The sequence below is a fragment of the Harmonia axyridis genome, chromosome 1, assembly GCF_914767665.1.
Source record: "Harmonia axyridis chromosome 1, icHarAxyr1.1, whole genome shotgun sequence".
Classification (NCBI taxonomy): Eukaryota; Metazoa; Arthropoda; class Insecta; order Coleoptera; family Coccinellidae; genus Harmonia; species Harmonia axyridis.
In genome coordinates this window covers 31,205,624-31,327,519 of record NC_059501.1, presented here as the reverse complement: position 1 = coordinate 31,327,519, position 121,896 = coordinate 31,205,624, and the positions used below count along the sequence as shown (strand labels likewise).

Below are 121,896 nucleotides of genomic sequence, written 5' to 3'. Positions count from 1 at the left end.
AAACTATCTAATGATGCAATAATATATTGGGTGTGCTATTTGAAATAAGGAAGTAGTAGTATGTTGTAAAGATCTGAAAATATTTTAGAGAGAAAGATCATTGTCTCAAACCCCAACATACAAATTTTCAGAACAAAATTATGATAAGTTTTCCATAAACGTCTAATAATCTATCACGGTGAATCACCCTGTATCTCATTTCTCAATATAGATTAATGATAATGATATAGATAAATCTCCCGCAAAAAAAAAACTGATTACTTCATTCACAGATATATTTGTCTCATAATTTAGATTTTGAAATGTTTCTATATTTGTGAACATCTTCCCAAAATTGCATTCTTTCCATTAAAGGTTCGGTCATGGCTTTGAGTTCCTCACCGATTTCCAAATAATTTTTCGAACGGTTTGAAAAGGTTTTCCACGTGACTGGTAATAAAGGATCAGCATGAGGTGAATTTGGATTTCCGTATCGAGCAAAATTCGTCCATAGCCTGCAAAATCTTCTCACTGCTTTGTCTTCTATACTGTCTGGTTCTATTTCTCCGTTTAGTTGTGTTTTGAAGAGGTAGAATAGGTCGTCAGCATGGCAAACACCTGAAAATATGAATTATTTAAAAGACAATGACGAGATAATATTTTTTATTATTTTATTTATTATTTTATTTTATAATATTATTCTATTATACAGAGTGATTCATTGGTGAATGGGCGAAAGCTAAGGGTAGATAGATGACACTGAGGCGAGTCAGATTATCCTATATTTGAAGGGTTTATCTCCCTTTATAACCAAGATACAGAGTGTTTCATTCATTTTGTCAATTTCTCCAATTATCCATAACTTTCGAACCACCCTATATATTTTCATGATATTTTGTACGTCTAGTTAGTTTGAGTTTCAAACTTACTAAACGTAACTATAAGGCACTGATGAGGAAAAATTGCAGGATTGAATTCAAAAATTCCGAAACGTACGTCTGTCTTTATGTTAATTTAGTTATTCAATTTGTTAACTGTTTACCCAATTTGTAAAGTTTTAGTTATTCTGAATTTTCTTTTGGTTGATTATCAATTTTTTCATTTTTAGAATTGGAATTATATTCAAAGCCAAATATATCATGAGAGATAGATTATTGTGAAGGAATAGACACAAAGTTGCCAATTTTTTATATTTATATTGAATATCCTTCATCAAGTAGACTCATTAAACCTTTATAATTTCTAAGTGGATTTATCATCATACTTACCTGGTGATTTTATACCAGCGAATGCTTTGAATAAATTCAATGATGATTCTATTGTCATTTCATACAGATAAACAGGTTTCGTATTATTATCAGCCTGTGCTATAGCAGATCTATAAATATCTTTGATGAAAAAATTGTCTGACCATAACTGAAAATGAACTTTAAGACTATTTTTCAAAAATTTTCTTACGAATTCACCTTGTAGGAAAGATCGATATCACATTTATCAGGATCTTGGTCTCCAAAATAGTACTCCATAATTTGATTTGCTATTCTCATGGATAACGCTGTTCCTTTTTTGATACCTAAGTTGACAGGTACTGAATTCTCAAGTTGCGGTATTAATTGCTTGAACAATTTCTTGTGGTTTACATGTACCAGCATTCCTTCCCTTGAGTTATAGCCCATCATAATAGGAACATGGTTATATTCACCCTTTTCTAAAATATCCATTGGATGTTCTGAAAGGAAAGCCTCTTCTTCTTGATTTGGGTCTTCTATTATAAATCCGATAAAACGTATTATACTAACATCCCAAGGCTAAAATTGAAAGAATAATAGTGATATATTGTTTCGTACTCATTTGTTGCAGATAAAACTTTTCATTCATTCATATACTGCCTCATAATTTTTTGAATATACAGGGTGTTTCCTAAACATGCGGCAAAAATTCAGGGGGTTGTTCCTTGGACTATTTTAAGCATGTTTTGTCCTTGGATGATTTTTGAAAAACGTCTTTGTTTCGAAGATACAGGGCGAACAACATTTTCCATATTTTTAAAATTAATAATAGTTTAAATAAAAATGCGAACCGCACTGTGTTTACTAAGTAGGTACAATTTATTTTTAAATTTGTTTAACAACATTCCAATTACTAAAAACGGCCAGTTTTTTGACTAAAAATTGATAAGGGCAGATGGTAAAGGAATACAGATTAAACACGGTTTTCATTTGAATTCGTTTTGTGATGTATTAGCAATTAACATTTTATCTTTGACTATTATGAATCGCTATACAAACATGCTTGTATGCTGGCTAGAGGTGGTCATTTTCAACAGTTTTTGTAGGTTGAGTTGAATTTTCATGTAATTTTTCATAATAAAATGTTATTATCTGAAATTTTGTTTCCCCTATATCTTCGAAACAAATAGGTTTTTCAAAAATCATCAAAGGACAAAATATTCTTAGAATAGTCCAAGGAACAACCCCCTGAATTTTTGCCGCATGTTTGGGAAACACCCTGTATATCTAGCAAATCGAAAAAGAATATATTTCAGCAAATTGAAAGAATTGATTATAGTATTCAAATGGGCCGGCGCGAGTAATTTTTGCGCCTGAAGCAAAGAATTTTTTGGCGCACCTGCTCAAAAAGCATCCATAACAACAGCACCCACTCCGATGAACATTCTCTTCTGATGAATAATATTGAAATCGAGTGTAAAAAAATAATTGAATTCTAGTGAAGGAAGAAAATTTAACGCCGATGAATAATGCGCAAGTACTATAGTTGATTCTCACATCCACATGATACTGCGTTCGATCAAAAATGAATACAACTTTTGTTAGTTTCCCAGAAAAAGAGAACGATAATGGGGTATCAGATTTTTTCTATCTCCTCTGATTCAAAAATTGTAGTGTTAACATCGAAATTTGCCCACCCTCTATATGCAGCTTAGTGAAGGCTGTTTGGAGATTTTTGTTGCAGCTTAAGCTTAAAATCGTATGGGACCATGTATACACATGATACCCACACCTTACAATGATAATTGTAGAAGTTCAGGCTGTTACAAAGGTTTGCGAAACATACCGACACGAAATCAGAGTTGTTCATAATAATCTGAAATGCATTTTGTCAGTGGAAATTTTGAAATTGAATACCAAAAATTATTTTCATCCCTGATGGTCACAAAGTTTCCTCCACCTTACATATCTATATTTTTGGAAAATATTTTTGAGAAGTAGTACATGGGTTTTTTACGCATAAATCATTTTATGAAAAATTTACGCGAGTTTTATGGTTCACTGGGTATATTTTTTCACAAAGTTTCATACGTAATATGATATTCAATACCAAAACGTCACACTTACATCAGGAAATGTTTCTTGGATTGCGAATAGATCTTCAACAGGTAATTCTTTCAACCTATTAAAAATCGTTCTTTCATCACATCCTTCCATATTGAGAGCCTTGGCAATTCTGGGGACGATATTCTCCATCTGTGCCCAAATGTTCAACGCACAACCACTTTGCGCTATTGCTTTATGGAAAAGACCTGTAGCAAAATAGATGACATTGACATAAGGAGCATTACTTGCGTCAACTAAGGTTTGAGCGTGAAGAATGGATAATACTTTTTCCTGCAACTGCTATGGAAATTTGCATATCCTTCATAGCGCACTCAATTTCAAAACTATGTATTGCTCATACTGTGAGAAATATTGTTCCACACGGAACTTTGTCCACACCTCGCTTGGTAGAGCAATGAAATTGGACTCTTGAGGAGTCGTTTTTATGAAAAAGAAAGAAATGAACAGATTCTGTCAACGAAGGCCATTTAGAATTAAATTAGGTACAATACTTGAATTATTTAAATTTGTGCAGTTGTCGTAAAAGTATAGTGTGCAACATGTGGAGAAAGTCCTTTTCTCACTCGTGTGTTTGCGGTACTCGCCTTTCAGGCTCGTCTCACGCTCGTAAAAAAAGTTGGACCCCACTTGTTGAACAATATACTATTTATTGAATTGTAGTCAAATTAAAAGTTTATTTTTCACCTTTCGCCATAGGAGATAAAACTAGTAAATGAACTGAAGCTGCACCCGCACTCTCTCCAAATATGGTTACATTTTCTGGATCTCCGTTGAAATTTTTTATGTTCTTTTTTACCCATCGTAACGCTAATACCATGTCTTTCAGCCCTGCGTTTCCTGGTACCCCTAATGTTTTGTCCTTGAAGTGAGAGAATCCTGAAATATTAGCAATTTTGATTAATGCTAAACCCTTGAAGGATTCAAATCTCGTTACCTAAGAATCCTAACCTGTAGTTGATAACTACGATGACTACATCTTCACGAATCAAATAATCAGGACCAAATATGAATTTTGAATTTGAACCAGATGTGAAAGCTCCACCGTGAATAAAAACCATAACTGGTTTTAAGTCAAACGTCACTGTATTCTTATTCTTTGAAGGCAGCTGAAATACATATAAATCAAAAATATTATTGTAAATATACTGAATCAGTTGAAACACTGTATATACATATAGGCGTACAACTTTGCTTCCGCCGTTTTTTTTATCCGAAATTCGAGGCTTTATTGTAAAAAACTCGTAATACATTTATGATTCAAAGTATTGTCCATCGCTGGCCACTACTTTCTTCCATTTTTCAGGCAGCGTAGGAATACCGCGTTAAAAAAACTGGTCGTCTTTTGAAGTGATCAACGAATCTATGCAATTTTTTACTTCTTCATAAGATCGGAAGTGCTGATCATCCAGGCCGTGTCTCAATGATCGAAACAAGTGATAGCCCGAGGGAGCAAAGTCTGGAAAATATGGTGGGTGGGGTAGGACTTCCCATTTCAACGTTTTCTTGTATGTCTTGACCATTTTCGCAACATGGGGTCGAGCATTGTCATGCTATAAAAATCACTTTATCATGTCTCTCGTTGTATTGCGGTCGTTTGTCTTTCAATGCTCTGCTCAAACGTATTAATTGCGTTCGCCTGTTATTGTTTCAGTCGGTTTTTACAACTCATAATACACTACGCTGAGCTGGTCCCATCAAATACTGAGAATGGCCTTGGATTCTTAAATATTTGGTTTGGCCGTCGACGTGGAGCCTTGCCAGAATATCCCCTTGATTTTCTGCACGTAGTGAACCATTTTTTCGTCTCCAGTCATGTTGCGATGCAGAAATCCCTTTCGTCTTTGCCTTGCAAGCAGCTGTTCACAAGAAAACAAACGCCGTTGAACATATCCCGGCTTCAACTCGTACGGCACCCAATTTTCTTGTTTCTGAATCATTCCCTTGTCTTTCAGGCGTTTTGAAGGGGCTTGTTGCGTCACACCCAATGATCCCTCCAAGTCTTATTCCGTTTGACACGAGTCTTGGTCAAGTAATGCCTCCAATTCTGCATCTTCGAATTCTTTAACTTGTGAAAATTTCATAATTGTTTTTTTTATTACATCTATTTTATAATTGTACCAGTTCTCAATGAAAATATTTTTTTGACATCCGCCTATTGGATGAATTTAAGCTCGAAAATAATTCCAGCCTCCACAACTCATTCGTATTATATGTTGATATATTTTTTTTTCTCAAAAACCGTGAATTTTATCAAAAAATTACAGGAGACCCAATTTGTTGAGAATTGATCAGTCTATCCATAATTAATTTTCTTAGTGTTAAATAAGAATATAGTAAGAACAGTTATTGAGAAACAAGATTGAGGGGTGGCTTTTTTTACTCCTTGGAATCATAGACGAACACCACCAAATATGTTATTGAATGCCTTCTTGCCCACATAAAACGTCAGCTTAATTTCATTTTCGTAAAATTCTTGGTTTTTAAGAAAAAAATCAAAAACTACTTTTCGGGCGCTATTTTTAGGGGGCCGTAACTAAGGAACCTCCAACTAAATGTTTTCGCAACTATTTACATACACCCTATATAAGTGCGAGTACTTACCGATAACAAATACTGCATCAATTTATTATAGCAGCAATACGCGTTTCAATGTTATATTTACGTGTTGTTAAGTTTTCGAGAAATTAATTTTTTTACTATGTTTCTTGTTTTTTGCTTTTACAACTCATGTTCGTATTCTTGAGCTAAATTATCAATGTGCTATAGCAATTGATTTTTGTGTCAAGTTTCACGCCAAAAGCTACTATAAAGCTGAAAAATATTTACTGGAAATTTTGTTATACTGTATCTCAAAAGTAATCACGTTTGTGATATACAATGTGTCCGTAAAGTATGGAACAAATTCATTTTTAGCTAAATAGATCATTTTAAGAAATAATCCTGAAACACGTCGATTTTTTATTTTAATCCACAGTATTTTAAAATAATAATCTAATATACGGGAGAATTACTTTCGAGTAATGACGTCACTGTCATTTTTTTCAAATGGAACACCCCCATTTCGTCTCAATTTTCCGATTACTCTAGCTGAGCTGATTTTAAAAATGTATCACATGTTGATTCTAATTGGTACAGGGTGGACAAAAATACAATTTTTTTACAGTTTTGTGTGTGCTCATAAAGTAACGCGTAAAATTCTTTATTAGTTAAATTAACAATATTATCGAAAATACTTATTGTCCAGCGGCAATTGGTTTGAATGTAACACCCTGTAGTTTGTTGCATTTCTAGATTAATTAAAATGTATATAAATAAGAAATAATTTCTTTCATATTCTGTCTGCTAGACCACAAGTACCAAGCATGTTTGGAAATAGCTCATTTTTATTAATCTAGAAATGTAACAAACTACAGAGTGTTACATTCAAATCAATTGGCGCTAGACAATAAGTATTTTTGATAATATTGTTAATTTAACTAATAAAGAATGTTACGCGTTACTTTATGAGCACACACAAAACTATTGTATTTTTGTTCACCCTGAACCAATTGGAATCAACATGTGATACATTTTTGGAATCATCTCAGCTAGAGTAATCGGAAAATTGAGACGAAATGGGGGTGTTCCATTTGAAAAAAATTACGGTGACGTCATTACTCGGAAGTAATTTACCCTGTACCTATATTAGATTATTTTTTCAAAATACTGAAGATTAAAAAATCGACGTGTTTCAGGAATATTTCTTAAAATGGTCTGTTTAGCTAAAAATGAATTTGTTCCATACTTTACGGACACAGTGTAGGTTGATATTAAGTTTTTCCTCAAAAAGGCTCCAAGAATCGTCCACTAAATTATTAGCATAAGAAACATTCTATATGCATAAGAATCATAAGAAAAATCATGATTGAAAAATCGAAACAAACAAACAAAAATTCCTGACTCGAAAGTGGTTAGGACCAGGATTTTGCGGTGGAAAATTCCACCCTGTATTTGTATTATAAAAGAAGAGGAATTGGAAAACTTGAAGTGATTTTTAGCATAGTTTTATACAGCAAGACAAATTTGTTATCATGTGTAACTCTATATCTGAGTATTTCGACCTTTTGAACCCATAATAGATATTGAGCAGGATATTTATTACTCTTGATTGATAAGTTCAGTGTATCTCACCTTTGGTGTATAAACGTTTAAGTAGAGACAGTCCTCCGACCCTGATTTTTCTTCTGAGTTTAACATATCCCTCGCGTAGCATGGATTTCCATCTTCTTTCACTTTTTTGACCCCTATCCAAGGCTCTACTGGTTGAGGAGCCTGCAAAAATAATTGGATAACTCGAAAATTGTCGAAATTTTATATAAATAACGTTATAAACGTTTTCGAAAATTTTCGACAAATGTTCAACAATATAGCTTCAGAAGTACAGGGTAAAAGGTATAAATAACATAAAAACTTCTGTGAAATCCAAAGACTTAATTCAAAACTGAGCGAGTTCATTTTTCGGGAAATACAATAGATATGGCAACATAGACCGAAGACAGTACCCCATACCTCGAAGCAGGAAGTTCAACATCCAGTGTTATTGATTCAATTCAATTACGTCAACGACCCTGAACTAGACGTGAAGACATGAGATGTTGCCCACCTTAAAACGGAGATCTCCTAGAGGTGGTTTAGCGTAAGGAATCCCTTGAAAACTGAAATAACTCTTTCCTGGATCATCCTCATTCTCACATATATACCCCTCTAAAATTCCACCCTCGACTTTCACTTGTGGATCGGATATCATTTTTATTCCGTTATTGTCACTAACTTGAAACGTTTCACAAGGCAATTATTATTTATGTTATGTTTTCACCAAACACTGAAAACTTGATATGCTACTGATAGTATCACTAATGTTTATTTGAGCTATTCAAATATATAGAGGATTCCGTCGGATTCAATATATCAAGTTTTTCTGTGGGAACAGATACTCGAAGTGAATTTCGGGGCGTTGCCACGTTTAACCGATTTTCTGGAAATCCTAGATTATTCGTCAATGGAATTGATCTTTTAAATTTTACGAGAATTTGTTTTCTTTTTTTTATCAATGTGAAGAATTGATTAAATAACTATCAACCTATCAATAAATATTTGTGCTCTTTTGAAATGTGGAAGCCTCTAAAAAATAATGATTTTTATGTATATTGAAAGGTGATAATTATATCAAGCAAACTCTATGTTTTACACTATATGGGTACTTCCATTAACTCACAGAACACTTGTATGAAAATAGAGTATTACACAAGTGTATCCAGAGCCCTCTCTTGCAGTGGGGTGACATTTTCTACTTTTTCCAAGAAATCCGAATTCCTAAAAAATGTAGGTATTAATTAATTTTTCAATATCACTAATGATTTTTTCTATCAAGTTAACTAGTGTTGGGAGTGGGCGCATTCGGATTTAGAATAATGGTTCATCCGCATCATTCGATTGTTTTACTCAATCATCTTAAAGAAAAAAAAACAAAATGTGCAAGCGCTTTATAAAGATGAAACTCAGCTGAAAAATCTGAAACCGGTATTCAATTCATATAGTTTAATGTTAAATCATTGGAATTCAGTAGAGCACGTTTATTGTTTTTTTTTCAGATTCCACCATTCCTAAATGATCTATTATATTTATATTATTATTTATATTATATCGGGTTTATGAAAACTATAGTTTCAGGTTAAAATATTACTTCAATATTATTGCACATAGGTACGAGAAATCCATTTGGGGATTTCTTATTCATCACTGATTTATCATCCTGCTCACTCTTTTTTCATTGATTATTGATGAAAAAATATCAGCAACAATATCATCTTATTTTCATGTGCTGGTATTCTTTCATCAATCATCAATGAAAAAAGAGTGAGCAGGATGACAAATCAGTGATGAATAAGAAATCCCCAAATGGACTTCTCCTACCTATGTGCAATAATATTGAAGTTAATATTCTAACCTGAAAATAGAACTTAAATTAAAATTAGATGTTTTGAAGCGATAATACAAGAATAAAAAACATATAAACATAATTCCTTGCTAAAATCTAGGTTAAGTGAAGTTAGGCGTTAAAATGTGCTAGAATACTGACCAATGCCAACTTCTTTGAAAATCCCAAATGTTGAGTTAGAATTTGATTCCAGCTGTAGCGGTAAGAGGTAGTCGAAATAAAAAGATCGTAGATGTCATGTCATACAATATGCTTAGGTATTTGTAAACATAACGCCATCGAAATATTACTCGATTTGTGTCTGCATCATGAAATTATTCTAGAATAAACATGTCAGTTTACGAGTCAAATTTCGTCATTTACGGGATGTTTTAATTTCTGCTTCAATATGAAGAAATCTGCGACTGAGGCTCATCGAATGCTCTCAAATACCTATGGTGAGGCTGCTATTAGTGAAAGAACGTTGAGAGTGGTTTCAACGCTTCAAGAACGGTGATTTTGACGTCGAAGACCAGCATGGTGGTGGAAGAGAGAAGGTTTTCAAAGATGCAGAATTGGAGACATTACTTGATCAAGATTCGTGTCAAACGCAACAAGAATTGCCAGGATCATTGGAGGTGGCGCAACAAGCCATTTCAACAAGGCCGCATTACAACGAGAGACATGATAAAGTGATTTTATAGCATGACAATGCTCGACTCCATGTTGCGAAAGTAGTCAAGACATACTTAGAAAAGTTGAAGTTGGTCCTACCCCAACTGCCGTATTTTCCTTACCTTGCTTCCTCGGACTATCACTTGTTTCGATCAATGGCACACGGCCTGGCTGAGCAGTCTTATGAAGAAGTAAAAATTGGATCGACTCGTGGATCTTTTCGAAAGATGACCAGTTTTTTCAATGCGGGATTCATACGCTACCCGAAAGATGGGTGAAAGTATTGATGGAAAATACTTCAAATCATAAATGTATAACCAGTTTCTTACAATAAAGCCTCGTGACCATTATAGTGAATAAATCAAATGAAGTTCGTAAATGAGATGAATGAGTTTGAGTTCCCTAAAGATGGCTGTTCAAAATTTCGTTTTCCTGATAATTCCAGAACTACGAATGCGAAGGGGATGATATTTATTTGAAAAATAATATTCTAAAGTTTCTTATAAATTTCAATAGTGATAGCGTCACCAGAAATATAAAAAATTCAATAAAAATATTGAAAAAAATAAAAAGCTCGTTGTAGATGTAGAATTGAATTTTCAACCTTTTTTCTCGAATGGTTCCGAGAATTCATACAAAATAATAAACCACAGTTGGAGACTTATTGTTGAATCCGAACAATGGTCCATTGATACTCGTATTTAATGATTTTGCAAAATATGATTGAATTGAAGTGATATTTTAGTCAAGATAAGCCGGTGATTTTTCATTTCTGAGAATTCATTCAGACAGCTAAAGAAGATAATATTTTATGTGTAAAAATACGAGTGGAATTAATCGTGAAACCTTTGATGGGGTCAAGTGAATTAAGCCGCATAATTAAATTTTTTCGAGTAATATTGATAAAAACAAGCATACAGAGACAAAGAGTAAAAATACAGGGTGTGGTCACTACAACTTCATCATAATGTTATATCTACTGTGAACACAAAACACTTCATAAGGAGAAAAATCTGAATGAAAAAATTTGAATAAGTGAAACATAGTTTCATGAAACAGTTGATTGCTCATCTAGCGAAGCAGGCAATGATAAATTGACCATTAATTAATTTGTGAGGATTTGAAACTATGAGAAATTCATTCAATGAATATTTTCGAATTTTCGAAAAATTTTTCTTTACTTTATAGGACTTTATTATACTCGCGGGGGAGAAAGATTTAACTGTCTCTCAGGTCCAAGTAACCGACGTACCTGTCTGCCTTCAGAAGTTTAAACTTCTGAAACTCCAAAAAATAATATATATGAATTCCAAGTTTCCTAAAATACTTTTGAAAAAAAAAATTTTTTTTTTTTTAGAAAATTTCTGCCACCACTTCACCACCGTCTGCCGTTTCATTTTTGAATAGCTATAAGAGTGTATTTTGACATATCCAAACGGCAGCTCTCCTAAAATACTTTTTTAGTTCATCAAATTTTCATACCTTTCGCTCTTAATTGTAGCTGAGGCCATCGCAACTGCGCTTAGCTAGCTCCCATTTAATGGTCGGTAGGTAGAAAAGACTCACTGAGGAAATTTAGGCTTTCCTAGAATATATGTGGTCTGTCGTCCACTGGCTCTTAGACTATTCGATAGAATTCAGAATTTCTAGCCATTTCAAACATTGACACATTTATTCCTGGTGAGATGACACTCTCTGAGAGATCATTGAGAACATTGGTTTTTATCCAGACCCGACTATGTAATTACTTATGTGTTCAAAACTTAAAAATTACTCGGCCATAGAGCGTTACTTTTTTTTTTCATGTAACCATGGTTGTTATGCAGGTGCACCAAGTTCAATAACTTTTTTGGCATTGAAGATGCAATTAAATTTTTTCAAATCGAATTCGGACATCTGCTCGAATTCACTAAAAGAGAGGTACAGGAGGAGACTTTTCAGTTCATACATTTATATTTCTTATACCTCAACAATATTTGTTGTTGGTTGTTTTTTTAGAGCTATAGAACTTTAAATTGCAATAAAACAACGATGGATTATTCGATTGAGATGAATTTTATTTATCCGCAAGATAATCTTGTGCACACAACACCATGGAAATTTCAAGTTTCTAGGATTTTCCGTTGTCGTTAGGGATTTACGGCTTGACTTGATATTTAAGCTAGTTGACTTGGGCTTGACTTGATATTTATTCAAGTTCAAGTCAAGTAGTAATTTTTCAATATCAACTCAAGTATTTATTTATCAAGTATTTGACTTGATATTGAAAAACTACTAAAGGGTGTTTTTTTTTAGAGCTATAGCTTTAAATTGCAATAAAACAACGATGGATTATTCGATCGTCATAAATTTTATTAATCCGGAAGATAACCTTGTGGCATTACATTTTAAATATGATTTCTGGCATATGACCGCCACGGCTGGCTCGGATGTAGTCCGATCTGGACGTCCCATTTTCGATGACTTTTTCCAACGTTTGTGGCCGTATATCGGCAATAACACGGCGAATGTTGTCTTCCAAATGGTCAAGGGCTTGTGACTTATCCGCATAGACCAATGACTTTACATAGCCCCACAGAAAGTAGTCTAGCGGTGTTAAATCACACGATCTTGGAGACCAATTGACAGGTCCAAAACGTGAAATTAGGCACCAAACGTGTCTTTCAATAAAGCGATTGTGGCACGAGCTGTGTGACATGTTGCGCCGTCTTGTTGGAACCACAGCTCCAGGACATCATGGTTGTTCAATTCAGGAATGAAAAAGTTAGTAATCATGGCTCTATTCTGATCACCATTGACTGTAACGTTCTGGCCATCATCGTTTTTGAAGAAGCACGGACCAATGATTCCACCAGCCCATAAAGCGCACCAAACAGTCAGTTTTTCTGGATGTAACGGTGTTTCGACATTCACTCCAAATGCGGTAGTTTTGTTTGTTGACGTAGCCATTCAACCAGAAGTGCGCTTCATCGCTAAACAAAATAAAATGGACGTAGTGCGCGATACGTATTTCGCACAGAACCATTATTTTCGAAATAAAATTTCACTATTTTCAAGCGTTGTTTAGGCGTGAATCCATTCATGATGAATTGCCAATCCAAACTGAGAATAAATCCCTTGACAGCTGTTAAATAGGTCGCCATCTTGAACAGTAATGCCTACTTAAAGTTAAATACCTCGAAAAAAAAACACCCATTATTTCAAAAAATGATTAATTGTGAGGATATCCAAAGAAAATTCTACATTCAATATATCCAAAATCTACACTGGAGAAATTGCAGTTGCAGTTGCAAACAATCGTATACTTCTATATTTCCTCCCTCTTATATTATGAGGTTTTCTAATGTAAAGATCATAATTTGTATCATGTATTCATTTGTATAATTTCAGATAAGTTTTCTTTATTGTTGATATCCATGAATTCTATGTGTAACATTCTATGGTTACAGTGAATGTCCTGGTAGCATTAGAAAATCTCACTCCTTTTTCTTCGTGTGTCAGCTGTAAAAACAACCTAACCTAACTGGGCTAATGTTAAGATATTGTAATAACGTCCAGAATTGGATGATATGACATTTGAAAGTTGGAATGTTCTATGGTTTTGTTGACTTGTCTTAGGAAGGCAAGTTATATGTCAGATAGGTGAATATAGTTGTGAGAGAAAGTTGCTTTGCAAAAATAAAAGAAGTTGTAAAATCACTGCGTTTAATTACTGCACAAAGTAAAACTAAAATATATAGTAAAACCAATATAATAACCATCAGGTAATGTTTGTGAAAGTGTTAAATAAACAACTAAACCAGTGCAGGAGTTAATAATTTATACAGTCCATTATACTGAAAATATTTCTATACCCATTTCGGAACACATATCACCAACCCTGTTTTGCTCTATTTCTTCCCAAAATTGCATTCTTTCTTTCACTGGATCCATTCTGACTGACAGTTCTTGATCAATTTCCAAATAATTTTCATCTTCGGGATTGAACTCTTTCCATGAAACTTGTAGGAGAGGATCTTCAGTGGCAGAGTTCGGGTCTCCATGTCTTGCGAAATTTGCCCATAGTCTGCAAAATCTTCTGACCGCTATGTCTTCTGGACTGTCTGGTTCAATTTCACCGTTGAGAAGTGTTTTGAATATATAAAATAAATCGTCACCGTGAGAAACGCCTGAAAATGAGAAACATGTAAAAATAATAAAAATAAAGCTCATACATAGTGAAGTGATCATCCTGTTCTTCAACTCGTGGCGATGTTTTAGAAGTTATCACAGAAAAAAGGCTTGATGATTATAACTATAGCTAAACATCCTATTATCAAGAAAATGTTGTTTTCAATGTTGACTGAAAATACCCTGGTGATGTTCTCTCCCGGCCAGCCAGCTCCACAGTCAAACTTTTTTTTGGATGCGCGAATGTAATAACTGAACTTATATGACCGTAAACAAAATTACTCACCTGGTGTAGTGATTTCAAACATTTTTTTCAAAATATTCAGTGAGGTTTCTATAGCCATCTCATAGACGTATATGGGCAAGGAACTTGTTTTGGCATGTAAAGTTATGGAACTATAAATATCTCTGATGAAGAAATTGTCGGACCAAAGCTGAAAGTGAATGAATATATTATGTATAAATTTAGATATTATTCTTGATTATATACATAGTGATTCAAAATTAGGTATTACGATTTCTGGGGTTATTTTTTAGGTCAAAATGAGACTTTTTCTTCATAAACATGTGTCTACAAACTCTTTGTTACAGAGCATTGAAGTTTCAAGTTTTTTTTAGATTTTTTATACAGCTTCTTCAGTTTTTCGGATATTATGTTGTGGTCAGATCTAAAATTTGCTGCGGAGAAGGGCCGAAGGGGTAAAGAATATGAATTCGTAAGTGGGTGTATTGGATAATAACTAGGAAATACATCAGTATACTTTTAATGAACGCTCGTTATAATATAGACTCTGAGCTAAGGCCTGAGATACACTAATATAATGTTTGAATATGCACATTCAACTACGTCAAGAGACAATTTTTTTATTTTTATTTAATTTAGGCGTGACCCTACCTTATAAGCAATATCTATGTCTGCTTCTCCAGTATCCTGATCTCCAAAATAATATTCCACTATTTTTCGGCTCAGTTCTTTTGATGATGCTGAGTTTTTCTCAAGCCCAAGGTAATACGGTACAACACTTTCGATATCGGGTGTGTATTCTTTGAAAGTTTTTTTATGTGTGAAATGAATTAGCATTCCTTCTCTCGTAGTATAACCCATAATGATAGGCACTTGATTATATTCGCCTGTCTCTAAAATTTTCAGCGGATGTTCTGTGAGAAAAGCTTCCTCTTCTTGATTGGGCATTTCTACCACATAACCAGCCATTCGCTTCATACTCACATCCCAAACCTACAATAATAATAATAATAATAAAGGTCTTTATTCAATTAATTTCATGAAAAACAATAACAAAACTCTTACAACTATAGAAATAATTGAATCAGAAAAAAAACTACAAAACTTGCACTCTGGTGCAAGTAAATAAATAAATAAATTAGTTCCTACTATATTATTTCTGAAATTGCTCAAGAATCCCTAATTTCTCGCCGCAACTTCAGATTACGCTAATTTAGACAGGAAATAAATACATCCAGCAGCCAACTCACATTGGGAACATATATTGAATATATTTTTATACATATAGAACGTTTATTATAACCATTTTTTATAAAAAAATAAATACCAAAACGTTTAAATCGACGCCGACGTGCCAAAATCTACACTATTTGAGATATCTTTTTGATGAATACTGTTACATCTATATAATTGGAAATTTATAGTAATAATTCATTGGTTAAGATCATTTCCATTCAAAAACTGAAATTAAACTTTCTATAATTGTTACTTCAATTGAAAATATTGATTTGTATATCCATTTCACTACCTGTTGTGAATGCTGTAAATCCGTCCCAGAGTAACAGTTTCTTTCAGGTAGCCTATAATTTGTAAAATTCAAGTTTGTGAAATAAAGATGCAAAATTTAAATTAGCAAATTCAGTAAGTTTTTTGAACTATAAGATACAGATCTGAAAAATGGCATTGAAAAAAAACGAACATTTTGAAAGGTACGACTCTCTTTATGTTAACTTAATTAACATAGGTCATTAATCGTTTATTCAATTCGTAAAATTTTGGATAATTTATGGTTTTCTCCGATTGACATCAAATATTGATTTTGCAGACACATATGAATCAACAAAATATTACTTTTTCTGCCTAGGCAGCAAAGTGATTATTCTCAATGCGAATAATAAAACATTCGACATTTTCTGGCAATAAATATTTTTTGCCACCTTCCTTATTCCTGGAGAGTAAGTACATCTAAGTCGCTATCACTGACCACTGTCCATAATATATAATATGAATACAGGGTGAGTCGGGAGGAACGGCCAAACTCCAGGAGCGTAGATATTGTACACGTGAAAATAATTTGAAAAAAACTCATATATTCTCATTTGTTTTCGAGATACAGTGTTTTAAGGTTAGAATTTGGTGTGAACTGTCAATCCTCATTCTGAGGAATAATATAATAACATCTTTTTTTTTTCATAGTCAGTGGAAAGCCGCTCTTCCATTGACACATATACCCCCCAAAGAAGGGGTTTATTACAATAAGTTGCCAAACTTAACTTGCAATAATTTGCAAAAACAGTATCCTACATATATCATTATAAACAATCGAAGAAAAAATTATATGTTCAACCCGGCAGTAAAGCCGATTGACAGCCTTGGCTGAATTCTTAGCCTCGCTACGCTGGGTTAACTATCAGCCGCGATATTCAATCTACTACATTGCTGCCCAGTAAAACAAACAACTATTCTTCTACTTGATTTTCAATATTTTGTCAATTTGGAATTGTATTTATAGACAAAAAGGTATATGTCAAAAAATATATAGAATTGCGAAGGTTTTGTCACAATGATGTCGTGATAGTCGTAATTTTGATATTATATTTTATTAGAAAATGTGATTGATGTCTGAAATTAATTGTAATAGCATGATATTTTGATGGGTAACAGACAATTTTTGAATTCCGGAAAAGTACCTTGGTCTTGCTTAGGTTGAAATTCAATACTATTGAAGTTACTACATACACAATGTAAAATTTCGAGGTGATCAAGGGATCTAATTCATTTCGATGGCTTATGCAACTTACGTCAGGAAAGCTTTCTTGAATTCGATGAAGTTCTTCAACTTTCATTTCCTTCAGTTTTCGTAGCAATGTAGTTTCATCGTTTTCTTCAATTCCCAGAGCTTTAGCGATGGCTGGTGAAATATTTCCGCACTCGACCCAAGGATTCAGAGCGCATCCACTTTGAATTATGGCTTTGTGAAACAGGTCTGAAAAAAAAATAAATGAAAATTAGTAAGGGATAAGTGAGAAACTTTAACCGTTTTGGAAGTTAATATGGTAAATTTTCAAGATAAATTGAAAATTGAAAAGACCTCGTCTTAATTTCCACCAATCACAAACGCTCAATTTTGAATTAAAAATGGTTTCTAGATGGAAAAACTGTATAACAGCATCTGTCAGCAGTTTTTTCTCGCGAGTTCACCCGCGAAAAAAATTTGAGAGCTATTGTCATGAAAGATTTCAATATCTTTGAAAACAAGTAATTAGGGTCGCATGAAATAGTCTTTCCAATATCATTCGGGCATTTATTTTTTCCTGAGAAAAAAATCGAAAAAATATAATGCAAAGTAAAATTTTTTTTTAACAGAAAGCATTCGTGCAGGTGCAAAAATCCTTCGACTTGGACTGTTGCCACCAGCACTCATGATTTTCGTTAGAATATTACTTAGCAAAGTGTTTTTCGATTTTTTTTTCGGGAAAATTAGATGCCTTTTGATATTACTTACGAATAATCTATTTGATCGACATTTAATCGAAAGTATCGACAAAATATAACATAAGAGTACAACTTTGCCTCCGCCGTTTTTTCCGAAATTCGAGGCTTCATTGGAAAAAACTGGTCATACATTAATGTAGGATTCAGTTATTGTTCCCTGTAAATAATTGAGATGGCTAACCGGATGCTTGGAGACCTATTAATTTCTTCAAGTGTCGAGGGCATGACAGTTTCAATGAATTTACTGGGAACGAATTGTTATTGTACATTTAATGTAAAAAGGATGTGTTATTCTTCGAGGTGTCGAAGATATGTCATGGAGTTGTAAATCTTGAAGAGATTTACTAGGGGGTTGTGAAAGTTCGAAGACAATACGGTCGTACCAGATGTGTCACATCTGTGTATCAGGTTCTAGTCCTTCGAAATATTCGATTTCCAGGAATCCGCGAAGATCTTTGTGGGCGGTACGGCAAAATTCTCATTGGACTAGGGGATGGTACTTTCCCTAAGGGTGTGGTCAAGCCGAAAGAAGGGAGGTCGAGATAGGGTAAGTTCCAATCGTCAAGGGTACAGTTCAAATTAAGCCGAAGACGGGTAGAGTTCAACTTAAGACGAAGACGAGTCAAGTTCGGTCGGTCAACTTAAGACGTAAAACGAAAAGACGGTTCGCGGACTAAATTAAGAAGAGTCGCGAACAAATCAAAGACGAGACGACCGAAAACTTGAAGTACGACAAAGACGTGGTGAAAATCGAAGACGTTTCGAGTAATTAAAACTAGAGTTAAAGACGAAATTCAGTACCGTAGTGAGAAATTAGGACGTTATTAGGATCTTCTCAATACTGAGTTTGTACAGTATAATTGTGGCTTTGTGAATAGATGTAAATAATGCAAAAGAGTTTAATTATTACAAACCCGAACAAAGTCACGGAGAAAAAGATGAAAGGCCAGGTAATCGAATCATACCTCTAAACGATCGATTAACCAACATTAATTAACATTAACATTAATGATTCAAAGTATTGTCCATCGCTGGTCATTACTTTCTCCCATCTTTCGGGTAGTGTGCCAATCCCATGTTGAAAAAACTAGTCATCTTTTGAAGCGATCCACGAATCGATCTAACTTTTCACTTCATCATAAGACCTGAAGTGCTGATAAGCCAGGCCGTGTCCCATTGATCGAAACAAGTGATAGTCCGAGGGGGGCAACCTCTGGAGAAAACGCCGTGTAGGCCAGGAACTATTTCAACGTTTCCAAGTATGTCTTAACCACTTTCGCAACTTCGGGTCGAGCATTGTCATGCACAAAAATCATTTTATCATGTTTCTCGTTGTATTGCGACCGTTCGTTTCAGTCGGTTTTAATAATTCATGATACACTACGACGAGCTGGTCCCCCCTAATACTGAGCATGACCTTGGAACCGTGAATATTCGGTTTGGCCGTTGACGTGGAAGCATGGGCGCGATATTTCCATGATTTTCTAGGCTAGGGATTATCGTAATGAACCCATTTTTCTTCAGTCACAATGCGATGCAGAAATCCCTTCCGTCTTGGCCTTGCAAGTAGCTGTTCACAAGCAAATGAACGCCGTTTGTGTGGGTGCTCGTGCGCTGACATGTTTAATCGAGAATAACTTTATGATGCAGACACAAATTTGACTAATATTTCGTTGGCATTATGTTTACAAATACCCAAGTTTATTTTATCACATCTACGATCTATTTATTTTGACTACCACTTACCGCTATAGCCATCTATTACAAAACGGCGGAAGCAGAGTTGTACACCTAATATATCTCACCTTTGGCCATTGGTGATAAAACCAGAAGATGAACGGATGCTGCACCCGCACTCTCTCCAAATATGGTTACATTATCTGGATCTCCGTTGAAATTTTTTATGTTGTTTTTCACCCATCGTAACGCCATGACCATATCTTTCAGACCTGCGTTTCCAGGAACGCCTAAGGATGGGTCTTTCAGGTGGAGAAATCCTAAATGAATAAATCACATCACATTTATATATACCTTCTAAATGTACCTAGGTACAAAATGTACAATTGTATATACCTAAATACAGTTCTGTGGTATTCAAGGGTGCAATTGGCAGTGATCCAACAGACTGGAACAATTCTCCTCTACTACGGGTGTTTTGAAAATTTCAAAAACTGTTAAACCCTTTCCCCTACTTTATTATCTACACATATTTCAATATTTATATTAACATATTCAAACCATTGAAAAATCAGTATGGAATTATACTAATCCGAAGAAGTCATGGTAAGAGTATGAGCATAGATTCAATGTGGAAAACTCCACACTTTTTTATGAAAAGGAAGTATTTTGGGAAAGAAAAAATGTATTTTGTTACCTAATTATTTTTTATGGATTCAAATTTAAAATGGAACAGATGATTTAGAAAATGTAGAGAGTAATAAACACTAAACAAGCCCAAATGAATTCTAAATAAATTCATAAAATATATGAACTGAATTCAGGTTTTAGATCCCTCTGTTGAGTTTGGAGCTCATAAAACGCTCGAATATTTCATTTTTTTTTAAATATGATCAAATAAAACGACCGGATGAACCATTATTTTCAATACGAATAGATGTTACAGACGTTCTCGATGCGAAGATGTTCAGGATAATTGAATTTGATAAAAAAAAATTGTGAAATTCGTTGAAATAAAAAAAATATTTAATTCATTCTTCCAGGAATTCAGATTTCCCGGAAAAAGTAGATAATGCTGCCCCCCATTATTTGCCGCTCCTCTAGAGTGGGCCCTGCGGTTTCTGGTTCTTCTGCTCAGTTTTGACTTTATATAAAGCTTGGACATTTGGTTTTTTTTCAGATTACCGAGTAAAATAATCGGATTATGAGGATGAAACATTATTTCAAATTCATTAAGGATTTTTATTTCCCCTGTCCTCTTTGCCACTACATAGTTGAATATTATTTCAAATTCGAATATGCCGACGCCCAACACTAGTTAATTTTTAATTTGATGTACAAAATGAAAAATATTATGATATAAGTAATGGAATGTGGTATGAAATTATATTTCTTAAGAAGTTGGAAATGAAATTGTTTCTCGTATATTCTGCATCCCATTCTGAGGAATCAACATGTTGATTGGATAATTAAAGAGAAGAATAATCCAGAAGCTGCCCCAAGTGGCAATAAAATTCGGCAACGTTTAGCAAAGCAAACGCCGACAAGCCTGATGAGTGCATATGTATTTTTCGCGTCAATTCCCCGTAAACAGCTGTATGAGGGGGGGGGGATCCACCAGAAACTGCAGTAACAGTAACTATTATAATATTATGTATTTATGAATTTTAGAGGTGAATAACAAAATATGCATTAAAGGCTCATTTTCACGATGAAAATTAATTACTTGACAGTTACTATCGTACTGTCGGGACAGCAGTCTCGCACTGTCACGACGTGCTAGACAGTTGATATTACTATCTCGATAATTTGCGAGAATTTTTGTGCCTCTTTTAGCCTTGAATAGGGGTCAAAAAATGTGAAAACGATATCGCATTTCTCTCCTCGGTGGTTCGCTAGTTTAACGGTAAGCTAACACATGATTTCTTCGACACTTTGGGAGCAAAAAATTTTTCAATAGGGTAATAAATTGGCATTAAACAAGCGTAGAATTATGGTCTGAAAATTGATCAAAAATTCGAGAGTGGTTCTGCTAGCTTGACGGGGGTTTAAATCTGTTGGTTTGGTCAGGGGCAGAATCAGGGGGGCGCAGGTATCGCACGATAGTACTATCGTGATAGTACATTCATCGTGAAAATGAGTCCTGATAATAAGCATAAATAATTGTGATCCCTTTACCTAGAAATCCTATTCTGTAGTTAATCGAAATAATAACAACATCTTCACGAATAAGGTAATCAGGACCATAGAAGTTTTTACTGTTGGAACCACAGGTGAAAGCGCCTCCATGAATGAATAACATTACAGGTTTCAGATCATAACTTAATGTTTCTCCTTGTTTTGTTGGCAGCTGTCATGAAAAAACGATATTGAATTGAACAATTCTCATGCAGTAGTAGTTTTTTGATAGATTGATATATGATGAATCATTTATTCTGTAAGATAAAGATTTCCAGATTTCAAAATTTTGAATACTATTAATTTTCTTTATATTTGTTGCAGTCTGCCAAGGGCGTCGCTAGCCGTTGGGCAAGGAGGGGCCAAACAAAAAAAAATTTCATCTCTCTCTGTCTTGATGTCACGTTTTATAAGCTGATAATTTAATGAAACTCAAATTTTGAATATATGAAATCATGAAACTATTACCTAACCTAAACCCAATCTTCTCGGATTTTTTGAAAATTCTTCAACTTCCCTGTTGTGTAGTATTCACTAAGTGCTTTACGATGAATGCTCATCATCGCCAAACCTTTAAGTCCACTCTCAACCATCGAACTCCTTTGTCAAGCCTTAATTTTTACAGGGTGCTGAATGTGAATGCTCCACAGTGCAAGTAGAGCGATCAAAATATCCAAAGTCTTTTGGAGTTCATTTTTGATGTTTAAATTATAAAACTTGGAAAAACTGTGACAAGCATTGGTGAAACTTTGGAGTGAATTGTCTTGCATTTGAGCAGGGTGTAGTCTGCTTAATGCATACGCTGGCGTGTTTTCTTCAGGCAATCTTTTCTCTAGAGAGGTAATTATGGAATCCAAGCAAGGAATCTTTAAAGACCTTCTCCAGTACTCAGCTGGACTAGTGGTCGGTTGGTCGCTCCTGTTAATTTGTCTTTCGACAGTACGGGGCAGTGCCTCTAATTCTTTTTCTAATCCGAGCTTTTCAGCGTTAGTTTTGGCATCTTTCATTATTTCTTGTTACAGAAAGAAAGCAACAACTACCAAAAGAAAAATGTTGAAAATTGTAAAGTCAGTTTTTCACCCTCTTGGGTTTCTATGTCACTTCACTGTCAAAACAAAAATTTTGTTACAAGAAATTTCGAAAATGGGTTCTGGATGGGACGACAAATTAAAACATTCGGAAATGAAAAATGGCTCAAATGGTTGAAAGATTTAAAAAAATTGAAAGTGTGAAAATTCCTAGATGCTATTTGGATGATAATACGGAATGTAAAATACAATTGCATACGTTTTGTGATTCCAGTTCGAAAGCCTACGCCGCAGTTTCGTATTTTCGAATTTTATCATATCAAAAAATTTATTCCAATATCGTTATGGCAAAATCAAGAGTAAGTCCTCTGAAAACCTTATCTATCTCTAGATTAGAACTTCAAGCAGCAGTACTGGAAGCTCGTTTGGCTAGAACAATAAGAGAAAAACGCAGTATTCCTATAAGTCGTCAGTATTTTTGGACGGATTCCCGGACAGTAATCAGTTGGTTGAAATCAGACCCTCACAAACTTAAGCCATTTGTGAGTCATAGAGTTAATGAAATATGGGATATATCTGAAGAGAATGAATGGAATTGGATTTCAACAAAGGAGAATGTAGCAGATGAAGGAACTAGGGATAATATAAATTGTGAATGGTCGGAATTAAGTAGGTGGAACATTGGTCCATCCTTTCTTAGATGCGATGAAGACACGTGGTTCAGAGAAAACGAAATAGAGATAGACAAAAGAGAAAATGAAGAAATGGAAGAATTTTTCAGGGAAATGAAAAAAGAATACGTTACTCTGACAACGGAAGGAGACAATTCAATTGAGTCTATTCCGAAAATTGAAAGGTTTTCATCTTATGTTCGACTCAAAAGGTCAACTGCCTGGTTGTTGAGAGGGATTCAAGTTTTCAGAGGTACAATAAAATCGTTCTCTGAGTTATTACCAGATGAAGTAGACAAAGCTGAAAAATTATGGTTTAAACTTGTAAAGGAAGAAATTCGAAGTTTGAAGAATAAGAAGCCTGACGATAAAACTAGTAGACTTTATAAATTATCGCCCATGTTGGATAGTGAAGGAATTGTAAGGATAAACGGAAGAATAGGAGAATCAGAAGATATCTGTTATGAAACAAAATTTCCAATCATTCTTGATAGAAAGCATTATTTTACACGTCTTTTGATCCTTCATTATCATAAAAGAGCCAGTCATCAGGGACAAGAGTTGGTTTTGAATGAGTTACGACAGAAGTTTTGGATTTTACAAGCTCGAGCTGCTGTCAGAAGTGCATGGAACTCTTGCTATAGGTGCAGGAATTTCAGAGCGGAACCCATAGTCCCAGAAATGTCTCCACTCCCAAAATGGAGGGTAAGTGCCTTTGTAGGACCTTTTACTTTTACAGGTATGGACTACTTTGGTCCAATGAATGTCACCATTGGCTGTCGACACGAAAAACGTTACGGGGTTTTATTTACCTGTATGAGTATTCGAGCCATCCACTTGGAGATTGCAAATTCTCTAACTACCGACTCCACCATTATGGCCATCAGAAGAATGATTGGACGAAGAGGTTGTCCTAAGAAAATATTTGCTGATTATGGTACGAATCTGAAGAGAGAAATGAAGAAGGCGTTGCAGGAAATGAACGAAAATCAGATTTTAGCCGTAATGACCACTAGGGGAATCGAGTGGGTAAGGATACCACCGCTTACACCACACAAGGGAGGTTGCTGGGAGAGGATGGTGAGATCCGTAAAAACGGCCCTATCAGTCACTCTCAAAGACAGATCGCCAAAAGAAGAAGTTTTGTCCACCCTTCTCATCGAAGCTGAAAATATAGTAAATAGTAGACCCTTAGTCCACATTCCGATAGATGCCGCAGATGTAGAAGCCGAACCATTTTCTTATAGGGACTTCAAGTGCTTCTCCACTTCCTTGCCTCTTGTCGGAAAGAGATCTAGTTACGAGAAAGCAGTGGAAGATATCCCAATATTTTTCAGACTGTTTCTGGAAACGTTGGATCAGGGAATATCTTCCAACTCTCACAAGAAGGACGAAATGGCACAAGAAGACGAAAAATTTAGCCGTAGGAGACGTAGTAATGATAATCGATGGTGACTTGCCCAGGAACTGCTGGATGAAAGGGGTGATCGAAGCTGTTTTTGTTGGAAAGGATGGACAAGTCAAAAGCGCCGACGTCAAAACCACACTGGGAACATACCGAAGACCAGCTGTTAAATTATGTCCCCTAGATATTCAATGAAGTTGTTTCATTTATTTTTGGGAGGGAGAATGTTACAGTTTTATATAGTTCAATAGTTAGTTGGCTTTTCAATCATTTAAATATGTTATATTAAAGTTTCCATAGGGACAGTAAAATTTGTTATTCTAAGTAAAACAGTTTTGTATAAGTCAGAACAGTTAATAGTATATTATTCAACGAGCGGTAATGTAGGTCATAACTCACGCAGATGAATTTGCAGCACGAGCCGCAGGCGAGTGCTGTAATTCATCAAGTGGGTTATGACCATTACCGCAAGTTGAATACTATACTTTATCTACGACGATAACAATGAATACTAAAATACAAGAACAGAGAATGAACTTAATTGGCAAATTCCAAAAGTTACCTATAAACGTCAAAATTATCAATGTGACCTTCCTCCCCCCAAAAACAATAATGGAATGTTCCTTTTCGGTCAACCGAATAAAAGCACAGAAGTATAGAAGCACAGAACCATCTTTTCCGATTTATTATAGTGAGTTATAGCAGTGAGTTATTATAACTCACGCTGCTTGTTAATAGATACTATTAATTGCTCAAACGCAGTTGAATAAGGAAAATATAATTCAATATGAGTAGATAAAAGTTATTATTAGCCAAAAAAAGAGTTATTATTAGCCGACGTACAATAACATTTCTTCAGTTTCTCTTTCTGCATCAACATGGTGAATTTTGATCCTATGAAAACTTTTGTTCGTTTCGGAAAAGTTCTTGTACTCAGTAACACTTTGCATCAAAATATCGTTTTTCAGTAGATAATTGTTCTATTCCTGAAATGTCTGCCGTTTCATCTGCTAATATGCTATATACTATTGCCTCTTTCACTTTATCCATAATAATATATGCCATTTCAGGACTTCGCCACACTAATTATATTACTATATTACTAATACCAATGATTTCATTTTGGATATCAACTTATCGATAGCTCGAATTTTATTACTACCTATCACTAATAAAATAAGATGGTAGAAAAATACTTCCCCTGAAGCCGACGAAGTTCAGATGGATGCTGTGATTGCTCGGTCATAAAAAATATGCAATTATGCAACTCGCAAAAAGTTCCGAAGCAAGAGAAACATCTGGTTTCAAAATTTCCGAATGAGTAAAAGATTTCTCAAACATCAATCTGTATAATCATAATTCCCAAATGAAACTTAGTGCAAAATCGGTACTTTCTAAATATGAGGTGCATTATTTTCTATTTCCTATTAAATTTTTTTAAAGGTTTTGAAAAAAGAATCTAGTCTCTAGAGGGAGGGGATGCTGTGGCACTCCCCTGCCCCCCTTGGCGACGCCCATGGAGTCTGCTGCCGGCTCTTCAACTCATTTTTATGTATACCTATCAAGGTAGTGAATGATATTACGTTCATCTTAAAATAAAAAAAAAATTAAATATCATAAAGGAACTTGAGGATCACATAGAAAATTACACTAATAAGAATAGAAATCACTGAGTTCATAGAAATGTGTCAAACGTATAAGCCTACTGTTGAAAACAGAAATGAATAGGTCAGAAATAATTGTGAAATATCCATTCGATAATGCGGGTTCCAAAACTATCTTCAAATGTTCCTGTCATCTGGAAATTCTAGTGATTAATGTAAAATTTTGACCACCTAGAAAATGAAAAATATCCAGTATAATAAATTTACAGGATACTCGTATTGAGGTCTCGGAATATTTTGTTTAGTGTTTTGTTTCAGGAACAACGAAGACGAGAACTTCTGATTCTTATACCTTAGGTGTGTAAATGTTCAAATATAAACAGTCCTCTGAGCCACTTGTATCATCCGTCATCATGTTCTTTGCATAACAAGGTGATCCGTCTTCCTTCACTTCTTTCACGCCCGTCCATGATTCTGCAGGTTGTGGTGCCTTGAAAAATGATTGTTATTAATATTACATCTCCTCTATACTTTTAGTATATGCTGGAAGTAAAATGTCAAGAAAAAATTAAAACTGATAAGAGCTGCTATTAAGAGTAACAGACAAGCATGGACACTCATCAACTTTAAATGTATAATATTATTTCATCTGAATAATCATTGTTACTGACAAGCGCTAACTTTTCGTCAGTCATCAAGAAGTCCTATAATTTTGTTGATTTGAATAATAACTAATTTTACAAATTGTAGATGATCTAGGAATTAATTCTGTTTACGGATAAGTATCCGTGAACGTATTTTGAATTATTTCATGTAGTAGAAAAGAACGGTAAATAAGGGGAATGTTTCAACTTGCTTCACTCACCCTGAAAAGTGGTGCAATATCAAAAACGCTGAGGAGAGAGGACTAGTTAAACTTCGGCAGGTCACGAGAAAGTCACGTGGTATAAACCCCTCTTAACGGTTATCCATTGTGGATATGTGCAAATAGGATACTTCTAAGTATTCGATACTATTGGGTACTGAATACATTCAATTTATACAATTTATACTTACAAAAGCTACACTGAAAACATAGGTTCGAAAAATTAATTTCTTCATTCGATGTGAAAAAGAGAATATTAGAAAAAATAACAAGAAAAATATATAGACTTTATTCAAAAAATGTGAGTAAAAATATTACATAGGTCTATTCATTTATGTATTTATGTATGTATATAGGTACTGGAGGAATGTGGTATTAACATTTTGTTTCTACATTTTCAATAATAAAGTTTCATTGAGGTTTATGAAAAAATTGTAAAAGAACACCGATGAAGTGAAATGAGGTATGTACAATTGTAAAAGTATGAATGTATACACTTATACTACAATCAATGGTAAAATCCCAAGTTTGCAGATACCAATCCTCAACTCTTGCACTGTACAGTGTATATGGAAAAGAGTTCGAAAATATCACTAACTGAACATTTTCCAGAATACACAATTTTGCAGAATAAGGATAGGATATGTTTCATGAAACTTATTTCTCTTTGCAATTCTACCGATCAAATTTTCAATGATACCTACAGCCAAATATAATTTAAAGATCATTCTAACTGTTGAAACATTAGTCATTTGCCGTCATTATCTCAATTTAGTGACTCCTCTAATACACATATTCAGATTATTCAATTGACCGGAATAGCTATTGTTATAATATACTTTAGAGAAATTGACTTGTCTTATATTGGTGTTCATATGCCCTTATATAATACTCAATTCATGCACAAAGAGTTTTCAAAGTTGAACAACGTTTTATTTTGACCAGTAATGAATGTGTCAATTGCTGGTTTACATGACACCTATAAATTTTATCAAGTATCCGGTATTTACTTCTATTATATAAATATTATGTAAAACCTAGTATTAAACAGCGTAATATTAAAAAAATAATATTTTTTATTATATAGGTTTGCAATTTTATAAACTAAAAACACACCGTATGTAAAAAGTTTCGGTTTTTCGTCAATTACTTTCCAAGCCCAGGTACTATAGTTTTTTCGATAACATATTTGGATAGCCCGTAAAAAATACTATCATATTGATGGGTCACATTTGAATTTTGCTTGAAGGATAAGCCACAAAATTCAGTGACCAGCTTACAATAGTATCAATTTTTTTTCTTTCAAGAGTTATCCTGTTTATGGACGGATAGAATTGAATTTGAGGACGAATTACTCATCAGTGATTCGAACCTTATCGTTTGAGAACATTTCGACAAAGATTGTGACGTTCACCGAACATATTGCTACATCATTACAAATATTGGGGATTCATATCCACAAAGATATCAAATTATTTTTCGTCATATTTTGATAGATTTTTGAAACGAATGAATGTTAAAATAAAGTCGAATCAATTTAATCAATATACTCAAAACAATAAAGATCAGATTACCATTTTATTCACCACAAAAATTGATATGACAATGAATTTTCATTAAAATATATTCTTCCTTAGAAAGTATTCTTATATTTGAAAAGCTATTGATTCCATCTAATCAACATACCCTGAACTAGATTAATTATGCTTACCTTGAAACGCAGATCTCCTAAAGGTGGTTTAGCATACGGAATCCCTTGAAAACTGAAAAAGCTTTTTCCAGTTTCAACCCCATTTTCACAAACATAACCCTCTAAGATCCCTTCTTCGACTTCCACTTGTGGACAGCTCATGTCGCTTGATGCTTATATGGTGGTTTGTTCACAAATAATCTTCAATCCGCCTCTAGCAGGCGACTAGACTAGAGTGTAACGTTATTGAAGGTCTCATTGCGTCAGTTATATCTCAATTGAAATATTATGATCATTATTTATGTTATTACTCGCATCAGATTGTGAGGAGTTAGAGTGGAATTCTGATAGGAGGTGACAGTAATTTTTCGAAAGATTACGATACAATCATATGTTTAGAATAATGCATGGTGTCAGTTTCAGTTGTTTTCGATTATATCAATAATAAATTTTATCAAGACCATGGATATAACTAACTATTGGAGATCTCGCAAAAAATATGTGAAACGACCAAGAATTCAAAATAAAATTCGTAGTCCTTGCAGGAACGTATTCACGTCTCTGCAATTATACGATAATTCGATAAAAGTTCATTTTAAAGAACGACGCCAGAGGGGAGACCTGACTGTGGCTTACAGAGCTCTATAGGCACTTGATAGGTATAATAATACAATTTGATGGGCCATTGCTACAAGTTACATATATAAAAGATTGTTCGACTCCTGGAACCGTCTGCCTTCGTAGTCAAGTTAGTGCTTCTTCTGTTAACGTCTTCAAGAATTTGTAAGACTTTATTCGGTAAATGGATTTGGTATATGTGTGTAATGATTTCTGACATTCAAGTCTTTGGGTTTTTTTTGTCTTTCTCTTGCTGTGAAGTTTACTTTTATAATAAATCGGAAATCGTTTCATTAATACCCATTTACTTGATCTAGTTTAGATTTTGGTCGCAGAATTTATTCAATTGTTTTGTAGTGAATAAGGGAACATACCACCATACTCATTCATACTATTTCTCATAGATCTGTATCAATCAGAAATATTCAAAGGTAAGGTAAGGCATGATATAATTGAAGAATATGATGGACTATGGACTATTCAATAGGGGAAAAGTTATGGCAACCAATACCAAAACTTTTTCGGAGGAGGGAGTAATATAATAAATCGGAAATTGGGAAAACCTTCAAAATTAAGTCGAACCAAATCGGACCAATTACATGCCTACCAACAATATATAAAAGCATCACATCATGTTTAGCATCTCGTTTCTACAAACATTGCGAGACAAATAATATAATGACAGCACAACAGAAAGCATATTCCAGGAATGCACTAGGATCGAAGGAACTGCTGTTAATAGATTACATCATATGCAATCAAGCCTTCAAACAACACAAAAATCTTTTTATGGCGTATTTCGACTATAAGAAGGCCTTATTCGACTCTATTCCACAAGGGTGGCTTGGCTGTCTGGCTGACAAAAATTTTGGAAATATACAAGATCGATCCAATTACAATAAACTTTTTGAATTATGCAATGTGCAACTGGAGAACGAATATCGAACTTTCTACGGCGAACATAAATACTAAACATATTCCAATTAAAAGGGGAATTTTCCAGGGAGATTCATTGAATCTCCTTTCTTAACAAATGAATGCTACTGAGAAAGGTTTCAATTTCAAAGAAAATAGTAATACTATTGCACTAAATCATTTGCTATACATAGATGACCTTAAACTTATAACAGGCAACAAAAACCACTTGCAAATTATGGTCAAACTAGAAGAAAATTTTTCGAGAGACGTGGGGATGGAATTCGGACTGGACATGTGTTGTACAGTGCGAGGAAAAATTCAATATGAACCGATTACTCTCTCCAATAGACAGTAGAAATAAAATACCTAAGAATGAATCAAAACCGACGAATAAACCATCAAAAAATAGAGGGAGACTTCATTAGGAGAATCAACAAAATCTTAAAAACAAACCTCAACAGAAAGAACAGAACGAGAGCTATCAATACATACGCATATTCAATTCAAACATACTCTTTCGGTATAGTTGTATGGAGTAAATCAGATATAGAAAACCTGCAACGCAAAATGAGAACCTTGATGACAAAATCACACAAGCATCATCCTTCGACCATACTTCAAAGACAAATCAGGCACGTCAGTGGTCTACAAAATACTGTGCGTAGCAGACAAATCAACACCTTTACAACTGTACAAGGAGCAATTGTCATACAACCACCAGACAATCCAAGAAAAACTGCAAAGATAGAGAGAACGTCCCCTCCATTTTTTTTTCAAAAGTATTTTAGGAAACTTGAAATTTATATATACATATTATTCTTCAAAGTTTCAGAAGCTATTACCTATTTATGGAGGAATGAAGATAGACCGGTACGTCGGTTCTTTTGACTTGACAGACAGTAGAATCTTTTTTGTCCACGAGTATAAAAATACAGCGTGGTCCAAATTTTACTTTGTGGTTTGTGGTCTTTATACTGTGACTAACAAGTAGTTCACGGCCAAGGAGAAAAAAGGGAAATAAAAGAAAGGGATAACACTTATTCAATTTATTTCAACCCACTGAGAATGTTTGAAGAAGATGATAATTTTGTCTTATCGTTTTAAAAGGTAGCTGGTCACTTGGGTCGTTGCGGCTCGGTTGCAGGTACTTTTTCGTCGGTCTCGGGAAAGATGTTGAAATCTTCACTCTTTTCGTTGTCGGAGGTATTTCGGTGCAAGTGTAGCACATATGTTGTAGATTCTCGGAGACTGGACTGAACTCAATTGACCCTGAGATGCCGATTTTAATGGGCATTCAGGCCGTTTTCAATTCGACCGTTAGCAAGGCCATTCTACAGATCCCTTAGGGGTGTGGTTTTGATAATTCGTTAGTTTTTACACCCAATTCTCCCGTTTATAGGATTTTCGTTCGAAATTAAACTTTCGAACTTTTCGAGGGAATTGTTGGATTTCCTACAAGTTCAATAACTTATCGTCGGATAGAACACCTCTTTTCATGAAAAAAAATTATATAAACATATATCCTAACTAGCTTCGATTTAGAAATTCAAAAATAAGTTTTTTACTTATGTCTCTAGTATTATAACATTTATTGTATTGTTCTGATTGTAAGGTGTTGAAGTCTAGATAATGTAATGTTTCGACTTAGGTAAGTGTCTCCAGCCAACATCATCCAGTGGCAAATATATAGGGGTGCAATGGTCTTTTTCCTATTGAAAATCTACACCTCTGTCTTTTTTTCAAGAGAATCGTTTCATTTCTGAAATCAACAGAGCTTCACTGAAAAAATGGTCTCTTGAATTTTTTTTTGTTTTTTTTTATTTTTGAGGTAATACAGGGAAGTGAGTAAAATGGGAAACAACTCAGACAACTCTTTATTTACAAAATAGTGTATCAACAAAAAATTCAATTTCTAATTCGTATAAAATTGTGTTTCATGAAAATAGTAATTGCGAAATGTGTGATGTACCAACGCGATATTTTTTATATTAATGAAATATTTATCTCTAAATTACAAAAGTTTTTCAATATAAATTTGTATTAAATTAAGTCCAGGCACTCATTCATAATGAAAATTCATAATGTTATGAAAAATGGAATACCTGATGAATGATATCACTGAATTTGCAATAGCATGAAATGAAGTTGAATATATTTAAGAAAAACAAATTCGTTAGATGATTCCTTAGATCATTTTGTTCTACCATAGATGCTTAAGCTGAGTATTGGAGTTGTTGAAACACTTCAAATCCATTTCTTCAGTCTGTTTAATACATAAATGAAGGTTCTGAATCCTACTACATCTCCAGACCTTTCAATCTGTAATGTAATCATGTAACCAGCGCATTCTATGTATGTATATAGGCACTCGTTTGACTCTGACATGTTATATGTATCTACTAATGAAAAATAATAATTTATATAATACTTCCAGAGTTATATCTGAACAAATAATTAGAATTTGAATGGTCAATAAGGCAAACTTGCATCATTTTTCCTTAGGGAAAAATTTCGAAAACATTTTGGAATCTCAATCAATCTACAAGTAATTAGGTGTAGTCATATATTTCATTTCTAAAACTTGTGATGTTGTTCAATCAAAAGTTCCTCACTTTCTTATTAAAAATTATTTGTATTTGTCATATCTTTGAAATTTCAACAAATGAAGGATATGCAAATATTTCTTAGTTTACAATGTAATATTGTAAATCGATCAAAATATCGTTGAATTTCTTACATGTTTTTATTACCACAGTTTGATGTATCACTTGTTATTCTGTAAATTATGTATCTGTTGCGATTTTATGACGTATTGAAGTCTCACTAACTTGTCTGAAGTTCTTTAACACGAGACTGCAAAACGCAACTACTCTTGCTGATCACCCCTAGTCCAGGGAATTGATACATGTGCATGTGAGATTGTTCTTGTAAATATATTGTAGCAAGATTGAAAAAAAAGGATGATTTGTGCCTCTACCCAATTATTGCTCTAGTTTTTCCCACATTCCCTGTAGATCTCGTCCCAGAATGCATTTCTTTCTTCGAATGGGTTCTTTTTCATCTGCAGTTCAGTTCCTATGTCCAAATAGGCATGTTTGCCCTTTTCAGCTGCATTCCACGTAATATTCAATGAGTTTCCTTCAGGCGTTGGGTTACCATATTTGGCGAAATTCGTCCACATCGTTACGAGACGTCTAACTGTTTCAACTTCTTTGCTACCTTCCACGAATTTTGGTGTGAAGAAAGTCCGGAACAGGTAGCCCAGATCATCGGCGTGACAGACTCCTGGATGTTTGGAGTAACCCATACCATTGGCTATTTTGGTTAGAAAGCTCCTTATTCCTTCCCTGTCGAAGTTGTTTAGGAGATAGATGCACACGAAATAGATGGGCAGTGCCTTGGATGTGGCAAATTTTCTGAAGAAATTGAACTCCCCTTCGAAAGAAAATACATAGTAGAAGATTGGTTGCGTACTGGTTTCCAAATGTAGGGTGAGAGTTCTGTGAAGTCCATGTACGAAGTGATGATCTGATTTCAGCTGAAAAATTGAATCATTTTACTTTTTTTTCACAAATGCTATTTCAGCAATGACAAAATTATCATATCAACCAAAAGATTTTGTTCGAGCCTTTTGGATTCTATTTGGCGAAAATTCATCTTGGATTGGATAAAAGTAGAATGACGTTATTTACTCAAAGATCTTAACAATTATTTCACACTACAAATTTGAGAATGAAGCCAATAAATCTAATTAATAAAAAAAAAATACTGAAGGTCAGATGTGAGTTTCGGGATTTCGATATTTTGTTCAAAAGCTACCGAATTTACAATTTGAAACTCTACATGAGTTCTCATGTTAATTTATTCATTTGATTTATGTATAAGTTTCCACGAACTCGTAATTTTGGATAATTCTATCATTTATTTTGGTTGATTTGATATTTGATATATTTTTTTCATTGTTGGAATTAAATCTATTTCAACACAAAAGTACATATCAAAAATAGGTGTATAAAAAGGTGAAGAAATTATTTAGTTTAATAAATTAATATTTGTATTGAAGAATCTTTATCAAGTATAGATTCATTGGAATGTTATAGGAAATTATCGTTTTGGAAAGAAATTGAATAATAATCATTTCATGTTAATTTTGAAACATTAATATTTCTGATGTCAATGGAATAAGTAATTGAATAAGCAATAGAATAAACAATGAAATAGGCAATGGAAAAGAAATTAAATAAAAGAGGGAATAAATAAACTGTCAGACATGTGCCATTATGAGTTTCATCTGAGATGCAAAATATTTCTCTAATTTTGTGGCAAATCCATTCGTTTTGCCAAATCTTGTAGAAAAAAATCATGCGGGAATATCTCAGTTTCACACAGATCTCATTGTTATCTTTTAAAATTCATTATTATATGTTTGTACTCCGAACTCTCCTGTCACGGATTTATCTATTATCTGTCAAATATGCGATACGATGCAGAAAATTTTTGCCAACCAACATTTTTGCATTGAGCGAAAATCACTAAACGATATTTATGGAAATATTCCATATTCCGAATTCAGTGAATTGAAGAAAATAATGTATAATACTCGTTCAAACGGATCATTTTAACACTCGTTTGTTGAAATTCGCAAATTCGTGGCTCGTTTTCGAATTTTGAACTTTTTGGAGAATATCCATGCCTTCTGCACTTGTATTATTGATAGGTAACTATTACAGTTCTTCTCTTTTATGAGACGAATGAAGGAAAATTAGACAATAACATAATTAGGCTTATTTCAACGAATGTCACTGAAAATATATAAGCACCACTTACCGCATATGTAGCTTGAGTTTTTTCATCTGCAGAAAGTTCATCTAGTTTATAGAAATTTTTGATTTTCTCTGCAATTTTCGTCGATTCCTCAGATTTTGTGAGTATATCCAAGTCATATGGTATTTCGTTCTCGAAATTCAAGGCACTTTTTAAATTTCTCGTTTTCTTAGCCAATTCGTATAACATTCCCTCGCATGAAGTGGAACCCATTATGATCGGTATCTTGTTGTATTTACCTTCCTTCAATATTTTCAGTGGTTCTTCAGTTAAGAAAGCCCCAGACGACGGTTTCTCCACGACTGGTGCAAATGCCCTCCTCACTGGTGTAAAATGCTGGAAGAAGAAATATTTTATCATTAGCAATTATCAATTTATTCATATTTATAGCAATATATATACTATGGAGGGGGCCAAGAGATTGACGTTAAGAAGAAAAAAAAAGTTCCCTCGTGTCATGGGCTATTCGAATCACCCCCATGTATGTTATGGGATTTTTCACGGTTTTCGAGTTTTTCTAAAACTTTTCTTGACCAACATCTGAAGCTAATTGTTATTAATTTTCAGCATTTTCTATCATAACTTGATCAAAAAAATCTTAAAATGGCAACAAAATAATTTTTGAGTAAATGTCTAGTTCTTCGGTTTTTTCCACCTCGCTGACTTTGAAAGCTAATTCTAGAAAAGTAGACCGTTGAGTACCATTTTTTATTAATGATTCTAAAAGCTGACTGCTGAGCGCAGTTTTTAAGCATACTAAGAAACATTAAATTAGCCTTTATACATTTTTAATTTTGATTCAAAAATTTAGATCATAATCCAATTCGAACAACTTTTTCACTTGAGACCGACATTTTCATAATTTTTATCGAAGTTACGAAGCTGGTTAACTAATGTATGAAAGTAGAGTTCATGGAGATTGAGTTACAAAAAACATTTCACAGAAAAGTCTTGTACTTTTTTTATATCTTTTTTAAGATGGTCAAGTCGAAAATTCTCAAAGTTCATACAAAATTCATAACTCGAAAACCGTGAAAAATCGATAACATACATGGTGGTGATTCGAATAGCCCATCTCAATCGTCAATCTCTTAGCCACCCAGTATATTACGATAGTGTTGTAAATAGCGATTTGAAATTACATTAACGTATTCTAGGAAGGATCATTAATTGTAATTTTATATGGGTTTCTCAACTTTCATCTGAGACTATCATTAATTGGCCCTGAGTTACAATATAATCGAGATATTGGCCAGGTGGATAACAATGCTTCATATTTAAAGTTCCAAATTATATTCATTTTTTGATCGATATTTTTGGAATATCTTTTATTTCAACCAGAAAAAAAATCATGACTATCGCCAATACATTTATGTCTAAGGACACTAGACTCCTATTTCCAAAAACAGTATTATTGAGGAATCTAGTCCATTGAAAACTAACTGCGATCTCGGTTATATTCATCATTCATCAGGAGAATATTTTGTTGTAGAATGCAAGAATAAAATACAAAATAATGAAATATTCAATCTCTTGAGGTCAAATAATAAAGTCTTAATTTCATCCTCCTAAGTGGAAGTGACATTCCCTTGCCAACGGTTCACACCATGACGTAATGTGGGAGTTTATGTAGCCAAGGGACCACTGGAGAGCTCACGGTAAATATACGTCGAGGTCTCTATGAAGGAGCGCCCATAAAATAATGTTGCTGTGAAAAGAGGGTGAGTATGGCTCAGTAGATGGATGATCAGGGCAGAACTCAACATAATATTTATTTACCCGCTGGTATGATCCACAGTCAACTGACTGAGGATAATTATTTGCCCTATGACTGCTGATATGACATGCAAATAAACTTGCAGTATTGTATCGCGGCAACCGATATTTTCCGTGTGTAGTTGTCAAAGGTGCAAACATATTCAACTCTGATTAAGATGCCCCAGATTAACGGAGGCGAAGCGAAGAGTTTCTTCTTGAGAGGCTATAGGCTCTTCCTCTTGTCCAAGAACACAAATTCAAAATCGTGAAATATATTAAGATTGAGGCTTATAATTATTTGAATTGGAGTCGTTTCGGCTCGGATAGCCTTCCGAGATAAGAGACCACATGGATATTTTGTACTCAACCCTTCATATCCATGCAAACCCAAGTAGATCATAAATTATGTTAACGAAACCGACACCATCCTTAGGAGCCTTGGCTATTACTTCACGAGTATCCAGGACTGACTGCCCCGGAAATTGGCACACTATGTATTCAGCTGTTTCTACCTCCATTCCACAGAGTCTGCAAAATATCATATGCTGTCTTATTCATGAAATTCAAAAGATATTTGCATCGACAGTGTTGTCAGCTGCCCAATCAATACCCGAAACTCAGATCTTAGCAGCTTCGAGAGCTGTGAACGAATCACAAATTTCTTTGCCTGAGCAAGATCAGGAGTGTTCCTCCAGAGGGTTATTCTATTGTCTCACTTCTATTGGTTTTTCCCTAACCTACAGAAAGGCTCAGGGCCAACAGATGTTTACCTTTATGCTTTTTTCACTAGTTCATTGGCATTTTCATTTCCTTCAAAACCACAATCCCCAAATACCCAACATAGAGTCACTTAACCAGATTTTTATGGTATTATGACACTCCCATATCAGCAGAGATCCCTGGCTATATGATTCCAGGAATATCAACGTGACCTGGCTGTCCTGGTTTTATTATTTACCAATTTTTATTTGAGAGACCTTAGTAGAGGACGCAAGACGGTATGGGACTGTTGGAGAACTAAATCGTATGCAACCTTCCTTACGACCTATATCGATGCTTTCAAGAATATTGGAACAGCTGGTTTCATTATGTGGAAGTATGGGTTGGTTCCTTCTCATTGGGTGCTATGCAAACGCGAACCACATATGTGGAGTAGCACCCATATTTACTACAGGGGCTAAGCTTCAGCAGACTTCCTGTTCTCAATAAGACTAAATTTACTCATCAGTAGTGCAGAGTCGACTTTCATAACTGCTAACAGAAGTTAGGCGCTCCATATAATTATGAGAAGTACCTCTTCGATAAATTCATCAAAGATTCTTCAATCTCTGTGGCTAACTGTCGGTAGTCACAGAGATAATGTTTTTCTCAGACAACCGATTACATGAAGCATCATCATCGAGCTGTACAGGTGAGGCTCCAAAGACTTGCGGGACTCCGATAAAACAAACTTGTCCAAATACCTCACGTGATTTTCTGACAATTTGAGTAAACCCCATACTACAGATCATGAGAGAATTGGGGTATACCTACTGGAAATAAGCTATCACAACACTTTATATTTCAAGCGGTGCCGATCTACCGAGTATTGCGTAGTATGCGTCGACATCATGCGGAATAGCAAAGAATCACTACAATGAAATTTAATGCTGAGTAGCTCTTCTCAGAATTTTTGATAATTACAATCCCACTTAGAAGGATACAGTTTGGGATTTACTCTTTGCGACATAAATTGTGTACAATATAACGTGCTTCATGTTTTTTCGAAGAAACTTCTTTGATTCTATATCTACCAATTTTTTCTCAATGCACCGAATTGTATAATAATATGATATACCACAATAAATATTTATCGACTTACTTCGGGAACCTTCATTTGAGCAGAAACTAATTTTTTGGGGCATATTTTAATTAATTGTTCCAAGACCTGCTTTTCGTCAGTATCCTTGATACCCAAATACTTTGTTATGGCTGCCACTCCTTTTTGTCCAAGGGCCCATGGATTCAAGGTGGATCCACTTTGTAATATTGCTTTATGGAATAAACCTGAAACGAAATCAATAATGAAATTAACTCCGATAATAATTAGCAAGTAATTTCTATTGACGCTGCTGTTAATCGAAGGTCAGACCTATCATCATTTTTTAAGTTTTGGTAAATATGAAAGGCTCACATCTTCAAAATATTGAAGGAATTCATAGTGGAAGCCTGAATCGGATACCAGATGAAATTTCATCAAAATCTGATAAGAACGACAGAATGACTAACAGACACTGACAGAAAGGCACTAAATTGGTTCTGATAGGTCTTGAATACAGTTTGGAGCGTAAATTTAGAATTCGGAGACCAAAAATTTTTTTGTTTCAAAAGTTCTACGCCTATCTTTAATGATCTCGGAAGTAATATTATAAATATCAGAATCCATTTGATTCTTGGAATACATATTTCAAGTATTCCTATTCTTCTCCATAAATTGCAGATAATTATGGATAACAATTCCACTTTTAAGCTTATGTTTCTTTCCACTAGCTTCGAGTATTATTCAATCAACTTCTTTGCTCATGAATTAATGAGTTGAAACTACTAACTTCCATTCCAAATTATTATTTACTTATTATTGGATATAATAAATCGATTTAAGGACTACCACGCAACTAATTTGTTCCACGATATAAATGGTTCAATTTATTATTCAACGAAAGATTAGCATCATCGTAGTGACCTTCTAATATTTTTGCTGAAAGATATCAACAAAAAATTTGTAAAAAAAAACTGACGTGGATTCAAGAGGTTTAGCACGCATTTGCTGACCTTGTGAGAAACGGAAAACATATTAATATTAAATAGTTTCAAGAAATCTTCGAACGATTTTGGCATCGATTTTCCTGAAGATCCTAAAGTCACAAGGAGACAAGAAACACCGGCTTTGAAGGCACTGTCTATTCCTTCTCGTAAATTGTTAAAAAAGAATGCGATAACTTCTCTATGACATGAAAATAATATTTTTGTTTTTGAGTTATCGATTCAAATAACACAATCTTCTTCATGTTAGTTTAGGAGTGCCCAAATGTTGTAGTTGTATGTCTGACACCCAGTTGCAGCAACGTTTAGAATTTAATGTCAAATTAAAATTTTAATCCTCCAACGGCGTAGGGAGCCAATGTACTACTTGTATTCGAGGATTAAAATTTTAATGACACCATTAAATTTTAATGAACGTTCTTGCAACTGGGTAATTTATGTAATTAGGAATTAATGCCAGAAGTTTCGTTTTTTGATTTTTTAGGAAATTATCCTGTTTACCAAACAACAGAATTAAGTTTGATGACCTGATGATTCTTTATCGCCTTCGGAAGGATTCGGTGAAATTTGCATATTAACGAATTCTGCCAGAGGATTAGATTCTAATACCTAACCTGAAAATTTCAATAATATAGGTCCTTTATTGATAAAATCATCGAGTGAATAGTGAATGTAGACCATGGAAAAAAATTTGATCCTTTGAGATTATTTTGGATTAGAAACTGATTTTTATACAGGGTAGTTGGCTTTTGTTAGAAAATGTGTAGGTATATGTTTTGATGTGATTATGTGAGATATAAGATTCCATTTGAGTAGCAGTGAGTGAGAGAGGAAAATACCCGTGAGAATACAGGGTGTTAGTGAATAACTGTGACAAACTTCAAGGGTTGATTCTGCATGTAAAAATAATGACAGTTTGATCTATAACTGCTGTTGCAAATGCTTTGCTTTCCGAAATACGAGATGTTAAAGTTACTGACTGTTTATAATTCTCAATTTTTTGGAAGAAAAAATGGAATGCCTTCACTGATAGATTTCCAATTAAAATTCAGTTTTGTGTCAAAAAACTTTCATGCCTTTCTTTCGGATGCGGCGGTCAATTTTATGCAAAAAAATAAGACTCAACTTAAATTTTAACTTCAATCCATTATCAAGAACTATCTTATAATGGATAATTCATTAGAAATATAAAAAATACGTGTTAAGATGTTTTATTTTTTGCAAAAACACGACGCACCATACAAAAAAAAAATTTTTTTCACAAATTGAACGAGGAATTCAAAAATGATTTTCACCTGGGAATATCTCAGTGGCGTACCTACCATTTTCCTTGAAAAAAAAGGAAGAAAAAGAGAAATCTCAATTGACAAGTATTTGGATAAAATGATGACATTCCCTGAGAGAAGGCTAATTAAAACCACAAATATGTAAGTTATCTACCTTTTGTTGTGGGAGACAGTATCAAATAATGAACAGAGGCAGCTCCAGCACTTTCTCCAAATATCGTTACGTTGTTTGGATCACCTCCGAAGCTCTTTATGTTGTCCCTAACCCATCTGAGAGCTTCTACTTGATCTTTCAATCCTGCGTTTCCTGGCACTCCAAGACTTTCATCTTCTAGACTAAGAAATCCTGTAAGAGAAAGGAAAATCATAAATAAATAAAATGAAGAAATAATGAATTTATTCTCATTTTAATTGCGCAGCAATAAACAATGAAAAGAAAATAAGTCAGAAAATACAGATCACCTGGTACAACTATCAAGGTATTCATCTATATTATATAGCTCTATTTCTTATAAAAATTTAAAAGTTTGCTGCTTAAATTTTTTGAGAACGTTCACTGATTTGATGGACAATTAAAAAGCATCATATAGTTTCATGCAAATGAATTCCACATCATTCTTACAAAGTGAAAGATAGACAGATTGATAAAGATATAGTTGGGTATGTCTAGTGCAACTTTGGCTTCTGTAGAGATCAAAATAATTACAATTCTCCTGAAAGAATAAAAAAACTTGTATATCTATATAGGTATACAATGCACTCATTGCAAGAATTCTAGTCTCCTCAAACTTTCCCCGACAAGTTTTCCATCCTCAGCAGTTTCTGAGTTATGAACACTCTTTCGGTATTGAAACTACCACCCCAGAATATAATCCCATATGATATTAAAAATTGGAAACTAGCAGAATATCCAATCCCACATGCATTCTGAGGGCACGTAGGGAGAAGGCAGCCGATGACCCTACTGAGGTATTCGTCCAGTAGGTACATTCCATGTGTTTATCTAGGTGGACATCGCGAACTTATTCAATTCCATGATATATTCGAATAAGTACGCGATTTCATAGAAATTTCTTGAAACTTGTTTTTCATCATACTTCTCCTATCCAAAGGAATACAATCAGCACTATTCTGTAACTCGAATAGAAACGAACGAATCGCATCGTAATCTGAAAAATTTGGTATTGAGTATCCAATTCTTTTCCTATGGCCAGAAATCGTAATTGATATCCCTAGTAATTCTACTTGCGTTACAGAATACCAATTCGAAACAATTCCGGTGCATTTCTATATGATCCATATCTCTCTATTCGATCCATACCATCTCTATTCGATCCATACTATCTCTATTAGATCCATACCACCTCTATTCGATCCATACCATCTCTATTCGATCCATACCATCTCTATTCGATATATATCATCTCTATTCGATACAAACCATCTCTATTCGATTCGAAGTTACAGAAGAGGGCTGAATGAAACACTAAAAATCTGACGTATAGATCTGTGCAATTGAAATTTCACGAAGAATTCCTCCTTCATTTTCCAATTAAACGACATTCACGATATTCTGTAGGACTTTAGAATTTCGGTCCGTTTGGATTGGTATTTTTCGAAAAGAAAAAACAAAATTTCAAAAGGTTCCGGATCTGGATTCCGGAATTTAATGGAGTAAACTAAGATTATCAAACCCTGAAACCATTCTGAAAACCTCGAGTATCTAGCAAATTCCGTTCAAGAGTTACCGTTAACGGCGACCAGACAGAATGGATTTTAACCTCGGAATCTTTATAAGTAAGTCGAACCCAATTGACCACTATCGGCTCCAAATTTAAGGTTGATAATTTGTTCAGAATGATAGCCCGCAAAAATTAAATTGATTATATAATTCATGTTTCGATGAACCAATAGGATCCGTGAATTTCCCAAAGTTACGGCGTATTGATTTCCATAGTAACATTCAGTCAAGCTCAGAGAAATGTCATTGAATAATCAAAATGCGGTTCTGTGGTGATCGTTATTGATATAATCGTAACGAATACCAACTCGAGCATAGACAATATATTTGGATCATACGAAACTCTTCACTCGACGTAGTTCGCGAAACACCATTCGAGCTGCGCTCTCGTGATGTTTCGCGAACTACATTTCTGAAACCGGTGTATAATCGAATATTGTCTATGCTCTTGTGTTATTATAACTGAATATCTCAATTCTTCTGAGTTATTTAGTATACAAGGTGGACTACGGACTACGGTCGATGGTACCCTAAACTTTTACAGAGAATGAAAAATACGATTTTATTGAATTTTTGAATAGGAACCAATGCTCTATCGATCTAAAATATTTCCAGCGTTGAGGTGTTACCGCTTTTATAAAGAAGTACAAATAACTTCGATATTTCGAATAGAACACTCTGTATATTATTACTTTTTTCGGTTTGCCGTAGCCTCTTGATTATTTATATATTGACGTCTTTGTCCATACCTCTAGCGGTTTTCGAGTAATTGATTGATTTAGTTCTTTTCTTTCTCTTTCTTCAAAATGCTGAAATTCCGGATATGGATTAGCAATATCCAATGTATCATTTAATTCATACTAGGTTTTTCATAAAAAAAAGTAAATTAATCACTTAAAAACTGCTAGAGAAAGAAATAAATAACTTGATACTCAAATGATCAAGAGGCTGCGGCAAACCAAGAAAAGTAATCATAAACAGGGTGCTCTATTTAAAAAATCGACGTTGTTAGTACTTTTTGATGTATAGTACGCGGTAACACCGCACCGCTGAAAATATTTTAGATCGTTAGAATAGTTATTTATAATACAAGTGCAGAAGGCATTGATATTCTTCCACGAGTTCAAAATTCAAAAACGAGCCACGAAGTGGCGAGTTTTGGAATGAACGAGTGGTAGAATGAGCCTTCTGTATGAGTATTATACATTATTTTCTCTAATTCATTGCATTTTCATTGAAATTAATGAAATATTTCCATAAATATATTTTAGTGATTTTTGCATTGAAAAATGTTGGTTGGCAGAACTGATTTCTTTAAGGCAAATTGATGAATTGACAGATAAAGCCGTGGCGGAAAGTTCGGATTACCAACATAGAATAATAAAATATAACCATGAAAACTGTGCGTTTCTGATATATTCTCGCACGATTTTGTTCTACAAGATGTGAAAGAATGAACGGAATAACCACAGAATTAGAGAAAAGTTATTCTTACCCAAGAAATAAAATTTTGAATCAAATCATATTTTCCGTTCTCGGTAAAAGTCTAGGGTCTTACCATTGACTGTGGACCACCCTGTATAGTTGGTTTCATAAAACTTTTATCGTGGTGATTTGCTCGATCGAATCATTTCTGTGTTCAATTTTAGTTCATTTCTTCCCTTGATTAAAAACAACAATCGGTCAATCAAAGTTTTATGAAACCCATTGATAGTTGCCTAGATTTCTAGAGGATCCCAATCGAATCTTTGAAGTCAGTTACCATTTTGATTGGCAATATAAATATTTGAATTCGGTGAATTGTTATGAAGAAAGAAACCAGTTTTTTTTTATTGTAAATTCACAATATTTATGAACCAAAATACAACGTTCCACCTATTTAACATAACTCCTTCAAAGTTGTCCTAACCACCTCCATTTTATTTCGATAATCATTTTCGTTATCAAGAATTTGTGCGAACATAATAAATATTTGAAAAAACAAATGACCATGAACTGATATCAAAATCTTCGATTTGGTCTTGAAGTCCTGTTCATAGTTGCACTTGATGCAATTCCCTTTGTTGATATTGAACCTATGTTATGTCTACAAAAATTTTATTTCTCAGAATTGAGATGAAAGCTACCGGCTTTGGAATTTACCCATTTCAACTCATGAGTCATGACAGAGGATTTGGCGTTCTGATTATTCATGTTATATGTGGAAATTTTTGCGGTTCGATGGATACCTATTCGAACCTTGAATGCACATCGAGAAAGGAAAGACTATTATTTACGAGATCCACAAAATTTTTAGTGTATTACCTTGTCATGATAAAATCATTTCTGTGTTTTCTCACTTTTCGATCCTACATGAATAAATTTCAAACTACTATCAACGAGCTAATCGGGCGATAAACAGTTTTTTGGATAACTATTGGTGGGTTTTTTGCACGACAGAACAATTTTTGTTAGTTGTTAGTTACTGCGTTTGTTACTAGATCGATAGATTTTTTTACTGGTTTCTAAGATAAACACAACAGTGAGTGAATCACTAACCGTTCAGACTCTTAGAATTTATTTTTCTTCAAAAGATTTGATATCGCCCATTTTTTAATTGTATTATGAGTAAGTTCAGTTAATTATAGTTAATTATTTTCACTTTAACAACCAAAAACAATAAGTCTTCATCGCCAAGAAAACGCCCTCTATTATATTCCCAGAAAGCACTGTCATTAAAGCCACGAATGACTTTTTAATTATTTGAACAATTATTTTGTCGTTTTTGTAAAAAGTGTGTCTATCTTGCAAAAAACGCAGTAAGTACCTTGAACGTTAAGAACTATCGGTCTCAGACAATGAATTGAGTCGTCGCTGTGTTCCTCCTCCAAACTATTAATTGTTTTCGATCAGTGAAATGTCCTTACAGTTCTCAATACTTAATATACTATTATCTTGGGGATTTGCTTGATCAAATCATTTATGTGTTCAAATTCAGTTCATTTTGGCACTCTCATAGATTTCAAACTTCGCAAGACTATGAAGTGATTTTTATTTTTATGAAACTTACATCATAACCCTTGTCCTATGAGCTGAATAACGTGCAAAATCTTGAGATAAAACATGCCGTAATTTGAAGGTTTCTGGGTAAATTCATATCTTGAGTTTCAAGTAGAATACCAAAAAATTGCTAATAGCAACAAACGGCAATAAGTTGAAATTCAGTTCGTAAATATAAAATAATAACTCGAATGTTCAGGCCAAATTTCATACGGGATCAGAACCCCTCGTCTAGATATACTAACCGACAACAATTAGATCATCAGTGTCTTATCTCATATTGTACAGGGTGGGCAAATTTCGATGTTTTAGCACTACAACTTTTGAACCAGAGGAGATAGACAAAATCTGATACCCACTTCTCGATCTCTTTTTCTGAGAAACTAAAAAGGGTAGTTTTCGTTTTTGGCCACCTTCTTTTGTTTTCGAGTTATAAGCGAAAATTGGAAAAATGGCGAAATCGAAAAACAGTTATATCTCCGCTAATACTCATGATAGAGCTCTGAAATTAAAACATTATACAGGCACTTTTTTACGTAGAATCCAGTGGCGTGCTTGTATTTTCAAAAGGGTTTTTAATTACGAAGCTATGACCCAAAGTTATGTTTTTTTAAATGGGAACACTAGATTTTTGTGCCATTTTCTGAAAGCTTAATTTTTCCTGATTTCAAAAATATATAACATCGTATGATTCGGATCAATATAAATAATAGAAAATGGTCAAAAACCTTTTTTTCCTTAAGAGTCTCAATATTTCTATGGTTTCAACTGTTGATGAGCCTTCCTATAACAAGAGCAGTGTCCTTCCGTCAATCTGATTATTTCTATGCTTTTCACTTATTTCTACAAAATTCGAATCTATATTCATTTTATACAAATAGTTTCGAAAAGATAAACGAACTTGGAAAAAGGTTCCTAGGTAGCTTGAACACAGTTTCAAATATTCATCTATTGAAATATCGAGAAGAGGTGTCGACTGTGCATTGTGCAATTGTTGTCATTATTAGGTAAAATATTATTTCTTGTTTGTCCCTTCGTAATTAAAATGTTGAGTTCAATCAGATATGCATTGTTTCATATGCTGTTTAAAATGGATTGGTACTTGTGCGTATTGATTCTGGAGACCTATGTAAATAATCTCCTGATACATGCATCTCATTACAACTCTGTCGATTGAAAAATTCGATCTTGTGGTTTCTCCGTTATTTCCAAATCAATTTTTAGATAAAAAATTTATAAAACATATCTAGATTCGAATTTTGTAGAAATAAGTGAAAAGCATAGAAATAATCAGATTGACGGAAGGATACTGCTCTTGTTATAGAAAGCTCAAGTTTTCTGTGTTCATCAACAGTTGAAACCATAGAAATATTGAGACTCTTAGGTGAAAAGAGGTTTTTGGCCATTTTCTATTATTTATATTGATCCGAATCATACGATGTTATATATTTTTGAAATCAGGAAAAATTAAGCTTTCAGAAAATGGCACAAAAATCTAGTGTTCCCATTTAAAAAAACATAACTTTGGGTCATAGCTTCGTAATTAAAAACCCTTTTGAAAATACAAGCACGCCACTGGATTCTACGTAAAAAAGTGCCTGTATAATGTTTTAATTTCAGAGCTCTATCATGAGTATTAGCGGAGATATAACTGTTTTTCGATTTCGCCATTTTTCCAATTTTCGCTTATAACTCGAAAACAAAAGAAGGTGGCCAAAAACGAAAACTACCCTTTTTAGTTTCTCAGAAAAAGAGATCGAGAAGTGGGTATCAGATTTTGTCTATCTCCTCTGGTTCAAAAGTTGTAGTGCTAAAACATCGAAATTTGCCCACCCTGTACAGTTTGATATCTCCGATGGTGCAATAAGGGACTGATTGGAATTTTGTCATCATAACAATTCAAATCTTTGTGGAAACTTTTATTTTTATTGTATCACCAACATTATTATAGAAAATTCGAACAAAAATGGTTTTCTCGAATCTTTTTTATAATTGAGCATGTAAGATAACATAATAACATTTCAAATTAGTGTTGATTCGGTTATTGGAAACATTTCCTTTTCATTGATTTATACTCTATGTATATAGAAAAAATAAATTGTAACTATACAGCGTGTCAAAAAAGTAACGTAACTCGTCAATAATTCTTGCACGGTGAATTATTAAGGAAAATCCTCGATTTTTAATTTTAAAAGCAATTTATTCTGTGCTTTTTTGATTTTTCTCACCCCCTACGCCCCGCACCCCACTATTTATTTTATTTTAAATGGTAATATATGGATTGTGGTACATCAAATGAAAGGTAATTTGATTACTTATTCATCGATGTGGCTAAAAGAAAAATTGGTTTTTCATTAAAAAAATAGGACATTATTTACAATTTGTGATTTGAGAGTTACTGCAATCAGACCATTATTTTTTTACTTATTATTATTACGGGAAATCCACGAATCCATGGATTTTTAATTTCAAAAGCAGGTTCCCTATGACTTTTTGAATTTACGCTCCACATCCCTCTTCTGTTTTTTTCAAATAGGAAAATATGGATTGTGATATATAAAATGAAAGGGCATTCGATTGCACATTGAGCGGTGTGACTGAAAAAAAAAATTGTGAAGCTATTTTTTTTATTACGAAATTAACAATTTGTGATTGGTGTCAGGTTCTCATTCTTGAAAAAATAAATATTAAGAAATAAACAATTTTTTTCTATTGGAAAAATATTGCTTGTGATATATCGCATCAAAGGTCATTCGATGATCAACTCAGTTATGTGAACGAAAATAATTCATTGACGAGTTTGGAAGAACGGCTTGCTCATTATTGTCAAGCAGTCAACGGTGCTCAATGCGAACATTTAATACATTGAAGTTATTTTCCATCCTTGAATATGAAACTCATCAATTTCAATAAGCGAGTAACCATACTCAATTGATGAATTTCTACTGTTTTAATAAAAAAACGGCGCAACCAATATTCCTTTCTTTTGCACTTGCATTTGAGAAGGTAATCAAATTACCTTTCATTTGATCACAATGATTCACAATTCATATATTCCCATTTGAGGAAAATGAGTAGAGGGGTGAGAAATATCAAATTCAAAAAATTGCTTTTGAAATTAAAATTTGAGGGGTTTGAGGATTTTCCTTAATAATTATTCTTACAAGAATTATTAACGAGTTACCTTAATTTTTTGACACGATGTATATTATTTTCAGCAATGAATATTTAGAATTATTTATGAGAAAAATTCGTCCGTTTGCTGTACACGAAGGAAAGTAGACAGCATTTAAAAAAATATTTGAATAGTTTCTTGAGAAGAATTTGATTGCTATACTGTTATAATCATCCTTACACTAGGATTATAATTCAAAAAAATCATTGATCGGAAACTCGAGGAAACGCAATCATGAAATCGAAAATAATTCCGAATCGCTTGAACAAATACATGAAACTTGCATCATTGTCATTTTTGTGATTTATGAGGAGAGTTCTAAAATACTTTTTCATTCAAAGCGGACGCTTGAAAATTAGTATTCCCAACACAACTATCTATATAATATTATTCAGTGAATCATACTGAAATGTCTAAGAAAAAATATTTCTCGGCGTATCATGTGAATCACCATCTCTTATTTTCATTTTCCATGGAATCAATGCTTCCCAACGTTATTACGCTACAAAAGTAACAAATCAATCTGTTTCTCGTCATAAAGATTGAAAAATAGGGCATCTAAGTATAACGCTGGGAAGTTGTAGTAATCGTTTCTGACAGCTTCACGCCTAATAAATAAACTGCTCGTCAAAAATTGAGGATATTGATGTTTTCCGAAGATGATTATTTTCCATATTATCTAAATGTATTTTAACAATTACATTGAATTATAACCTTTACCTGCTCCAGAATCCAATATTCCAAGGTAATGCCCGAACTCATTTTGCCAGAGTTAGTTTAAACTTTTTCGAAGCGACCTATGTGAACCTTTTTCCATGGCCGCCCAAATCTCCCGATCTTTCGCTCATAAAGCATTTTTGGGACATCATGGGTAGAAGGCTTGGAAATTTACCCCAGCCCCCACGGACTTTGGCGGCTCTGAGCCATGAAGTACAGGTAGCTTGAGATGGTATCCCTCAAGAAGAAATAGACCATCTTATTGCATCAATGCCGATACGTGTTTGGTAGTGTGAAGATAATCGCGGTGGACAAACACATTATTAAAAAATTTATTGAAAAAAATTGTGAACCCTTCGTTTTTCTCTCCCAATTTCAATCATTTACTTCCTGCTATACTATCGATGTTTAACAAAAAAAATCAATAAAATTTAAACAGCTCCTTCTGAGTGTTGCAGTTTCTCTGTCAGTTAGTAAAGGGTGTTCTTTTTAGAGCTATGGAACTTTGAATTGCAATAAAACAACGATGGATTATTATGAAATGAATTTTATTTATCCCCAAGATAATCTTGTGGTATCACATTTTAAATATGATTTATGGCATATGACCGCCACGGCTGGCTCGGATGTAGTCCAATCTGGACGTCCAATTTTCGATGACTTTTTCCAACATTTGTGGCCGTATATCGGCAATACACGGCGAATGTTGTCTTCCAAATGGTCAAGTGTTTGTGGCTTATCCGCATAGACCAATGACTTTACATCACCCCACAGAAAAGTAGTCTAGCGGTGTTAAATCACAAGATCTTGGAGCCCAATTCACAGGTCCAAAACGTGAAATTAGGCGGTCACCAAACGTGTCTTTCAATAAATCGATTGTGGCACGAGCTGTGTGACATGTTGCGCCGTCTTGTTGGAACCACAGCTCCTGGACATCATGGTTGTTCAATTCAGGAATGAAAAAGTTAGTAATCATGGCTCTATACCTATCACTATTGACTGCAACGTTCTGACTATCATCGTTTTTGAAGAAGTACGGACCAATGATTCCACCAGCCCATAAAGCGCACCAATCAGTCAGTTTTTCTGGATGTAACGGTGATTCGACATACACTTGAGGATTTGCTTCACTCCAAATGCGGCAGTTTTGTTTGTTGACGTAGCCATTCAACCAGAAGTGCGCTTCATCGCTAATGGACGTAGTGCGCGATACGTATTCCGCACAGAACTATTATTTTCGAAATAAAATTGCACTATTTGCAATCGTTGTTCAGGCGTGAGTCTATTCATGATGAATTGCCAAACCAAACTGAGAATAAATCACTTGACAGCTGTTAAATCGGTAGCCATCTTGAACAGTAATGCCAACTTAAAGTTATATACATCGAAAAAAACACCCGTTATTTTTGAAGTTCTCAAGCTTTTGAAAAAACACCTATTAGTTCATGTTAGGAATTTATTTAACCTTCTTCTTCTTTAGCCACAAATCCAAGGTATTTTGCCGAACTATGAACAAATTGAGTAATTATTCGAAAGCATGCAGAACACACTTTGTAGCGAGGAATAATAAAAATTTGAATTTTTGAAATTTCCAAAATTCATGTCCGTCGTACGTAAATTTGTATAGTTGTCAAATATTCAGGGCCGGCGTTAGGGGTGAAACAGTGAAGCGACTGTTTCAGGCGCCTATTTTTAAAGGGCGGCAATTTAGCCCAGTTTGTGGCTGCCCTTTCATATTTCTGAAAAAATATAGTCTTGATTCTTAAAAACAACATGAGGTTATTCCGCTTTGCTGTGTTTATCGACATTCCCAGCAATAAAAATCTCCAAACCGTCTCTACTAAGTCGCCTGTTCAGTAAATAACACATGGCAACCCAACTAATATAAGCAGCATTGCCTATTAGCCTAATTGATGAGGGCTGGAATGTATTTCACAAAGACGAAAAACACTTCGAATTACGTGGAAGTTGTTTACACATTCAACATATGGAAAATTCCTACGATTTAGCATTCGAAACTAGTTACTGATAAATGCTAAATGTTTTCAGTGGAACATATGTTTTTGATCCCACTTAGTTTTCGAAGCTTTGCATGCCTTACCGCCCTTTGTTTCTTGTGGTGTGATAGGTAATATTTCATCGATCGTACGTCTGAATATGAGAATCAGATATATTACTTACGCATTGTACTTCGGCGTCGAAGAAATTCAGGAATTTATTGTAGGTAAAAAAGATACCCAGTGGAAACGACTTAAGAAAGAAACGATTAGAGAAAACATAATTTCAGTCGTGTCAGACGTGGTCTCATTAACGGTTTAGGCACAGTGATTAAAGGCATTTCAGGTAATTTAGATGCAAATGATGCAGTTCACTACGACCAAATTCTTGACGATTTAAAAAATAACCAACAGGAGATTGTCACTAAATTAAATACCGAAATTTCAATAACCACCGAAATAATCAAAAATTTCAATAATACAGTTTCATTCTTAAGACAAAATCAGGAAGAAATTAAATCTGCACTTTCTCAGACAGTATTCCAATTAAAAGAACTAAATTTCAACTTCTTTAACTACCTCCAAGCAAGAAACGTCCTAGATCAAATAAATGTATGTTTAAATATAATATTACAATTACTTAATGATATCGAAAACGCTATAAAATTTGCAAAGCAAAGAATACTTCACCATAGCATAATAAAACCATCAGAGCTACACACGATTAAGAAATTCGTTCTAAAACATAATAAACCAGAAAACCTCCTTTTCGTTGAGGAAGCAGAGATTCACAAATATTATAATGTTATAGACGTAGATGCATATATTTCTGGCAACAGAATTGTTTTCATCCTATATTTTCCAATAATTTATTCCACAAAATTTTCACATTACCACCTTTATTCGATACCAAAAAAAAAAAAAATACAACCATAATTCCTGTCAACCCATATCTGACAATGTACGAGAAGTATTTTCAATACACTTCAACACCATGCATAGATTTGCACCCAGGATACTATTGTACCCAAAACAAACTCACCGATGGTACGAAACATTCAGATTGCACATTCCAATTACTACAACTCCAAGATACCTACAAGGATTGTCAACACATCCCTATATCATTATCAGAAAATTTCATCGAACAAGTAGACAACTCGAAATACATTGTAGTAGCACCAAAAGAAATGAAAATTCTAACAACCTGTGAAAGAACCGATTTTGCTACTCTAAAAGGTACCTTCTTAGTAGACATTTCCTCCGGATGCCTATTCGAAACTGAAAACAATCGATACAGAAATGATAAACATATGATTAAGAATCAACCAATGTTCCTGCCACAAATAATTTTTGAATTGAAGAACTCTACACCCCAATGCACCAGGATACATCTACACAAAATCCGCTTAGACAAAGTACATGAACTTCAAAAACAACAGGAACAGATAAAACCCCTAATACCAAAATTGCAAGAAACAAAATCAATAAAATATTGGATCCTTATCATCTATTTACTAATTATCCCATTATGTTTCTAATGAAAAATGGCGAATTATCATAGTTGTTTTTTTTTGGGAGGGGGGTTGTTTATTGACACTTTTTCAGCAGGGGCACTAAAATTGCTCGCGCCGGCCCTGCAAATATTATATTTTTTTCCTTGTGGATATCTCATTTTTTTGAAAGTCAATTATTTCAACCGGAAATACTTCATATACACATTTTAGAGAAGGAATTTTGTATTCCTGAAGAGAAAACACGAATTAATCCAATAAATAACCTTATCTTTTGACGAGCAGTTTATAACATCAATATTTCTCGTTCGCTGGCTCATACCAATCAGCCCCATCGTCGCTCAATTGACTACTCTGATCAAAATTAATCTTGACTGAATGACAGGAAGAATGTATACAGCGACAGCATTCACAGTTTCTCAATTTTCGCTTGTCTGACATATCGATTATTACTATTCACTTTGATATTTCACGCTTTCACACTAAGCTTGACGGCGTATTGTCTTTCCTTCGGAGGAATTGTGAAAAATCGATGTTTCTTGTGGACGTTCCGATGAGGGTTATCAAGATGAAATTCTTGAATAACATAGGGATTGTTCTCCAAATGACATCTAACGTTAACAACATCGCGTTTTTATGGGAAAATTCATTTGGTTATACTCGTACCTGTATTTTTAATGGTGATATTCAATTGTGTCTGATCCCCTTTTTCTCGTCTCATAAATTTCGTCGTTTATCGAGTATGTTCAAAGAAACATGAAAGCAATAACAACAATTTTTATTGGCATTCATTAGGCTTACGTAATACCAATAATTCGTTATTGTTGTTATCAATTGATTTATATTCATGTCATACTTATTAGTTCCGAACATGGTGTTTACTGTATACCGGGTGGTCCACCTCAGACGAGGATCTCATTTTGAGGGAGTAAATGAAGATATTTTGGAAATCTTTTTTTGTAATATGTATAGAGTAGTTGAAAAGTTTAAAATTATTTTCATAAATACATGGTGTTCAAAAACAAAGATAAAGACAGTGTAAAAAAGTTATAAGTATATAAATTTTAAAATGGAATCGTTAGCTTGAATAAGTTAAATAAGTTTTTTAGATCACTTTATTCTTAGAATCACAACTTACGAGAAGATGGCCAAAAATTGAAAATAACGAGTTTTTTTAATTGGTAATTAATGGCGAAACCAGTTTCGCCGCCGATACAGACAATGTTTTTTCGAGTAGAAATATTGGCTATTTCTATGTAAATGAAAACGTCAACCCCGGATTATACAGAGCGATCATAAATAATATTCGAACATTAACTACAACCCATACACCGAAAGGTAACAAATGGGATACAGATTATATATATACAGGGTGTTCTGATTTGTTTCCGACAAACTGAAATGGGTGATAGATCACATAATTTTAAGCAAAAAAGTTCCTATGAACATGGGTCCGGAAATGCTTCGTTTCCGAGATACGGGGTGTTAAAGTTGAAAAAATAATTCGCGTTTACTTTAATATGTTTTGACTGCTTCGAAATCCTTTCATGAAATTATTCCTATTCAAATATTAAATTTAAATTCATTTTGAAAATTTTTAAGGCGAAATGCATGAGGATTTTCTATTGCCCACTAATAAGTAGAAGTGGTATGCTATGTAATTGTTGTTTTTAAGTGTTCTGAATATTCTGTTTCCTGAAATATTGCGTTGTTGGGATGCTTTACGAATACTGAGTTTTTATTTTCTTCGAAGGTCTGTAAAACCCTATTTCTCTGTAGACGATTTCTTCTTTGTATGCTTCGTTCGGGCCTTTGGTAACCAATACCATTTTCCTGTATTTGTTGATAAGCTATTAACTTAGTTAACTATAATTATAATTAATGACATCTGAACCTAACACACTTTAAATCTGTCATTGTGTTAGCCATTTTAAATCTATTGCCGCAACAATTGTTGAATGTAAAACAATCAATCATTCGAAGATGTCATTTGTGCATTCAACAAAACGGTGGACATTTCGAACACCTTTTTTGAAAATTATTATGTTATTTTGTTTTGTTCTAAATTGTTACTTCTAAAAAAATATTTAATTTAAAATTATTACAAATTTGTTTCTACATGTTTTAGAGATTACAAAAATATGGATTTGGCTTTGAATGCGTTTTTCTCTGAAACGGTTGCCCCTAGCAACTTAAATGAGTTATACCTTTTTTAACTAGAAAAGTCTGGGGAATCGTTTTTTTTAGTCCAGAATGACGTACAGGGTAGCACAGAAAAGTTGCTACGGTTTGAAGGGGACGAAATGATTGCCAGTGGCGCCCTCTAGAAAATACAACCAAATCGACCACAAATTTGAATTTCTCACCTCAAAAAACCCTATGTACCAACTTTCATGCAATTATTTGGAATCAGTCGAAAGATATTTAAGAAAACGCGAATTATTTTTTCAACTTTAACACCCTGTATCTCGGAAACGAAGCATTTCCGGACCCATGTTCATAGGAACTTTTTTGCTTAAAATGATGTGATCTATCACCCATTTCAGTTTGTCGGAAACAAATCAGAACACCCTGTATATATACATTAACTACAATAATGGCCAAAAACTTTCTTATTTTAAATTGTATTTTGATATCTTATTGGACGTGAAAATTAATTTCAAAACTATCTTTATTAGGTTTGTCTACACCTAAACCGAATAGTTTTTCAAGGGGTGCCTTTTGAAATAAGAGAGTTTTTGGCCATTATTTGTTGTTGATGTTTGTTAATTTAATCACAGTTTAATTTTTTTTACATAGAAGAAGTCAGAATTTCTACGAAAAGAAACATTGTTTGTATCGGTGGTCTCTTCATTAGTTACCAATTAAAAAACTCCATGTTTTCAATTTTTGTTGTCATTTTTTCGTGAATGGTGCTTCTAAGGATAAAGTGATATGAAGAAACTCTTCATAATTTGAGTTTTCGATTCAATTTTAGAATTCATATACAGGGTATTACAATGAAATAAGTGTATCTTTGGTCTTTATCTTCATTTGCGAACACTCTTTATAAATGAAAATAATTTTCAATTGTGCTTCTAACTACTCTTTACACATCACAAATGAAGATTTTCGAAATAACTTCATTTACTCCCTCAAAATTCGATACGCTCAAAGTCTATTAAAATCATTACTTCGAAAAAATTAATTACTCAATAAAAACATGAACTGAAGAAATTTGAGACAGGTGTAGCTGTGATGCTAAATTTGATTAAATTCTTTTTTTCGGTATTGAATATGAATGAAAGCAATGGTTATTCTGAAGAATTTGTATTTTTATCAAGTGACGAGATTAAACTTCTTGAAAAAAAATATATAATATAAAAAATATATATAATTTTATTATGTATTAATGATGCTCTGGTGAATTTCTCATTTCATCGAGAATATTATTGTTTACATTTGCCGAATTACCACAGTTCATGAAATAACTCACCTAATACACCTAATCTGTAATTTATGAATACTTGTATAACATCTTCTGCCATTAGAAAATCAGGCCCATATAATTCAGTGGTATTTGACCCTTGGATGAATGCTCCCCCATGTATCCAAACCATGACAGGCTTCAGAGGAGAATCAGCTTTGGGCATCTGAAAAATTATCAGTTTTAATATCATTAAAAGCATAGACAATATTCGATTATAAACCGAAACATTTCGCGAAACATCACGACAGCGTAGTTCGAGTGGTGTTTCGCGAAATACGTCGAGTGAAGAGGTTTGTGTAATGAAATGCTGCATTCTCTTATATTTTGATATATTCATTTCTTTTTCATAAAAAGGCAAGGAAATGTTTCCAGAAAAAAAAATGAAAGCATAGGCAATATTCGATTATACACCGAAACATTTCGCGGAACATCACGACAGCGTGGCTCGAGTGGTGTTTCGCGAAATACTTCGAGTGAAGAGGTTTGTATAATGAAATGATGCATTCTCTTATATTTTATTATATTTTTTTTTTCATAAAAAGGCAAGGAAATGTTTTTTTAAAAAAAATAGTTAATTATTCACCGGAGGCATTGAATATATTTTTATGTTTTCTATGAGACGTTATATCGTTGCTATGGAAAAACTATTGAACTGAAAACATTGAAGAAATAGAAGAAAATTGTAAGATTCCCAAAAAAATTTCCAAAACAAAGAAAAGGCTGTAAAAAGCTTATTGGAAAGAGGTTAAGAAACTCCAAGAGTTTCGTTAGAGGAAAGTTTGGTTGAAGAGCGAGGTAGAGTTTACATAGTATGCATGGTATACATGGATATGTTAAATACCCAATTCATAATTCATAAGCCCAAAAACATACTTTCATCGGTTGAAATCTACATTTTATCAAATGTGGTTGTATTCAAAATGCTGTACCTATTGGTTTAAAGTCGTATGACCAGAGATTTCATAGGAAATTTGATGCTCTTCAACTTTATATTGAATACATGTTTCCATTCGAAGCTTACCTAGTTTAGGAGAAAAACCGATAATTCGGAAAATTTATGGTATTTTTTCGCTCTCCAACTAAGCACAAGGAAGACGAGGTCAAAAATTCAGCATTGGCATCCCAAAGGACCCTTAAGTGGTCTATAAAAAGTTCATTGACTTGAAAATGCTTTCCACCTCAAACTTCTTAGCACAAGCGGTCTCATGTTGATGTCTATACTTGTCAAGATCCTCTACAATTTTGATTCGTTTCGATTTTTTTTAGCTTTGGCTTAGTCGGAAACTTTCCGAATATAGTTGACTACACGTCGAACTAGTCGAATCTCGATACTAGTAGTTTGTTTCATGAGGTGTGATTAGAATTTACTCGTAGCTTGTCTTTAGTGGACCTTTACGCAGAAATTGCAGGTCTCTCGACACTAGTTGAAGAGAAGCTTGTTTTATATCCTGAAAAATCGTTCAAAATGAGACGAATTTACAGGTGAGAATTTCGTGGGCAAAATTTCTGAGACGTTATTGGTTCCAAACACACCCATTTTAGCTCTGCAGTTTATCACGTGTGATATCATATCTGCTTAGCATGGGCAGCCTTCGGCAAACTGAGTTTCATCTTTAAGGACAAAAATATTCCTCTACACTTAAAACGCAAAACTTACGACAGCTGTATATTACCAGTGACAACTTATGGTCTAGAAACTATGACAATAACGAAAAAAGTGGCAGAACAACTGAGAGTAACTAAAAGGGCCATGGAAAGGATTATGCTGGATTAAACTCAAAGGACAGAATTCCGAACACCGAAATACGAAAAAAAAACAGGATAATTGACATCATGAGTAGAATAGGAGTCAGTGGGTGGCACATGTTACAAGTCAGAGTTTGGAGAGATGGTCACACAAAGTGACGTTTTGGAGACCTCGAGAGACAAAAAGAAGCATACAAATACCGAGGAAAAGCTGGATAGATGATAGTCGCCGTAGCCGGTAAGCAATAGATAGGAACAGCAAAAGAGAGAAGCATGGAAAAAACTGAAAGAGGCCGACACTGGATGAAAGAGGGCTAAATAAGAAGGAGAAATCATATCAGAGCAAAGGAAACTGCACCATTTTTTCAAGATTCCACTCCTGTGAGCTGTGCAATAATCTACTTTTCAATTCAATTCCCTTCTACTCCAAACAACTAAGAGGCAAAAGAACTCTGTAGCCCACATCATAAGTTCAGATAATTTAGTTTGTGTTTAGGTAAACTGCGCTGTTAAACTGAGCATGTACTTATGGGCCGCTTCAGCGAAGCCCAGTTGATGAGGGTGAGCTGTTGCAAGGCGCTTCTTTTACTTCATCGCAACCGATTTTGAATATACTGAACCACAAATATGAAAGTGCTTCCAGTTTTCGATAATAACCATGAGAATCATGTATGTTTACAACATTTCTATAGCGCTATGCACCAAAAAATTATGTACAGATTATTTGTTCGATATTTTATCCATTGAGTAAATCTCAAAACACATTTGTGATGAACTAACAAATTTCACATTGAAGAGGAAACAAATTTCTACTATTTTATTAATAATCTACACGTGCATTTTCTAATTAAAAAATTAGTCCACAGCAATAATTTATGCGCCCTTGGCAGAAGGTAGCCAGATTCTCGAAAGGCCGATGTCCCTATAGCTTAATAAATACATACAACATACATACCTCTTTCATGTAAACATTCAAGTTCAGACAATTGTCTTCTTTACCAATATAGTAAAGAAACATCAAATGACTGGATGGACACTCAGGACCTTCTTTAGTTGCATCTAATTCATCGGTCCATGGTTCTGCTGGTTGAGGATCCTAGAAAAAAAACAATGAATATTGATTGCTATAGATACTTTGCCATCATTCAAGATGATATTATTTATTATTACAACACTGATAGTTTTCCCAGAAGGCCAAAAGAGAAATCGATACAAACTGATAATGAATAGGTCAAACCTAAGCATAATAAATAATAATAAAAATAAATATATCATAATACAAGATAAGTATCCATTTATGCAAATATCGTACAAAAATTATAAATGTTGAAACCAAGTGAAAGTACATTGAAAATAGTAAACATTTACATAAATATATAATAATAACGTCTTTATTAGGCCAAAGTTAAAAAAACTACCTGTTGGATGCGGAAATAACGTAGGTTGATAAATCTTTATTTTGATTGGACATTATCTGCAATGGTTCAACATTTTTCTATTTAATCAATAGAGATAAATAGAATTCAATGAAATAATAAATTATGTCGGCTCTCAATTGTAAAAAGCAAATAATAAATCTGAAAAAGGAGAAATTATTTAACAATGAGTTTGACATACTCTGCCAATAGGTTTGGCACAATGTTTCCTCGTATTTCTCTTGTTGAAAATTTTTTGGTACGATTTATGCAAGCGGAATCCTCATATCAAATTAATATTAATTAATGAATTAATACTTGTTCACTATCTTGGAGATTGTTTTATGGAGGACATGGATTCAAAGTTGGATAGACCTCTGGGTTGACAGCTGAGCGTTGAGTGGGAGACTTACATATTTCAATCGACCCTTTTTTAGCTTTAAATTTTTAGACAAGTAATCAAGTATCCGAGATGCCTATTTGAGTCTTTCTCCCTTGCTATTGTTGAAAATTTTTTGGTACGAAGATAGATTCCTTATAAAATAAAAAAAAAAAAATTATGAAAAAGCCTTGTTTTCGAAAGGGTGTTTCTTGTCTTACTTCTTTTGTGATGATTCTACGACTTCTACGAGTTTATTTTCATGAATAATTCTATAGATCGAAAACAGAAAACCAAAAAAAAAAATTTATTAATTTTTCACATCTCAGTTTTCATAAGAAATAATAATGAAATTCGAGCGATCGCGAAATATTGTAAGATTGCGCGTAAACAAGGCAACATCAAAGCTTTCCTCTTCCTTCGGAAGCATTATTGATAATTAATTCAATCATAAAAATTTTCCTACATGGATCACCTTAGTTTTCATACTATAAATTTCCTCGTCTTTTTTATGTAACTAATGGAAACCAAATTTGTTTCAATATTTGACCGCAATGCTCGTTATCATAGGGGGAGATAAGAACTTCCATGCCTCGACTGTCCATTATAATATTACAAATATTCCTTAATGTCACATACAAATGAAGCAAAAGTATTCCAATATGAGTTGAACCATCATTTACCTTCATTTATATTGATGCAGATTGATATCGATATAACGATGAGCTATCAGATAACGACCCAAATGATAGAATAAATATGCACAGAGAGACTGTCATCACAGCTATGTTGTAATGAAGATAATCTATTTCAATTATGCATAAATGATAATAATTTCACTATTCTAATAGTGTCTGTGTTCTTCGAATTCTGATTTTTTCAATCGATAAGGTTCAACTCAATGATCTTGACCTGACCCTGAGTTGGCTACCCATAGGCAAGCCGGGACAATTCTGATGGTCGACAAAAATGGTAAAACTTGTGCAAACGTTGCACTAAAGCTGGTGGTTCCAGCCAATCCAAGGCATCTGGGTTGCGTTCAGCAGAAAGAGCAGTCGCAAATTTGATCCCTGAGCGCTTGCAGATATTAAAGTGATCAGAGAGAGGTTTTCTGAATGGTTAATAGTATATTATTCAACGAGCGGTAATGTAGGTCATAACTCACGCAGATGAAGTTTGCAACACGAGCCGCAGGCGAGTGCTGTAATTCATCAAGTGAGTTATGACCATTACCGCAAGTTGAATACTATACTTTATCTATGACTATATCAATAAATATTGAGAAAAATATACTAACTTTCGACCAACCAAATAGCAGCACAGAAGTATAAAAGCACAGATCCATATTTTCCGATTTATTATAGTGAGTTATAGTAGTGAGTTATTATAACTCACGCTGTTTGATAATAGATACCATTAATTGCTCAAAAGTAGTTGAATAATGATTATATAATTCAATAGGAGTAGATAATAGTATATTGTGCAACAAGTGGGGAAAGTCCAACTTTTCTCGCGAGTGTGGAAGTTTGTGGCACGAGCCTGAAAGGCGAGTGCCGCAAACACACGAGCGAGAAAAGGACTTTCTCCACATGTTGCACACTATACTTTTCCTACAACTGCACAAATTTCAATAATTCAAGTAATGGACTTGAGTCAAATCAAAATGGCCTTCGTTGACAGTATGTGCTAATTTATTGCGTTTCCATAGAAACGACTCAAAAGCCCAATTTCATTGGTCTATCAAGCGAGGTGTTGGCAAAGTGCCGTGGGGAATAATATTTCCCACAGTATGAGCAATACATAGTTTTGGAATTGAGTAAGCTGTGGAGAATACGCTACTTTTCATAGCAGTTGTAGGAAAAAATACTTACTCTCTGAAACACCTGCTTTGACAGTTTTCACAACGTGTTGTGATTAGTGAGCGGAATGCAAAATCGCTCAGAAAAGTGGCGTCCGTTCACTGTTTGAATCTATGGGAGATGATTACCCAACCACTCAGTATAATAATAAACAGATGCTTCAATGACGGATACTTTCCTCGACAGCTCAAAATGCGAAAATAGTACCTATACACAAAGGAGGGACCAAAAATCAACTTAACAACTACAAGCCTATATCAATTCTTCCGCCGCTCTCTCAGATCTTTGAAACCACTATTAAGGACAGAATTTCCAGTTTTCTGAAAAAATAAAAAATCATTTGCAAGGAGCAGTATCAGGAAAATAAGTCGACGAGCAGTGCCATTACATCTCTACTGCTAGAAATAGCCGATAGTTTCGACATCGGTAAAAAATGCGATAAGATAACGTTTGACTTGAGCAAAGCCTTCGACTCAATAGATCATGTCATGATATACTGTTGCAGAAACTGAAATATTGAGAAATTAGAGGTAAAGCATTGAAACTTATCGAGAGCTATTTGTAATCAAGATTCCAGTGGGTGCAGATCGAAGATCGGTTCACTTAGTGGAAGGAGATAGTATTCCGAGTCTCTCAAGGATCCATCTTGGGATCAATACTATTCTTATTACACATAAATGATCTAACCTCAAATGTCCATTGCGATGCCCAATCATTGTATGTTGCTTACTCATCTTTCTTGAACAAGGGTAAAAATCAGGAGGAATCAAAGATGAAATCCCTGATAATAAGGCAAGAAGCCAAAAACTTGTTTTTGACTAACAACTTCAAAGTGAACAAAGACAAAACCAAATACATCAGCCTAGGGTGGCATTTCAAGCTTGATCAACGAAAATCACATGTGTAGAAATTCAAAGTACCAAATAAGATTGAATTCAGTCAGCAACAACAGGAAGGATTACCGACAAATTTGAATAACATCAAAAACCATAAAAGGTCCGCATTATACATTATACTCATAAATATCTAGATTTGGCGTGATCCCCTCATAGTGCTATTTACGAGTTATTGACGCTAAAAAAACACATGCACTCATCAGACTTGTCGGCGTTCCCTTTGCGTTGCCGAATTTTATGGCAACTGGGGGTTCTGGATTTTTTTTTCAATTTCCTAATCAGAATGTTGATTCCTCAGAATGCAAAATATATTCCATCACTTCCAACAGATACTTCTCAAGAAATATAAGAACTTCTATTATGTCATATGACATTCCCTTATTTTATAATATTCTTCATTTTTTATATCAAATTATATAGTGTTTGGCGTGGGCGCTTTCGAATTAGATAATGGTTCATCAGCATCATCCGATTGTTTTATCCGATGATCTTAAAAAAAAACAAATTTTCAAGCTTTTTATAACATCGAAACTGAGCTAGGAACCTGAAACTGCAAGGCCCACTCTAGAGGGGCGGCAAATAATGGTAAAATTTTTCTTTATTTAAACGAATTTCACTGATGATTTTTTTTATCAAATCTACTTATTTTTAACATCTTTGTATCATGAACACATATTCATCATTTCAAAGAAAAAAAAAAGAAGGATCTAAAACCTGAACTCAAATTCATATATTTTATCATTTATTCATTAGAATTCAGAATCCCACTATACTTGAATTGATACTAGTTCCCTATCTTGGAGATTGTTTCATGGGGGAAGTGGATTCAAGGCTAGACAGACCTCTGAGTTGACAGCTGAGCGTTGAGTGAGAGACTTTTAGATGTCAAGCTTTAGCTTTTTTGCCAATTACTCTAGTATCCGAGATGCCTATTGAATCCATCAACCCTTGCTCGAGCAAGGCTCTCGAAGTCTGAGGTGGAGATAGGTCTACGCACAGCATGTCAGAAGCGGATACCACGCAAATCTAGAACGTCTAAGGAAGGGTGCTTGGCAGTATCTTGCCTCGGTAATATTCCTGGCTGGGCAGTGTTCTCCAAGTTGTTGTCTCCAGATAATCGTCCTACAGCTACAATACTGTAGTGAATACTTTTGTGGTGAACCAAGAACGACCAGCTAGGGCCTGTCTAGATACATGCTTGTTCCGCTAGATAAAATAGATAGTAGTTTTTGGAGCCTGCTTGTGTAACAGCTCTGGTTAGCCAGAGAGGGTTCTCGATAGTTATCCTTGTTCGGCAAATACGCAAGTTCTGGGCTTACTATGCCAATAAACCGCTCGTGTAATCACTAAGTAAGGGATGGTGCACCTGCCTGGGGCCGTTCTACAAAAATCTTGGTCTACGTAAAGACCACGTCAAACAAAAGGATATTGTAGAAAAAAGGGTATTCTACCTGCATTAAAGAACACTGCGAATTTTTTTATTCCATATACTATGTGGGCAAAGTTTCCAATAATTCGGATCTACTGTGACTATTATTAGGTCTTTTATCGATATTCTGCTTCATTTTCTACTGCTCTAATGATGCCATCAACACAAAGTTTTTAATTTTTAGGTACCCTTAACAATTTATTGCGGAGTTATAATCTAAATCTGAATCGAATATTATCATGGAAATATTGGGTAATTCCTTTCCAATATTCTTCTTGAAATTTGAATAGTTCTGAAGTGAGATCAGCTTGATATTTTGTATGAAGCTTGTTGATTCATTGAAACATTCAAAATCACAAATTTGTCATTTTCGCAGTAACGGAAATATTGGTTAATACTTTTCCGATAGTTCTCTCGAATTTTCTACTGTTCTAGTTACGCAATCAGAAGGAAATTTTGCATGAAACCTAAAATATTCATTCCACCTCCAACTGAAACCAAATTTCAGACGTCAACTCAAAAATTTAAATTCGGCAATCGAGATCCGAACCTATCTTGAAAATTTAAAGTTAATAGGTTGTTTTATTCAAGAGTTATCGTGTTTACGGCCAGACGTCGACAACCAATACAAATTGTCATCTTGACGAAATGATCGAGTGCTAAAAAACACTGAATCCATGTACCATTCTGTGTATTGGACCCTGCTTCACTTTTTCTCTTACAGTAATACTAATACCTAACTATACTTCACTGCTTAGATTACCAAGGTAATAGAAGGTTTGAAAAACGAACAAGTACTCAACTGATGCGTTAAATTGATTATTTTTCGTTTTCTGCATTACCGAAGGATTTTATTCGGTGAATGAATGCAATGTCAAGCCCATTGAACCGATTATTATATCAATATTATTGTAATTAAACAATTATCAATCTTTACATAATTCTCATTTATATGAAAAGTTTTTTTTCACATTTAACGATTAACAGATCGATTTTCGGAGCATGTTTATACTTCCTAGAAGCTCGGTCAAGGAGTATCTAATAGATTCAAATAAAATGGAAAAAAGCACTTACATGGCGTCAGGAGCTTTTGTGCGCCCATTTCTTCACAATCGATAGAGACCTCCGGTATATACTTACCAAAATATGAGATGTGATTCGTTAATCATTATAATATTATTGTCATCGGTTAGTGTTCATAAACACATAACTGACAGAACACAAATCTAATATAGGTTATAAAGTAGAAAGTAAAGTTATTTTTCAAGCGGTGAATAATCCGTCCATTCTGAAGGATTTCTTTTAATCTGGTGGTAGTTAATTTAGTGTGCGGTGAACAGATTAAAATCGAGTTAAAAAATAATCTTGTATTACATTCTTCAGTGCAGACGGCAATATATCCAGGGAAAAGAAAAAAGGCACTTGACTATACGTTTCACATGTATGTACAGGTACGAAAATGTTGGGGTTCTTCGGCCCTCCTCAAGTTAGCACAGGGTCCTCGTGTTGGATAACTCGACAGAGTTATCCCACAACACCCTCGAACAACTTGTAGAAGTTTCATCTAGTTCGGAATTTTTTCCAGCAGACCCCACTTTTTGTCATTTGTCTTCTGGACTATTATTTTGATCGACTCTATCTCAATTGATATTACAGAATTTAATTATCTACAATTTCAAAAATGAACGTGTTGCTAAAAAAGTCATTAAGTTAGAAGTTGAAAGTTGTGTCATGTTATGAGCAAAAAACCGGAAAAAGCCCGAAAATGTTGAAGTTCTTCAGCCCTCCTCAAGTTAGCACAGGGTCCTCGTGTTGGATAACTTGTTAATCATCCCACAGCACCCTCAAACAACCTCTAGAAGTTTCATTGAGTTCAGAATTTTTTCCAGGTAAAATGTACATATCTACTAAGTTTCTTGAATTGGAATGCCTTAGTGGACATTTGGCGCTACGGATTTTTTCGGTATAAAATTCATATCCCAACACTGGAGTCACCTAATTTCAAATTTCAGAGAGCTCCTGATTAACAATTGAATATCCTACACGTTTGGTCTCAAGACATTTTTCAGTCGGTGCAGTCCTTTTCGATCTACCGGCGTTAGAAGTTGAGGGGTGTCAACTTTGAAGATGAGTTTGTAAAAACTACCTATCTTTGCCAGACAATTACGGTTGAATGGCTACACCGATTCCAATGTTTCAAACGACATTAGACGGAAAATTTAATGCCTTTCGAAAAAGAAATTCACAAAATTTTCTGTTGGACGTGTACTCTCCAAGTTATAAGCGAAACACCAAAAAAAGTGCCGAAATTTTGCAGTATTTAGGCTCTCGCATCGGAAGCTCAACCTAGAAAACTCCGCAAACTCCGATACCTGTTATTCAGAACCCCTAAAAAGGGTTAAAATGATTGACAGCTCTTGAGAAATTTTAGGGGCAAAACCCTTTCCTGGGCTATATATCTTTTGATTGTTGCACTGTTCGACTAGATCTTAAGCATCGAATATCCTATCTGCACTAAATTTTCTGGACCTGTGCGTATATTATGTTATGGATCTAGTGAGACTCATTTTTCATAATTCCTGGTTCGTATGAATAATAACCAGTCAAATCGGACAATATGAATGATGTGATTAATGATCATTCAAATATCATAATTCATCAAAATGTCTTGGCTTTAGGAATACTACATGATGGTTTGTCAAATTGATAGAATGTGCATAAGGTTCTTATCCAAATAAGAAGGTCAAGGTTGGATGTCTGATAAATGTTGTTTTGATAGTTGTTGCAATGAAAAATAATGAGCAATTCAAACTATCAATGAATTAGCTATGAGTAATAAATAGTACTGATATGCTTTATTATTTGCTGCTGAGTAACTTCTCTATTTTGAATTATTGGATTATTGGTCAGAAAAATCTGAAGACTTAGATCATTTCTATATAAGTATACCGTTATTTTGAACAACTATAGTGTTAATATACATTTCGCCAATAAATTAACGCACCACTATAAAAATTAGGCAAAAGTTTAAGATAGGTACATTTTCGTCAAAACTACTTGTCCGATTTGAATGTTTTTTTTTTTTGAATGACGAGTCATTTTCTTGTGACCGTTAGTGTGTGAAACGTATGCGCATAAAAATCTCTATTTTATAAATACCTGGTGTTTTTTTTTCATGAGGATACTAAGAATCATATCTGGATATACGCTGAGGGATAAGAAGAGAAACACAATCATTCTCAATCATGCTAAATCCAGGACATTGTCAAATGGGGAAGAGCACGACGCGACGACGATTTTGGAACAACCACGTCAGCAGAATGAACATGGGAAGAATAGCCCGAGACGGAATCCCAAATACCATAAGACCCATTGGCAGACAACATTAATGAATGGGTTCTGGAAGAAAGATAGAATGGAGCCAACATATGTATAAACAGAATGGACGAAGATCGGATAATTAGAAATAAATCACCGTTAGGAAGAAGGAGTATCGGAAGACCCAGAAAGAGATGGAGCGACAACTTGCCCAGATAAATGGGACAACGGAGGAGGCGAATCTTTGATGTGGAACTGGCATTGTGCCTATTTAGAAGTAGGAAGAAGAAGATAAGAAAATCAGATCTGATTACAGTACGTTGCGCGTTAGATTTGATCTTGAAGAAATTTGAAGAAATTGGTTTGATAGGAGTTATGTCACTGCTATTAGCAGGGAATTTTTTTTGTATTTTTTTTAACTGTTAATTTGACACCACTTCCGTTAAAGTACTCACTCATATTAGAAAAATTTTCTGTTATTCTTATTCACTACAGTCTACAATCATATAAGTCCTATGTCATAGTTCAAACGCCCAATTTCCCTTTGAGCATATTCCATAATCTATTCACATTCTCTCCGCCCCAAATTGATAACAAACTCAATCAAACCAACCCAAAGAGTTTTCTGTAGTCCAGTTGGTTATATGCATTATTCTTAACACTCCATTAATTATATCATTCTAATAGTATTCATCATATTGATACATAATACGAAACACTGGAGCTTTATTAATAATGCCCAATGCTCAGTCTGAATTCTCATAAATTGAATATTTCTGCCAATTGGTAAATTGATTTAATATAATCCTCATATTGTGTCAAGATTTTTCAGTTTGAAAACTAGTATCAAATACGAAAAATATGATGTCATTATTCTTCAAATCAATGGTGATTTCACATGAAATGATTCATATTCGACCCAAAAAAACAAGAATGCAAATAAAAATGTGCTACTTGTTCGACAACTACTACAAGAACAACAATGCTCGAATCTATTTCCTCCTTAGCATAACAAACAGAGCCGATAATTGTGGATGTGCATGCTGAATGAATGAATACAAAAAAAAATATCTTGAATGGTTTTGTTGGATACAATTGTAAATTGAAAATATTCAAATATATACTAACTGACAAAAGCACTGCAACACCCAGAAGGAGCTGTTTAAATTTTAATTTTTTTTGGAAAAACATAGATAGTACCTATAAGTAGCAAGAAGTAAATGATTGAATTCGGAGAAAAAATTGTGAAAGTTTTTTCATAAGAACAATTTTTGTTACTTAAATATTGTAATTGTTTTTTGCAAATTTTTTATATTTTACAACAAACCAGCTGTTCGAGGAGATCCAAAGTTGATGTTTAGTTGTTGTTAAAATGCCTAGAGTACGTGCACGGGGAATTTATCGCCAGCTTTGTGAATTTGAAAGAGGTCGAATTATTGTTCTAGGAGACTGTACGAACAGAAATCTCACTTCTGTTATGAGATGTTGTCAAGCGTGGTTTGATAATGCCCAAAATAGAAGTTCAATATCTACGTCTAAGATTTATGGACATTAAAAACCGATTTGCGACAACTCGATCTTTGGCTGATGAGGTGAACAAGGCAATTCTGTAACTGTCCGAACGGTTTACAGCTGGATGAGGTCTTTTGGACTGCAGCATTATCGACCCCATCTGGGGTTACCTCTGACGGTTGAGCATCGCCGGCAACGATTACAGTGGTTCAGAGAACGTCAACATTGGAATGTAGAATGGCATCCTTTCGTCTTTTTTGATGAATCTCGATTCACCTTGGGTGCACATGATCGCCGAAGAAGGGTTAGACGAAGTCTGGGAGAAAGATGTGACCTTAGTTTGATGTTGAGCGTCATGTACACCGGACTGTAGTCGTTATGGTATGAGGTGCTATTGCACATGCAAGTAGGTCACCTTTAGTCTTTGTTCGGGGTAACATGACAGCGCTGCGTCACCCCTAAAGAAAAAGTGGAGCCATATGTTCTACCTTACCTAAATCAGCTCGAGAATCCAATATTTCCGCAAGATAATGACCGACCTCATGTTGCCAGAGTTAGTTCAATCTTTTTCGATGAGACCCATATGATTTTTTTGCTATGGCCGCTCAGATTTCCAGATCTTTCGCCCATAGATCATGTTTGGGACATCATTGGTAGAAGGCTTAGAAATTTACCCCAGCCTCCACGGACTTTGGAGGCTGTGAGACATAAAGTACAAGTAGCTTGTTATTATTAACAAATTTATTTGAAAAAAATTGTAAACCCTTCGTTTTTTCCCAAAATTTCATTTACTCCTTGCTATACTATGTTTTACCATAAAGATTAAAATTTAAACAGCTCCTTGTGGCTGTTGCATTTTCTTTGTCAGTTAGTATATAAAGACAAGATTACATTCAGGTAGAAAATTATTCCCAATTTCGTGACTTCTCCGAACAAACAATCAATGTCAAAACTATTTTTTTTGCATTATTATTATGCGTCCGTACATAATGAACTGATAATAGATATTGATTCTACATAGTAATGGAAATTCTAGGAATACATTAATTTGAATAGGAAATATTCTTTATAGTGAACGAAAACCACACAACGGATGTTTGGTTCTCAATTTGCTTCGATATTGAAGCATATTGTTTATTATCAGAGGATGCTGTTTCTGCTGGATAACTTCCTTCAGGGATACTTCTTTCCGGATAAATAATCAAGTTGAATAGTGTAGAAACAAATTTGTCACGGTTAATCGCATCACATGATTTGAATTGAACATTCATAAATTATATTGGCAAGTTTCCAAATTTTTTATTTAAACAAATTATGTTTTTCGATGGTTCCACACAATAATTCAAACGGGTTGAGTTAAATCTTTATCGAAAAATTAATGTGATATCTTGCAGTTATGCAAAGAAAAGGATAATGTCTTGCAATAAGCTCAGTTATTTGTAAACATAACGCCATCGAAATGTTAATCGATTTGTGTCTGCATCATAAAGTTATTTTCCATTGAACATGTCAGATCACGAGTCAAATTTTCGTCATTTGGGGAAGGTTTTATCTTTCTGCTCTAATATGAAGAAATCTGCAGCTGCGGCTCATCGAATGCTCTCAAATATCTATTGTGAGGCCGCTATTATAAAAACGTGCCGAGTGTGGTTTCAACGGTGATTTTGACGTCGAAGACCAGCATGGCGATGGAAGAGAGCAGATTTTTCAAGGATGCAGAATTGAAGGCATTACCTGATCAAGACTCGTGTCAAATGCAACAAGAATTGGCAGAATCATTGGAAGTGACGCAAAAAGCCATTTCAAGACGCCTGAAAGTCATGGTAATGATTCAGAAACAAGATCATTGGGTGCCGTACGAGTTGAAGCCGAGAGATACGATGAACGGCGTTTGTTTACTTGTGAACAGCTGCTTGCAAGGCAAAGACAGAAGGGATAACTACATCGCATTTCAACTCGAGACGCAAAATGGGTTCATTACGATAATCCGTAGCGTAGATACGAGAGACATGATAAAGTGATTTAACAGCATGTCAGTACTCGAGTACTGCTGCGAAAGTGGTCGAGACATACTTGGAAACGTTGAAATGGTAAGTCTTACCCCACCCGCCGTATTCTCCAGACGTTGCTCCCTCGGACTATCACTTGTTTAGATCAATGGCACAAGGCCTGGCTAACCAGCACTTCCGGTCTCAGGAAGAAATTAAAAAATTGGATCGATTCGTAGATCGCTTCAAAAGATGACCAGTTTTTTTAAACGCGGGATTCGTACGCTGCCCAAAAGATGCGGCAAAGTAGTGGCCAGCCATGGACAATACTTTGAATCATAAATGTGCAACCAGTTTTTTACAATAAAGCCTCGAATTTCGAAAAAAACGGCGGAAGCAGGGTTGGACGCTTTTTAACTTATTATAGAGTAATATAGTTTTTGTAATTTTTTCATCAATAATTAAACTCTCTTATAATTATTATATTATTACATCATCTCTTCCTTATATTAAATCCCATCGTTTAAGAGAATGAACACTTTTATAGATTCCAAATCTTTCTTCGCTTCTTATACTTCCTATAAATCTACTACCTAAATACAAGGTCACGCCAAAATTAATTAGGTATGCCAAAAAACTAGCTGAAGCCGTGAACCGAATTGGTTGGTATATACCTCCAGAGGAATGGTTGACCTTCAAAATCGCATTAGAAAATATTTGCCGATGCGTTTCAAATTACTAGCCTCCATCAGACTACCGAATACAGTAATTCTTTGTTGTGATCCCTGCTTTCAATTCAACCGGTATTATTCAACGGTTGGATGCCTTCCAAATGATCACGTATCATGTCCAAAATGAGAAATACAACGTAGGTTCCTCTGTATCATTTATTTGATGTTGATTATCTGTAATTATCGAAAATGAAGCACAGAATACGTTCTCAGTCATATTGTTGAAATAAAAGTGAATTAAAAATTAGATAACGACAAAAAAAGATCTCGGTTACGGAAGTAACCGAGATTGCCACAGCTAACATTTTACAAATCTTCAATTGAATATTCAAATCCTCTAGGATTCATTTCAAAACACTGCATATTGTACCCAACAGTTCATTATTTCCTATTTTTTGAAGAACATTCCAACTTCAATGATTTTCCTGAAAATACATAGTTACTTAATGAAAAAGTATTTGACTCCTCTAACACTAATCGAGATATTTAGTATTTGTATTGTACAGGGTGGGCAAATAAGCGAGGTAAGCGGCTATATCTCAGGAACCACTCATCGTAGAGACTTGCGGTAAAAAATTTTACTGCTAAAGTAAACAAAAGAAAACACTGAAAATTGTTTTGAAGTTTATACCTCCACCGCTAGGGGGCGAAATAGCTATCGTCGAGTAGAAAAATGCATTTTACTCGAAAAATTTTCATATTAAGTTGGAAAAAAAATATCATCACTGTAAACCTTGGAAAATTCTCTATCTGTTTGAATTGTCACTTTCGATTTTGCGACATCAAATAAGGGTGGGGGAAAGATAGAAATCTGACTGATTGAAATGTCTGTAACTTCAGTTTGGCTCAACATTTTTGAGCAAATCAGATCTTATTTGAGAGACAACATCTTGTTGATTAAGGAAAAAATATACTCATGATGAATTTGATTCAGCTGCTTCCGATAGGGAGCGCTTAGTCAGAAGTTCATTGTTTTGTTCATTTTTCTCTGAAATTTCAAATGTAATGATAGGATTTTCTTAACAGAAACAAAAATTTCATTGAATTTGCATGAAAAAACCTGAAGGTCGCAAAGCGATAATTTCAGGCGTTCTGAAGTTATGGCCGGAAGAAGATATTCTTCAACTGATGCACTGCGAAAAACCAAATAGGGTCTTCAAGATCTAACAGAAACAGAAATCCCATCAAATTTGTATGAAAAAACCAAAAGGTCGCAAAGCGATAGCTTCAGGGGTTCTCTAGTTATGGACGAGAAAAGATATTCTTCAACTGATGCACTGAAAAACTAGATTGTGTCTTCTTTCGGCCATAACTCCAGAACGCCTGAAGCTATCGCTTTGCGACCTTTTGGTTTTTTCATACAAATTTGATGGGATTTCTGTTTCTGTTAGAACTTGAAGACTCAATTTGGTTTTTCGCAGTGCATCAGTTGAAGAATATCTTCTTCCGGCCATAACTTCAGAACGCCTGAAATTATCGCTTTGCGACCTTCAGGTTTTTTCATGCAAATTCAATGAAATTTTTGTTTCTGTTAAGAAAATCCTATCATTACATTTGAAATTTCAGAGAAAAATGAACAAAACAATGAACTTCTGACTTAGCGCTCCCTATCGGAAGCAGCTGAATCAAATTCATCATGAGTATATTTTTTCCTTAATCAACAAGATGTTGTCTCTCAAATAAGATCTGATTTGCTCAAAAATGTTGAGCCAAACTGAAGTTACAGACATTTCAATCAGTCAGATTTCTATCTTTCCCCCACCCTTATTTGATGTCGCAAAATCGAAAGTGACAATTCAAACAGATAGAGAATTTTCCAAGGTTTACAGTGATGATATTTTTTTTCCAACTCAATGTGAAAATTTTTCGAGTAAAATGCATTTTTCTACTCGACGATAGCTATTACGCCCCCTAGCGGTGGAGGTATAAATTTCAAAACAATTTTCAGTGTTTTCTTTTATTTACTTTAGTAGTAAAATTTTTTACCGCAAGTCTCTACGATGAGTGGTTCCTGAGATATAGTCGCTTACCTCGCTTATTTGCCCACCCTGTACATATTGAATTCATTACCTCATGGCATATCGTAATATTTTTATCGAAGAGCATCAAGGCTGTATAACACCTAATTTTTATACTAAATTTTGTGCGAATATAACATATAAAAATTTCCCAAGAAAAACAAGGAACGTTGGACGGCGAACGGATTTACTTCATCCGATTTTCGAATTTTGTACGTAAACGATGATAATTCTATGGTGGTTAATTGTTTTCTTCCCGAAGGATTGCAAAAGTTTATCATTCGTAATAACAGAAAAATTACAAATTTCACACTATAACAAAATAAACATTAATGAATAAAAATTTAAATGAGTTGATAGCGGTGGGATTCGACTCTTGCGATATTCGTAAAGAAAGACGAATAAAAATTTTAATAATTCATGTCTCCAAAACTAAGAGTTAGGAACTTGCGTTAAAACTATTGTTTTAATTATAGTCGTTGCTATTTATGCTCCCAATTGGAATATGTAGGGATTTCTAAATTAAAAGGAATTATTTTTGTGTTGGTAATGTTTTCTTGATTTTTTTCCTTTAAAATTAAATAATTTTTTTTCGGGATAAACCAATTGCAACCGATTTTTGCACCCAATTTCATGCAAAAAGCTTTCAAAAAATCTGTAATTCACATAAGATATACCAATTAATAATAATAATAATAATTAATAACTTAATCATTACTTATACCGGGATATTATTATTGATTCATAATTTTGAAATCAAAATATACGGATAACGGTGAAAAGTATCGAGTTTTACCAGGTGTACCTTTTTGGTGTAAATTGAATGATGTTCAAGTTTACTTCAAATTTCGATTAAATCTAACTTTAAAAAAATTATGGTATGAACCGAGTAACTAGTACCTTCTAAGAGAATCAGATATGAAAACAAATTCATGGAATGCATCAGCTTCCAAAATATATTCGTATAAAATTTCATTACAATGTTGGCAGTAGTTTCGGCAGAAGCGTAAAAAAAAAGGTAAAAATTGCTTGTCTTCAGCGTCCTTGATCTTGAATAGCTTTACGAAAATTCCTTATTAAGCAAACCCCAATTATTTTTCAGTTTTCTTGCCATCCTAGAGACGGGATCACCTTTTTTTGAATCAACCTGTGTAACCCAATTCTCATTAGGTGCTTCCTGAGATGGTAGTGTAAAGAAGTCAGTGAGGAGGTGTACCGGGTTTTTCACCATAATTTGACCCCCCCTTTAACTTTGTTACTAAAAGAGGTACAAAAAAATGTTTTCCACAAAACTCTCACGAAATCAACTAATGTTTTTTAAAATGATTTCACAAAACGAAATATATACAGAGTGGGCCACATATTGATAGCAACTTCATTTTTTCAAATGGAACACCCTGTATATTTTTCTATATTTGACTAGCTCTTTTTCCCATGATTTCAAATATATAACATATGTTTGGCCTATATCTCTTATTCTGAGTACCACAGAGTTTCAAATTTTAAGAACCACCTAGCATGCTCAGTAATCAGTTTTCAAGTGGTAGGCTGTGATAAATCAAAATGCTCTTTTTTGAGTTATCTCGTTGGCAACGAATGACATATAGTTAAATTGCCAACGAGATAACTCAAAAAAGATCATTTTGAGTTATCGCAGCCTACCACTTGAAAACTGCCAGCTTGCATGCCAGGTGGTTCTTAAAATTTAAAACTCTGTGGTACTCAGAATAAGAGAGATAGGCCAAATATATGTTATATATTTGAAATCAGGGGAAAAAGAGCTTTTCAAATATAGAAAAATATACAGGGTGTTCTATTTGAAAAAATGAAGTTGCTATCAATATGTGGCCTACTCTGTATATATTCCGTTTTGTGAAATCATTTTGAAAAACACTAGTCGATTTCGTGCAACTTTTGTAGAAAACATTTTTTTGTACCTCATTCAGTAACAAAGTTAAAGGGGGGGTCAAATTATGGTGAAAAACCCGGTACCTAGCATGTTTTTCGATTCGATGTCAGAACTCATACTCTTGAGGCAAATCCGTCTAAGCAGTCTAAGCACAGCATTCGATTGCAAGGTTTTTTTAGTTGAGAAATTAATCAAAATTAATTCAGTCTTCACCTCCAGCTGGAATAATTCATCCACTATAGCAACTGGTTTCATACAGAACTAGCAAATAACATTGTTCCGAGAAAAGTTCAGGACGACGGATGGACTGACTTTATTTTTAGATTCTACACACCCTAAATGTCTGTGGAAATTTCAAGGTTGGTTAAGAACTTATTCTCCTCAATCGATTCACTCCGAAGTTTGATTATTGGTTATGAAAAACAACAATACTTCATTCGAATGATAATTCAGATTTTGATTGAAAAAAAGGAATTGAGTATGGTTATTTATCAGTTAGTTGTTTATAAATATTTCACGCAGTCATTAAATAAGCTACTATCTTAATTTGTGAATTATTAAGTGCAATTCATCAATGCAAATTATAAAATGTGATTAATCACATGAAATTTCTTTGTTTGGATTGCCTGGTAATTGCCCTATTCAATCATATTCAAAGCGTTTTAGAAATTCAATGATTTTGGTCGTACTTCTTTGCTGATGCTATTATCAAATTATTGTTATCCTAATATTATCCATATATTCATTAGATTATTTGGCATTCATTTAATACCCAATTAAATTTGGAAAACTGAAAATTCTTTCAACTTTGAATTTCGAACTTCAATTTCTTTTGCAGTTGGGCCATTAGCATTTTACTGTTTCATCTAGGTGTATTTCAAGTCTGGTGAAGTAATGAGTTCTGCTCTAGTAGGTGGCAATATGCCAATAAATTTTTTTGGTAACTTCTAATTATTCTGTGCCAATTGATATTTGGCTTAACACGCACTTCCTAAGGAAGTGCTTTCTTCGATCTCTTGTGTTTCCTCCGGGCTTTTTCATCGTAGTCACAAGCCTTCCTTTCAAGAGGGTTTTCGTGATTTTACGTTTCATTGAAGACTTTAGATTTAGTTCTATAAAGTGATCGTCTAGAAATTATATTTGCAGGTCTTCATGTATCCGTACGTTGCCGACAAAACAAGGTGCATTTACAGATTGTCTCAGGATCGTATTCTGCACGACTCTGCAGATAGAACTTTGCGGCAAATACCCAAACCGGCCATGCGTAAGTCATGACAAGACGAATGATGGTCTTGTAGAGAAGAAGCCTGTTGCAAAATGGAAAGAGACATTTTGCTGCTTATGTACAGTAGCGGTTGCAAAAATGCCACTGCTATCTTTCCCTTCACAGCTGGTGTGACATGTTATTTCCAAGTGAGTTTTCTTATCAAGTATCACTCCCAGATAATTAGTTGTCATTCTACAGAGGAGGAAAATTCCGGACTGTGGTCTGGTTGGGTTTTCACCAAACTGCAGTAGATACGCGCAACCGAATGGACCACTGCTAAAAAAGGCGAAATTTCCCAAAAAAAAAACTTTCAGGACTACACTCCATCATTTAGTGCAGTGATGTTTGAAAAAATATATAAATATATATAATAAATTATAAATAATAAATTATTGGGAATCGGAATTGATTGCTCGCATATCAGTTGGTGAAACATAATTTCAATATTAATGAAAGAAAATAAATAAGACTATACGTTCCAGAATTTTGAAATTGTGTGAAATTGTGAAACGAATAGTCAGGTGTCTTAATTATACAGTTTTATTGATATTTAAAATTATTGAGGCGCCAAAAACTATTGATAGTTGTTTTTTGGGATGATACGATGCTGGCTATGATGAAATGTTATCCAAGTTGCAACTTAACATAAAATTTATAAAAATTAAAATTTCTCTGCCGATATGGCACTAGGTTTTTTCATGCTTCTTTCTTATGAAATCAGCTCTCCATAGCAAGTTATATTCGGTCATGTAAACTATTATTATTTGTGATTCTTCAATATCCCAACCTGAATTGTTGAAATTTTATCAACGCGTTTGTGCATGAGCAAGGGTCACGTGAGTACCTACATTAGGAAGAGCTGAAAAATATATGGAATTACTACCAGATTGGAATATTTTTACCAATTTTCACCAATATTGGATACGTGGAACGCAAAATACGAGCACGCTTTATCTAGAAAAGCTGAATTTTTATAAAAGACCATCTACGACGAAATTATAAATCCCTACCAAATTCCATAGAAATTCCATAGAAACCAATGTTGTTCAGGATGATCAGAAATGTATTTTACTGATGTAATTTGGAAATCGGAGACCAACATTTTTTTCTTCGTAAAAGTAATCTTTATATTCCACCATTTACTGTAGACTAGAAAGACAAATTGATTCAGATCTCCGAATCGTCATATAATTCATGAATAGACCATTTTTCCATGTATACAAACTGTCATAAATAGCCTTCTTCTATAAATAGCATAGTACACTTTAGAACTAGGTTCGATTAACTAGAACACAATTTATTAGTCTTGTATCTATCAGGGCAATCTGTTCCATTGATGTACATACTCTATGAGCATGGGAACATTAATCGTGTTTACCAGTTCAATTTGACATTGTTATTTGGAAAGTATCATTAGAGTTTCTGCTCATTATTTTTCAACTAGCAAATTCACTAATGAATGTGTGCAACAATATTCATCTTCGTCTTTGTATAGGATTTGCAATAGGAATAACAAAATTTAGAATGGTTATTAAAGCAACACTGTGTATAATTTTTTGACGTATGACATATCTGATATTATTTGTGTTCAATAGATTATGCCATTCAGTCATGGAAACATATACGCTTCAACAAAGTTTGGAGATTATAAAATTGTTTTAAAAAATCAGTGCTCATTTGTGAATACTGAGAGAACTTCAGAAATATATCATAGACAACATTACAAAGTTAATCGACTCGTTATTCATCGTTTTATAGACAAATTTGAAAGTGAAGTTTCTAAACACAATACATACTTGGTTTCACTTTTAAATTTGTATACAATAAGGCGAATAGTGAGTTGATTAGATATTAGATGAACAATGTCGTTCATTTATTTCTCCCTGTGTTCTTAAATATGTTCACGGCCGAACGGACAGACAGATCCGAATTTGAGGACGCATTTATCATCATGCTGTCCCAACACGATTTGAAGTGTTGGAATATATCTTTATTTTTTATACAGGGTTAGAACTATTTGAAGGGATATTACAGGGATATCGAAAACAGTTAGAAATACAGGGTCGCTTCAATTACAAAAAAAAGTTGCGTTATTTAGGGATGAGTGTGTTGGTGTGAACAGATCCAATATATCTCCAATTTTTGTAGAGTGTGATACATCGTTGAATACGTTATTTTTTTCTTTATCACTCCATAAGGAGAACCAATATGGTGTCCATAAGAAAAAAAAATTGATTATCGCTTCTCTGAAACAATAGAAACCAGAAAAAATTTGAAGACACCATTTGTATATCCATATTGGATAATGGCTACAAACCGAATTTCGTGAAGTTATCTCTAAAAACAAACGAGTCATACAAAAAAAAAGGATTTTTAGTTTTTTCGAGATATCTCGGGAATCATTGGAGATATTTTGGATCTGTTCACACCAAAAAACTCATACCTAAATAACGCAACTTTTTTTTTCTAGCGACCCTGTATTTCTAACGGTTTTCGATATCCTTCTTGTAGTGCCCCTACATTGTGTTAAATGTTAGCGTTTATTTTTATCGTGATTTAAAGATCTCTATTCTAACCTTGCTTTCAAATCATCAAATAGTTATAGCCAAGTTATAGGATGAATAAGTTTGTGATGCTGAAATCATTCAAGTCAATTTCATTCTTGCTTGTTTTTCCAGTTCATCTGGTTTTCTCGTTCTAATTCACTCAAATAGATGTGGAGGCTTTTAACCTTGAATTTCCTCAAATAATTTTATTTTAAATGGACGAATTTTGAATGTAAGAATCAGGCAATTTTTTTTCTCAGGCAAATACTTATGATGAACAGTCAAAACAATGTTTAATTTGCAGTAGTATTGTCAAATGAGAAATTACATTGATATTCATTCAAACATGATTATAAAAGTATACTCACTATTTGAAATATCTAGCCAAATATAGAATTGAGATGATTAATTAAACTCATGTTTGTTGTCTCTAAGATAAAAATTTAGCAAATATTTACATTCTCTCTCAAGTGCGGGATAGTGACCTTTTTTGAATCAAAACATTGAGAGGAAGTAACTAATTCGGTATTACTAGAAAAGAAAGAAGAAAAATTTGTTTTCATTCTTCTCTTCGAATCCACTAAACAGTGGAAAACAACGAGATCATATTTAGAGAGTACCTAACTACCTACTACCTACATATGTCGAAACTTAATTGATTCACAAGGTAAAAAATATGTTCCTCAATTAGATGACGAATATTGTATCATTCAGTTATTCACGTTATTTTGTTTCATGAAATAAACACTCGAAAATGCTTAGTATCCTCTTACACTGAAAACTTGGCACCGTCGATTTAAACAGTTGTAAATAAATTTAATGTTTGGATTCCAGATATGCGTTGGAGCAAACAGGGAGCTATATCTGACCACAAAAATGTTTTCCTTAACCAGTAGAGGCAACTGTGAATATAGTAAATAGTTCCTTTTCACCTTCTATTTGCCATTGTATTAAATGTGATACACAGATGTTTGATAAATACTATGTATCATTTGATATCAGTATAAGTATACCATGACACAGAATATTAAAAATGTAACTTGTACTTTTGTTTTGGGGGCATATGAATAGGAAACTACGAAATACGATTTTTACAATAATAAAAGTTTATTCTTAATGTTGTTCCTAATAGTTATGGATGTGAATAGGAAAATATTCGATTAACAATTATGTATAATATATAAATACCATATTTCCTTCATTTCTTGATGGAATCTCATTTTATATAATGATAGTAATCAATTAACACTTGAATTAACATCAATTTCCATAATTTTTGGCACAGAAAACAGCATATGTATAAAAATATTGTGGCTTCTTTAGGTTTGAAATTTCAACTAATTTGAAAGTATGTACACCAGACAAAATCTCAACGAAGTAGTAAATTTTTTCTTGAACCCTTTGGTCGATTTGATCAATAATTTTTCTGAATTGTGGTTAGATTCTTCAGGACTATAACTGTTCAAATGCAGCCCCCAATTTCTCTGTTTTCTGTTAGATACAGAGGTAAACGAAAAGAGTGAAAAGTAAGCTTTCATTCAAAACATCCTGTGAAGTGGATCGTTGATAGAGAAGAACGTTCATGAACATATGAATGTTGCCTCATATTTTCTGAACATTTCTCGTAATTAGGAATTGCAATGTCTCAATTTTAGAGAGACATAATAGCACATTGAATGGTTTCGGTATAATGAAAAAAAATGTGTTCATTATATTAATGAATAGTAATCATCAACTGGATTTCATTAATACCATGAACTACCCCTAATTAATGATATTATGAATCCCTGTTCATCAATATCACGATTCATAGAATGACCTTGAGTGTTCATTGTTTCGATGACATTTTCATTGGATAGAAAGCTTTGTTCTTTTGATATATAATGTCGTACATTATTATCTACAATACTATATTATTGATACAAGGTACAATCGATCAGATAATGAACCGAACATTGAAATAATGCACATTTCATTGATTTGAACGAAGTTGTTCATTGATTCAACGACAAACAATTCATCAATATGAGGAAAGATTTTGCATTGTATTAATGTTACTGTTCATCTGTTAAAAAATAAACTGAATTTCATCAATACAATAAACTTTTTCTTGGAATTTATGAATAGTTTTGGTTCAGTGGATCAATTGAATTCAACTTTATAGCTTTGCGATTAATGACATTTAATGCTTATCTAACAATGGTACCATATGAACTGCTGTTTTTTCTTAAAATAAGGATATTGCAATGAATAAAAAGAGGAAATATTCAGAATCGATGAGGCAACATCCGAATTTTCCTAAGAATTATCATCAGTCGCTTGTTTTGAATGAAACCTTATTTTTCCTTTTTTTTTGTTAATCCCTGTATGATGTACGTAAGAATCAAAATGAGGAGCCATCTGAATAGTTATGTTCCCGAGGAATAAAGTTACAATTCAAAAAATAATTGTTAAAATAGGCCAAAGGGTTCAAAGAAGAACTAACTTCGTTGAGCTTTTGTTTGTTATCCCAATTTTGCCGGTGTGTATACAGCGTGCCAAAAAAGTAACGTAACTCGTAAAATAATTCTTGTTCGAAAAAATCCTCGCATTCAAGGATGGAAAATAATTTTAATGTATTGACTGCTTGACAATGTGCAAGCCGTTCTTCGAAACTCCTCAATTCAACGCAGCAACAGGTATTCTTCCGACTTCTCTCTGAATTTTAATAAATAGCTTAACAAATTCTTTTTCCAGGTACACCGCTCAATATGCAATCGAATGTCTTTTCATTCGATATATCACAATGCATTTCTATTTGAAGAAACAGTAGAGGGATGTGGAGCGTAAATTAAAAAAAAAACATAAGACCTGTTGTTGAAATTAAAAATCCATAGATTCGTGGATTTTCCTCAATAATAACTAGTAAAATAATAAAGGTCTGACTTTATAATCACAAATTGTAAATTATTTCCTAATTTTCTAATGAAAAACGGCACAACCAATTCAACTTTTAGCTACATCGGTGGATAGGTAATCAAATTACCTTTCATTTGATGTATAACAGTCCATATACATATTCCCATTTGAAAAAAAGTAGATGGGTGCGGGGCCTAGGGGGTGAGAAATATCAAACTTAAAAAAGCACAAGAATTATTGACGAGTTGCGTTACTTTTTTGGCACGTTGTATATTCGCATGAAATCTGGTGCAAACTTGGTAGTAAAATCGCGTTGATTCTTGTCTATCTAGAATACGATCTTTAAACGTTAAAAGATGAAACACATCATTACTATTGGCATTTGAGCTTTAACCGAAGGAATTCCCGAGAATATTCGACTCACTGAACAAATCACCCAAATGTCAAACCTATTAGTGTGATATTTCAAAATAAACATTATATACGAGATGAATCATTCCAATAATACAGATGGTATAATGAAGCTCATTGTAAAATTGAAGCGCTACTTGCTAATGCTAACCTTAGATATTGTATACCGCAAACGGTATCTACATATAAACAGGGATAGTACAAAAGTGAATATATTTTTGTCTGATGAAGGTTATGACCTGTTTTCTACCTTTTCGATATCCTTACGAATTCACAACTTGTCCACTTATATGCAGAAAAGGTCCGGTGCTTTTTTTTAAAACACCTCAGATCGAATTAGGTACAAAAAAACTTCCCCCAAAACGTTAATTTTGAACAATCTCTTTCAAAATCCCTTTTTACACTTTTTAAGTGCATGAATTGAAGCAATCATTCAACAATATTTACCAAAAAATACTGATTCGAAAAGTACTTAATTGTATATATCGCATGAGAGATCACACATCAGGTAGAGCACATTTTGATCAATTCGTTTGACGTGATCTTCTTGTTGTACCCTGTATAATAATTGTTCAAGGAAAACTTTAACACCCCATATCTGGAAATGTGAAGAATACAGATGGTATAATGGAGCTTAATGTAAAATTCGCAGTGTTCTTATTTGAATGAGAAACTGAAACCAATAAAAATTGTGAGGGTTCATTCGAATGATTGAAACGAGTGAAAATAACAAACCAGTACTTATGCGGTATTTCAAACTTTTGAAACGCTATTTTGCTAATGCTAACCTTAGAGATTGCCCGCAAACGTTACCTACATATAAACAGGGGTAGTAAAAAAGTAAGACCCAATATTTGTCTGCTTGGGCATGTGAGTAAGAAGCATTGTACCTTCGCGCCTTAAAGGGATACATACAATATAAAATCCTACCTTGAAACGCAGACTGCCGACTGGCGCCTTCGCATAGGGAATCCCTTGAAAGCTGTAGTAATTATCGCCCAAGTGACTGGTCGCCAGCTTGCCCCTCACCTTGCCCAGCCTGGTCTCGATCACCGGACTCGTCTCCATTTTTCGGAACTTCCCGTCTTTCTTGTTGTTGTTCGCTGTCCAAACGGCGGCGTATCTCCTAGTCACGAAACGGTGCTCTCCTCTTTTTGAGGTCCGTGCGATGACTGAAACTGAAATTGCGATTCGTCCGGTCAGTTTAAGAGCCCGCCAAATCGCTTCTCGTAGCGGACGCCGTACGTACGGCTTCACACGCACTTTTCGATAGATATATACGGACGTGAAAAAGCTGCGTCCGTCTGTCGCCTGTACGTTGCGCCTGTGTTGGCTGAAACTTCGTGCCGCAATTTCAATGAAAATAGTTCGGTGACGTGTTGCGTTTAGTTTGTTCACGGACGGTGTTGTTGACTTTTGCTATCGCCGAAGATTCAGGTTGCGTTGTTTATGCGCGCTCTGTTCGGAGTAAGATTTAGGCCCGGTGTACACATACAATTTTTTACGTTGCGTCGACGTTGCGTGACCGGGATCCTATTGTAGACAAGTGATCTTTCAAAATGTATACGTATAGGGTGTTTCACGTAAGCGGGTCACTGGATTTTGTGGTTTATCCTTTGAGCAATATTGAAAAATAACCCATCACAATGATAGTATTTTTCACGGGCTATCCAAATATATTATCGGAAAAACTATCGAACAAAGGCATGGAGAATTATTGAGGAAAAACCATATTTCCAAAAAATTGTTTTCTGCAAATTTGATTGTTTTTCAAAATAAGAAGGTCCAGTGACAATTTCACACCAATTGTTTATTCATTTGAAATTCCGGTTTTCTAGAAAACAAAGAATTTTTTCTTGCAGTATTAACTTAATAATATTTTCTCATATTCTCTGAATGCTCAATCGATTCTGAATCCGAATATGAAAATTAATTGGTATTTTTATATTTAACTCAAGCAATTCTATTCAAAATCAACCTGCGAAAATTCAGATTAGATATTAGGAAATACATCCATGTTTTATATGGTCCCATAAATATTTGATTGTCAAATTTTGAAGTTTTCATTCTCGATTATAATAGAAGCGAAAATAATAATAATAATAATAAATGTATTTGTGGCCATCGAAAAGGCGAATAAATATAAAGCTTGAATTTTCATTCAAAGCTCTCAATATGTTTACTATTGAAGGAAGAATTGTTACTTTGGAAATAATTCTTCAAGAATAAACATATTGAGAGCTTTGAATGACAATTCCTGCATTATATTTTAGCTTTTATTATAATCGACAATGAAAACTTCAAAATTTGAATGGATATCTCCGAATATTGAATCTGAGATTTTTCAGATTGTTTTTGAACGAAATTGCTTGAAATAAATATAAAACTATCACTATGTTTCGAATTCAGAATCGGTTTAGCATTCAGAAAATGTAAGAAAATTAATTATTGAAAAGTATATTTTGTATGAAAAATTTTCTGTTTTCTAGAAAAACGAAAGTTCAAATGAAGAAACAATTGGTGAGAAATCACTTTAGACCTTTTTATTTTGAAAACCATTCAAATTTGCAGAAAACATTTTTTCATAAAAATGGTTTTTCCTCAATAACTTTCTATGCCTTGGTTCGATAGTTTTTCCAATAGCATATTTGGATAGTCCGTGAAAAATACTATCATTGTGATCGCTCATTTTTCAATATTGCTGAAAGGATAAGCCACAAAATCCAGTGACCCGCCTACGTGAAACACCTTGTACTGTCCGAATTTCACACGTTTTGCTATTCTTTGAAACGAATACGTTCTCGATGCGAATGTTCGCTGCGGGCGCTTTTTGGCATTCGTTTCGATTCTTTGACAATCTGAATACCATGGAGGTATATTCATAAGTCATATTTATTCCTCTGAGATAATGGAAGACGAAATAGTACAATTGTTATTGATTGATCCATTGGATGATGATGAACAAATAGATGAACAGGGATAAAGACAGCGCGGAGACCCATTCAATGATTTGAGTGAGATATGATTTATTTGATTGTTTCTGGATTGGATATCATCAAAGAACATGGATGATGACATCTCTGGAAAATGAACCAGTAAAAGGATCTCCATAATATTTATAAAACAAAAAACAGAGAAAAATCAGAAGCCTGAATGAAAGATATGGGTAATGGGGTTCTGAAGATGAGATTTCGCGCTGTCTACTCAAGCATAGTATTCTTCATTATACTCTGGAAACGGCAAGTTGCATTGTCAATGCTTGTATAGTGCTCAATCATATTTGCATTGAACATACATCTGAACCAGAAGAGGATGACACATCACTGTCTCATTTGGGATTTCCTCATCGATAGTAGTAGATCGAGTAAGGAGAATATGCAAAGAATAAACCCGGAATTGGCAGCAAGTCGAAGTTTGAGATCAATTATTATTCGCAATCTTCAAGGGGAGTAATTTCATAATTTGTGCAGCAAATAATTAATATATAATTTATTGATTTATGGGATTCCTATTTGAAATGACAAAGTTGACCTCCATCCCTACCCACAAGGTCGAAGTGAATAGAAGAGGTATCATCATAAGTAGTCTAACCTTATAAAAAGTCTAAGACGAATCTTTCATTAAAAAAAATCAGTTTTATTAGATTTTAATTTTTAATTCAGAATCTGATAAAACTGATTTTGTTTATTCAAAAAATTTTTCCTCAAGATGTTTCCTTTTCGAGACTTTTGACTGATTCAACTTGAACAATTCAACCGGTATAGCAAATTATTCTTGAAATTATCATAATTTTTTCATGCACAATCACCTCCTGATGGTTGTCGCACTTATTCACAAACATTGATCCAGAATCAGATTTAACAACTCAATTTTTCCAACAATTAATAGGAATGGCTCTTCCAATTTATGTATTTGCAAATATTAATTTTTTTTCATTTTTTATTTTTTTTTCTTTTATCGCGTACAGGCTCTAAAGCCTCTGCGATTAATGTTTATGATGAAATAAACTACATTATTATTATTATTAAATTTTTTTGTAATCAACATAGCAATTTTAGGAGACAAATTCAATATTCAATAAAAGAGAAAAGCACTGACGTGATTACATGAGCTTTTGATCGCTCGTTAATTCATGTGGAATGCGCACTCGGAGACCACATAATTGTAAAGGGTGTTTTTTTAGAGCTATAGAACTTTAAATTGCAATCAAACAACGATGGATTATTCGATTGACATGAATTTTATATACGCAAGATAATCTTGAGGCATTACATTTAAAATATGATATCTGCCATATGACCGCCACGGCTGGCTCGGATGTAGTCCAATCTGGACATCCAACTTTCGATGACTTTTTCCAACATTTGTGGCCTTATATCGGCAATAACACGACGGATGTTGTCTTCCAAATGGTCAAGGGTTTGTGGCTTATCCGCATAGACCAATGATTTTACATAGCCCCACAGAAAGTTGTCTGACGGTGTTAAATCACAAGATCTTGGAGGCCAATTCACAGGTCCAAAACGTGAAATTAGGCAGTCACCAGATATGTCTTTCAATAAGTCGATTGTGGCACGAGCTGTGTGACATGTTGCGCCGTCTTGTTGGAACCACAGCTCCTGGACATCATGGTTGTTCAATTCAGGAATGAAAAAGTTAGTAATCATGGCTCTATACCGATCACCATTGACTGTAACGTTCTGGCCATCATCGTTTTTGAAGAAGTACGGACCAATGATTCCACCAGCCCATAAAGCGCACCAAACAGTCAGTTTTTCTGGATGTAACGGTGTTTCGACATACACTTGAGGATCAGGTTCACTCCAAATGCGGCAGTTTTGTTTGTTGAAGTAGCCATTCAACCAGAAGTGCGCTTCATCGCTAAACAAAATAAAATGGACGTAGTGCGCGATACGTATTCCGCACAGAACCATTATTTTCGAAATGAAATTGCACTATTTGCAAGCGTTGTTCAGGCAAGAGTCTATTCATGATGAATTGCCAAACCAACTGAGAATAAATCACTTGACAGCTTTTAAATCGGTCGCCATCTTGAACAGAAATGCCAACCTAAAGTTATATACCTCGAAAAAAAACACCCGTTATATAGATTATAGGTGTATGTGGTCTTCAAGAGCGCATGTATGAAGGAGCTCTCAAAAGCACCTGATTGCTTTCCTTGTTATTTTTCTGTTTTTTGCTGTTGTGCTTTAATTTTGAAAGATTCTGACTCCGCCATCAATACAAAATTTTACCCGAAGCTGCAATTTTATTATTATTTTATTTTATATTATTTATTAACAATTTTTGTTGTTTCCAGGTGCCCCGTATCTCGCTATCTCAGGAAATAGTTTCATCGAATAGTTTCCACATATTCGGGTATAAAAACCCATAGTCGGTTAGTAGGTCTTTTAAAAGGTAATTTCTACAGGTTAATTTAATCCAGTTCCGCAAAATCTAAGAAAAGGGTTGTCAACAATCGTCTTTTATCGATGAAATTCATTGGCGAAACGAAGGAGGGGACACTTCTAGCTTTTACCTGGTGAATCTCAACGATTTCAACAAATTCCGAGAAAAGGCAATTATAATTTTGATTCTAAACTACTCACCTTGAATTATGATGAAACATATTTTAAGGCTTTCTCTACAACCTCTGTGCGGGCTCCCTCTTTTCAATCGCTATCTTTTGTGAAGGGTGGATATACGTACAGATCAGTTCGAATACCTGGGTGTGTACATGGACCAGCATCTGCGATAGAGCTTTCATATCGACCATTAAGTTAAAAAACTACGCATATCGATACCACGATTTAGGAATTTGAGGGATTATTGTGATTTGGGCCTTTTGAGAACACTTTATTCTGCTCTAGCACAGTCGCATTTGACCTACGGAATATTAGTTGGGGCGGTGTAACTCAGAGTTACTTAAAAAAACTTGAAGTAACACAGATAATTTTAAGGAAACCTTATCGTTTCCCTACAGAGAAGTTTTACGCTGGGACTGGAGTCATGGAGCTAAGAAAGCTTTTTTTCAATAACCATGCACATATTACAAGAAATAAAGCAATATGGATCAATTTTCCCAGAGCAGGCAAAACAATAGGTCAGAGATCCCACACATATCTTGCTCCTAACTGAAATATAGAATATTGTAGTTTTAAATGGATTCAAGAGGAAAGTTACAATCGCTGTCAACATGGCGAGTTTCTCAGATGACTCCATACCTAGGGACTATCGCACTTAGTGACCATGGCATGCACCACATGTATTTTTTTTGTTTGTTTTCTTCTCAAGTAATGGTTTGGATTGAGTTTTTTTTTTGTTGATACTTGAATTTTCCATACAAAACAATTTCTCAGGCTCGCCAACGAAGTTGCCTTCGGAAAAGATATGTGATGTTTTGATTATATATGAATAGTGAAAATATTGAATTAGTGTGTAGATCCTAGTATGTAGTTTGAAATGCATTTTTTTGTTGTTGTTGAATAAACATCATTATCATTATTATTAGAATGATTCAATTATTTTGAAGAATACCATAGAACCAACTAATTTATTTATTTTTTGGAAATAAAAGATTGGAAGGATACATGTTCGTTTTCGTAAGTTGGAAGCAAATTCAAGTGTTATTGTCTGTTTTATTGATTATAATTTTTTTGGATTCAAAAGTCATCCGTTCAGTAGAATTATAAATTTTTTCACTGATCCTAATCAGATTTTAGCTATTGTGCATTTCATTTCTTATTACTAGGTATTCATCAAGAGTTTTCCGAAAAGAGGTTCCATTTTGATGTAAAAAAACGAGTATATTGTCAGAGAAATCAATGAATGTATATTTCATTGAAATGAGGAAGGTTTAGCATCAACGATTGGAAACGATATTAGCCAAATGACTGCCACGGCTACGGTTACAGCACCATATCCTTTTCATCAAAATTTCCATGACCCATTCACACGTAGCGCAGTCTTGTTGAAAATAAACGTCGTCCCAGGGCCGCCACCAGGACCGGCATACCGGACATTTTGCCGGGGCGCCAAATTGCAGGGGCGCAGTCAGACATAAATTTCAACACAAAAATGTTTTCGTAGTGAAAATACCATTCTTTGTGGTAAATTAAAAAATTGCTAGGCGCCAATTTAATTGAAACAATCGAGTAGGGGCCCTCAACTACTTATGAAAATACTAATAGGTACTAAAATGTGCCTTTGAGAACTTCTTCGTATTTCACTATAGAGCGTCCTACTTTCAAACAATTAAGGGCGATTTTTGATTAAATCGACAAAAAGTCCTTTGATAAAGGTGGTTTTTAGTTCGAAAATACATTTTCAGATGAAACTGAAAAGATGCCTGAGAGGAATAGCAGAGGCGCCATTCGAAAGCGCTGAAATTCTGATTCTTCTTTGAATTTCAAGGTCCACTTGGTCCACTCATGTATGAAAATAAAGTCGAGGAATAATATTCTTCAAAAATAAGTTGTATTTTCACGGGTTGCAGCACCCTTCTCACTACAGCTTCGGCCTTGGTATTTTATGCTGCTGAATAATGTTTCTCTATTTGGTTTCATAGTTCTCATACTGATAAAATTGATAACCAACTTGACGTTTCAATGGGTAGTATCATTGAAACTATTAGATCTACACCTTGACATTGGTTACCTGTGCTATCACATAATATAGGTAGGTATACTTCCGCCTCATATAGTAAACAAGAAATCTTGGGATAAATTTAATTTCTACCGGAACTTTTTTCAATTTTATATTACCTCCCAGATACTAGAATTGCCAGATATGAATTACCAGATAATGAAAGTGACAAGGAAATTTGTCGCTCGAAATGGAAATCTTGTAATGTCTTCAACAAAAGTCTTACGGTAGATCTTTCAGAGAAAGTTCCAGATTTCAATCTCCCTAAAAAAAATTTGGCGTACTTCAATCGGTATTGACAATAAATGAAGTGTAAGCTGTTTAATAATCGTATCTATTGCACGGTTCATGTTTTTTTTGTAGAATACAGGTATCGATGTCATGTTGGAAGAATTCAATTCAGTATACAAAGAGTTGCTGGTTTGAAATTAATTTTCATATTTATTCCTAAAAACCTAATGAAATACATATATGCATTTCTTAACCTGATTAAAGATAAACTGATTTGCATCTCATGCACTTAACGCATACATTATCCGAAAAGGTTTCAGGTCAGTAAATAGTGGATACACTATATTATTCCATTCGACTCCTGGTCAAGTTGGAATTGTCTGCAATCTCTTATATTTAGCGTTGTATTAGGCCAATTGAAAAGTTCCCGGTCCGCTGCACAGATGGCGGTGCTAGTATTAAATCCATATGATTTTTAGTTGGTACCAACCTTCAAAGTGTCAAAATTTGACATCAGTCCGACCATTAGTTTGTGAGATATTGCTTTGTGAGTGTAGCTACTGTTACGCATTGAAGACAAATCTTCCTCATACCTTCGACCTTCTATATTTGCGAATTTCAATAAAATGCTGAACAACTAGTTTCAGCTTTGTATATCCGTGTTTGTGGAAATGTGGTCATAGATAAGAGCTAATTAGTGTTGTTAGGATCGAAGTACATTCAAGAGGATGAATTGCAAATGATACATAAAATTGATTTTTTCCATTAATAGTAATTAATTATATGAATTTAGAACTTTCCTTGTAGAGAGCTTATGTCGAACAGTCTTTCATTCGTTTTATTACAAATAAAGAAAATTTGTCTATCATAGTTTTTGAGATTTCCTTCTTCAAACAGATCCCTCTATCCTTCCTGTAGTTTACGAATTTTGAGCCAATAATGTTCTCAATCGATAAGGTTCGGACATAAATACGATAACTCCCGAAGAAACAAGAACATTGTCAGTTCGGATCTTGAATATCGTGCAGTTGACTTTAGAGATTCATGGCTTGACTTGATATTCAATCTACTTGAAAAAAATCAAGTTCAAGTTTGTAATCTGTCACGAATTTGATTTTCAAATCAAGTAGTTGGTTAAAATATCGAGCTACTTGACTTGATGTATCCCTAGTTGAAATCGTTGATGGTTCCTCGAATATTACGGTTCGAAAAAGGGGTATTCCTTCTTAAGTTTCAAACTGGATATTCCATGCGAAAATTTGCGTCTATATATGATATAAAATTATAAGTTCAAGTAGTTCAAGTTTCTTGCCCAACTTGATGTACAGTGCATCCCATTTTGGGTGAGACAGGTTTCTCGCTTGTTATTTAAGATAGAGCCTTGCGGTTTCCACGTTCCTGTCCTACTTTTTCGTGAAACTCAAGTTGGTCTAATCAGATTTTGCATATCTGTTGCCGTTCAAGAGATACAGGGTGATTTTGGAAATTGATACTTTTCGGACCCCTTCTTTATCTCCGAAGTTATTAGAAATAATGCTGAGGTAAAAACTACTTCTGAATCAGAATTCTGCGTAGAATTCAGTAGCGTACTCATTATTTTCTTTCGGGGTATGGTTTAGAAGATTCAACATCAAATAATGTTGATTTTTTGTAAATGGGCCATGGATTCATCATGTAAAAAAAGAATCAATAATAATAACAATAATTTATAGCGATGACAGCTAGATCAGATTGGTTTTTTCCCTCCAATGCCTACTTGATAAAACAATGATCCCAAATGCATAGTAGCCATAATAACAACAAAGATGTTTGTGTCATCAATGATCTACTACTTTTAAAAATCGAAAGTAATAATCCTCTTATCGAAACATAGAAAATTCATGGCCCATTTACAAAAAAATCATCATTATTTGACGTTTTAGTGTTTTTTTAACATTTCTGAACATCCTACCTACATAGTGTCATATATCATTTTGAAGGGAAAAAAATAACGAATTCAACGAAGTAATGATATATAGGGTGTTCCATTAAAAAAAATATAGCTTTGTGTTGAATCTTCAAAACCATACCCCGAAAAAAAATATTGAGTACGCCACTGGATTCTACGCAGAATTCTGATTCAGACGTAGTTTTCAGCTCAGCATTATTTCTAATAATTTCGGAGATAAAGAAGGGGTCCGAAAAGTATCAATTTCCAAAATCCCCCTGTATCTTTTGAACGGAAACAGTTATACAGAATCTGATTAGACCAACTTGAGTTTCACGAAAAAGTAGGACAGGAACGTGAAAACCGCAAGGCTCTATCTTAAATAACAAGCGACAAACCTGGCTGTCTCACCCAAAATGGGATGCACTGTACATAAAACAATAAAAAATTCGATAAAAATATCGAAATGAAACTACCCAATATTTCCGCGACCACAAAACCGACGAAATAAGGATTTTGGGTTATTTTGAAAATAACAATTAGAAGCTTCGTGTGAAAGTTCAAATCAAAATCGCAAATCAGAGCCATAGATAATTCTAAAATATGGAAAGAGAACCTAATATTTCAGTGACAACATATCCGATCGAGTTTGAATTTTGAATGGGCTTATAGAATGAGCATTCTATGATATTCCATGAAAATACCAGAGAGATTTCAAGCAGGATATCACTATGATGAAGGAAGCACTGACTTGAAGTTAGTGGTTTTCAAGTGCTTGTTCATTCATGTGCCAATTTTTCCTCTTTTTTCACCTGTAACCTAACCCATACCAAATTTCATCGAAACCCTGCTAATTTCATATTTCCGAATGAGGAATTCGCACACTGTTTATCCTGAAAAATTCTACGGAAACAATAATTGACAACGATTCGTCTTGCCAGGACCAAAATGAAATCCCACTAGATAGATAAAGATAATATGAGTTGGTCATTTAAATGATCAAAATCACTTCAAGGAAGGCGTGTTCGAAATTGTTTGGTCCAGATTTTCTGACTTATGAGCTTGTATTTCGTAGGAAACAATGGTGAATTATTGTTATATATTTATTTTGCGATGTTATCAGTAGTAATATCCCTAGGAAATTGATGATAGATGAGATAATTTTATGACAATCGAAAGCTCGTTTCTTTGTAACAAGGTTACCAAAATACCAGCTCGAGAAATTTGTCATAAAATTCCCTTTGACGGTTTTTATTGCGGTATTCTCAGATGAATTGGAAACAGACTGAAGCAACTTTTGGGTTTTGATTCATTATAATAGGACGGAAGTGAAAAATGTGATTTCAAGATTGTCTTCCACTCAAGTCTTCGAGGCTCAAATTAGTAACATTTTTTTTTCTGATTGACAACAAAAACTCCCTCAAATACAAAGAAATAATTTTGTTTTGGAAAATGCTCCTTGTCATGAATTTATGATAACAGATTATGTACAATTGCTCAATTTATGATAATCTTCATCAAATTGAACGAATGCTGTTCCAACTACTTGACCACCCAGCTTATTCTCCAGATCTAGCCCCTATTATTTTTGTTTTTCGCAGACCAAAAAAAAATGTCCCAAGGAAAGAAATTTGGTTATTATAAAGAAGTGATGGCCGAGGTTGAAGCCTATTTCGAAAGCAAAGATGAATATACATAAAAGATATTGAAAAGTTAAAGGACCGTTTGAATATATGTATCTCTATTAGAGGTGACATTGTTAACGAAAAAGTCGGATTAAGAAAAAATGTATTATAGGTCCGGGCTTATTAATTTAAGTGTTATAATAATAATATTGTTTATTCTGTGAAGAAATATCTACAGATATGAACAATTCTCGGAGGCGTGAGCCTTATATAAAGGCATTTTGCTTTGAGTTTCTGGTGTTGATGAAAACATAATCGATCATTCTTCTATATGATTTCATCCAGAATAGTTGGCAATCTGTTTCGCTTTGACGAGTTTATCCATTATTTCATGTATTAAGCAATTAATCAATTTGCTGAAATTTGGTTTTGTCATATTAGCAGCACTCTCAATTGAAGCATCCTTCATTTTGATGTACCCGCATATGAGTTGATGATATCCTTTTCGGATGCTTAACAATCATTTTCAAAAAAGTATTGCTCACATTCACATCAATGCCATGATGATGATTGAGCTGATTGAGGGATTGTTGTGGATATTGGAAAATTTTCGAAGCTAATGAAGTGTTGTTTTGTAATTCATTCAATTCCACAGAATATTCAAATGATGAACAACTTCATAATTAAAATGCAGTATTCACATGTTTCTTTTGTTTCTTGGACAAGTTCTTATTTGAGACAGTTAAAATTTATTCAACTGTCTCAATGCAAAATTACTGAATGCAAAATATTTGATTGTATTTATTTCTTTGGGAAAGTTTGTATGAGCATAGAAATATATATATTTACTAAATCAAGTAAATAGACGGGACAGAAAATATTATATACCGAATGAAGCAATCACGTATGAGTCAACTATTATTCGCGTACCACATAAGGAAATTTAAGAATTTCATCAGAGGGATGCTGAGTTAATACTTGATTATTCATGTCATGGTCTGGATTTCACAGCCTGCTTTCAAAAACATTATGGTGAATAGAAATGTTATCCGAAGAGTTAAACGTTTAGTTGAGAGTTAGACATTTAACAATATGGCCCATTTATCTGTTGGTGAATGTGTGAAAATAACTACAAAAATAATAAGATCTGAAGTGGTGATCCAAAATTTAATTTCACTATAGATTGGTGGTGTAGGATCCGAAACGTCGGCGAACTAACAGAGTATCATTTTCCTGTTTCTCTGATCCTACACCACCAATCTATAGTGAAATACAAAAATAATGATTCTGTAGTAAGTAGGTTTCGTGTATTACGGGCATATTATGGTCCCCCATCTGAGGGTTCAATTGGTAAGACACTGAAAAAATTCGAAGAAACTGGATCTGATACTATCAACCGATGTCTCAAGGCCCATAAATGATAAATTATCCAGATCCACGCTCGACCAAAAATATTATTGCTTTGATTGAAAGTGTTGAAGAAGATGGTGTATTTTTCTTCTAGATTTGCATCTCCATCCTTCATCTTTACATTTACAAATATTCAGAATATTCAAGGTTGGTTTGTATTATCCAAAATGTAAACTCCGAACAATTTATCATTGCATATTTTGATCCAGAAAATCATTCGCGGAATATGAAATTTAAGGAATGTTTGATGATACATCGGTCAGGTAGTCGACCAAAATAAAATTTTTATAACATATTATACGCGATAGATTATCATAAGTACGATAAGGCCGTTGTTTGAATATTTTCGCCCGTTTTTCGACATAGCATCGAGCAGGCTCAAGCTCGGGCTCAAAGGTCCCAAGAGTCCAGGCACTACGTTCATCCACTTGGATAGTTTATTATTCGTCCTGTATAATGTGTTATATTTTATGTTGTTTTTTTGACTGACCGGTATATTGTTCAAACGCATTGGAAATTCTGATTTCAATATTCCGCGAATGACTTTCTGTCTCCTTAGATTACTATCTACAGATTCAGAAAATCATTCATGTAATACTCGTCATTTTAATCCAATTTGGCGTTCATATAGGAAGGAGTAGCGATAATATCCAAAAAATCATCTATCCAAAGCTACCTCTTCCGGAATTTTTAAGAACTACTCAAGAAAGTCAGAGATGGATTGAAACAGGTTTTGTTCAGCATGGCTATTTGATAGTGAATTCGACTTAATGATGACTTTGAAACTGTAGTGATTCTGTCTGCCCGAGAGGTGGCGCTATGAGCGTTGCGCCACACTTTACTACGGTCCCGGTAGGTTTATGAGGGTCACCTCGTTGCAGCAGAGTCACTTCTCCACGATTGTATGACAGCCTAAGAAGGCAGATATTGGTGGACTGCATAATTGAAGAGTCCACCAGCGTTCTCGGGTCAGAACACCCATAATCCAACGTACCGGGGTTTTCACCATAATTTGACCCCCCCTTTAACTTTGTTACTGAAAGAGGTACAAAAAAATGTTTCCTACAAAAGTTTGTCAAAATCGACTATTGTTTTTCAATATGATTTCACAAAATGAAATATATACAGAGTGGGCAACTTATTGATAGCAACTTCAATATTTCAAATGGAACACCCTGTATATTTTCTATATTTGACTAGCTCTTATTCCCCTAATTTCGAATATATAACATATGTTTGGCCTATCTCTCTTATTCTGAGTATCACAGAGTTTCAAACTTCAAGAACCACCTTGCAATCTCAGTAAAAATAAATGTAGGCTTGGTTAATCGATCGTCTAGAGGTATGATTCGATTACCTGGCCTTTCGTCTTTTTCTCCGCGACTTTGGATTTGTAATAATATGAATACATTTCCCTCGGTTGTCTATACATCCCTCGGGCTCCGCCCTCGGGATGTAACTTTGACAACCTCGGGAAATGTATTCATATTTCCCGTGGTGTAATCAATAGTTTTTTTCTGATTGAAACAATCTGATAAGGAAAAATTATTATTAGATTGTATATTTTTGTAATAATTAAATTTTTAACGTTGCTATGGGCCATGTTTCTGAGAATCTTGGTTGACTGGTTTCATTTTGACGTCTTGTCAAAAATAAAATTAATGAAAAAATGTCGAACTACGTCGAAACTCAAGCGGCAAAGGCCCGTGAATCTTTGGTTCCAGCCAAATCTCAAGCTGCCTACAGTAAAGAGTACGAATGCTTTCAGGAGTGGAAAAGAAAAAAATTGGTGGACGGTGTGAGCGATAGTATTTTGTTAGCATATTTCCAAGATTTGGTATGTTGCTCTGATTCTTGTTATTCTTGATGTATGATTAATTCATTCGATCCCCAGTCCCAGAAATATTCTCCAAACACGTTATGGCCGAAACTATCGATGTTAAGATCAATGCTACATTTGAAGGAAAAAACTGATGTCAAATTATTCGATGAAGTCGAAGCATTTGTTAAGAACAAAAATAAAGGATACGTTCCTAAAAAATCATCAGTGTTGTCCCGGGAGCAGCTCAAGACATTCTTGAGTGAAGCTCCTAATGACGTTTTTTTGATGTATAAGGTAAAAGTTTCATTTTGATTTCCTCTGTTGATAAGATTTTTACATTCATAATTTTGAAGGTTGTTTTAATAATGGAAATCTTTGGCGCCTGCAGAACACGAGAGTTGGTGAATATGCTATCTTCAGATATCGAAGATCGTGGTTCGGTAATCATAATCAAAGTCTCAAAGACTAAGAATGATATAAACAGAATATTCACTATAATTGATGAAGAAGATCTGGGTGCTGCTCGTTTGGTGAGGGAGTATTCAGCGTTGCGCCCGCAAGGCGTTCTTAGGTTCTTCGTAGCTTATAGGAATAAGAAGTGTACTCTTCAGCCTGTCGGCAAAAATACCTTCGGAAAAATTCCGAGTAAGGTTGCTGAATGGTTGGGTTTAGATAATCCGAAAACCTATACAGGTCATTGTGGAAGACGAACATCCGCGACATTGGTTGCCGATGCGGGAGCCTCAATGACAACACTCAAGAGACATGGTGGTTGGAAAAGTTCGTCTGTTGCAGAAGGCTATCTGGCGGACAGTATGCTGCACAAAAATAAGGTAGCGAAGATGATAGCAGGTGTGGAGGGTGAGCCATCTGCAGCATCACAATCTTTGAAGACCGTTTTGGGAGAATCGTCCGAGACTGCTGCTGCAAGGAATGTTCTCAAGAAAACTGTAGTCTCGTCGTCGAATAATTATGAACAAGATATTTCTTCTTCCTTTGTATCTGGTGGAAATACTTTTAGTGGAAATTTCAACAATTGCAGTTTCCATTTTGTTACTAAATAAAGAAATAGTTTCATATTTCCCTAGGGAAATATGAACTGACGTTTCATATTTCCCTTGGGAAATATGAGTGTGTTATGACACATGGTAACTAAGGCGATATAGCTCAATATTGGTTCGATCAGAAAAAAAAGTGTTTTCAATTATTTAAATCTATTTACAAAGCCACACTTATACAGTAGAAACTCAGTATTGAGAAGATCCTTATTACGTCTTAATTACAAGTTTCTCACTACGGTACTGAATTTCGTCTTTAACTCGTTTGTTGATTACTCGAAACGTCTTCGTTTATCACGTCTTCGTCGTACTTCAAGTTTTCGGTCGTCTCGTCTCTAACTCGTCTTAATTTAATCCGCGAACCGTCTTTTCGTCCTACGTCTTAAGTTGACCGACCGAACTTGACTCGTCTTCGGCTTAAGTTGAACTGTACCCGTCTTCGGCTTAATTTGAACTGTACTCTCTGCCGATTGGAACTTACCCTGTCTCGAATATCGACCACCCTTAGGGAAAGTACCATCCCCTAGTCCAATAAGAATTTTGCCGTACCGCCCACAAAGATCTTCGCGGATTCCTGGAAATCGAATATACTCGAAGGACTAGTACCTGATACACCGATGTAACACATCTGGTACAACCGTCTTGTTCTCGCACTTTCCCAACCCCAGTAAATCTCTTAAGTTTTACAACCGACATGACACATCTTCGACACCCCGAAGAATTACACATCCTTTTTACATAATATGTACAATAACAATTCGTTCCCTGTAAATTCATTGAAACTGTCATGCCCTTGACACTTGAAAACACTAATAGGTCTCCAAGCATCCGGTTGACCATCGCAATTATTTACAGGGAACAATAACTGGATCCTACTCAAATACGCATATAAAACTCTTATCAATTGATCTTCGAATTAATTTAATTGAGAAATGATTACTTCAAACATACTCGAGATCAGGAGAAAATAACCAATCAAAATATGGAAGTATATACAGGGTGTTCAATTTGAAAATATGTAGTTTAATTCAATATGTTGTTCACCCTGTATTCATTCCAACTGACGTAATCATTCTCAAAAAAAATATTTCATTTGGTACAATTTTTGTATGTTATATTTTTATGTATCTGTTTTTGTAACAGAGTTCGAGGGAGGGGATCAATTTATAGTGAGAAACATATGACATATATCGTTGCCAACGAGATAACTCAAAAAAGGGCATTCTTGAGTTATCGCAGCCTACCGTGAAAGTGATTACTGAGCACGCCAGGTGGTTCTTAAAATTTGAAACTCTGTGGTATTCAGAATATAATAATAAGAGAGATAGACCAAACATATGTCATATATTCGAAGTCAGGGAAAAAAGAGCTAGTCAAATATAGAAGAATATACAGGGTGTTCCATTTGAAAAAATGAAGTTGCAATCAATATGTTGCCCACTCTGTATATATTTCATTTTGTGAAATCATTTTAAAAAACAATTATCGATTTCGTGACTCTTTTGTAGAAAAAATTTTTTTGTACCTCCTTCAGTAACAAAGTTAAAGGGAGGGGCAAATTATAGTGAAAAACCTGGTACATTTGGCTCGAGAAGGTCTTCTCAAAAAACTATTAGGTGTACATCTTTGCTTCCGCCGTTTTGCAATAGATTTTTTCAATTTTCTGCTTTAATATCAAGAAATCTGCGTTGAGGCTCATCGAATGCTCTCAAATACCTATAGTGAGGCCGTTATTAGTGGAAGAACGTGCCGAGAGGGGTTTTCAACGCTTCAAGAGCGCTCCAAGAATGGTGATTTTGACGTCGAACACCAGAGAAGAGAGAAGATTTTCGAAAATGCCGAATTAGAGGAATTACTTGATCAAAACTCGTATCGAACGCAACAAGAATTGGCAGGATCATTAGGGGTGCCCCAACAAGCCATAAAAAAACACCTGAAAGTCTAGGAAATTGGGTGCCGTACGAGTTGAATCCGAAGATTCAGCCAAGATAAAATGCAGATTGTTCCCGGGTGCATAGACTCTTGTCTGTGCACTACATCAATTCGTATTTCCAAGAACACAAGGAAAACTCCCTCTTGAGAGTTATTGGTAAGTTCGAGGAATTCTAATAACCACCCTTTGGCTAATTTCCTTCTGCCATAATATCACCTCTAAACAGCCACACACAAATAAGGAACACTTGATGGACCATGCTCAGTAGGGAGATCACCAATGAAGATATCATTTATCTGAAGAGCATATTCACTAATATATATATACAGTTAAAACCCTCAAAATTTTTGAAACCAAATATCAAGGAGAAACTTAGATCAATGAACATTGAGCATAAATCGATACAATGCAGGAAATGCTCTATACATGTATCAACACCACATACTTCAAAACAGATTAAACCACTTAGATGATAGGAATAGCTCAAATAATTTTTCTCATATTATCTATCATCAAGAATATTATTACGTCAACAATAATTTACCTGAATGACTGACTATGACAGACGAAGAATTCTGCATTGATGCGCATTCTATTATAGAACAAAATTCCCCCTTCTGGGCCTCTATTATTTTCACATGCGATTTTCACCTAATTCCCCGAAAATTATACTTTGGGAGCATCATCTGGTTTGAGAATCAATTCGCGAAATTACCGTCGTCTACACATAATCTATACCTTGATGATATGCGGATATTTAATTAATAATTGATTTTAACACAAATCAACTTATGAACGTTTGTCGTAAATGTGCTAATTTTTGAGATACAGAGTGGTAAAGTTTCCAGGAAAAAATATTTTTTTTTTTTAACCAAAATGGATGTTATAGCCAATATTTTTATGAAATCTGGTACACGTTTCACTATAGCAAGATACATTTTCTGATGTTCTATGGTATATTTTTTCATAATGGGGAGAGTTGTCACTGTTCATGGCGAGTTTGCGTTATAATTGCGAGTTATGAAAAGTCACTTGTCCTCCGAATGAAAAACCTTTGTTATTTTTTTTTCAAACGAAACGTTTTAAAATTCATAAAAAGCAAGAGATACACCTTCAAATTAGATTTATATCTACGATTGTTACAATTGACCGATCAATGGAAAATTCGCCTAGTTATGTTGTCACGCTAAATTAATTTTGACAGACATGCAGTAGGTATAATAATAATTAGTTATCATTGCTAGGTACACTTTTCCCTCCGGTGGACGGAAAAGTAATTCATCGTTGGCATTGCAACACTTTTTCATTCGGCGGAGAAGAAATAGAACTTTTCGATGATCCTGTCAGTCGAAATATGACGTTGTTATTGTACGTTTAAATAAAAGGAGTATATTATTTACTAAGGAGGAGAAGAGTCACTTTTCATGGCGAAACTGTGATGTGGGTAACTAAAGCCGAGCCATGAAAAGTAATCTCTTAAATATTAAAAGCAGTGAAAATATTTCATCACATATATTGGTAAATTGGCATAATGTGAAGAAAAAGAAAACTGGCTACGTTCGGTGGGTAATTGAAGGCGCGAGCCTTAAGGAATATGTGGCGACAAAAAGCAATTAAACATAATATCTGTGTCTAGCCGAAATTGTCGTCACAATACTTAATATAAATGTACCTGCATTTGTGCGTAACAATGGTCTTTCGTGGAACTTGTGCATACAATTTTCTCATTCATAGGCTTTTCAGAAAGATACAATCGAGAATATCTTTTCTCTAACCTTTTTAGTGTGCAGGCTCCATGATACCATTGCGTAGGGATACGTCTCAGAGAATAAGAAAAGGAAGAAGAAATTCATGGTGTACAAGATGATCTTATGTTTGTAACCGAGATTAAAACTGGGAAAAGGAGAATTCAGTGGAGTAAGTTACGAGGTGATGACCAGTTGAGTTAGTAGAGTGTATCTTTTTTTTTTATTATGATCAGTGGCGTCTGTATCGGTTTTGCATTGAATAGTTTCGGAGAAAACATGGAAGAGTAAAGTCGGCATATAGGGAATACTATTCATTCGTGGTGTACCTAATAAAATCAAAACTAACGTGTTGGGACTGAATTATTTGGTCAATGAAAAGTTCAAAATATATATGGACATTATTACCATTTACCATTACCATTTAAGATGAAATTATATTTGATAATTTTAGAGATGTTTCAATTTAAGATTTGTTCGTTAAAAAAAAGTTCAAAACCCATACAGAAGCCACTGGTGAAAATATGTAATCAAATTATTCGAACATCAGAAAATGAATCTTGATAAAGTGAAAATGTGTGCCAAATATCTTAAAAATATCTGCAATACCATCACTTTACCGTCCTTTCATTCAAATTACATTTTATTTGTGAAGACATCAGTTTCGAATTGACTTTATCTACAAGGTGTTCCTAAATTGGAGGTACAAATGAAAATTATAGATTTCTCGGATCATTTCAAGAAAAAAGTCCTATAACATGATTCCCAAGCACTTTGTTTTTGAGATACAGGTGTTAAAGTTTAAGTTTTTTCCTCAAAGAACCTTCTTTTCACAAGATAATTAATTTGAATTGACCATAGATATTCCAACTTAAAGTTTTCATCATGTTATATGCTAATTTTGAATGCAAATCCACAGGGTGATATTTTTTCTGCAAGGGTGCCTGATTCTTTCCTTCAGAACTATTTTTTGGTGAACCGCTGGTAGTTTGAAAATGTAAAAAGAAACTCTGGTCCAATACTACACCATTTGGTTTGTTATAGTTTTAGCGTCTGTTATCGATTTCGAGAAAAATATTTCAAACAACTGTCTAGTAATCCTCAGGAAAATCCAAATTATTATAGAGATCCAGCTAGTAAGCTGTAATGAATAAATCAATTATAACTTTTGGTACCTATATACCCACTCTGTAGCGAAGATTAATAAATATTTGATAAACTGATATAAGCATCGCTAAAAAGTACGACACACTAGAAACACCCTGTATCTCGAAAACAAAGCGTTTACTGGCTTTTATTCCTGAGACTTTTCATTCCTAAAATTATTCAAGGAATCTCTCATTTTCCCCAGTAACTTTAATTTAGGAACATTCAGTATAAGGTGAGAACAACCGAATTAGTAATAAAAAAAATTATTTCGAGTAATTTGGTTCAAACTTCGTTATCAAACTTTTTTTATCACAATATAGATATGAGTAAGCGTTCTCGACAAAAATTTGTTTTCGATTACCCCCCCCCCCCAAGAAAAAAAAGATCTACGCCCTTGGAACAAGTAGGGAATGAAAAATATCGTCTTGTTTATTTTACCGGCTCGCTTACTGAGGAATATGTTGCCAAATAGCTGCGCATGTTTACCAGATTTTACGGAACCCCTCAACGTATATTATTTCAACATCATTATCCACTTTGGCCAAAGTATTTCAAGACTTTCTTCATGCTCACCTATTTTCATCGTCTGCTTAGAAAGAAGCACGCCGCTTACTCTTCTCAAAACTTCCATTCTGTCTTTCTCACACTACTGCGAAATCTTAGAACTGATGTGCGAGGATTACGTAATTCGATCTACTCGTGTTGTTGCTTTATATATCTCAATATTCTCAATTATTACAAGATAACGATATCTATATTGGTTCGTCAATCACAAATATCATATCAACATAAACTGCAACTGACCTACAATTGAAATAAATAAAACGAAATAAAAAGAGAATTCTGTATTACGCGAAGGACTAACAGTATAAGATTCACCTTCCAACGCAAGCACCATAAGGTGTCATTGATCTATCTAGGTATACGCTGGCCGATCAAATGATCCAACGAAGCTCAACCAAACTGTTTACTTTACACTCGGTTCTGTCCGAACAGACCTAGCTACGGTAGGCTAATTGTGGCATACAACATAACTACGAAAATATTATTATAGCATATAACAACATTAAGTGAAAACCAATGATGTGGTGAGTGAAAGAAATATTCGTTTCAGGTGTCTCAGAAGTCGACATCAAGCAAGAATCGGATAACAGGCTAGTCATGAAGGTCATAAGGAAAATATAAAAATAATCTCTCTTATATTTTTCAAATTATTACATTAGGTGTACAATTTTGCAATAGATATCTGAAGCGGTAAGTGGTAGTTGAAATAAATAGATCGTAGATGTAATACAATAAGCCTATAGGTATATGTGTCTGCATCATAAAGTTATTCTCGATTAAACATATCAGCTTACGAGCCAAATTCTTGTCATTTGCGGAAGGTTAATATGTTTTTCTTTAATATGAAGGAATCTACGGCTGAGGCTCATCGAATGCTTTCAAATACTAATGATGAGGACGCCTTTAGTGAAAGAACGTGCCGAAAGTGCTTTCAACGATTCAAGAACGGTTTTTTTGACGTCGAAGACCAGCATGACAGTGGAAGAGAGAAGGTTTTCGAAGATGCAGAATTGGAGGCGTTGCTTGATCAAAATTCGTATCAAACTCAACAAAAATTGGCAGGATCATTGGGAATTACGCAACAAGCCCTTTCAAAACTCATGTTGGTCATGGGAATGCTTCAGAAACAAGAAAATTGGGTGCCGTACTAGTTGAAGCTGAGAGATGTGGAACGGCGTTTGCTTGCTTTTGAACAGCTGATTACAAGGCAAAGACAGAAGAGATTTCTGCATCGCTAAGGACGAAAAATGGGTTCGAATATTCACGATTCCAAGGTCATGCTCAATATTTGGTGGGACCAGATATAAGGCCCAACATGGAAATTTAAAATACAAACCCATCTTTTTTATTGCGAATTCGGATTCAGCGGGAGATTTTATATCCGAATTCCGAATTGATTGAAACCAAAATTTTTTTTCAATTTTTGGGATCAATGCAGCGTTTTCTGTTCAAAAATCCGGGGGCGTTCATTCAGATCAGGATGTTAAAATTCATATTCTAATACTCAGGTCCTTAGTATTTTTCTCGTGGCAACGATTGAGCTCATCAGATTTTGGGAGCAAAACGGCCTTATACGGGATAAGAGGCCCAACTTTGAAATCTGAAATAAAAAAGATGGGTTTGCATTTGAAATTTCAGAGTTGGGACTCTTTTGCTCCCAAAATCTGATGGGCTCAATTGATTCAACGAGAAAAATTACTTAAGACCTTTATATCACAATATGGTCAGTATCCTGATCTGAATGAACGCCCCCCGATTTCTGAACAAAAAATAGACGAAAAAATTTTCTCGCTGAATCCGAATTTCCAATAAAAAAAATGGGTATGCATTCGAAATTTCAAAGGTGAGCCCAAAATCTGATTTCCTCGGGCGAAATTACTAAAGACCCTAGTGGGTATCACCATTCCGATTTTCCACCTATGCGCAAAATAAATTTACCGTTTCCAGACTTTTGAACCGCCCAGTATAGATTCTAGGAACAGCATACTAGAAGGTGCTTAATATAAAACAATAAATCTTCAAAAATCAAAAAATTAACAAAAGCCGAATAGATGGAGAAAAACGTCATCATATACCTACAATTAAATTTATTTGAAGGTTTAAACTATGATTTTGAGATTCTCAGCTCTAAGTAAATGATCTATGTGTCAAGAAAAATATTTATTTAAACGCTAAAAGAGAAAAACTAGTTCTAACATGACGTCCCCATGACGTCTATCGATAGAACACCGAATCATAAATAGGAAAGCCAGTATCTAAGTATAGTCTATAAATCACCAATCACCATTCAACAATCCAAAACAACAATAATGAATTTCAAATGTACATGTCAATTATAATAAGAACAAGAACAACTCACATGAAAAATTCATGTCCAATTCGAATTAGTCCTTGGAATCTAACAATTATCTAACATTTGCTTTTGGAATGAATATTTTTCAACTTGATTCAGCATATAACTTTACACTTTTGGCGTTGATTTGACAAATCAACGTCAGCGTGACGGAGAAAATTTAAACAGAGAATTTTTTACCCGCAAGTCTGCGAAGATGTCATGGGCGTAGATATTAGGGGGGAGTACTAGGGCTACTTCATTTCTAAAAAAAGACAATTCATTTTCACTTGATGGTAGTGGCCTTTTCACCCCTATTTTTACGCCACTGGTGATTCCAGCAAAATTATGCCTTTTTCACATTGCTCATTCAATTTTAGTAAAAAATGTATACCTGTTCCGGAAAAACTAACCGTTTTCAAGAAAATTGCGCTTTTAAAAATACAGATTATAGTAACGAAAAATTAGTTCAGCAGAAATTAATTGAATAATCGAAAGTACTGGACCTAATAATAACTGAATATTCAATCAACAAAAAATTAGTGCATTTGCACACCTTGTACCTTGTACCTCTGCAAGAAAGCAGCTCTGGTGAAAAAATGCATGTGAATAATTTTTTTTTTGATTTTATATCCAGTTGTTATTTGGACTAGCAGGGCCGGCGCGAGTAATTTTGGCGCCTGAAGCAAATAATTTTTCGGTGCTCCTGCTGAAATGGCAGCAATAACATGCTCCTCTTTCAATGAGGGTAATAGGGATTTCTGTTTATATTGGAATGGTGACAAACGCATCGAAGCGGAACAACCTCATGTTGTTTTGAAGAATCAAGGATGATGATATCGCTGTGCGATATCACACACTCAACTTTCAAACTGGCTCTAACTCTCATTTACAAAAGCAAGCATTCTGAATGGAATCTCATTTGAAATTCCCGCGAAAGCATACCATTTGAAATTCCCGCGAAAGCTTTAAGTACCGGCGTTAAGACGCATGAGACCGCTGATATTTAGTTGTGATTGGGAAAAAATACCGTCTAACAATTTTGACTCATTCAAAATTGGTAGACGGTATATTTTGTGAGGCATGTGATCATGCCTTGTTTTTGATACATTACTTTGAAGGCAGGTTATATTTAGGTTTTTTTTTTTGTTTATTATGATCCCAAATTTATTAAATGTTTCCTTACGGGAAAAAAATTGTTGATGTTTCAAAATGTTCCTTGTTGTCTGTATACTCGTAGATTTAATAAGTAGTTTTTTTATGGAATATCGATGTGTTCATGACGATTTTTTTTTTATTTTGAGAACCCCAAAAATCGCCCTCGCAATTTCTGCAATTTTCAGTTTATGACATAGATCTGAAAGGAACTACTAAATTTTTGGGAATCTTTCGCGATTTCAATTTATTAATTCTAGAGACATCTTGTGGTAAATCTTCCTCACATCAATACATCTGTATTATCGGCACTAACAAAAAAGAATACTGTATTAAACTCTAGGAAATGCCAATGAACTTGCAGCAATGATACTAGATACCTTTAATGGAATAAAGTTAACTAAGTCGACAGAAGATAGGTGGCAGCATCGGTACCGAATGTGGCCTCTCGGTGTAGTGACGGGGAATCGAGTATAAAGTATGACGAAGTTAATAAACAGTGTGTCTGTAAATGAAAGCGAAGGACGTGGTGGTTTATATGAATGTTTTCGAAATCGTCTACCCTTTCATGATGCAGCCTTTTTTATTCTACGGGTTCTAAAAACACTGTGTCAAAACAACATAACATCAAGCCCAAAGTGGTAATTTAATTGCTCACTCATTTTTTTTTATTTCATAACATTATTATTAGGGGTTGAAAATAGCAACGGTTTATGATTTTCCTCCAATAATTGCTTTCCTGGAAAAAAATTTTCAAATATCAAATTCATTGATGGTTTTCTATTCTAAAAAAAGTCCCATTCAAAATTTCGATACAGTCGATAGGTTTTTCAGAATAAATCAAAACTTACAACCGGTGCTAACTAATTCCATATTTCATCGAATGAATGTTCCATAGAAAGAAATACGTACCTATTCGAAGATTTTGTTGTTACTTATTTTCAACCACTAATAATGAAGTTAGGTATGGTATCGATAAAAATTGTGTGAGCAATATCTACTCAGTGCTTCATATTATGCAGAGTTTTATGACTGAGGGTTCTTTAGAACTCGTAAAAAAATTTAAAACCATCAATTCGTTAATGACTAAAGGTTGTATCTTGAAAGGAGGTCGATTTCGAAAAAAAAAAATTTTACTACCCCGGCTAATTTTCATTCAATAAATGGAAATATTATCGAATGAGAAAGGTATACATGGCAGTTGACATTGAAATAATTGAGGTAAGATTGGAAAACTTATCGAACAAAAACTATAAATTTTTTGTGAAAAAAATCAGTGTGTAAGAAGAATCGATCAATCGATTTCCACACAGAGTCAAAATGAATGAACTAAAGAACCTAATGAGGAAGGTAGTGTACACCCTTAATAACATTATCTTCATTCTCAGAAATCAGTTTTGCTCTCTGTAAGTTCTCACCTTTCCATGATCCAGAAAATTTCATTATGATCTATGAAATATTTCTATCCTTATTTGATGTAGATCTAGATATTTCGTGTTGAATGCTCGGCATGTTCTTCGGAGTACTCTGGCTGTTTTCAGGTTCAGCATAGGTATGTCACAAATAAATCAGAGATAATATAATTCGAATAAGATTCTATGACGAAAAATGATTCTTAGCTTCTTAACGATAATGACAATTAAACTGCACTGGCCAAGAATTGTAGAGATACCCTATAAAATTTTTTTTGTGAAATGTAATATCTGAAGGAGGATAATATAGTTGTCTAATGTTTTGGCTCATTTTTTGTGTCAAAATTCGGACCGCATGATACGATCCCTTCGCGTGAAAAAAGCGGTGGCAATATGGAACTTGAGATTAAAAACATTCTTGTTTTTTCTACCATAACTCCTGAAGGATGGATGCAATGATGTAAACGAGAATCAGGCTATTCTTTAGGGGAAAATGAAATTTTGTTTTATGCCTTGGTAAATAAGCACCAACCTATCAATTTTTTCACTATTTGTTGAAGTAAATTCCACCTCAACAATAAAAAAAAGATTATCATTTGAAAAAAGTGAGTTTTGAGGTTTTCGTTATGGCTAATTTTGACTTTAATCGAAATACCCTCTATGCTCAATTGAATTTTTAATTACGGAGGAGAAGCATTGCTATGTCTTCTGATAGAGCTAGAAAATGATAAATTTTCATGCAAAAATCTCAAAGTTATTATTTAACATTATTGAATAAAGCCCTATTGGAGAAAACTTGAAGTTTTTTTCAGATTTCAGACAAATATTCCTGGGAAAATATGCAAATGCTACATTCAATCAATGTAGAATTCAATCCGTAATCTGATTATGAATAAAATAACAGGGTGTTATATTTAAAAGACGAAAGTTGAATTTATTTCAGGTGGAACCGGAAGAGAACAAATCTGATGTTTTTTACAAGTATTCATCTCTCTCAACAGAGCTTAGCTGTAAAATTTCAAGTGTTTATTTCCAGTCTTTCTTTATGATATTTTAACTGACGGTCTTCGATAATCACCCTGTATAAATAACATATTAAAATTGAAGCCTTGTCGAAATGGAATGAAAATTTTTTTTTACTGTTTTAAGAGAGGTCCATAAGAGAGAACACCACCAAGTGGCTGCTCAGTTTAAAACGAAATTAGAGATGTTTGTTCTTACAAATTACCTATTTTTATGGGGTTTTACATAATTTCCTCAAACAATAATCTACATGGAAGGAATTAATTATTTTTAATTTACGAACAACAAATTTTCGTTTTTACGAAAAAAATTGATGATATTATATGTACAAGGCACTAATATATTTTTAATATACTCGTGAAAAAAATCCAAAAATCATTACAAAACATGTAAAATCATAATTTCGTGAAAGTTGTCGTACAGTGCTTTCCTCTACTTATTAGCTCGGAAAAAAAAAAGAAAGAAGATGAAGTGAAGGTACAACTTCGTACACCGTACAAAGTTTGGTCATCGCAGAAGCGCCAGAAAGGAAATGAATTGGTACCAATAGTTTGACTCAAACGCGAAAAATCAAGTGGTGGTAATCCCCCTAAATAGATCGATAATAACGAATTATTTAAAAATTATTTAGGTTTATTGAAATTGGATTAGTCAACCGCTAGTTCTCCAACAATACCAGGATTATTTCAGATGCTACAATATCAAGATCATAAACCACGAAAACTTTCAGGGAGCCAGATATAATTTTCCCCGAACGATTCCAAAGGTCATTCCTCGGAAAACATGCCACCAACACTCCGTTCTTCAGAAAAAAAAATACCACGAATCCAGAAATTACCAGTTGCGGTCCAAATACCACGGTTTCACTTTCCTGAAAATGGTATAATAAATTTCCTGTTAAGGATAAGTCATTATTTCCAGAATGTCTCCGAACTGTAATTATTGAGACATTAAAATACGTTAGTCGCCGTCGTCCATCTATTATTATCTCCATCCTTGCGAAGGCAATCGTGTTAGCCGCAAGATCGGAGATTGGAATGATAAGAGACGGAGAAGACCGTTTTGGCGGGTGATAAAATGAGCGGTTCACATGTCTGGCCTGGAGGTGAATTTATAAATTAGCTTTTGTGGCCGGTTTGGCGCTCAGATTCGCAACAGCGACCGCACGCACGCGAAGAAGAGAAAAACACTGGCAGCGTTGATAGAAGAAGTGGCCTGATGAGGGTGATCGGGCTACCTGTCTACAATCTGTTTGGGAATCAATTCATCTGGGCCTCAGGCAGACTATTGGCGTATTATTGTCATAGAAACAAAAATCAGTAGCTTTTGAGAGCAAGGGTGCAATTGGCGCATACGTGAAGGAGCGCGCAAAAGATCCAGGCTTCACTTCTTATTACTCGATATTTCTATGGTTCTGAAAATGCTATAAATACGAAATTTTGCAACATTCATGATTGATATTAATGGGTGTTTTTTTTTCGAGGTATATAATTTTAAGTTGGCATTACTGTTCAAGATGGCGACCGATTTAACAGCTGTCAAGTGATTTATTCTCAGTTTGGTTTGGCAATTCATCATGAATAGACTCACGCCTGAACAACGCTTGCAAATAGTGCAATTTTATTTCTAAAATAATGGGTCTGTGCGGAATACGTATCGCGCACTACGTCCATTTTTTCTTGTTTAGCGATGAAGCGCACTTCTGGTTGAATGGCTACGTCAACAAACAAAACTGCCGCATTTGGAGTGAAGCTAATCCTCAAATGTATGTCGAAACACCGTTACATCCAGAAAAACTGACTGTTTGGTGTGCTTTATGGGCTGGTGGAATCATTGGTCCGTACTTCTTCAAAAACGATGATGGCCAGAACGTTACAGTCAATGGTGATCGGTATAGAGCTATGATTACTAACTTTTTCATTCCTGAATTGAACAACCATGATGTCCAGGAGCTGTGGTTCCAACAAGACGGCGCAATATGTCACACAGCTCGAGCCACAATCGATTTATTGAAAGACACGTTTGATGACCGCCTAATTTCACGTTTTGGACCTGTGAATTGGCCTCCAAGATCTTGTGATTCAACACTGCTAGACTACTTTCTGTGGGGCTATGTGAAGTCATTGGTCTATGCGGATAAGCCACAAACCCTCGACTATTTGGAAGACAACATTCGCCGTGTTATTGCCGATATACGGCCACAAATGTTGGAAAAAGTCATCGAAAATTGGACGTCCAGATTGGACTACATACGAGCCAGCCGTGGCGGTCATATGCCAGAAATCATATTTAAAATGTAATGCCACAAGATTGTCTTACGGATAAATAAAATTCATGTCAATCGAATAATCCATCGTTGTTTTATTGCAATTTAAAGTTCTATAGCTCTAAAAAAACACCCTTTACATAATAGGCCATCCTAAATCAATTGATCCCAAAGAGAAACTACTGCAAGCATTTCATAAAGGATTGAACTACCATAATGATCAACGACTGTATGACTATCAAATGAGAGAAACAATTTAACATATCACAGGTGGATGCCAAATGTTGGCAGGAAATGAATATAAAGAGAGACACGATGAAGTAGGGAAGATACTCCACCAAGAATTGGCAACCATATTAGGACTAATACATTCTGAAGAAATAACAAATACCAAGATATATTACTAGTCGACAAACGTCAGAAGACAGCAATATTCATCAACGTAGCAATACCAAGTCAACATACGTCAGAAGTCGAAAATATATACCTAGGGATCTTGAGTTTCAGATAAAGCGTCAATGGGTAATGATATCAACAACTGAAATAATATCCAAAAATCCCAAGAAAAATACCCAGCAACTAGAGCTCAGAGAGTACCTATATAATGTGATGTATGTAATGCATAAAGCTGTTCTTTTAGGTAGGTACAGCAAGGACTTTGAGAAAATTTCTGGGGGGCGATAGATTGGGGGCATCACGTGGTGGAGGACCAGAGGGTAGTTGAAGACAAGAGGGGTGGATGAGGACCAGAAACGACTGACTCTACAGCAGTCTTCTGCTATTTTAAATATACTGGATTGAGTAAATGTTACCATTAGCGGAGAATGAGAAAGCGGATTGCGAGAGGAGTTCTCTTACCTACGCGTAGAGGCTAAATTCTTGGATATTCATTCATCAAGTATTTTTTTCGTTAGTAGCTTTTTTTTAATTCAAACATGAAAATTATTTCAAATTCTTGTAACTTCTAAACGAGAACGAGCCTATATTCATAAAAAAATATTCAGAATGAGCACGACAATTATCTGTCAAAGATTGTCATAGAACTTGTTATAAACCTTATATAATTGTGGTTCATCCTTTTCCTCGCTATTGAAACAAGAGGAAACAAAAATAAATAATAAAAAATAATCATAAATGATTCTTTTGATGAGCATAACCATTTCGTTACATGAATATTCAACTTCAATGGAAAAATTAGTAAAAAGTGCATTCAAAGCTGCAGGAGTGAAAAACAAATTCCAATATCTCTTGTGCAGTACAAACTCTAGCAAAGATTAATGCTACCCGGATTTCCGGCGTCATATAATAGAATAGCGTCGCTGCAATATCTCAAATGGAGAAGCGGGCTGTTTTGACAAGTCGGTGTCATTGATTAGACGAGCGGGTCTTCTGTGAATGGCATCAGGCGGTGAGAGGGTTGTTGGCTCGGCTTATTTCAGTGATAATGCTCTGAATCGGGCATAATCTGTGTCTTCAACAAGTAGACAAAGAAAATTGTTACCCTTTGTTGGAGAATATTCGTCTTTATTCATCATTTGAATATCGAATAATTTAAGAATAACTGTGTTAGGAATTAGAATTATGATCATGAAGATGCAGGCTTTCTTGAACGTATGGCGTCATCTTGGATCATTTTTGCAGTTTAAAACACTATCGATTCATGCGTTGATTCTTGAAAACAGTTGCTTATACTCGTAGTTTCAACTCAAAGCAAGTTTCGCAAAACTCTTCAATTTGTTCAGAAATTTTCATGATGGATGAAATTTTTTTTCATTACTTTATATCAGAATCCATTTCACTGAAATTTTGCGTGTATATGAATTCATCGATGCAATGAGATACACATTATAGTCTAGTCAGTTGGTGCGAAAAAAGGTCGTTCCTGTAAAGTTTTACAAATTGGTGATTTTATAGAATTCGATATAGATAGTTTCTGCAGCTGAAATTACATTCCTTGTTTCAAAGTTCAACGTTTCTGGTCAAAAATCACATGAGAACTGACTATTTCTGTCATGAATAATTTAGCTTTGATGGATATATTTCTTCCGATTGTGTAGAAACAATGGAAACGTCCAACTTGAGATCATTTTACTGATTTCCAATTTATGGCACCTCAAATTAGACATTTTTCCACAATTGTGAGAAATATTCTCCCAAGCTAAGGTAATTATTTTTGACAGAAATAGTCAGTTTATCCTATGATTTTTGGCCAGTAACGTTGAACTTTGATTTGAATGATTTCCAATCACTTTTTTAAAATACGACTCTATACTATAGCTAGCGAAAATCAAAAAGAAGAAAAATTGGCATAATAAAATATTAATGGGGTTGAAGTGAATGAATTATTCTCTAGACATTGGCCGAATCATTTGTAAATATATAGTAGTCTACTCTTTCCGAATCTCAACTTTACCATCTCGTTTTTTTGCCTTTCGCAAATACTCCAAATGTAATAATAAATAATAGGCTGGGTACGCTTTTTGTACCTACTTACTCCCTTCAGCTCAATTTTGAAATATTGTTCTGAAAAATATTACGATTTCACGAATTGAACAACTCACATAAACATATTAATTTGATTGATGAAATATTGCTGTTGAGGCTAAGTTTCATTAGGACTTTCGCTACCGAAATTTAAAATGATATGAGGTGCTGACAAGATGGTAGCTTGGGATGGGAGACTTCTTTGCAGACGTCTTCAAAGACGGCAGTGGTAATACTAATGTGTTAAAAAGGAATCAGAGTCAAAAGAATGTGACAACGTCTTTCCCGCTTCCCTTCAGAAAACTGAAACTTAAAACCCAATTAAAAACGTTCTCTTACTGCAAATCTTAAGGGAAATTATCTACAACTTTGAAATTGAACGTTTTGATGGAAAACTAAATGAGTTGAAAGTTATAAGCAAAAAACCGAAAAAAGTTGAAAATGTTGAGGTTCTTCATCCACTACTCAAGTTAGCACAGGGTCCTCATGTTGGATAACTTGACAGAATCATCCTACAGCAACCCCAAACAACCTATAAAATTTTTTCCAGGTAAAATGTATTTATCTACTGGACTATAAGTAGAATAAATGTCTTCATGCTATCACTTTAAGGCTAAAGACTGAATAATATTCAAAATCTCAAATCACTGTATCCTCAAATATAGCAATAATCGTTCGCTACGAAGTACGAAATACTAAAACACAATTTCGATTCGTAGACCAACTCATTTCGAGCACGCCTACGTGTAGCTCCCTTCCATCAAATTGTTCAAATTAATGGGATATATCTCTGTTTGTCGCATGGATATGCACCATATCAATAGGTGGCGAAAGAGTCCTTCGAATATTATTCATTATTGATTATACAACTCAAGCTCCGATGAACCATTAGAATCCGTGAATTTCCCATAGTTACGGCGTATTGATAAGTGAATATACTACTTGACGACGTGGTATAATCGTTTTGGCGTTTCGCCTCCTGCCATATTGTGATCATTTCCATAGTAGATAACATTCTTGGACGTTTGCCTAAAAATAAAAGTCAAGCTCAGTGAAATGTCATTGAATTATCAAAATGTATTGTTTTGGTTATAGTTATTGAAATCATTCGTTATATAATCGTAACGAATACCACTCGAGCATATTAAACAATATACATTCAATTATATGAACCACTTCACTCGACGTAGTTCGCGAAACACCACTCGAACTACATCTCCTTATCGGTGTATAATCGAATGCTCTTATGATATTATAACTGAATATATCGGACATCGTTTTAAAAAATTGAGTACTTTATTTTGAATCAACTAAATACAGCCTCTTTTATACGCTGTGGCTGATTTACCAGCAAATTGAATGTGCCTAGGACGTCAAATTTCAATGGACAATAGAATGAGCTTACTAATTTTTTATTCTGATTTACACAATTGAAAAAAATTATTATAAACACAAAAAGTACGGATTTCGAAAATTGGATATGATTGTGAACTAAAGCTATCAAAATTCAGAGGCAGCATCGAAGTATATTCCTCTCTTCTAAATCATTAATATTTTTTGCCAAATTTCATTTCATAAAAACCTATTCTTCAAACCTACGGTATGCATTTCATATCTGATTGAAGCACTCAAGTTCCTCCGCCACTGGGAGATAGGTCTACGGGCACAGCACCTGTCGCCTGCTGATGTAGTCGAGAATACCCTGAGGGTCTCTGGTAATGACTTCATCAACAACGTCGGATTTTGAGGCATTGGTTCTGAAAGACAGACACAGCGGTGGCCACAGGATCTATGGTCTGACTGGCTTTATTGTCTGTTATTTTTTTCATTTCAATCCGAGAGTAAGATTGTCCAATCGATACTGGTATTTAATTTGTATCCAAGTGACATTCTCATTGAATGAAAGTGGAAGGTGGAAAATTAAATGATGACTATAAATAATCCATAAATAATAATAAAATATAATGATATTATTCAACTAAATGACGAACATATTGAGTTTCTACAATTGTGACAATTATATGTATCGTCATTTATCACTTTTCTAATTTGAAGCTCGAATTGATCCAACCACATTTCTTCATTCAAAAGAATATTGATCGACCAATAAAATCGTTGATTTTAGTTCGAAAACTACTGGTATGGACAATGAAATTGGAAGCAGGAACATTTTAATCTTGAAAATCACCGCAATAAAACACTTCACTGAACTTTTTTATTATCAAAAATATTCATCACAGTAGGTAACTGTGATGATAATATAATAACACTGACAATGCGTAAGATTTGATGACAAGGTAAATATGTCTGAATTTTAGTACTCATCAAGTTCAGAATGTTTGAATGACTAAACTTCGATTTTGTCATTCAATTCAAACATTCTGAACTTGAGGAGTACTAAAATTCAGACATATTTACCTTGTCATCAAATCTTACGTAGTGTCAGTGTTATTAATCTAGAAATGTAACAAACTACAGGGTTTTACATTCAAACCAATTGCTGCTAGACAATAAGTATTTTTGATAATATTGTTAATTTAACTAATAAAGAATGTTACGCGTTACTTTATGAGCACACACAAAACTATTGTATTTTGTCCACGCTGTACCAATTGGAATCAACATGTGATACATTTTTGGAATCAGCTCAGCTAGAGTATTCGAAAGATTGAGACAAAATAGGGGTATTCCATAGAAAAAAATGATGGTGACGTCATTACTTGAAAGTAATTTATCCTGTATATTAGATTATTATTTCAAAATACGGTAAATTAAAATAAAAAATCGACGTGTTTCAGGATAATTTGGTCTTTTTAGCTAAAAATGAATTTGTTTCATACTTTACGGACACAGTGTACAGCGTCGTAACGTACTTTCGATACTTCGATACTTTTTGATGAAATCGACAAAACGTCCTTTTGAAAAATTCAACAAAGTGATTGAAAAAGACGATTTCATATGAAATTGAAAAGTGCCTGAAAGGAATAACAGAGAATACTTCAATTTCCTACTACCGAAATTCCGATAAATAAGGCAGAGCAGGGCGGCAAAATTTTATTTTGTCAGGGCGGCAAAATTTTATTTTGTCAGGGCGCCAAAATGTCTGGTGGTGTCCCTGTGTAGTGTTTCAGATATATTTAGTGCTACTCTACTGGAATATTCAGCTGAACTTCTGCTAATATTTTAGATGGTATCCCGAATGTTATATTTTCATTTTATATGATTTCGTATATTAAGCGTTTTCATTGAAAACCAGCGCATAAAGCTGAAATTGGCTGTCTCTCTGAAGATGCATGAGGATTGAATTAAGGTTTCATTTGAAATAATTACATAATAAGTTATATTTTAACTCTCTTATTAGCGACGATGGGCACGATTCAAATTTTTCATGGAATTAGAAGGTGAGCACCAGAGTAATATGTCATTTTCAGTAAGCAAATTTTGTCCCAAACATGAACTATCAAATTCGAGATGAAGCGCGCGGAATTGAAAACATATGAGTGATACGATATATCATCCAATTCGCGAGTTTCTCCTCAAAGAACGCACTTCTTATATCCCATAGTGAATGAAAGTTTCATATTAACTCAAAATATATTGAAATAAATACCTAAATATATCAGAAATTCAGAAAACAAACTTCAAGCGCGTCAACCGACGTGAAACAACCGATGTCACTAGGAAAGCAAAAATTGCCAAACCTTGGATTTCAGCAGGTAGATACAGAAAATTATTCTGCTTATTCTAAATTCGACAAATAAAAAAATATCGGATTCCAAATATTAAAATTTGCATATTTTCTCGGAAATCACTAAAATAAATATATTTCATTCAATATTATACAAATTCATAACGATAAAGGAAAATTGTGAATTTGAAAATACATCACAATCTGACAACCTAATCTAACCATTTTGGGGACAAGTATAAATTTCGTATTCTCCCACTATCTATGTTTTTTACTCTATGGTGAGCAGTACTATAAAGCTCGCCGATAAAATCACCCCAATATAATAATCGCACAAAAAATTGATAGCTATCATCATTTTCATCGAGTAAATGAGCCAGGATGACTTGTGATTCCAGCCGATTTTTTGACTCAACCATTTCGAATGATTTCAGACAGGTGGAAAAGATAAATTGAACAAGGAGCCGCCGATATTTGTGAAGAACATATAAGTTCATAAGAACAATCAATGGGTGACAGTCATTCAATTAGCTGGAAGTGAACTGCATCAGCGGCTGCGAGCATTAGTTCCAGAAATAATTAATTATTGTAGCTGCTTCAATGGATAAAGTTGCGGTAGTTTTTTTCACTCTCGATTACCGCCAAAGGTTTTGTTTCAATTCACTACCTTGTGAGGATGTGATGATGTATCAGTTTTGAAGAGGAAAGTAATTTGGTAAGCGCTGTGGATTCACTTAATTGTAGACCTCGATAAAGGATCTTTCTATGAAAATCGATGGAGGAAATGATTCTTCATTGTTATCCAAGGATGTTATTATCGATATTGCGAGATTTAGGAATCGTTCATGTCCAAAGATGGAATGAAAACATTAACGAAATCTTTTGCGTTGAGGAGTTAATACAACTCTCATCTTCATTTAAGGAAGTCATCGGTTCATTCACATTTACTGTTTGGTGGAAAAACATAGCGACGACATAGCGTTTTTTGCACGATGTTATTTTCATTTCCTGGTTTGTATTAGTTAATTGTCACCCAATTTCGGTAAAGTCAAAAGTGAAGTTTATAAATGTGATATTTCGACCCAATATTACTACTAGGGATTCATCAAGCCAAGTAGCTTGACATTTTAACCAACTACTTGACTTGAAAATCCAGCTCGTGAAAAATTACATCCTTGAGATTGACTTGACTTGATTTTAGATATGTATTGCTTGACTTGATATCAAGCTACTTGATATTACTTGTGCTTGATATTCACTCGTCGCACGGCATATATTTCTGCAATCTCGTGCACGCTTAGACTAAATAAGGAGATTTTTCGAACGCCGAGAGACTGAAGCATTCGCCAGAGTGACTTTATTAGTAGTTTTTCCACATTTCTATGAAATTTATTGGTGGATATCGGTAGTCTCAGAAATATATTTCCAAACTTAGCCTAAATGGCCAAGGATTCTTTTTCAATACCATCATCTTCAACTGCTGTTGAAAGACAATTTTCCAGAGCTGCTTTTACAACCCGCAATAGGTTAGGCGACGAATCTATAAGATGCCTCATGTGTCTGTTGTTGATATATATATTTATTTCAAAAAAGTAGATTTTTTTGGTTCTTTCATACAATAAGTTAAATAAACAAACGTGTTTTTTGCAAAGTCCCTCCTCATTTCATAATTTTTTATTGATGTGACACTATATAATAAAACTGCTCAATATCAAGTAGCTTGATTTGATTCAAATACTTGAAAAATAAATATTTGACTTGGCTTGAGCTTGAAAACCTACTACTGACTTGATTAGCTTGAAAATCAAGCCAAGCCGTGAGTCCCTAATAGCTACTCTTCCAAATGAAACCATCGGAGCGAAATGTTGGCAAATTCGAAAGTTTCACTTCTAGAAATTTAATATTCTGTAACCATTATCGTAAAATCCCAATTCTTATCGACGCTTTAGATAGCACCAGCAAAGCCTCAAGAATTATTATGGAAACTTGCCCTTGAAGGACTACTGGCGTTTATTAGTATGTTCATTACTACAGACATTCTTGTAACTGAGATGTATAGGCATCTTTTGTCATTTGTTTGATAATTAGGGATCTAATAACTTCGATGTCCATACATCAAAAATTTTTCCTTTCTGAGTTCCAAGGCAGTTGGGACACACTGTATTACTGGAATATATAGTTGTCAGAATATCAAGATTTTTTTCATCACTTGTTTGAATAAATATCCCAATAGAAACTCGAGTTTTCTGAGTCAAGAAGATATTCCAGTTTGTAGAAAATTTCCTCCTTCATACACATTCAAATTTATTAAAGCAGGTTTAAACGTTTTCATTTTAGTTGTGACCGCTCCCTAATTTCAATATTGTCCAGACTTGGAATGTTGGAAGTGACTCAATTCCAATTAGATAGAACATAAATTGTAGTTATTATGAGTCAGGTTTTCCATAAATATTCAAAACGGATGAAATACATAATAAAATGCTAATTTCTAGATATTCTCAAATCTGACATAAATAAATGGTTGTCTTCAGAATATTTTAACTGATAATTTGATTTCATTTCAAAGGTGGGTATTGATACGACACATATGTTATTCAGAAGAAAACAAACAGGAATGATTCAAGGCATTTTGTAGTTTTTGCGTCAGTAAGGCCCATGTACCTACATATATACATATTCAACTTTTAGAAGTATGTATTCGAAAAAATTGATAATTATTGAGTTCAGTTGAAGGTAATTTTAAAATAAAAAGACACGGAAAATATTTCAATTGAAGATTATATTCTAGAAACTCACGAATCTATTGATGAGTACAGCTTAAAGTTATTATTATACTATATTATATTATTTTCTATAATCTATTCAAATTTTCTTTGACTCAACCAGCGCGAAACTTTTCACGAAGCTTCGAATTGTTGTTTTATATCTTAGCGCTGTCTTGACTCAGTCGTATGTTTTTCCAAAATATTTCTATTTTTCCTGAAATTCCTCTGGTTCTGGTGACACGACCTGAATTATATTCTGCTATGAAGTCCAATCTGGACGTCCAATTTTCGTTGACTTTTTCCAACATTTGTCGCCGTATATCGGCAATAACACGGCGAATGTCGTCTTCCAAATGGTCAAGGGTTTGTGATTTATCCGCATAGACCAATGACTTTACATAGCCCCACAGAAAGTAGTCTAGTGGTGTTAAATCACAAGATCTTGGAGGCCAATTCACAGGTCCAAAACGTGAAATTTGGCGGTCACTAA

The 121,896-nt window shown here is 34.3% G+C and overlaps 2 protein-coding genes across 3 annotated transcripts; both read right to left on the bottom strand.

Moving 5' to 3' along the window:
• Window positions 1–257: 257 nt before the first annotated feature.
• Window positions 258–8,278, bottom strand: LOC123670768 (juvenile hormone esterase-like). Of its 2 annotated transcripts, none has more exons than XM_045604315.1 (8): window positions 7,978–8,278; window positions 7,506–7,646; window positions 4,270–4,441; window positions 4,020–4,211; window positions 3,336–3,520; window positions 1,446–1,787; window positions 1,248–1,395; window positions 258–597 (listed from the first exon to the last, which is right to left on the bottom strand). In XM_045604315.1, the coding sequence occupies exons 1-8, from the start codon at window positions 8,119–8,121 to the stop codon at window positions 284–286; spliced, it is 1,638 nt and encodes a 545-aa protein (XP_045460271.1). In that variant the 5' UTR covers window positions 8,122–8,278; the 3' UTR covers window positions 258–283. The 2 variants fall into 2 exon arrangements, with proteins under 2 accessions (XP_045460271.1, XP_045460272.1); XM_045604316.1 differs by lacking the exon at window positions 7,978–8,278 and adding an exon at window positions 7,884–7,903.
• Window positions 8,279–13,657: 5,379 nt separating this feature from the next.
• On the bottom strand, window positions 13,658–104,421 carry LOC123684629. The gene is made up of 16 exons (XM_045623991.1): window positions 104,291–104,421; window positions 84,104–84,351; window positions 59,553–59,693; window positions 56,858–57,014; window positions 41,354–41,545; window positions 38,973–39,157; window positions 35,357–35,689; window positions 33,527–34,067; window positions 29,015–29,166; window positions 26,791–26,928; window positions 21,731–21,902; window positions 19,681–19,872; window positions 17,182–17,366; window positions 15,032–15,373; window positions 14,423–14,570; window positions 13,658–14,135 (listed from the first exon to the last, which is right to left on the bottom strand). Exons 1-16 carry the CDS (start codon window positions 104,346–104,348, stop codon window positions 13,798–13,800), a joined length of 3,522 nt encoding a protein of 1,173 aa, XP_045479947.1. The 5' UTR covers window positions 104,349–104,421; the 3' UTR covers window positions 13,658–13,797.
• Between the last annotated feature and the right edge of the window lie 17,475 nt (window positions 104,422–121,896).

Bases quoted from the DNA above. Each gene is read 5' to 3' on its own strand.
- LOC123670768 (XM_045604315.1), bottom strand. From the start codon at position 8,121: ATGATATCCGATCCACAAGTGAAAGTCGAGGGTGGAATTTTAGAGGGG. The intron at 4,442-7,505 runs GTGAGATACACT...TATGTATTTCAG, and splicing joins TAAACGTTTATACACCAAAG to CTGCCTTCAAAGAATAAGAA. The intron at 1,396-1,445 runs GTGAATTCGTAA...GTTCATTTTCAG, and splicing joins ATATCGATCTTTCCTACAAG to TTATGGTCAGACAATTTTTT.
- LOC123684629 (XM_045623991.1), bottom strand. From the start codon at position 104,348: ATGGAAGTTTTGAGAAGAGTAAGCGGCGTGCTTCTTTCTAAGCAGACG. The intron at 21,903-26,790 runs GTATAAGAATCA...TTTTCATGACAG, and splicing joins TGAACATTTACACACCTAAG to CTGCCAACAAAACAAGGAGA. The intron at 19,873-21,730 runs GTAAAGGGATCA...TTATTCATTTAG, and splicing joins CTACAGAATAGGATTTCTAG to GATTTCTCCACCTGAAAGAC.